Source organism: Balaenoptera borealis, assembly GCF_965194805.1.
Source record: "Balaenoptera borealis genome assembly, chromosome: 11".
In the NCBI taxonomy this organism is placed as follows: Eukaryota; Metazoa; Chordata; class Mammalia; order Artiodactyla; family Balaenopteridae; genus Balaenoptera; species Balaenoptera borealis.
The window spans coordinates 31047103-31168998 of NC_138868.1; the positions used below are offsets into that span (position 1 = coordinate 31047103).

The 121896-nt window shown below is 42.0% G+C and overlaps 1 protein-coding gene and 1 long non-coding RNA gene across 7 annotated transcripts; one reads left to right on the forward strand and one right to left on the reverse strand.

The window, feature by feature from the left end:
• Nucleotides 1-30609: 30609 nt before the first annotated feature.
• Nucleotides 30610-53127, reverse strand: LOC309606670. Its single transcript, XR_014231996.1, has 2 exons — nucleotides 42883-53127; nucleotides 30610-42548 (listed from the first exon to the last, which is right to left on the reverse strand). It is a non-coding gene; the product is annotated as an uncharacterized lncRNA (long non-coding RNA).
• A 666-nt stretch (nucleotides 53128-53793) lies between these two features.
• Nucleotides 53794-120158, forward strand: BDNF (brain derived neurotrophic factor). 6 transcript variants are annotated; one of them, XM_082342518.1, is made up of 3 exons: nucleotides 76183-76313; nucleotides 89434-89580; nucleotides 109312-120158. In XM_082342518.1, exon 3 carries the CDS (start codon nucleotides 109333-109335, stop codon nucleotides 110077-110079), a length of 747 nt encoding a protein of 248 aa, XP_082198644.1. In that variant the 5' UTR covers nucleotides 76183-76313; nucleotides 89434-89580; nucleotides 109312-109332; the 3' UTR covers nucleotides 110080-120158. The 6 variants fall into 6 exon arrangements, with proteins under 6 accessions (XP_082198645.1, XP_082198643.1, XP_082198647.1 ...); XM_082342519.1 differs by lacking the exons at nucleotides 76183-76313; nucleotides 89434-89580 and adding an exon at nucleotides 53794-55615; XM_082342517.1 differs by lacking the exons at nucleotides 76183-76313; nucleotides 89434-89580 and adding an exon at nucleotides 70342-75176.
• Nucleotides 120159-121896: the final 1738 nt, after the last annotated feature.

Genomic DNA, 121896 nt, shown 5'->3' on the forward strand with positions numbered 1-121896 from the left:
CACATAGAGTCAAATCCAAGCCGTACCATCAACGAAGTGTGTGACCTTGGGCAAATCACCTTGATTCTCTTTCAGTCACTGCTTGAATCTGTAGAGTGTGGGGGCTGGATTAGATCACTTTTAAGGTCCTTTCTTTGGTCCTAATTCTATACATTTTGCTAGCAGATTCTAAATCTGAACTGCCTTAGCGCTAATTTGGGGAATGATTTCTCATTGCCTCTTCCATTCCAACACCATCTTCCAAGGCATCCTATATAAAGACTGATAGTATTTCGTTGTTATTTTTTCCTTGCTTTAGGGCTATTAAGTGGGGTGACTCACAGGGCTGGGTTCCAGCTGGGGGCTCAGAAGCTATCCATTTCTGAGGGGGGAACTCTGAGACTCTGAAGGAGGCAGAAAAACAAGGAGCACCAGTTTGCCACTGGTCCCCTCCTCTGCTGATCCCAAAGAAACACACAATCAGGCAAAAAAAAAAAAAGGCCCTCTAAGCAAAGAGAACCCCATTTCCAAGGTCCAGACCTTTCTGATAAAAAAGGGCTTTCATCCCTCAGGGAGTCAAGTGGCACAGAGAAAAAAAGTTTGGAGAAATATCCAAATGGTATTTTCATGTTGCCTGCTATGGCCTGCATGTTGTAAATCGTCTCTTCCTTGTACACTGTTAATGACTTTGTGTCATTTTTAGGCCTTCACAATGCCTATCTCCTAATCTTTATTTGTAATAGGATTTTTTTCTGATTATAATAAAAGTACATATTTGTTGTGGAAAACAGAGAAAAGTTTACAACAAATTTTAGAAGATTATCCATAGTTTCACCATCAGGCATTTCTGTGTATTTCATTCCAGTTCTTTTTTCAAGATTCATAATTGTAACCCAGGCATCAGCTGTTCCCTCTTCCCCTTATTGAGCTAGCAATAGGTTGCACAAAAGCTTTTTGTGCATTTGTGAGAATCCTTTCCAGTGACAGAAAACTCAAACTGGCTTAGGCAGGAAAATGAATTTATTGGATCATAGAAAATTTCAGGGTAGCAACCTAAATGTCTGCCTGAAGGGGAAGGGATAAATAAACCATGATGTGACCATCCAATGAAATACCACGCAGCAGAGAAAATGAGCGAACTAAAACTGTACATTGGAACATAAGACAATTTCCACAAATATGCTGAATGAAACAAAGCAAGTTGCAAATGAATGCATATACTATGATACCACTTGTTTATATAATTGTTTAAGGATATACACAAACATAGCTCAAGAATACATGTATATCTAAAAAGGGAAAAAGAGGGATTGGAAGAAATCAACCCCAAGTTCAGGAGGGTGAGAGAGGGCTGTGATCAAGAAGAAGTTAAAAGAATGCTTTAACTATGATAGTCCTGTTTTATATACGAGGTTGGGTGATGAGTATCCGGGCTCTTATTATACTAATTCTATACATGTTGGTAAATCTGAAACATTTCATAACTATTTTTAAGAAACACACACACATACATGCACACTCCAAAAACAGTGATAACTCAGCATCTGGAAGAGCAGTATCCCAGCTTCAGTCTGTCTCTCAGCTCTGTCTTCTTCTAGATTAGCTCTATTCTTGGTAGCAAGAAGGGCAACAAAAAATTTACGTTGCTATCCTCACCATTCTGGCTGTAAACTCACACTTTCCCTTCCAAAATTCAGGGAGAGAGAGAGCACTGCACTCTTCCAAGAGTCCCGAGGAGAAATCCCCAGTTCCATTCCATAGGATCCCAAGTCCATGCCTGAATCTGTCACCTGGGGAGGAAAGGATGTGGGCTGCTCTCATTAGCCTGGTCTGGGTCACGTCCCCACCCCTGGATTTGGGGAGTGGGTGGGTGAGTCAGTAACATCCAAACCACACGGGCTAGGAGGGATGGGTGTTTCCCCAGAGGAAAACCAAGGTGTTGTTAGCAGAAGATGAAATAGATTCAGGACAGATATAAACAACAGATGTCCCCTCTGATTAGTGGAAAATTGTTAATTTACTGAAGATACCTTAAAGGACAAGGAAGAGAGGATGTACAACAAAAAGCCTACAGCAAACAAGCTGAGGATACCGCTTACACATCTTGCCAGAGCCCCCTTTTCACCGTGCTGCCCTCCCCCACTCGGATGTTCCTTCTCTTTCTCCTTCCCTCTTTACCACACAATACCCTGACTTCCTAACTGCCCTCTCTCACTTTTGCAAAACGACACTGTTCCATCCAGACTGGTGTATTTTCTTTGTCTTATGCTCAGGAAAACAAAACACCTACGGTCAATAAGATGCATTTCTTTAGAAAGCGGGAAAGTTTAGGGGTTATCCTTTATTATTGAATATACCCTGGCAGGGGAGGGTCTTATACCCATCCAAGCAATTTATCAAAGCACAACTTCCAAATGTTTGCAAATGTTTAATCCAGAGAAATTTTAATACCAGCTGCTAAGACAATGCATTTTCTCCCTTTTACCAACTATATAGTTGTTTACAGAATGCTCGTTTTAGAGTTTTATACTTCACTTTTATATTTTTCTCAAATCATTCATTATTCCACTAAAATCTTAGCTTTGTAATGGTTATCTAATATAACTTTATATGAATGTATCAATTTTTTTAAGCAATCATCTATTGTCAGACATTTAGGTTGTTTCCATTCGTTATCATATTATAAGTAATGTTGACATTAACATATGTTCATACGATTATGTTTTTCTCTGAAAATTGCCTTAGGATCTATTACTAGAATTAGAATTGCTTAGCCAATTGGGTATGAACATTTTTATGACTCTTGATACAGTTTGCCAAGTAGCTCTTCAGAAATACTAAAACCAGGTACCCTCCCCTAGCATTGTATGAGAAGAGGACAAGGTCATTCTTAAACTCTGAGCAAGTCCTTCTGTGCCCTTTGATGCAGTAGCTGTTGAGCTCTGAGTAAACCACAGCATCCAATTGTAAAGCAAGGATGGTGACACAGTGCTTTCCCACTGTACCAAGTGTTAAACCCTTCCAAGGAAAAGCAAAATATAGAGATAATAATTATACCCTCCCATGCTTTCTTCTTTACCTTCCTTTTTATCTACCCAGTTTCTCAACCCCCAAACTTATAAATCATTCTTGATTCCTCCCTTTTCCTCCCCATTTGCCATCTTTAATCTTGAACCACCTCCAATCCCTTCTACTTCCAACATATAACCTGAATCTGTATGCTTCTCTTCATTCCTTTGGCTACCGTGTTGGGTTAGGCCACCATCAACTCAGGCCTGGACTATTGAAATAGCTTCCTAAGTGCTTTCCAAACTATTCTCCATGTAGCAGTCAAAGGGATCTTTTCAAAGTGTAAAGCCTTAAAGGCACCTCCCTGCTTAAAACTCTTGCGCCCTCTTACTTCTACTGACTTATCTACATCACCTCCCTTTCACTGGCAAGCCTCCAGCCACACTGGTTCCTTTCTGCGCCAGAAGCACTGAAAGCAGATTCCCATCTCCGGGGCTTTCATTCCGCAGATCTTTGTATGGCTGGTTCCCTCAGGTCATCCAGATCTCAGGTCAAATATCCCCTCCACAGTGAATCTTCCTTGGCTAACCAGTCTAGTCTCCCCCATCCCTCTCACCTCTTCCATACCCTACTGCCAAAAGTGTTGTTCAAAAACACACCTGAACATGATGCCTTATGGCTCACGAAAGAAAGTACAGTTACCTTAACGTGATTTTTCAAGTCTCTCTATGGTCTAATCCAACCTAACTTCCCAGTCTTTTTTTCCAAGGACTAATTCCCATCCACCAACACACACACACACAGACACACACACACACACACACACACACATGCCAGATTACTCATCATTTCTAAATTTCTTTTACCCTCCTGGCCTCCATGAATTTGCTCATCTTATTCCCCTAGGATGAGTAGTCCCTACTCACTAAAATACTGCTCATTTCTCAATCCTGTTCTCAAATACAGCCTCTTCCAAGACAATTTTGTTGCTTCCTCAAGCCAAAGTGAATAGCTTCCCTGTAACACAGAGATGACAAAGAGATTCCAGTTTAATTGGTGATCACTTCCTGAGGAAAACTTGGGAAGAATTCTGAGGTAGCATTTGAACTATCAGAGAAAGAGGTCTGAGGAGGAGTTGTGAGATACAGATGTATAATGTTATAAAATATAATACTTCATCTTGGACTTGTTTCTTTCATGTTTTATGTTTATTGATCCATACTCTTCCTTTGCCTTGAATTGTCAGAAACTTAAGTTTAGTCCATTAGGACCTGGCTTAGTATGTGTCACGTGATACATACTCAATATATTCTGACTGAATTTAGTCTTTTCTAGAATGATCTTCCAATATAGACCAAGGGAGACAATGAAGCTGGAAAACAAGTAATGAATGAGGAGTGGTAAGGAGTTGACTGAGAGTTAAATCTTTCCCCACTCTTGGCTGAGAAAGTGAGGCTGACCTGGAAGTGTGGTTTTCTAGAAAGAGCAAAGACTCTAGAATCAGATGAATCTCAGTCCAAATACCAGCTTTGTCACTTCTTAGCTGCTTCAACTTTGGCAAGCTCCTTCATCTCTCTGAACCTTAATTTCCTGAACTGTGAAATGGGGATTATAATACTCATCTCATGGGATGTTGTGAAGATTAATGAGAGGAAATAAGAAAGTCAAGGAATCTTGTGTGTAGTGCTTTACTGGCTCCTGGCAGATCTTGGGTTCCTCCCCTTCTCATTGGCCAGGTGGGCATTTGATGGCTCTCTTATCTAGTGTGGAGATGTCTAAGCTACTTCAGATGACAGAGAAAGGAAACAAGCTGGCTAGATTCCCTGATACAAAGGATGCCCACCATAAACCCAAATGACAATTGAGAGCCTAGACTTTCCACATTTGAATTTGACAATAAAGCACTAAGTTTTTCTGAGTTCGCTTTCCATTTCATCAGGCTTGGCTATGTCTGGGTTCTTCCACCTCTCTTTTCACGGAGCAAACAGACTATGAAGCCACAGCAGCACATTCAACACCTCAAGGAAATGCCTCACCTGTCCATGAGCAAGGTTCACCTGAGACACTGGCCAGCAAGGGAAGAAAGGAGACAGTAAAAATAGCACCTATGTGATCCGTTTCCTGAAAGCTCACCTCTGGAGCTTACATTATCTGTGAAGTAGTCATAACTCTGTGACACAACCTTCTGATCAAAGAATAAAGCCATTTCCATCTCACATCTCTCTTTTGGACTTCTCATTTAAAATACATGCACACACACACTTTTCCCCCCAAATGTCTGTTCTTGAATTGAATGTTCTTATGTCTCCCATGCCTCAAACATAAGCCCTCCCTGGCCCCACTACCATGTGGTTTGTTCAAGAAAGAAGCTAAGAAATTAGGACGCTCTTGGCACTGAGCAGTGTGTATATCTAACTAACTCTTCAAGTCTTATTCCCAGTGGCTTGCTATGACAGAAAACTGAGGACATAAAATGTAAGTCACGGAAGGACCTTGATGAGCCCTCATTTTACAGAAGGGAAAACTGAGGCCTGAGAAGAGAAAGATTTTCCCAAGGTGAGACATCAAGGCAACAATAGAACAGCTTTCTAGTTCAGTGCTTGTCTGTTACGCCATATGCAAAATCACATGGGCCTAAATATATTTCCTATTCCCACATTACACCACCTGGGAAATGATTGGTTGATTTCCAATGGCTAACATTTACTGAGAATTTGCTACGTACCAGCTGATTTGTGTGTGTCATTTTATTTGGACCTTCCTCACCAGAACCCCCGGTGGTCAGTTATTATCTCCATTTTATAAATGAGAGAGCTGAAGATTAGAAAGGGTCGACAATTTACCCAAGATTCTGCAGCTATGAGTGAAGTGGTATTTGAACTCAGGAAGTTTGACCTCAGAGGATGAATGCTAAACCACTACCTGATCCTGTTTCTTTAGTAGGAGACCTTTCCTGGTGGTGTTCCCTTTAGCGCCATCAGACATCTATCAGAGACCAAAATACGTTGGAGAATGCACAGTGCTGGAGGTCCTTGCCAATGAGCAAGCGAAGCCAAAGCAGCTGGTGCACCACCGAGGGATGGAGGGAGATGAGGGGCCCATCTAGGCTCGGCGCTGCTAGCTTTGGGAGCATGGGAAAGTCAGGCCTCTAGCGTTGCCCTGGACCTGTTCTGTTGTGTGATCTACAACAGCAGACAGCAGCAGGGCCCAATCAGTTCCCAGCTACCTCAGTCATCAAGGGTAGCTGCCGTGGCCGTGCCCAGGGCTATGAAAACTGCATTATGCAAGATGCGGGGGCATCCATTGTCATGGTTTCTGTACATTAACCCTAAGGAGAGAAACATTTATCCATGGCGTCCTCTCTCCATCCTGACAGTGGACCCCATCAGTGCTTCTGGATCAGTGCAAGGAGTAGGAATCCTGCTTTGGCCTTGAGAGCATAGACCAGTTTTGCTGGTTTAGCTGGTTTAGTCACCAACAGGGAGCCTGCAATCTAATTTCAGCCCTGTCATTTGGTCCTCTCTCTGTCCTATCACTTTTTCTCTCTGGGCCTCACTTTTCCCATTTGTTTCAAGGTGAGTGTGAACTCTAGTGAAGCTGCATTTAAGATAAACATGTCTAGCTGGCACATTCTACATTGCTCATGCTCTGGGTTTTGATGGCAGGATAGGAGCTGAAGTCACAAAACAGAGGCAGGGACCCAGGCCCTGTGCTGGTGATGAAGCAAGGAACAGTGAAGGAGAAGTGCAGAAGGCAGCAGGAGCAGCCCAGGAAGGATGCTTGAGAGGAGAGGGGTTGCAGAGGGTCCTTAAGAACACAGAAGGGCAGCCTCCACATCTTTGTCATAAGAGATTCTCTCTTTGTGGAGCTTTAAGGAAGGTACAGACAGGCCTTGAGGGCTTGGATCTTTTGCTCCATCCATCCTCTGGCATCTTACATCCCAGTTTTATTCTGATCGATTCTCAGAACCACCAAGAAGAACACTTCCTCATTGACAATGTTGAGAAAGATGAGCAGTGAATTTCAAAGCCTGCTTAGCTAGAAATACGCAGTTTTGAATTTTGAAACACACACAGACACACAGACACACAGACACACAGTTGTTTTTAATGGTGCTTCAATAGGAATAGTACTTCTAGCTCAATAGTCTAAGATGGCCTCTAGAAAACTCCCTGGAGAAATTAGGATAACAATTCCTATCATCCAGATATGGATGCAGGTTTGTTCACCAAACTAAGATTCAAAACTCCCTAGACTAGCTAAAACACATAGCAGGAAGAAAAGGTAACAGAGCTAAACATTGGGGCCAGCATTTGGGTCCAAAATTAAATTTCTCACCAAACAGAGTCCTTGAAACAGGTCCTGGGAAACGCGCTCCAAGGTGTACGAGAGCCAGCAGGGCCATACATCAATTTAGGCTGAGCAAATAAAAGAAGAATGCTTGTATTTGTGAATCAGGCTGGCTTAAGAGTGTTCTGGAGTGGAATCTTCATCTGCTATACAGGAGATTCACACATGCCATTTCTCAGATGTGCCTTCATACATACTCTCCAAAGGCAGCCCAGGGTATAGTGGAAAGGACTTAGGCAGGTCTAGATTCAAAGCCAGGTTCAGCCTACTGTCTTTGAGAAGTTGGGCCAGTTATAGCTGAGCCACTGTTTCTTGAGCTGTCCCAAAATATGCTTCTCCTGACTGGTTGTTGTAAGTAATAAAGATAATGTATGGTTACACTTCTCAGATTAGGTTGGCAAATTCCTAGGAGTATTTGGCAGTACGCTTGGGAGTATGGGAGGCCATGGCATAAATACAAGGCGTCTTCCCAGTGTTTCTCTTTTACTCAATGGCAAATCATTTACAACCTATATTTATAGTAAGCCAAAGAGGGATCTGTTATTGAGTGGAAAGAAAAATCTGCTGCCATGTTTAAAGCTCAAAGTGGGAAGGAACTTTCAAGACACAGACAGCTGCTGCATGCTCTATGCCCCTAGCTCCTTAGGAATACACACTCCCTTTCTCTGTCTTCAGGGTACTTCAGCAGAAAATTTGAGGAGCTTTGGGGCCTATGAAATACTTAGCATGGACTTTGGCACATAGTAAATGGTTAATAATTAGTAAATGTCATTATTTGGAATTTTGACATGAGGTCATCCTATTGGCCCCTGAACATGTGTATAGTGTTAGGTCCAGTGAGGAACATCCCTTTTTAAAAGGGATACAATCAAACAAGAATGTGTCTAGATTAAAGGGTGATGGACAGGTTGGTGTGAGGTCTGGAAACCCTATTATATGAGACAGTGTTCTAGTCACTGGGGCTCTTTAACCTGGAGAAGTGAAGAGAGGACAAGAGAGATTCTTCCAATATCTGAGGGGCTGAGAAGAGGAAGACAGAGGAAACATTCTGAATAAGCACACAATGACCAACCAGGTGAAATAAATAAGAAGCAGATTAAACCTCTACAAAAAAGAGACACTTTTTAACATTTGAGTTCTCTGGCAATGGGAAGCAGAGTATAATGGTTAAGAACTCGGGTTCTAGAATCAGAATCATGGAGTTCAAATCATAGTTTTGACCTGTAATAGTTCTGTGAATTCGGGGAAAGTTAGTTAACTATCTTTGGTTCATTCTCCTCGTCTATAAAATGGTGATAATGAGATATTCCTCATAGGATTACTGTGAAGATTAACAAAAATATGTAAAGCACCTAGAACAGTGCCTGATACATAGCAAATCCTCAATACATTCCTTTATACAGAAGTTGGCTGGAAATGTACACTTGAGAGTGTTATGGACTGATATTTGTGTTCCCCTGGAATTCATATGTCAAAACCCCAACTTTCAATGGTATTAGATGATGGTATTAGGAAGAGGGGCCTTCAGGGAGGTAATTAGCATTTGGTGAGGTCATGAGGGTGGAGCCCTCATAAATGGGATTAGTGCCCCATAAGAGTCACAAGACAGCTTGCTTTCTGTCTATCTTTTCTGCCATGTGAGAACACAGCAAAAAGATGACCATCTATAAGACAGAAAGCAAGTCCTCACTAGACACTGAATCTGCAGGTGCCTTGATCTTGGGCTTCCTGGCCTCCAGAACTATGAGAAATAAATATCTGTTGTTTAAGCTACCCAGTCTATGGTATTTTTGTTGTAGCAGCCTAAATATACTAAGACAGAAAGACACCAGGGTACAAGGAATACTTGAAGCCATGAATGTTATAAGATTGTCCTAAAAGAGAACATACAGGAAAAAGAGAAGAGAACCAAAGCAAACCGAAGCCCTGCAATACTAGGATTGCAGTATTAGAATGCATCCAGCTGCAAATAGCCAAAAATTCAACTAACAGTGACAACTTATTAACGATCTTACATAATAAGAATCATGGAGGGGCTTCCCTGGTGGGGCAGTGGTTAAGAATCCGCCTGCCAATGCAGGGGACATGGGTTCGATCCCTGGTCCAGGAAGATCCCACATGCCGCGGAGCAACTAAGCCCGTGAGCCACAACTACTGAGCCTGCGCTCTAGAGCCCATGAGCCACAACTACTGAAGCCCATACGCCTAGAGCCCATGCTCTGCAACAAGAGAAGCCACCACAATGAGAAGCCCGCACACCGCAGCGAAGAGTAGCCCCCCCTCGCCGCAACTAGAGAAAGCCCGCACGCAGCAACAAAGACCCAACACGCCCCAAAATAAATAAATTTATTAAAAAAAAAAAAAAAAAGACTCATGGAGGTAGATGGTTCTGATTTTAGTCTGAGTTTAGTGATGTCATCAAGGGCCCAGACTCTTTCTCTTCTCTATCCTGCCATTTTCCACATATTGATTTTCCATCTTCATACTTGTTGCCTCATGGTCTCAAGGTGGTTTCCAAAGCCTAAACTCCATGACCTCACTCAACCATGTTCAAGGCAGAAATATGAAGTAGGGACAAAAGGTTCCATTTTGTGAAATTCTGTCTTTCATATGGAAAAATAACTCTTCTCAGAAGTCCTGTTTTGTCCTTATGTCTCACTGACTATATAGCTGGCTAAAAAGCAAATCACTAGTGAATGAAAATGGGATTAATATTCCCATATTAAACCAAATAATGTATGCTCCAGATTTGCGGTAGAAGCTTACCTTCCCTAAAATCAATAGATCTCTGCCTAAGAACTAAATGAAATTTAGAGGCAATGACTAGTAAGTAGCTGTCATTTGTCACGTTTGGTCAACTCCAATATTTAAAGGGTTAGCAGAAGAAAAGAAGACAGTGAAGGGCATTGAGAAGGAAATACCATAGAAGTTGGAGGAAAATGAGGAGAAGTGTCAAGGAAATGAAAACAGAAGAAAGTTTCAAGGAGGAGAGAGAGGTCATCACACTCAAATGTTTCCATCTTTAGGTCAATAAGAACTGAAAGGGTCCACTGAACTGGTGATTTATAAACCGAGCAAGAGCTGTTTCAGTGGAGTGACGGGAGTAGGAGCCAGAGGGAAAGGTTATAAGAAGCTGAATGAAGTGAGGGAATAAAAGGGGGAATGGAGATAACTCTTTCTAGTTGTTTAACTGCAAAGAGAAAATTCCAGTGATAGTAGGTGGAGGAGAAGACAGGGTAAAGAGAGGGGTTTTTTTAAAAAGGAGAAACAGTGCACTTACTCAGGGGAGACAGAGCCAAAGTAAAGGGATGTGTTAAAGAGTTAGGAAAGGGAGGGAGAAAGAGAATGAAGATAGACTATGTAGGAAAGAATAGGGTCAATGCCATGTGCAGAGGTCAACCCTAGATAAGACGAATTATGTCTTTTCCTCTGAGATGTCATGGTGGGAGGGACTTGGAGAGTTGTGGGGAGGGAGAAGGAAGGAAGGACAGGTATGGATACAGATAAAAATTGTATTTTAGGCTCACAGAGGTACTCAGAAGGGCCTGTGATACCAAGTGCATGGGAAAGGAAGTGGGGTGGTGGTATAACTGAAAAGAGCTTCCCATAAATGGTTAACCTCAGAAAATCCAGTTGTTCCCAGCTGTGGACATGGAGGAAAGAAGAAAAGGCCATATTTACCCATCTTTCTCGGGACAGTTTAGTATCAGTCCCCTTAGGTTCTGAATGAAAATGGGCACCATAGGACCAGCTAGACATACAGCGGAGTCATTTCTTCAGAAAAGGCCTCCATGCCCAAAAATGCATTTCCTCCCACGCAGCTTCAAGGGCAGAGTTCAACACTATTAAGCCCTTGGCATTTATTACAGGGAGCTTTCGGAGCCTATACCATTGACATGTGTCCTAAGTGATGGCTTTATTGTTTCCAGTAGTCCAGGCCTCATGAGTCTTCAATTAAGAGAAAGTTTTCTTAAAAAAAAAAGAGAGAGAGAGAGAGAGAAAGTTTTCTTTTCATTCCCAGACACATTTTAGGGAAAATGCTCAATCCATTGGAGACAGTACTGGCTCATGTTCCTCAGGAAAGGTGCCTTTAGCCCAGTGTTCCTATAAAACAGCCATATCTCAGACAAATGTTCCATCAGGGACAACAAAACAAACCATTGACAGACTGGAATCAAAATGTAGTTGAAAACCAATTTTGTTCAAGATTATCCAATTTTTACATTTTGGTTTCGATGTCATTTAGGATTGGTGGGGAATGTTAGGCTCTAATTTTTTACTCCTTTGAAATACAACTTTTAAAGTGAACTAAAATGCAAGAGAATTTTTGAGGGATAAAGTCACAATGTTGATGACAAATTTACTTAAGATACATTTTATTACATCAAGAAGATAGGTGGTCACTGCCTTCTTTTCAAAGACAAGCACATGAACAGAGGTAAAAAGATTCTCCCAAAGTCACAGAGATGAGTAGCAGAGCACAGATGTGAACCCAGGTGTTCTTACTTATTTATATTAGCCCAGGTTTCCACATCTTTTACTAGCGGAGTGATGATGATAGTTACCTCACAAATGTATATTAAATAAGATGAAGCCTTTAAAAGTGTCTTCTTCAATGGATTGTTGCTGGAGAAAAGGTTGGAACTGGTCAAACAAAAAACTGTTGAGCAATTCTAGCAGAGAGGCAGTAGGCTTCAGTGTGGGGAGGCACATGGGTCAAGGTTCTTGATTGTGAAGGATTCAAACTGACTGTAGCTAAGTGAAGCAGCAATGAAATTTGTTGGTTGGGTATTGAGTGGCTCCCAGGCTCAGCAGGAAGGCTGCCTGGTTTGGGCAAGGGGCAGGAGCTAGGGAAGCTGAGTGGCCACATTCACAGCCATGGTCACATCCCAGAGACAGTCTGCTTAGACACTGGTCACAGCCTCTGCCTTACTACTTCTGCCACCACTGGACCCTGGACACCATACTTCAATCACCCAAGTGAATTCTAAATGAGTCAGTTGATTAGATGTAAATCTGGTTGCAGTATCTCATCACCTACCATGTCTATGCAACAGCTTCCAGAGATGAGGAGAGCAAGAATCTATCTAGCCTCTTTCACTTCCACCCACTTATAGAGGCAAACCCCCCAAATATGGAAAGGAGCTTCAGATTCTAGAAAGCAAACAAAATGGCAAATGCTCATTGCAGGTGGTGTACTTAAATAATACTCTTCTTAATCTGACTTCCATCTTCCTATGGCGCTCATCTCCTAGAACTTCCTCGTCTGTAACTGTTGGGCTCCTCAGATTGGTGGGCTTCTCATGTTTTCATGCCTTGATAGAGCATCCCCATTCCCAGGTCTATGCTCTTGTTCTTCTCCCTTTTTCTGAAAATACTTGGGATTTGATCCATGCTTTCCTAACTCTCCAAATTCTACTTATTGAAAACTAAGGGCCTGGCATGTTTATTGAACACTGTTGCCTATAGTTCTACCACTTTCCAAGAACCTTCCCTAATGAAAGTGGTTCTCGTTTATATCCCTGATCTCACTGTGTCCCCCTTCGTCAGAAGCATGTCCAGTCTAGTTCACAGAATTAATGACTTGACCATATATATCACTGCTTCATTAATCAGCTGGTAGACATGGTAATATGGAGAGAGGACCAAGAATCAGATTCTTGTGTACCACCAACCTGATGTACTTCTATGGGCAAGTTACTATTATCCTAAGCTGCTGCTTTGGAAATGAATGGAATAGATGAAATCATGGCTTCCAACTTGGGTCTTCATTAGAATCATCTGTGGGAGAACTCAAATATAAATTTCCAGGATCCAACACAAACCTTCTGAATCTTCCAGAGTGAGTCCAAGAATCTACAAGGTTTATTTTTGTATTGTTTTGTTTCTCTTTCTTTCTTTCTTTTCTTTCTCTCTTTCTTTCTTTTTTTTTTTTTTTTTTTTTAGTTTTGCTTTAAGTGTATCAAATTATCCTGATAATAAGCCAGGTTTGGGACCCCAGAACTGAAAGATTTCTCGTACCTTTTAGCTTTAGGAAGTGATGAGGTAGTAATAGATAGCAATTAACACTTCCATCTCTGGGGTCAGAAAGAATCAGATTCTGACTCTGGCTCGGTAACTCTCTAGCTCTGAAATGTGATCAAGTAACTCAACCTCTCTAGGCATCAGTTTCCTCATTTCAGAAATGAGAATGATAAATGTACCTATCCCATGGGATTATTGCAAGGGCTCAGTGAGATAGGCATTTGCTACTCTGAGCCCAGTGCCTGGCCTATGAACAGCACTCAGGAATGCTAGCTGGATTATTGTGATGATAAGGGGAGGAGAGTTAAGGCATCCGGCTGTGTTGGGGGAGGTTGGAGGAAAGCTGGTGGAAACATGACTTTCTTTTTTCTGTTTTTCTGCTTGATTTAACTATGTAAAAATATAACTGATGAACTTAAAATGTTCAGGATGTTGGCGTTTTTCCCCCTTTTTTCTGGCTGCAGCTTCTCAGAAGATGCATTCCCAAAGAGGAACATCTCAGCCCCACCAGCCAGTATGTGACTCGCTCCTGCGTCTTGGCTCAGGCCTGAATGTGGTCCATAGTAAGCTGCTTTGCCTTAGTGACTCAGCATAGTAGGCCCTTTTTCATTTCTCTCTCATTCCCCAGCCAAGAAACTCTCCCACTTCTCTCCACCGTCTGCTACTGAGATTGCATTCTGTATCATCTACTGGGAGATAACACAGTTAAATTGATGCTGGGAACCTTATAAGGCTATAAACACTTCTTTGCACGATGGACGTCATAATAGCAAATTGAGAGCGAGTGCCAATAATAGATTTCTTGGGTTTCTTTTTTCTTCTGCACATTCTTCAGGGCTCTCCGAGGGGGGACTGAAATGACATGGCAACCCCGAAATAGTCCAGGGAATCAGACTGAGGAAGAAGTCTCGAGCAGACAGGCAAACCAAATACAGCCCACACCTTCTCAGTCCCAAATCTATCTCCCCTAAAACGTGAAGGTGCCTCTTTGGTGGCCCTTGGTTGGAGCAGTGGGAAGATGGCTTTGGTATTGGACAGCTCTGGGTCTTGTTGCCTCTGCCTTATGCCAGCTATGTGACCTTGGGTCCTGCTCCTGGTCTTTGTAATGAACAAGAGTGCGCTGATGATACGAGATGGCACAGTAAACCCGCCTGCCACTTAGTAGGGGCTCAGGATGTGTTCACTCAATTTGCATTCTTTCTTTCCTAAAATAGCCCCACGTTGGCAGAATCAGTCCATTTCAGATGGGCAACTTCCACAACAGAGTGACTCTAGATGGTTCCAGCAAGAGAGAATTCACTTCCCCTAGAGATTCTTTGAACATGCTATATGGTGTAGTAAAAAACACACTCAGGTGAGAGTCAAACTTGGACGCTAGTCCTGTCTTGCGACTTACCATCTTTGTGTCCTTGCAAATGTTATTAAGAGTTTCCACGTTTGCCGAGGGCTTCCTAGGTGCCCAGCACTATACTGAATGCTTAATATGCCGTATTTTACTTCATCTCATAATAATCCCTACAGAGTAGAAATTACTATCCTCACATTATAAAGGGCAGAGAAACTCAGTCACTTACCCAAGACCACATCGGTATAAAGGGTGAAGCTTGGATTTGAACCCAGTTCTGTCTGGCTCCAGGGTCCCTGTTTCTAATCCCCATGTACCTGGCTCCTGCTTACTGTTCCTGATCTTACTTTCTCAATCTGCAAAAAAAGGGGATAATAATCAATGCCTACCCCCCAGGGCTTCCTAGAGAGGAACACATAAAATCATGGATTGAGGGGGCTTTATGCACTGAAAGGACAGTTTATTTAAAGAATTGTATTTATTATCACAAAGGGTGTAATGGTCTCTTTGGTCTTTAGAAAACAATCCCTGTCCCCAGAGAAACTCAAAACTATAAAGCTGACCATTCTTGCCTGCACCCAGCAATGTGAGACTGAGGACAAGGTGGCTTTTGCAGCTACACGATCGTGTATTGAGCAGGGTAGAGTACACACTAAATCTGTATTTATACTTGGGAAACCACGCTGTGCTTAAATTAGCACTTGAAGAATAGAAGCTTCTCTAAAGCTGCCCTTCTTAAGTAACACAGACTAACATTTCTATAACTACAGACAACAGTATTTTGAAAGCCATAGCAAGATGCCTTGAATTCATCCTTTATCCTCACCCACCCCTCACCAATCACACCTCCCAACTTCACCTCCCCCTGGCAACCAGCATCTATCTTAAACCAAATCTCTTTTCCAACATTTGTGGTTCAAGCAAGGTGTGAATAATAAAGACTGTCAGAGATTTCTCCAGGATCTCCTGGTTTATTCGATGAGATGTTACTTAGAAGTCACAATATTCATCACAAAAAGGCTCAGAAGTATTTAATTAATCAGAGGTGCCCCAAGCATCATTGCACTAACAAAGGAATCAATTTTCCAAATTCAAGAAAACCATAGAAATAGCATCCAAGCTCTGTCCTGAGATTTGTCCTAATTTACAAGGGTCATTTTACCTACTGCTCAGTAACCCCAAAATTCCACCTGTCTACCTCCTTGGGCCTTGCTCTGGGGAGTTTATCCTTATCTAGGTCTTTTTGCCCAGACATATATTTATGCATACCACATACACACGTGTGTGTGCACACTCACATACACCGTGCACATCACCAATTCCCATGGAAACCAAACAAGGAGGAAAAATCGAAATACAGAAGAAACTACAGAAGAGCTCTCTGACCCTATTGCCTGATTCTCCCCAGACCTACAGCTCTGAGACCCTTCTGAGATTTCTGTAGGGTTGTGAGCATTCTTTACCATTTTAATTTAGAGCTGAAGAGTGATGTCTTTAAGTTGAGAATAAATAACCACATAATTGAGCATCACAATGAATAACCAAGAGATATACTAATTTTAAAACAATCACACAGCCACTGGAGCGGACAGAAGCCACTTATGACTTTTGATCCCAAAGTCACCTTTGCCCAATAAAATATTATAGGTGTGGGAAGCAAGGAGAGAGAATGAGGAAAAATAAGAATATTAAATATTTTCCTCACTCCCTGAATAGCAGTAAATAGAGAGTGAATAAGTGCATTAAAGTACATCAGTACAATGGAAAATTGTGCAGCCTATAAAGAATGAGAGTTTCAAGTACTGACAGGGAAAGATATCTAAGTTATATTGTTATGAAAAACAGAATTGCAGAGCTGTGTTACTGTATTAATCTATTTAGGTAAAAACAATTATATGAAGAAAAAGTATGCCTTTAGTTAGCATATATGTATAGAAAAAATTGTGGGAGAATGTAAACCAAAGACTTTCAGTGGTTATAGCTGTGTAGTAAGATTATGGAGAATTCTGATTTTCTAAGCCATTCATTTCTGTAAAGTTTTTTTTTTTTAAGATCAAGAATCTACTATATTTATAATCAGAAAAGGTGATGAGGCTGAGCAAAATTATCTTCTCTGCTCTATGGGGACTGATAACCTTGAGATCTGAGGGACCCCTGTAATGATATCTACAATCGCATGCCCTGGGCCCTTCATTTCCCTGTATAAGCAGATGTATTTTGGAAACGCAGACATGCCACATTCTAGCCAAATCTCTTTTCTTCTATTTTTGAAAAACCAGAAAAACCACAGTGACTTGTGTTCATCATTTCTGGTCCAGCAGTGGCCAAGTGGGTGGGTGGCAGAGTTCCAGGTTCTGATGGATGACAAGACTTCAGTGGCCAAAATGTTAAAGACCTTTCCTTCTTCTCCTTTTGTGGGTTTTTTTCACCTTTAGTGCTGGCAAAACACATTTACAAAGTTGTTGTCTTCTGTCATCAGTCTGTAATATTGCCAAGGGCCAGTCCTCCTGCCCAGTGTGGACTCTGGTCACTTATCCTAAGAGAATGGCATCTGAAACATATGAAATATTTTGACTGAGAAGAAACATGAGAGGGGACACTTGGTCTAAGGTTTCCCTTCACCCAATTTCTTGGCAGGATTTCTCGTTAGAGAATCGGAGACCCCCACCTTGGACAGCCAAGAAGAAATCATAGGTTTAAAATGTGACTACATGTCCATTGATAGAGGAATGAGTAAAGAAGTTGTGGTACATATATACAATGGATTATTACTCGGCCATAAAAAAGAATGAAACAATGCCATTTGCAGTGACATGGATGGACCTAGAGATTGTCATACTGAGTGAAGTAAGTCAGATGGAGAAAGATAAATACCACATGATATTGCTTATATGTGGAATCTAAAAAACCGGTACAAATGAACTTATTTACAAAACAGAAATAGAGTCACAAATATAAAAAACAAACTTACGGTTACTAGGGGGGAAAGGGGAGGATAAATTGGGAGATTGGGATTGACATATACACACTACTATATATCAGATAGATAACTAATAAGGACCTACTGTATAGCGCAGGGAACTCTACTCAGTACCCTGTAATGACTTATATGGGAAAAGAATCTAAAAAAGAGTGGATATATGTATATGTATAACTCATTCACTTTGCTGTACAGCAGAAACTAACACAACACTGTAAATCAACTATACTCCAATAAAAATTTTAAAAATAAGTAAATAAATAATAAAATAGAATAAAATGTGACCACAAGCAGCCAAACTGAGTGTTAAACTCTTTTGTTGTAAACACTTGTTGGTGATCTGCAGAAACCACATGAACCCCCTTTCTTCAAGGACCACCATTATCTACTCTCGGCAGCCGTGTTTTTTCTACATAAGTTTCCCACAGCCTCCCAATCCCAGTTTCATTCAGGATGAGCACCTGACCCACCAGGACCAATCAAATTTTTCTGGCAATCTGTGATTATAAATCAGATTCATCAATTTCCTTTTTGAGGCTAGAGCTGATAATCCCAAAAAACCAGGAGCTGTGGCACTGGTACAAGTCAAAATAATGTGCCAATGGTGTAGGCACTGTGGAAAACAATTTTTCCTCCAAAAATTAAACATGTAATTATTATATGATCCAGCAATTCCACTTCTGGGTATATGCCCAAAAGAATTCAAAGCAGGGACTTGAGCAGATACTTGTACACCAGTGTTCATAGCAGCATTATTCATAATAGCCAAAAGGTGAAAGCAAACCAAATGTCCATCAACAGATGAATGGATAAACAAAGTGTGGTGTGTGTATATATACATATATATATATATATATGATGGAATATTAGTCTTAAAAGGAATGAAATTCTGACACATGCTACAACATAGGTGAACCTTGAAGCCATATGCTAAATGAAATAAACCAGACACAAAAGGATAAATATTATATGGGTCCACTTATATGAGGTATCTAGAATAAATTCATACAGACATAAAATAGAGTGGTGGTTGCCAGAAAATAGAAGGGGGTATGGTGGAATGGGGAGTTATTGTTAAATGGGTACAGAGTTTCAGTTTAGGAGGATAAAACAGTTCTGGAGATGAACAGTGGTGATGGCTCCACAAGAATATGACTATACTTAGTACTACTAGACTGTATACCTAAAACTGGTTTAGACGATAAATTTTATGTTATGTATATTTTACCACAGTTAAAAAAAAAAAAAAAGAATGTGCCACAAGCTCTGGCTTGGAGCTTGGAGTTGGAGTTCAAGGAGTGCGAAGCTAGGGCAGCAGCTTTGAACAAAATGCATTCAGTTCAATTGCACAGATATTTCCTGAGTACTTACTATGTGTTAGGCCAGCTGAGAGGTTATACAGAGGATTTAGGGATTAATAAGACTTAGTCTAAGCATCAGGAAGCTCACACTCTAGGGGAGATTTCAGAAAGTACACAAATACAAGGCAAAGTGCAATAAAACCATAAATAAAAAACAAATACACCTTGGAGGATTGAGAATTCAAGGAAGACTTCATTGTACATTTGACATCTGAGATGTGCCATGGGGTATTGGTAGCTGCTATAGACTAAATTTAAAAATTCATGTTGAAACCTACTCCGTAAAGTGATAGTACATCTAGGTGAGACCTTTGGGAGGTGATTAAGTCTTAAGGGTGGAACCCTCAGAAATGGGATTAGTGCCCTTATAGAAGAGCCCCAGAGAGCTCCCTTCTTCCTTTCACCAAGTGAAGACACAGCAAGAAGACTGGGAAGCAGGAAGCAGGCCCTCACCAGACACCAAATCTGCTGGCACCTCGATCTTGGACTTCCCTGTCTCCAGAACTGAAAAATAAACTGTTGCTATAAACCACCCAGCCTATGGTATTCTATTATAGCAACCAGAACAGAGTAAGACAGTAGCATTGTGCCAGGAAGGGGGCATTCTAAACACAGAGAATATGGGTTAAAGCTGTGAGCCAATTTGAGGAATAGCAAGCAGGATGGGATAAAAATAAGGGCAGAGAAAGTAACATTGAACTTATTCTCTGCCAGAAATCATGCACAATGTTTTTCACGTGTCTCATTTAATCTTCACAGCAGTCTTGGGTAATATTAGGTAATATTGTAGAAGACACTCCTGGTCACCTATCCTACAGCCTTTTCTCCCTCCTCCTTCCTTGCCTCCAAGCCTGATTTAGTTTGGGGGTATTCCCCCTGGACAGATTTGTCTTGCTGGAAGTGTTCCTCTCAAGCTCCAGGGAATGAGTCTTCATTAGTCCAACCCGGTGGTAGTAATTCCATTCCCGTTGGCTTGTTTGAGCTAAAGGCAAGATGCAATTTGACCAGAAAAGAAAAGAGGCAGGGATGTCTGCCAGAGGACTTTTGGAAAGACTTTTTTCTCTGATTTAAAAAAACGACAAAAAAACTTTCTGCCTTTGGGTGCATCTGTTTAAGAATGTGAAGCCTGGGGCTGTGGTAGTCTTCTTGCAACCATAATCATATGACTCTAAAAATGAAACTAACCCTCTAAAGATGATCGAAGAGAAAGAGAGAAGCTACTAAATTTGAGCCCCTGAGTTAATCGACACTTCACCCATTTCCCTCTCTCTCTCTCTTTACTTAAGATAACACTTTTTTTTTAAACATTTAAGCCACTTTAAGTTGGGTCTTCTATTAATTGCAGATGAAATGTTACATGAGTCTCCAAATAGGTCGGAGATAAAATAAGTTGCCTGTAAGTTAAAGATCAAGGTGTCTGACTCCAGGTTACTGGTGGGATGAGATTAAAATAGTAGTCTGAGACCTCAAATACCTGGGTGAGGAGCGTTTGGGCAAATTGCAGGGCAGGAGGAGCAACCCTCCTCTGAATGTGTGAGAAGCTCAGGAATGCAAAGCATCAGTCCCATTATTTTAGAGTCACACCTCTTGTTGCCTATGGCCTGGGGGAGGGAAAGGGATGGTGTTTCCGTGGTGACTCAGCCCTTCCCCTAGAAAACTCAAGAAAACGTCAAGCATGCCCTTGTAGGAAACCTTTCCTCTGTCAGGGCTGTGTTTATATAGGGAAGTGCCTGGAAAGTCTCGCTCCTCCTTTATGCTTGACTTGTTCGATGTCTCCCACCTCCTCCACTCTCAGTGGGTGAGGAGCCCAATGTCACTCCAACCCCCTCCCTCTGCCTGCCACACATTTCCAGGCCTTCGTTTGAGGCAGCTGCCGAGAGGTGGAATGACTTCCCTCACCAGTATTTTTACCACCCATTGGGAGGGAGAAGATTGTCTTCTATAGGTTATTGTAAGGTATTGAATATAATTCCCTATGCTCTACAGTAAACTCTTGTTGCTTATCTATTTCACGTATAGTAGTTTGTATCTGTTAATCCCATACTCCTAATTTATCCCTCCCCTCCCCTCCCCCTCCCCCTCCCCTCCCCCTCCCCCTCCCCCTTGGTAATCCTAAATTTGTTTCCTATGTCTGTTTCTATTTTATATTTACATTCACTTGGATTATTTTTTATATTCCACATATAAGTGATATCATATAGTATTTATCAACTATACTTCAGTTGAAGAAGAAAAAAAGGATTATCTTCTATAAAAATACAACTCGTCATGCTGGGAGAGGTTAGAGGAAGGTTTCCACTAGAGGTGACCAGAGGCTGCCACTGGAGCAGTGGACGTGAGTCAGATAAATCTGGATTCACATTCCAGCTTGGATACCATGAGCTACATGATCTTGGGCAAGTCACTTCACTTCCCTGATACTCGGGTTTATGGTCTGAAGAATGGGAGTAATGTCACCTGCTCTACTTACTTCATGAGGTTCACTTTTGTCTCCAAAAAAGACAATCAAAAACATACACAGCCACCATGCCAATCTCAGGACTGGACCTTGAGGGGCTGGGACTCAAACAGAGATTTTCATTTGGGACAGAGGAAAACAGTTCAGAAACAAGAATTTAGTATACCCAAACTGTCTGTGTGGATCCTGAAAGGAATCTGGGGAAAGAGAGGGGCATAAATGCACTACAGCAGAAGAAGGAAGATCCAATTGGCTGAATCTCTTTTTTGAAGCCTGACTGTGGCCCTGGGGCTTTGCACTAGTTCTCTCATTCAACCCTCCCAACAGCCTCGTGAGATGGGCATCTGCATCTTCATCTTCATTTTATAAACGAGAAAAAGCCACACCAAGAATTCAAAGGTACCAGCTGAAGGTAGATTCTGGTCTCCTCATAACATAGGTTATGAGGGATTTTTTTATGAAAGACTTAACGGCTTTTTAAGTCGTTTTGGCTCCTAAGGAGAAAGGAGAGGGAGCAAAACCTTGGAAACGAACCTTGCAGCATTATGAGAATTTTCATGCCTATGGCTACAATCCTCTCCTGGGCAGAAGGTCCTGGAGGGTCCAATAGAAATAGTACTGAAAGTGACTGAATGGTAGTAATTGTTCCATAAATTGTGCTGAATAATGAATAAAAGAAACACACATTATAGTCTAAACAACTTTCTAACTATGTAGCCTTGGATGAACTATTGAACCAGGCATCATTTTTAACTAGAGAAGGAGAGTTGATTTATGCCTCTCTTCAGTCTATCCAATGGATTTGGGTTGTTACCATAGGATGAGGACAGTCAGCTCTGATAGGGGAGGGGAGGGGGCTGAGCTGGACAGTAGAGCAAGCACTGGTGTGGAGATCAAGAGATCGTGAGTCCTCAGTCTTTTCATTTGTAAAATGGAAGATTATGCTAGATCCATGGTTTCCAAGTTTTCAGCTTTTTTTTTTTTTTCATTTTAAGCAACAGTTGAAAGGTTTTACTACCTGAAATCTGACATGGAGCCCCAAACTATTAGGTAAGTAAATGTGCTGAACAGACTGAAACAGCACAGAGATGCAGAGCTCCTCCACCCCGGGCCATCCCCGCATCACCCTTCCTTCCCTACTATCAAGGCCACTTTGCAAGATAGGGGACCCCACAATCTCTGTGGGGTTTCCCAAGGTTGACTTCCAAAGAACTGTTCCAAATGCTTTCCTGACTATGATTCTTTAGACTCACAAAAATCCTATAGCATAGGTATCAATATTAACCCCTTTCACAGATGAAGAAACTGACGCACAAGGAGCTTAATTAACGTGGCCCAGGGATTAAGAATTAAGACTCTTAACCAAGAGTGCCTCCTTCCATAGCGGGAGGGGGTTTCAGATCCCCAGTGACATCTATTCTCCTGACCCAAAGACAACTGAAATCAAGCTGAGAATATAACCTTGATGTTACTGGAAACACCAGTCGCAAATGAAATATTATTTTCCAAAAGAGCTTTTCCGCAGTAGTTTTTTTTGAGAGCTCAGCAGTGTTGGTGACATGAGCTTGGTATCGGGGCAGTAGAGGAAGATGTCCAGAAAAATGCCTGATGTCACAGTCTCCGACAGCACCAAATGTGTCAGGACTCTGCCATGTGAGCTGACACAGTGGATCTATGTGTGTAAACAAAGCCACTCTTCAGGCATTTGGGGGAAAATTACTTTTTTGATGGCTCTAATGAGCGTGGATGTGTCAGAAGCCTGGACTGTACCCTCGCCTTAATGTGTGAGCTTGCTCAAGTGAGCGTCTGTGTGCATCCAAGAAGTGGTGAGAAAAGATTCAAAGCTATTGTGACTCAAATGAAAAGCCCAAGTTTCTGGTAATGCAATGGAATACACGGACTTACAAAAAAGAACGATTCCAAGCATAAGTACCCTGCTGTCGGGAGTAGGCCAGTGTCTTTCTATTACACTTTGCAGATCTCATTTGTGTGACAGGAAAGATGACTGCTTGTCCATTCTGGTGTCATTCTTTGTCTGCCTACTATGTGCCAAGCATTTATTCAAATCTTCACTCGACATTCACTGAGGCTCTTGGTAGTACTTTCCTAATCAATATGACAGATACAGTAAGAATCCTTCCATTCTTCCTTCTTTTATCCAACCGAAGAATATTTGTTGAGTTCCTATTGTGGATCCATTATCCAAATACTCATTCCATACAGATTTGTTAGATGTCTACTCTGTGCTAGATGTTGAGTAAAGGCCTGGGGATGCATGTGATTCAGACAGTGTCCCTTTTCTCTGATAACTTCCAGCACGGTGGCTTTGCTTTCTGTAAGTCCACTTGTCCCATGTCACTTTGCCCTTAGAGTCTGGGCAACCTACAAGCAAAACTTTAACAACAGTGTCTTGGATCCTTGGAAGGTCCTCCATGCATACATAAATGCACATCTATAAGGATACCAACTTTAAGTGGAAATTAATACAACACTGGTCTTACCTCCATTAGAGACTTAAAAGAATATCCATCCCATTGATGCTTGCCTCCGTATTAGAAAAGAACTGAAAATCGGGGAATGGATTGATGTTGCTATGAAAACCCAAAACAGAGAAAGGAGTAAGGAAGAAGTGGTAAGGTCAGTTGATGTAATCTCCCCATCAATATTCCTGGTTAAATTAACCAGATTGCTGTAACATAATTTCAGGAGTTTGCTGTTTGGGGTTTTGTCTGTATGTGTTCAGGCCGTGCAGTTCCAAGAACAACTGTGACTCGACTTCAGAAGTATATATATTTATATATTTCCATCCTCATCTTCTCCATCACCATCAAATGTCAGTTCTCTTCCATGAAGGCAGTGGGGCCCATGTGATTTGCTGAGCCCACAATTATTCATGCTTCCTGGTGCCCAAGCCAGGCTTTTGCCAGCCCACATCCAAAGCACCCTGCAACCCCTGTTTCTGAGGTAGAAGATGGGGTTCATCAAGGTCAGCTTGGGCCAGTGTCTCTGAGTTGAAGCCAGTAGCCTGAAAGGACATCTACTTCCCTTTCTGAGGATTCCCTTGATGTCAAGACCCACCACTCATCATTTCCAATTGTGGAAACTTGGCATTTATTTCAGAAAATGCCAAATGTGTTTTCCTTGCATATCTGCTGCCACATCAGTGATCTGTCCTTAGCTAGATCTCTCTGAAAAAAAGGAAAGAAGCAAGCAAGCAGATCTTTCTGCCTCTTTCTTTTTTTTTTTGCTGCCTTATTGAGGCCATTTTTTTTTTTAATTATTTATTTATTTTATGGCTGTGCTGGGTCCTTGCCTCTGCGCGAGGGCGCTCCCCAGTCGCGGCAAGCGGAGGCCACTTTCCATCGCGGTGCGCGGGCCCCTCACCATCGCGGCCCCTCGGAGCACAGGCTCCAGACGCGCAGGCTCAGCAATTGTGGCTCAGGGGCCTAGCCGCTCCGCGGCATGCGGGATCCTCCCAGATCAGGGCCCGAACCCGCGCCCCCCGCATTGGCAGGCAGACCCTCAACCACTGCACCACCAGGGAAGCCCTCTGCCTCTTTCTTATTGGGTGATCTTGGGTGAATTACTTAACTGTCTGAGCTTTAATAAGCTTAACAATGGAAGCATTAATACCCACTGAATAGAATAACTGTGAAGATTAAATATAGCACCTATTACATAGTAGGTAACAATACTATTGTAAATACTATAATTAATACTATTTATTAAGTGCTTACAATGTGACATTTGGTAATAAATGTTAATTCTTCCTTAAGTTGTCTGAACTATGTTACCTCTCTAAAATTTACATTTTTTAAAATCTGTACAATGGGCTTAATAGTATTTCACACATCTGTTTTAAGGCAGTGGTTCTCAGACTTGAGTATGCTTAAGAATTCCCTACTGAGCTTCTTAAAGTATTGCTTGCTGGGCCCCACTGCCAGTGTTTTGGCTTAGTAGGTCCAGGTTAGAAACTGAGAATTTGCAACTCTAACAATTTCCTAGTAGATGCTGATGCTAATGGGCCACACTTTGAGAAACCTGCTCTAAGGATTAAATTCATTGAGCATTTATTCAACAAACATTTATTGAGTACGTACTGCGTGCTAGGGACTGTTCTAGGTATAGAAGGAGAAGCTGTGAACAAGACAAAGTCCCTGTCCTCATGAAGCTTACATTCTGTCAGGGGAGATAGACACTAAGTAAAGCTACAGAGGAATACTAACATTCAGTACTTTGAAGAAAAGGAAAGCATGTTAAAGTGATAGTGAGTGACTGGGTTTCACAGGGAAAGATATTTCAGATACAGCAGTCAGGGAAGGCATCTCTGAGGAGGTGATATTTGGTTAAAAAATGATAAGGGGGACTTCCCTGGCGGTCCAGTAGTTAAGACTCCGTGCTTCCACTGAAGGGAGCGAGGTTCGATCCGTGGTCAGGGAATTAAGATCCTGCATGCCACGGGGTGCAACCAAGAAAGTAAAAAAAAAAAAAGATAGGGAAGGGAAGAAAGCATTTGATCTAGGAGAATAGCACTCCTATAAGAGAGAACAACAAGTGCAAAGATCCCGAGGAAGAAATAGATTTGAAGACTTTCAGGGACAGAAACGGCCAGCGTGGCCCGAGCAGAGTGTGAGTCAAGGGAGAACGAGGAAGTGGAGACAGAGAAATAGGCAGCGGGTCCACGTCACACAGAGCCTGTAGGTCACTGCAGGCAGCTTGCATCTTGTCTGAAGAGCGATGGGCAGCACCTGCAGTGTTTTCAGTAGGTGAGTAGCACGAAGGTTAGCGCCTGAGTCTAAAATATTCCCAAAGAGCACCCTGGCTGCTGGACAAGACAGGAGAGGAAGTTAGGGGCTGCCGAGACCCTCCGGGTGAGGGACGAGGGGGGCTTGGCCTCAGGTGGTAGCAGAGGAAGAACTGAACAGTGATCAGATGCACATTATACTTTGTGAGTCAAGCTGAGGACTTGCTGTGGAGTTGCGCATAAGGCGAGGGAAAGAGGGAACTCAAGAATGGCTCCTGAAATTTTTGACTGGATTTAATAAAATATCCTCCATGAGAAAGTATCTGGCACAGAATAAGGGCTCGATATTCATCTATGTTTGTTTTTTTTTTTGGCGGGGGGAGGTCGCTGCGTTCGGTCTTCGTTGCTGCGTTCAGGCTTTCTCTAGTTGCGGCGAGCGGGGGCTTCTCTTCGTTGTGGTGCACGGGCTTCTCATTGCGGTGGCTTCTCTTGTTGCAGAGCACGGGCTCTAGGCACGTGGGCTTCAGTAGTTGTGGCTCGCGGGCTCCAGTAGTTGTGGCTCGCGGGCTCTAGAGCGCAGGCTCGGTAGTTGTGTGCCACAGGCTTAGTTGCTCTAAGGCATGTGGGATCTTCCTGAACCAGGGCTCGAACCCGTGTCCCCTGCATTGGCAGGCGGATTCTTAACCACTGCGCCACCAGGGAAGTCCCTCATCTATGTATTTTGGAATTGGGACATTTTCAGTTTGGAAATTCTAATGCTACCCAAAACAGCCATTCAGCCTGTGCACTGCACAACTTATGTAGACTGGGATATGAATGGAGTTGTGTAAAGTTGTTGCTCTGGGAAAGCTCTGACTTTCAGGACTCTGACTCTTTGTAAACGCTCTTCCTTAGAATTTTCAACCTTTCTGCAACCAAATATAACTCCAGTAAACTGAGTGGAGTGTCCAGTGTGAAGGCCACTGTGCCAGGGGTTGAGCATGTGTCACTCCTTTGGGAATATTCTAGAACTCAGGGGCTTACCTTTGGAGAGTGAGCTTGTAGCAAGGAAAAGAGTTATCACATCATCAGTGATCAATATTGATGTGGGAGCCTCCTTTCTTGACATTTCCCCAAGATTTCTTGCTCAATGACTGTGGGCCAGTTGCACCCCTTGATTATGGGGGTGGCTTCGAGTGCTTGTGACATGTGAGCTACTCAAGGACAGCCAGGCTGTAGGCCCATCCCCTCCCTGAGTGGGGCTGGCAAGCTTTTTACTACACCAGCAGAGACAAAGCACATGCATTCTGGGGGAGCCATCACATCTGGACTCTGGATCTCTCCAACTATCATCAAGAAAGAAACATGACATTAAAAAATTCGGTTGTGGCAGAGGTTGAGACACAGATGTAGAGAACGGACATATGGACACCAAGGGGGGAAAACTGCGGTGGGGTGGGGATGGGGTTGTGCTGAGTTGGGCTATTGGGATTGACATGTATACACTGATGTGTATAAAATTGATGCCTAATAAGAACCTGCAGTATAAAAAAACAAACAAACAAAACAACTAAAAAAAAAAAAATTCGGTTGTGTTTTTTAAGAAGTTTATTCTTGTTGTTTATAGCTTAGGAGATTCAGTTTGTGTTCGTTGTACCAAAATTATGAAGAAGGCAAAGTTTTTCCCCCTCAACTTCTGAAGCCTATCTTGCCTCCTGTGTCTGCTTCTGGCGTTTACTCCTGGATGCCCAGATCCCCATGAATGTCTACGTCAGTTCCCCATTCCTCTCTTCCCTGGACTTACCCAGCTGCCCATGCTCCACACCAGAATTCACCAACACCCATCCACATGTATTCATTCAGAAAGTATTCATAGATCACTCTACGTGTGTTTCACAAAGCACCCACTCTGGGTACTGCTCGTTTATAACCGCCAGTATTTTTTGAGTGCCTATTATTTGTCAGGCACTGAGCCAAATTCTTTCAGTAGATTATCTCATTTAATCCTCACAACAATCCTATGATTTTAGTACTCTGATTTTATTAGCCCCCTATACAAATGAGTATACCTGTGAGAAGGTGAAATAACGCCCAGGATCAGTCAGGAAGCTTATAGCAGGGTGGGATGCAAACCCAAACCTTTCAGATTCACAGCCCATGCTCTTAACCACTGCCATCTTGCCCTTCAAGGCAGAAGAAAACTAGCATTTATGGAGCACCCATTGTGCGACATGCCCTTTACAAATGCCATCTCATTTGATCCTCACAGCAACTCTTCAGGCTGAAAGGAAACAAGGGTCTCGGAAAGGGTAACAATCTTATGCAAGACCCACAGTGATTTTAGAAATGACTGAGCCAGGACACAAAACCAGATTTCCTAGATACCAGTGTTCATATGCTTTCCACAGCACCAAACAGCCCAACTTCATAGCTTCGTTGAGGAGCTATGGTATTTGAGGGTTTCTCTGAAGGTTGCATAGGAGAGGAACAGCCTCTGGATATAAAGAGCATCATGAACAGACCTGGCAGCTGGAGCAGCTCAGAGTACACACGGGTTCCCCTAATGCTCTAGTTTCTTGGGGTGGAAAGCCAAGGAGAGAACAACATCCTTACTTTTTACATTTTGTCTCCCCTCCTCCTTTGTTTGAAACCCTTCAATGAACCACCGTAATGCCATGGCTTGTATGATCTGTCCCCTGCCTGCTTCCCTTTCTTATGGGGTTTACTCAGTCACTCTGCTCCAGCCTCACTGGCCTCCCTTCTAATCCTCAGATGTGAGGCAAACGTGCTAACCACTACACTACGGAAATGCCTGCTAATCCTCAAATGGATCAGTTCTTTTGCACTTCAGAGACTTCTGTATTTACTCTGTGCTCCACCAGTAACTTTCTTTTACCTCATCCTCCTACAGCAAAGATCAGTGCAAATGTCACCTCCTCAGAGGCCTTCCTTGCCCCCATAGTTACTCTCAGTATGACATTCTGCTTAAGTGTTTCTTGAATAACTAAATCTATGCATCTTTGCCATGTGTCCTTGAATGTTTGCATTTCAAGAGAAAAAAACGTAGTGTTTGTTATCGGCCTTTTCCAAAACTGGCTTGTCTGCAGGTTGATCAGTCCTGCCCCAAATCAGCATTCAGCTGAACCTTCAGATACTTTCAAAGCAGCTTCTTGACATAAGAAGTTTTAAACTGAGCCTAATATTGATGCAAACCAAAAACCAAGTAACAAACCCTATTAGAAGAAGGTGATTGTGAGAGTTCAGGCTTTAAAAACTTGTCTTGATGGATTAGAAAGACAAAAGAACTCTTTGCCCTTTAACCTACAATTGATTTGTCCTGCCGACCTGAAATCATAGCCAATAACCCCAGTAGTCTGGAACAGGCCCCAGTGGTCCCATAAGGACAGATTTCACAGATCTGTGTGCTATAGGAGACAGACTTCTTTCCTGTATGGGGTTTACGTTACAACACACTCTAACATTCTCTGGCTTCTTTCATTTATTGCAAGTCTTCTCCTCATTTTTGAATTATGGAAGGAGAAGAAAGAGATTTTTTCTGTCCATAAAACAAAAAGCTTAAAACTATTAGCCATAGAATATCCCCCAACTTCTCAGGGCAATATTATTTTCCTATGAAATTATACACAGTATCAAGACTCTTTCATTTGAAAGTGACAGAGACCCAACTAAAAATGTCCTTAGCAAAAAAATGGAACTTACTTGTTTGTGTAACTCAGTGGTTCCCAAATATTTTGGTTCCAGAATCCTCTTACACTTAATTATTGATGATTCCCCAAGAGTTTTTGTTTATATGGGTTATATCTATCAATATTTACCATATTAGGAATTAATACTGAGAACCATTTTTAAATATGTATTAATGTATTCATTTTTTAAATAATTATAAACCCATTATATGTTTACAAAACAGCATATTTTTATTGAAAAATGGGAAAAATATTGAAAAATACCTATATTCCCCCCAAATAGAAAAGAGCCATATCATTTCATATTTTTATAAATCTCTTCAATGCCTGACTTAATGCAAGACAGCTACATTCTTGTATCTGCTTCTACATTCAATCCACTGCACTATCACATATAACTTAGCCCCTGAAACTCCACTGCACACTCCTGAGGGAATGAGAGTGAAAAAGACAAATAACATCTTACTATTATGAAAGTAGTTTTAAATTTGCAGACACCTGAAAGAGTCGTAGGGATCCCCAGTCTTGGGGATCCCCCAGCTCTACCCCTGAACCTTTTACATCAGTGTGTAACTAAGTTACACACTGATGTAAAAGGTTCAGGAGTAGATCTGGATTCAGGCTTGGCTGAATCCAAGTGCTCAGGAGATATCACTGAGAATCTGTCTCTGTCTTTTGGTTCTGCTTTGCTCTGTGTGACATGTGACATGTCACCTACTCAATGACAGCCAGGCGGAAGGCCCACCCCCTCCCTGAGTGGGGCTGATTCTCTCCCACCAGCAGTAAAGATGGTCACCAGCAGCACCAGGCTTATATCTGAGTGAATTAGCAACCCCAGGGCAAATACCACTTCTTTTCCCATAGAGCTAACAAAAGTCCTACTTCTGACTCTCACTGGACAAAGTTGGGTAATGTACCAATACTCCAAGAACAATGTCACGGCGAACTGGGAACAGAGTATGCTGAATGATCAGATCTGGATTGCTTACTCAGTCTGGAGCTGAGGGGGTGATTTAATACCCTCTGAACCACATGCACAGACAAGGATGGCTCCTCAAAAGAAAACAGAGTTGCTGTTACCATAAAAAGGAGATGAATGCTGGGCAGGCCAAAATAACAGAGGGCAATGGCACTCTTTGTTTCTAAGATGCTCAGCTACCATAATGAGAAAAAAAGTGTTCATATCTTCATCTACTCATTTTTTCATTCATTCAGCTCATATAGAGTACTTGCTCTGAACAAATCTTTGTGCTGGACATTAATAATAATCATAAAAATAATAACAGTAGCTAATGCTCATTGAGCACTCCTCTTTTTTAGGAGTTCTGCAGGTACTTAATCCTCACAACAACCTCTGAGGTAGGTACAACTTTTATCCCTAGGGACACAAAAATGAGAAAGCAGTGCCTATCCCCTAGAGGGGCTCACAGCTTTGGGGGCAAGTAAATGATTTCCAACCCAGAGGGAGAAGCTTTATGAGAGTGATACGAACACAGGGGCTGTGGATATACCCAGAGAAAGGAGGGACTAACTCTGACAGGGTTTGGAAAGGCTTCCTGGTGGAAGGAACAGTGTACGCAATAGCATGGAGGCTTGAAGACGTGTTCTAAATGAAGAATTCAGTGTGAAGGGAAATCAACACGACTCTCATCTTTTTCATCTTGATCTATGCCGGAACCATGCCGAACATTTTACATGCATCATCTCAGTTAGTTTCCCCGCATTGCATTGTATTAGCCCTTAGAGAGGAGACTGAGAATCCAAACAGCACAGCAAGTAAGGGAGTGAACCATGATTGAATCCAGGTCTTTCTAAAAAGTGGGGTATATGGGAAGAGAGAATGGACACCCAGGATTAGAGGGAGGCTGAAGGGACATTGTTCCCTTTACACAACTGCTAGCGAAAAATGAAGCTTCTAAGTATATGGCAACAGTATTTACCAAACCAGAGAAACCTGGTTATACACAGTTATATAGCTTGACAGGGGATGTTTTTGGAAATGTTTGTGTTTTATTAACATTTTTAAAAGTGTTAAAAATGAATTCCCATTTAAGAAAACATATAACACAAATGCCAATATTGAAAAATATTAGATTACGTGAAATCCTAACAGTACTGGAAAATCTGGGCTATGTCTAAAGCAGACACATCGATATGTTAGCTTCCTCCCAGTTAAGGCTGGGAAATGTGCTGACTGGGGCCTCATGCTTACAAAAGAGTTCTCTCTCCCTACTTTAATTCAGGAAAGACAGAGTCAGGGGTAGTAGCAATTTTTGATCAACAATGAGAGTGGCTGTCTCTAGAAATTAAACTCAGAAGGAGTAAAGAAAGGGAATGTCTTAAAATTTTTGAACTAAATCCACCTTGGAAATATCCACCTCTCTACTTTGTCTATGGTGACTTGCAAAGAATATATATTTTGTTGTGATTATAATATGAATCCAATATAAAAGGCCAAGATATTTTATAGTAGGTTGACTGGTGATGAAGGCAGTTATAAATGACTAAGAAGTAACCAAGGTGGCTGAAATAAAAGATCTTTGAGAAAGGGTGGGCCACAGGGTAAAGGAGTAAGATCTCAAGTGGAAGGCTGGCTGGTTGGTTAAGGATTAACCCAAATTTGTACTTCATCCTAAAAGCCATGGCAAGTCATTGAGCTATTTTTAAAAACATGATATGAGTTATAGTCATGGAAATCCAGGGTGCCATGAGAGTTCATAGCTAACATTTCTAAACTGGATGAGGAAATCAGGGTAGGTCTCGCAGAGGAAGTGACATTGAGGTTGAGGACAAAAGAAGAGGAAGAGCTAACTGGCAAGAAGAGGATGACGTGTCCTAGGCAGAGAAAAAGGAAGAGGTCAGCACATTTGAGGAATCAAACAAAATCCAGAAACGGCTGAAGCGTGATTGTGGAGTGTGGGAGAGTGATGTAGCTAGAGAAACAAGCAGTGTGTAGACCGTGGAAGGCTTTGGAAGCTGATTTCAGAGTTTAGATTTAAGCATGAAAGCCTAGGACATTCACTGAAGGGGTTCGCCATGATCAAATTCATGTTTAAGGAAGATCATTCTGGCTACAATCTGGGGAAAGGGATGCTAGCCTCTGGTTGTGGTCCTTATGGCTGTAAATACATATTTCCATGGGATAGCTTCTCTCTGCATAAACTTACATAACTGGGAAAAAAAATCTTCCTTTCTCTGCTAATTTGCTTTTCTTGGTTGAAAAAGTGGAACATGGAATTAAAATAACATGGGGCCCTCAAAACTTCCAGGGGAGGAGACAAGATTGCGTGTGCACAGAAGATTTAATTGTATGATCAGGGCGCACTGGATCAGAGCAGAGATGGGCAAAGCTATCTAAAATTGAAAGGACTCTGGTCAGAGCAAACATTTGACTAAATGCAAAAACTTATCTAAGAAGAGAATTGTTCATCCTGGTAACACCAGGCAAAGGGAAATAACCAAGGCAAATCTTGGTGTTGTGATTCTAACCACCATCCAGGAGAGATAGAGTCTTGCCCAGTGGACTTTGGATAATATGACACCATTGCCAAATCATTCCTGTTGTGGAGACAACTGTGTATCAGATTGATGGTCTCAACCCTGACCGACCAAGAAAATCACATGTAGAGTTTTTAAGAAAAAAATACAAATGCCTGACCCTAATTTTAGGTCTGAGATGTTGAAAATTTCGTAAACTCCACTGGTCTCAGAGATATAGTCTGCGTGGAGAACCACCATTGTGTCAGGCAATCTTAGCCTGACGCTGGAATCAATTTAATCTCCTTTATTCTGATTCTGTGCTCCCATACAATTATCTGGTTATAATTTGGTTTCATAGGTAGGTCTTTGTACAGAGAAAGAATGTGCTGGTTCTTGCCATACAAGTGTTCCAGTTGAAAGGATTATTACATTTCTTCTCATGAACTGATAAACTGACAATGGCAATTTATACAGCAATCTTAAGACACCTAATTAATATGAAACTGCCTCTGAGAGAATAATACTTCTCTCTGGGTAATGGTTTCAGAAGCTGTAAGCCTTGAAGACCATCTAACTTCACCAAGATAATATCATCATTTGAACCTTTGCAGGGATCAGCTTGAAGGTATTACTGACTTTTCATTAACCTTAACACAAATGGTTTATCCCTCCACTCACCCCCCAGAAATGATCGGATAACAATATTTTAAACTCAAGTATATATAGTAGTAGTTTAGAAGCAAGAATCCAGGTACTGGGACATTGAACACATTCCTTAATGAGTCCCTTGGTTATACTTAAACTAAAAGCCCCACTTACCTTTAAAAATACTGTTTTCATGATCAAGGGAAAGTGTTCCCTGCAGTGTATTAAGCTGCTCAGGGGAGAGAGGGAAAATATTAGAACTTAAACGTGGAAATGAATATAAAAGACGCATCATAAATTTCACAGACCCAGCAGCAGGTACTAAAAGAGGTCTTTATTTTATTAAAATATTAAACGACTCTTCAATTGAGTAAGTGGGACTGAAGCTGAGCTTCAGTAGCTATTGTTCTGGCTTTACAACGGAGCACTACCCTTTTTAAATGTAAATGGAGGGTATCTTTTGTCATCAACAGAAGTTACAAGGAACAATGGAGAATGGAAGAAATGTCATGAAAGCAAATGCAAGAAAGCACAGAGGTGGATAATTCAGCTGCAACATCCTTGAAAACATGCCAAAAATCCTTATCTACTGAGGGAGCTCCAGTGGGGAATGAGAAATCACTTATCCCAGAGAGGAGGGCTCCTTGTTTTCCCGTGGAGATGGCATGGGGCCAGAGTAGCCATCCAGAGGAAAATGGAAGAATAGAGTTTACTAGAAGGAGGACCAGGTGAAAAGAGAGAGAGTTGTGAGTGAAAGGGAAAAAAACAATTGCTCGCTGTTTTCCACGGCCTCCTAAGGAAGGACAGCCCTTAGGCTGGGTGGGTGCCTCAGGGTCCCTGGGGATTCTGTAGGAGACACCCCCAGGAGATAAACGAAAAGCTGACACCTCTGCCCGGGCTCAGGTAGCAATAAGAAGCTGGGCCTCTTAACATTCCAGCAACCTGTGTACCCTTTACCACACAGCCCATGCCTGAGCCAAAAGGAATGTTCGCCCTGCAGCACCAATGTAGATAAACCCTCAATTTACCCGCATATTAGAAATAGAGAAATGAGATAAAGGAGAAGGCGCAGCATTGTTTGCTCAAATTGCATCTCTCCAGGCTGGTGATAGAGGTGGTGAATGAGTGTTTAAGCAAATGGGTTTGGGAATTAGAAAGCCCTGACTTTGTAGCCAGTTTTGTCAGTTATTTGTTGCATGATCTTGGATATGTTACTTAACCTCTCTGGGCTTCCTTTGTCTCATCTATTAAATCAGAAAATAATACCTTCTCCATAGGTGGTTATGAAAGTTAAATAAGATGCCTGATAAAAGGTTTGGCCCAGTGTTTGTCAGAGAGAGTCTTACCAGCAAATTAAATGGTATTAGGGCAAGAGAACATTTTGAACTGTTATCCACTACCTTCCCACTCCACTTTCACCTTCATCCCTCATTTCATTTCTTCACATGAACTCTGTGACCCTTCAGCACTGGCAACTACACAGGAGTTAACCCTTTTCTAAAACAAGGGTGTCAGCATGGAACCAGCGGAGAAAAGTAGAAAAGTGTTTGGCTCTTGAGTTTCAAGAACTGTGAAACAAGTATAAGTCAGAAAAAGATTTGTAAGTACAAATGATTTCTCTTGGTCTTTACTCTCCAGACCAAGTAAAGATTCTAGGACTAAGAAAAGAGATGATGATTGAGACAGACTGGGTTAGAACAGAATAAGGAGAGATGGCTGAACTCGACCAAAGTACCATCAGCCCAAAGGCACCACCAGCAGAGAACTGGGTCGGTGCCCTCAGGTGATTCACTCTCCATTCCTGTGATCCATGGGCACCAGCTAACCTGAGCACGTATATTAGTTTTCTTATCATCATCTGCTGGGGATCACCCACTGATAGCCTGCGTGTGCCCAATGATCACCCAGTGATGGTACAAAAGTGATCCACATTTGTTCCCTAAGATTTTGTTCATTCCTATCCAACCCACTTTGTGACTCTCCTTCAGTGACCAAAACACTCATTAGCCCAGGCAACTTGAAAGGACAATGGTGGTTCAAAAAGAAAAGTCCTCCATATCTAGCAAAGATGTTACTTGATAGAAATCAGGTGAAAAATCTCCCACTGAGCCAGAACATTTCCCATGTTACAATATCTGTTGTTATTTTGATCTGTACCCATAAATCCCCAGACAAATTATGACTGTCCTCCATGCCTAATTTAATCTCCAGAAGCAAAATTAACTTCAGTATTTTGTAACTGCAGGGAACTCCCACTAGCTAAAAAAATTGTGGTTCTATCTTCTGACCCCTTGAACCACACAGCTGAATGCAAAAAGGCCCATTTCCACAGCAGCAAAGTAATCAATTACTGTTCTAAGCCATGCCTGAAATGTCAATGAGTCTTAAAGAATTCTGAAGTTTACTTCTGCTCCTCTACTGGGCAAGGCTCCTACAGTGGCCTCTTCACACCTTGAAGTGACTGGAGAACTAAGGAAAAGCCACTGTCCCTAAATAAATCAGCTTTTTAAAAAGTCAGACAGGAAAGGGGCAGGGGAGGGCCCAAGAATTTTCTATGGAGACATGGAGGATAATTTTCCAAATTTCCAACTTATTCCTGAGAATTCAGGCAGCATGTGTTGCCCCTGGGGTTTGCTATACGTGAAACACTGGAAACATGAACAAACCAAAAAGAGGAGGTAGATATTCAGTGAAACAAAGCAAAGAGCAAGGTGTGAATTTTCCATGCAGAATGTACCCTAAGAATGATATGGGGTAAAGAAAGCATTTGTGAGTAATGCCTATGTGATAAGCAACTGTCATGGCAGTTTGGCTTGACTTCTTTCTTCCTTTCCTTGATGGAGCATAGTAAGAAGCGTCCACAGGGCAAATTTCAGAAGAGGCTGTATCTGAAGCCTTCCTCACCAAACTCCAGTACTGATGACAGTAATAGAGTACAGGAATATTAAACCCCTTGTAACACATGGTACGTTAAAACCTTTACCCTTCCCTTTCCTTAGCCATCATCTGACCATACCACTGTATTTTTCTCCACTTTTCTTCATTCTCCATTTTCAACTGACTGTAAAAGAAATTTGGGCTGCATTCTAGGGAAAATAAGAATGCTGATAAGTAATGTAGAGCATGAGTCACGAAGGCAGGAACCATGTCTGTCTTGCTCACTGCTAAACCCATGGTGCTGAGCCCAGTGTCTGGTTCACAGTAGATTCTTATTCATTCATTTATTCAGTCAGTCAGTCATTCCACAAGTGTTTATTGAGCACCACCTATGTGCAAGATACTGTTCCAAGAGCTTGAAATACAACAGGAAGCAAAACAGAGGAAGTCTCCGCTCTCATCAAGCTAGCTTTCTGATGGAGCAATTCAAACAATAAACAAATAAAGATATAAAGTGCCAATCACTGATAAATGCTTTAGAAGAAATAAATAAATGAAACAGAATAATGTGACAGGAGATGTCAGGGAAGTACAGGCAGTGAGGATATGGTACATATTGCTTGAGGTGGTCAAAAACCTCTCTGACAAAGTGTCCTTTCACCAAAGAACTGAAAGAGTCAGAGAGTGAGTCATGTGGTTGTCTAAAACAAGAGCATCCAGGCAAAGGAACAGCAAGTCCAAAGGTACCGAAGAGGGACTGTGTTTGCTGTGTTTAAAGAACTGTAAGGAAAGCAGCGTAGTTGGAACAAAATGAATGAGGGGGAGAGTGGAAGGAGATATAGTCAGAGAAGTAGTGGGAGCCTTGAGGAGGAAGAAGAAAATGTAGGGCCTTACAAGTTCTTTAAGGACCGAGTCATAATAAGTCTGTAAGAATATCAGTTGCTGTGCCAGATGAAGTTGGAAGCCCCTGGAGAGTTTTGATCAGAAGGGCAACATGACCTGACTTTGATTCTACAATGATCTCTCTGAGTGCTATGCTGAGGGATGGATACTAGAGACACACCACTGAAATGGGCCAGGGTGGGAGCAGGTAGGCGGATTAAGAGGCCGATGAAAAAACCCAGGTGAGAGGTAATGATGGCATGAACAAAGAGAATATGGGAGAGTGGCAGGAATTTGTCAGATTCTGGTTATATTTCAGTGATAAAGAGCTGAAAGGATTTGCTGATGGATTGGAAATGGGATGTGAGAGGAAGAGAGATTCTTACCCTGAGCAACTAGGAAAATAAAATTGCCATTGACAATGTGGGAAGACCATTCATGGGAGAAGCAGATTTTGGAGGTGAGGGCAGGATCTGTAGTGCAGGTTGGGGCATGTTAAATTTGAGCTGCTTATTAGATATCGAAGTGTCTATCAAGTAGGCAGTAGGATATATCAGGCTAGCGTTAAATGGAGGGGTCTGAGATGGAAGTATACATTTTAGAGTCAAATTATATAAAAGGTATTTAAAGTCATGAGACTTAGTCAACTGAAAACTGATTGTAAACAGAGAAAAACACCAAAAGCTAAAACCAGGAACTGAACCCCATAATTTAGAAGTCTGGGGGTGGAGAAAAAATTCAGCAAACTAAGACCAAGGAGTAGCCACTGAAATAAGAAAACCAAGAGAGAGAACTCCAAAATTAATTTTTATTGAAAATGAATGAATGAATGAGATCATGGATTTGGGAGCAAATACCAAGTCTTGGTCATCCTTGCATTTCTACTTACATATAGTCTTAAAAGGATAAATGTAATTATGAAGGCAAATAGTCCTAATAGTAATGTTTCAAAGTGAAACGATCCCAGGAAACACAGAGCACCAGTTTGTGGCCTCAATTTCCCATCTGAGGCTGTAAAGCATTCCAGTTAGGAATGCAGGCACAGGGACCGGGCTATGAGGGCTCTCATTCTAGCTCTATAACTCACTAATTGCATGACTTTGACCAAATTACTTAGCCTTTCACTGCCTCAGTTTCATCATCTGTAAGATGAGGACAATAACAGTATCTATCCCACAGGACTGTTAAAGATTAAGTGTTAAGACACATAAACTCTCTGAGCAGTCCCTGGCATTCAGGAAGCACTCAAATAACTATTATTATTATGTGGCACATGATAGGTGATCAGTGACTGATCCAAATTTGTTTTAAGCCAAGAATTCCCTCCAAAGAAAGAAAGCACTAGAACATAAAGTTATTGTGGGACAGCCCCATGGGGTCCAAAATTTTCTGCTTAGTTATATGCATGTCTATTTTATTTTTTAACAAAATTTTAACATACCCAGGACTCTTTTGCTAATGTAATATTTCTCTTTGTACTGTGTGCATACCCTCATCTTTTAAAAATCTCTTATGGGTACTAAGGAAAGTCCTCATGTCTTAGTTTGTTCCAGCTGCTAGAACAGCACAGCATAGATTGGGTGGCTTATAAACACAGAATTTTACTACAGTTATGGAGGCTGGGAAGTCCAAGATCAAGGCTGTAGCATATTTGGTGTGTTGCGAGAACCCACTTCCTAGTTCATGGACAGCCTTCTTTTCACTGTATCCTCAGATGGAGGAAAGGGTTGAGGGAGCCCTCTGGAGCCTCTGTTAGAAGGGCACTAGTCCCATTCACGAGGACTCCACCTTCATGACATAATCACATCCCAAAGGCCTCACCTCCAAATTTCACACTGTGGATTAGGTTTCAACACATAAATTTTGGGAAGACACAAGCATTCAGTCTATAGCACCTAGTTAAATTGAATGTCTTACTTTAAAAAGTAGTCTATGCTTTATTAACATATTGAGTAGACTTTCCTACAAAAGCCAATCTAACAAGAATCAGGTTTTGGTTTTTTTTCCATCAGGAAAGGAAAGAAAAATGAATATTTTTTTCTATGTCAAATGGAGGGGAGAAGAGATTCGTATTGTAATTTTAGTTTCCATATTCTTTCCATTCACTCTCACTGAGTGTTTTAATTTTGTTTTCCTACTCTGAATTGTTTTTCCTTGAAAAACCACTCCTTCCTACTTGTTCTGCTTCATCTCATACTCCAGTGAAGGAGTTCAATTGAAATTGCACCCTATTTCCCTTCATATGCGTGTGGTACACACAAAAAATTCTATACACAGTTGATCTCGTCAAACAAATCAATCAGAGGATGATGATTTTCTTTCAAAGTGATTTTTTTTGCTTTTCAAAAGAAGGTCCCAGTAGGATTTCCTTAAGTAGTTTTCATCTTCAGGACATTACTACCACAATCTATTGTTGAGAATTTGATCCAGCATATAGTAAATACTTAAGGAATATCTATTTTTATCAATGATGTGATCTACCTGATAACATAGGCATCTGTGTATATATCTGTCCCTCCCCTAGAGTCAGGATGGAAAATGGATTTTATTGCTTGTTCCAACTCAGATTGATTGGAAAGAGCTGCCTAGAGCATTGAATTTAAGAAGATTTTGAGGGACTTCCCTGGTGATCCAGTGGTGAAGACTCCGTGCTTCCACTGCAGGGAGCGTGGGTTTGATCTCTGGTCGGGGAACTAAGATCCTGCATTCCACATGCCATGCGGCTTGGCAAATAAATAAATAAAAATAAAAGGATTTTGAGACCAAATCCAGATTCAGACAGAAAGAGCACCATGATCGATTAGAAATGTCTGATGTGGGAGCAAGAAGGTATAGTGGCTGTCCATGTGCTTCCCAACCTTCACTAGCAGTAAATATCTTCAGAGAAAGATATCATGCATCTTTGAATCACTCAGAGAGCACAGCACAATTTATGGCCTGTGTAGACAGTGTATATTCATTAATTAAATTAAATAGAAGATTAGTGACTTTCAAGACTACTTGCAATAAACCAAGTATCTTCCTTATACGTATCTGGTACTTTTGTCACCCAACCAACACATTTATTGAGCATTTACCAGTTGGAAGAAGTCCCTCTATAGACAGTCAAATTCCCTCTCTCCCTCCTTGAAGAGATCAGAGTGTTCACTCACACACACACACACACACACACACACACACACACACACACAGAGGCACATGCACACACACCTCAATCATAAACCCATGATAAGAGAGATTTTGATTTTGCCTTGGTTTGCCTTGGTTGTAGGACACAGGCTCCCCAAGAACCCTTCTACAGTTACCGACCCTAAGTTCATGACCATCCATGAGCATTTTTGCCTGCTTCTTTTTGCTAAAGTCATGACAGTAGGAAAATAAAACACAGGTGAACAGGTCTGGCCTAGAAGTTGTATAAATATTAATACCATGTCACACTTCTGACTGCAGTCTCCTAAATTAAAGGGTAATATTGATAGTCCTTTAACTAAACCAGATCATAATCACTAAAAAAGTATATATAATCCAAAGATTTTCTAACCATCAATAAAATGGTCACAAAATTAGGAGAATTTTGACTGATTATAATAATGATGATAAATTTAAGGTCATAAAGACAATCTGGCCTTTTAGCAGGAAGCTTCCCATCTTGGGTGACGTGCTGAGCAATGCAAGAAACTCCAAGGCAAGATCAATAATCATGTGGGAAATCTTACAGGCAACACATGGCATGCTTTGGGTAGCAACTTAAATGTTTTCTCAGTTTCACCCAAATATACTATTATGGAGCTGGGTCACAAGGAGAAACTTCTGTGGGTTTGTAAATACTCTAAAATCGCAAGCAAAACTCGGAAAATGGGTGCATTTTTCTAAAAAGAAATTCCAGAAAAAGTCCAAACAGAGTTAAGAAGACCTCCTACGGGGACTTTACTTTGTAATTCATGATCAGCACCCCTTTCCTCTTTCCATGCCCCATCTTCATTCATCTGAACTCCAGATACATTTTGTGAAATTGTTAGTTCTTCCAAGATATATACTATCCATGTCAAGGAGGAGACGGGTAACAGGGTCACATCTGGTACAGTGATCTTTTCATTACCCATACTTAGCCAAAGGAAGTGCTCAGTAAACATTTGACGATGGAAGGGATGAACCATCTATTTATAACAGTGGAGTCATTGAGCTGTTAAGTAAGATTATTATAGGCCTCGAGTTAGGGTTTGATTTGGTGTCACTGTGTTCACAACTTGACTTTTTTAAGAGCTACAGATGAAGAAAGAAACTCATTCTAATCCTGAATTTAAATATTACAATAGATAGCAATTAGCACAGACACCAAAGAGGTAGAGAAAATTTCATCATTAAGAGGATAAGGATGTTATTATTATAACCAAAGAAAGATGATCAGATGCAAACCTATTACAGCAGCTGCTAATAAAATAAAGCTTCATAAAATGGGTTAAATTACCGCCTTAATATTAAACAAATGATTTTACAGATGTATCTTGATGGAACTGAATATGAGGGCAAGCCATGGCACATTACTTCCCCTGTTTCTGCATTCCATGATGAAGCCAGAAAATAAACCAATAAATGTAATCATGATCATAGCGATATTTATGGAGCCACTGCAGTTTCCAGTACCTTTCACACGTTCTCATTCCTTTATTAGATTAGAAGGTATTCAGGTTATGTTCAGGGTGTTTAAGACACAAATGTAGGGCTTCCCTGGTGGCGCAGTGGTTGAGAATCTGCCTGCTAATGCAGGGGACACGGGTTCGAGCCCTGGTCTGGGAAGATCCCACATGCCGCGGAGCAACTAGGCCCGTGAGCCACAACTACTGAGCCTGCGCGTCTGGAGCCTGTGCTCCGCAGCAAGAGAGGCCACGATAGTGAGAGGCCCGCGCACCGCGATGAAGAGTGGCCCCCGCTTGCCGCAACTAGAGAAAGCCCTAGCACAGAAACAAAGACCAATATAGCAATCAATCAATCAATCAATAAAAAATAAATAAATAAATCTTTAAGGAAAAAAAAAAAAAAAAGACACAAATGTATAACGCACTGGAATCTACAGTTGTTTTATTAACGAGGTAACACATGTGACCCCTGGCAATTTTTAGAGGCAAGTCCATGCCTCTATCAGAAGGGAAGTTCAAATTCTCTTCGCATTTCATTCTCCTCCCATAAACACATGGATCAGTCACTGTGAAGGAATTTTCATGTCTCAGTGTCGTTCTTTAACAAATAATAAGGTTGTAAAATAGCCCTATATAGTATGTAGGCACACCTTTCATCCATGGTAATTACCTGAAGTCATACAATGTCTTAATGGGTCAAAAGTATTGTTAAACCTCAGCAAAACTACATAGTTCTTCAAAAGAAAGAGCAAAATGGCTTACAAATGAGGTGACATCTCTGTTTAACACCCAAGGACAGCAGTGCAAAATAATTTGAGATGGGAAGCAAAGCCTACCTTATCCAATTGAACAGTGCAGGGGAACTTGAAGTTGTCAGAACGCAATTATCCCTGCTGGAACTTGGGCAGGCCAGCATCTGACACTTCCAAGCAATTCCGTAGGCCTTTTTAATGAACATGAGCTCTCCAGATTGGATTTCACCTCAATTCAAGGTATAAAGCCTACACTCTGAGAATAGAGAGTGCAGAGATGTTAATTAGTTCACTGCTGTCAGGTTCAGAATTGCCCTCCTGGAGATCAATAGGTCTAAGGCTGTCATTTCACAGAAGGAAACTGAGGCCAGGTGAACATCACACAATAAAGAAATGAGTAACTTTGCTTTTTTTTGTTCCTTTTTGTGTCCCTGAGTCCGCAGTTTCCTCAATTCAATTTAATTCAACAACTATTTATTAACTCCTCCTCTGTGCCAGATCTCTTGCTGGGGTCCTAGGAATTTATAGGGGTAAAGGAAACCTAGTTTCTGCTTTCTAAAAGCTGCTGCTCTGGGTGGAGGGACAGACATGGACACAAGTAATTCTCTCAGAAGGCAGAGTGTGCTATGGGCTAAAGGACAGATAGGACCATGGGAATATGCCAGTGGGAAAGAGTTCCTTCTCTGGAGGAATGTGGGAGAAGTTCCTGGGGAGGGCCTGCCTTGCTCTACTTTCAAAACCCCACCTAACTTCCCAGGGGGTTTGCCCTCCTGATCAGTCTCTGCTCTGCCATTTCTCAGACCCAAGCATTCATTCAAAACTTCTCTGGAGTTCATTCTCTTGGGCTTTCCTGGATTTTGACCTGGGGACAGGGATGGATCCATGTTTGGTGGGACCTAAAGGATATACAATTTGGGGGCTCTCTTTAAGAAAGAATACAGTGTTACGAACACAACATTGTGCCCAAGGGTGAATATATTTGAATAAGAAAAGAGATCACAACAAATTGTTGAAGGCTTAGGAGTGGAATCCCTTTTTTCTTGGGTCTTATTGTCAATTTGCCAGAATTGCTTACCTAGAGATACTTCCTACCACCCCACCATGCCACCTCCAGCACACACAGCTCCAAGAAACCCCTATCTCTCTCCAAGAGTCCACTAGCTTCACAATAAATCTGCCTTTGCTTGGAGAGATGACTGGCTCGAGGTCACACAGTGACTAACTGGTCAATCCAGGACTAGAACCGGGTTGCTTGAGTGAAAAGAGCACAGACCTTGAAGTCACACAGACCTGGTTTCAACCTTGCCTCAGGCACTAACTAGCTGCACGCCTCCGTGCAAGTCACTTCTAGGTTTGCCCTTTCCCCTCTAGTAAATGGGAATACGAATCTTAAGCACATAGGGCTGGTAACTATTCTAATTGCCTAGCATCATTCCTTACTTGAAACAATAAATGCTCAATAAATGGTAACCATCACAAAGACTACTTCTTTTCCTCAGTAATCCTCTATTCTTCCTAGGTAATAGAATTCCTAAATTTTAAACAGGCACCTAGGTATCCTGAATCAAGTCTTCATTTGCCAGCCTATGATGTTATCAGATAGATTTGGCCACATGATGAAAGTTTAGCCAATGAAGCATAAGCAAAAGCAGTGTGTCCAACTTCTGGGAAATCTCCTTAAAGAGATGGCATATTCCCTTCTCCAAGCATTCCTTTTTTCCTGGTGGTGGAGAAGAAGCGTCCAAATTATACCCTGAGGTGATGCTGAGAATGGGGCCACCCATATAGGATTTTGCTATATCCTATTAGTCAAGGCAGTCACAGAGCCTACCAGGATTTGGGGGAGGAGCACATAGATCCCACCTCTTGATGGCAGAAGTGTCAAAGTATTTGCAGTCATCTTCAATCGACCCCAATACTAAACCTGTTGAAGGAACTTTCACAGAACTAGGAAGGCAGATAATATGGCAGTTTGAAATATGTATTCGTTTTCTAGGGCTGCCATAACAAAATAGCACAAACTGTGTGGCATTAACAACAGAAATTTATTTTCTCACAGTTCTGGAAGCTGGAAGGCCAAAACCAAGGTGCCAGCAGGGTTGGTTTCCTCTGAGGTCTCTCTCCTTGGAGTGCACATGGCCACCCTCTTGCTTTGTCCTTACATGGTCTTTCCTCGGTACACATGCATCCCTGTTGTCTCTTTCTTCTTATAAAAACATCAGTCGTATTGGATTAGAGCTCCATCCTAACATCCTCATTTACTTTAATCACAACTTTAAAGACCCAATCTCCAAATATGGTTACATCTGAGGTACTAAGGATCAGGACTTCAAAAGATGAATTTGAGGAGATGTAATTCAGCTCAAATGTAATTCAGTTTGACATAACAAATGTCAAATCTAATGCCATTATATAAGTAGAAAAACTGAGGCCCAGAGAGAGAAAATGATTTGCCAAAGTCAGACAATACAGTGAGTAATAGAGTAGGAATGAGAGTTCTTTCCAGTGCAGCCCTTTTCCAAGACTTGTGTCCTGCCTTACAGAGGGCAGGAAACAGAGGCAGAGGAACCAAGAAAGGCCCAGTATGGGGGCCAGAGATTCCTCTTTTTCTCTTGAAATTCCAGGCTTTTCACAATTATTTTATTCAGACCCAGATCTCTGGCCTGCTCATTCTTTTTTCTATTTCTTGGCTGACATTTCTGGCGTTCAGGTCACTATTTAGATTCTGAATCACAGTAATATTGGAGAATAAGATGTCCTTGTTTCTGCCTTAACATAGATCTGTCAAGACTTTGGGAACATCTCCTCAGTGATTTGCAAACTCAGACCCATTCTGGGACTCTGAGTCATCGCATTAGTCCCCCCTAATTTGCAGTGTATACCCCATCTTTGATTTGTAGTTCTTGGGTTTCAAGAATAACCTCCATTGTAGAAAGGAGTTGGCCTATGTTCTGTCGAGGCTTCTTCTAGGATGCATCTGCTACCTTCTAGGATGGAGAAGGGGGAAGGGGAGACTCCAGATGTGGTTTAAGCCTTCCTGGAAGGTAGGACAATTGGTATTCCATGTTCTCCTCCCGGTCTCACTTTGCATTCCAATCTAGGTTTCTATGTTACATGAGGTTAGAAAACTAGTCTTCCCAGAGGTAAAAGGATCAGTTTAATTTCAATTCATGTAACAAAATTATATTAAGCTTCAATTATATACCAGCCACTGTGTGTTGGGGGGGCGGGGGAGGGAGGGGACAGTATAGTTAATTGAGACTGGCTTGTCACAATATTCTAACAGAAAGTAAGCTACAATTAAAAACAATAATTAGGGACTTCCCTGGTGGCACAGTGGTTAAGAATCCGCCTGCCAATGCAGGGGACATGGGTTCAAGCCCTGGTCTGGGAAGATCCCACATGCCGCCGAGCAACTAAGCTCGTGAGCCACAACTACTGAGCTTGTGCTCTAGAGCCCACAAGCCACAACTACTGAGCCCTCATGCCACAACTATTGGAGCCCTTTCACCTAGAGCCTGTGCTCCGCAACAAGAGAAGTCACCACAATGAGAAGCCCGTGCACCGCAACGAAGAGTAGCCCCTGCTCGCCGCAACCAGAGAAAGCCCGCGCGCAGCAACAAAGACCCAACGCAGCCAAAAATAAATAAATAAATTTATTTTTAAAAAAGAGAAAGTGACCACCTAGAGGGGTGGGATAGAGAGGGTGGGAGGGAGACACAAGAAGGAGGAGATATGGGGATATATATATATATCTGTATAGCTGATTCACTTTGTTATAAAGCAGAAACTAACACACCATTGTAAAGCAATTATACTCCAATAACGATGTTTAAAAAAAAAAAAAGAGAGAGAGAGAGATAATAGCATCATATATTTCCAAGGAGAAGCTAGGGAGAACTGCCTCCTTCTCCCACCTGATTACCTGAACTACTGACCATTCACAGCGGCTCGAGATCACTTAAAGCAGTGGACCTAGAGCAATTCCCCCCACGTGGGTTGTCTTATTGAAAAGACAGAGGACTAGAGTTCTGAGTTAACTCATTGTATGACTAATATTTTCCGAATAGTTCATTGGGGAATTTTCAAAGTTTCTGTTAAGTGTATATATTCCAGTACCAAATAGACAAAGCTGCATGATTATCAACTCAATGAGTTCTATATTCCCCTGCTACAAAATGATGGGGGGACTTCCCTGGTGGTGCAGTGGTTGAGAACCTGCCTGTCAATGCAGGGGACACGGGTTTGAGCCCTGGTCCGGGAAGATCCCACATGCCGCGGAGCAACTAAGCCCGTGCGCCAAAACTACTGAGCCTGCACTCTAGAGCCTGTGAGCCACAACTACTGAAGCCCACGCGCCTAGAGCCCTGCTCCGCAACAACAGAAGCTACCGCAATGAGAAGCCCTCGCACCGCAACGAAGATAAGCCCCCACTTACCGTGCAACTAGAGAAAGCCCGTGTGCAGCAACGAAGGCCCAACACAGCCAAAAATAAATAAATGAATGAATGAATTAATTAATTAAAATGATGGGACTGACCAGAGTGGCTTGCAAGTACTTCCATCTCTGAACTTCAGGGATCAGATGAAGATGTTAGGATCTCATATGCAAAGTCCTGGACAATGCTTTTCTATCAACTGAAAAAGAGAATGTTTTCCAGGATTGATGCAAAAAAAAAAAAAAGTAACTTAGAGGAAGAGTCCTGCATATTGTAATTGATGATTTACATTTTTTGCTGAACTTATGGAACCATTTGGGGATGAAGAGGAAGCAGAAATATGTTACAGAAGCAAAGTCCTTGAGCCTGGGGAGTGTTAGTAAAGTTCATCATGTGCTATGAGTGCAGGGCTTCTATAGGATTAATCAATGCCCATTTGAAAATGTTCTCAATGAAGAAAGAGATAAGATGCCTCCTTGCCGCCTCATTTTGTATCTCTCACTTATTTCCTGATCTAAATCCAGTGTTTACCACTCCTTTTGTGACTAGTGGAATTTTGCCAATAGGAACACTGCTAACTGAAGGCCTTTAGAAAAGCTAGAGCCATTCTTCTGGCCTTCATTCCTTGCCAGAATCCTTCTACTCTTGTTTCCATAAGGTACTCTTGTCGCATCCTATTACTTCCACTAGTTTCAGAATGATAGCACCTCAGTGAGGTACCATCTTTCCTCTCCTTACAAAAGAAAACAGACCCAGTTTCTTTAACCTTTCAGCAGAAGCAAATTCCCCAAATCCCTCTGTCATTCTGGTTGCCTTCTGCTATGCCTTCTCTAGTTCCAAAATATCCTATTTATAGAAAGAAACCCAGAATGAGCTCAGGACTCATAATATGACCTAACCAATCCTCTTTACATGACTAGAATAATTTTCTCTGACTCTTTTTCAGTTTTGCAATGTGCCCAATATATTCCAAGCTCATTCTCTTTTCTTTTATTCCAATACATATGAAATGACAAACATTCAAACTATGGCAGTGTTACTGATGAGAGGTTGATGCCCATTGTATTCAGGAACTTTCTGGAATTAATGGGTTGAAAAGTAAGCTAGAGTTTGTGATTCGTGTAACATTAGGGTGAAAGGAACAGGTCTCTTCCTTGAATTATTTTTTGTTATTTGGCATTCACTTCAGTTAATAAAGAGATTAGCTAGTCTTCAGTGAAGCCATAATGGAGACAATACCATAGGCTGAAGCAGCATTCGCGAAGAACAGTCCAACCTGGGAATTTGTTAAAAATGCCAAATCTTGGTCCCCACCCTAGACTCAGAATCCACTTTTAACAAACTGCCCAGGAGATTCATGTGCACGTTAATTATGAGAAGCATGGTTTTGCACCTGTGAAAGTTTCCCTCCAGATGTTCTAGGCAGATTTGATCTGAAACATACCTTGTTAGGCCCTATCACAATATAGACACTTTTACTAGTTTTCACTTGCCTTTCCATGATCCCAAGTTATGTGACACCCTGGGGATTTGCTTTCTCTTTTTATTCACTTTGTAATATGATCTTACATTTAGCTCAGTATATTTTGCTCATAAGCCCTGACCTGACATGTTCTTGACCTGTCTTAATCCCCTATCAACTTTTCGTATTAACAACATCACTTCTCTACTTGCCACCCAGACTTCCTTTTATTCATTTCTTGTCTGTAAGATGGTTTAGACAGAGTCATTCAGTTCTTCCTCAATATTCCACGTGGTCTTGCTTCAGCCTCATTATAGGGTTGTCTGGTTTTCCTGAAATTGAGTTAAGTCATATCCAGATCTTCTGTCTCATGCTATTTGTCAGACTCAGGAATGCACAGAGGTTATTGCAACTAAATCATAACTTTTCGAAGCCTTTCTCTTGCTTGCTTCTTTTTGATGCTCTGATTGTTTCCTTTCTAACTAAACTAGGTTTGTAGATGGAAGATTCCTTGAGTTCTTTTTAGATATGAGCTCAACACCAGGTTCTTGGCAATTGTTGCCTATTCTTGTTTTCAGAAAGCTTTCCAATTTGTGCATCGTGATTCTTTGCTTCTCCTTCTATTGCCTGTGGAGAACCATTATAGATCAGGAAGTGACTAAGAGAGCCAATCTTTCTTCCTACCTGGTCAGAATCACTTCTTATATCATAAGCAGAACTCTTCTGCTACCTTTTTTGTTTTGCTTTTTTTTTTTCCTAAGCCTCCAAGACAGCAATTTTGTCACCCTCTGAAGCCTTTCTGTGAACACTTTTCTTCATTGATTATAACAACTGATCCTTAGCTCGGAGAAGGTAACTGTTGACCTCTTGGCAATAATTAAGCATGTGCTCTTCAACTGTATCATCTTCACCTGACTCAGTGACTTCACAGATTAGATCTTGGGTCCATTAGACTCTGAGATTCTTTAGGGTAGGGAATTCTTTTTTTTTTTTTTTTAATTTTTATTTATTTATTTATTTATGGCTGTGTTGGGTCTTCGTTTCTGTGCGAGGGCTTTCTCTAGTTGCGGCAAGCGGGGGCCACTCTTCATCGCGGTGCGCGGGCCTCTCACTATCGCGGCCTCTCTTGTTGCGGAGCACAGGCTCCAGACGCACAGGCTCAGTAATTGTGGCTCACGGGCCTAGTTGCTCCGCGGCATGTGGGATCTTCCCAGATGAGGGCTCGAACCCGTGTCCCCTGCATTGGCAGGCAGATTCTCAACCACTGCGCCACCAGGGAAGCCCCGGGAAATCTTAATATATGGATCATCAGCCCCTATCAAAGTGTCTGGCATAGAGCAAGTACTGAAGGGGAAGGAGAGGAAATAAAAGTAAGGGGGAAGGAAGGAAATAATCTATCCAACACAAGGTGAGATGGAGAGCTTGGCAGTTAAGTACAAACAAATAGATTTGGGGAAAAAAGTTGGGAGGAAAGAATGAGGTACTATCTCATCCATTCTGCCTTGACATGGGGGAGGGAGTACCCAAACCATTCTTTTCAATGTGACTTGCTGAATTTCCTTTCAGAAATTAAGAGAGAGGAGACTGTCTCAAGAGATATTCCAAGCATCTGTTAGTTCCCTAAACAAAAAGAGTCCTTTTTCATTTCTGATTTTGTAGACTCCTGTTTTGTTTCCTCTCTCCCATTAATTCTGAGACTCTTGACACATCTACTTAATGATAGTTTTGTGCCTCCTAGTCTTGATAAGCCCCTTCTTATTAATTTTTGTACCCCTTGTTCATAAAGGTACAGGCAGAGGATAAACTTTATGACTATGGCTTTGGTAGAAAACTGCATGTGAACATCAAACAATTCACCAATAAAGAACAGTACTGGTGGTTTGAAAGCCAAAATCCTTCCTTCTAGGTTGTATTAATACACTTTGCTTTAAATTTGGCTACATTGTTACATGGTAATCTTTAAGGAACGAGCTTTGTTTACTGGTCAGTTTGAAATATTCTTACCATTACTAAAAATGAATGGGGTCAGATGAACCTAGACAGGTGTGATATTCATATCATAGCTGACTAGGTTCTTGTGGAGAAAATGAGATGGCCTCCGGAATAAGTGCTCCTGAGATTAAAACTGTGGCAGGTTCAGTGCTTGGCATCTATCTTAACAAATTAAATGACTGCAACCTTCGCTTATATTAGAAACTGGATTTCTGCAGATGGAAAAAAAGAAAATATGTAAGTGAGTGGATGGAGATTAAAAGCTGGAAAGCTGATAACAAACCAAGAGAAGAGAATTCTTCTTCAGATCACTGAGAAATCAAGAGAGGAAAATATATGTATGTCAGACACCATCTCTTCACTCCTCTCCTCAACTCTCTACAGCAACTCTCGTTACATGACAACTCTTGTCCCTCATCTTGGTCCGTGAGTTGTAGGTTTTAGTAATGATTCCAAGAAAGAAGGACAGTGGTCAAAAATATTCCTTGGGAAATATTTTCAGCACAATCACGTATTGTCTAAATCATTTCAAACTAATCAATTGTTCATGTTTTGAATCCCCAGGCACCCGAGCTAACAATTTAGGGTATCCCACCATAAAACATGACATTAATTTTCAGAATAAGGATCCATCAGAGAGGTAACTAATAGTCTCTATACAGACCACAACTACTGAGGAAAAAGCCATATAAATATATCACATAGATGACGGTGGGGGGTAATTATGTCCGTAGAGTAATCATCTCCCTGTGTTATTTCAAGAGTTCAGATCTGTACTGGAGACACTGAATACTTAATTAAAGCATTATGAATTGCATCCTCAGGAAACCAGTTTTGTCCACAAAACCTGTACCCCAAGACCTCTGAGGATGGTATGTGCCAGCTGTTCCAGTCTTAGGGCAGCATCTGCTGGCTAATTCATGGATCGACAAAAAGTGGCAATTTGTGGACAATCTGAGCAGTCCTTTTAGTTGGAGGGAACTGTTGTGTTGGTGACTGTGGAGGTGTCTGGCATCCTTTTATGATGACCTATCTCAGGTCTCTAGGAGCCTGGCAAGTCTAGAAGTGTCCCTAATGAGGTCTGATAAGCATTTGAATACTACATGTATTTTGGCTGGAGCCTAGGATAAGCTAGGTTGGCTCTGGAAACATCTCTAGAGTGATATCAACTCAACACTGGACTTACAGTAATGATAACCCGGTACCAATGGAGATTCCAATGAACAGAAGTCCATATACAGAATTAGGAAGTAAAGCCTGTTTCCCATAAGGAAGGCATTTCTGGAATAGGAGGGGGAGGGGAGCAGGACCCTGAAGCAGCCACTAAATGCCAATATTCTCTTGCTTCTAATCATCCTATCGTGTAACTGAGGTTTACACACCTAAGGAAGCACGATTGTCATTCAGATACAGCACTTTTGATCGGCATAAAGAAACTGGAAATTGGAAAGGGCTGGATGGTCTGAAACTTAAGGGCTGTCCACCATCTTCTGCAGCATCTCTCTGCCTCATCCCTGCAGTCAGTAGCGCCGCGGCCAAGGCCTGTGACGCCGTTGGTGGGCTCCCCTTCGTGGGAACTCTGGGTGGAGAGTAAAATCTTGCTGTTGGTGCCAAAACGACGAAACCTGAAATGCGTCTGGGGACTTTCCAGGGCACTTGCGCTCCTCAGAGCGACCGGCATCTCCATAACAACTGGTTTACATTCGTCTTCCGTTCCTCTGCTCGGCTGTGGAGGCGCCGGGTGGGGGTAGGCAAAGGGCGGCTTCAGTGGAAAGCTACTTTGGGTTAGCGCCTCCCTAGGCTGGGGGGACGTTGCCAACGACCAGGTTACACAGCTGGTCGCCTGCGATTTCTCGAGCTCTCCCCAGGTCTCCAGCAGGGAGCGACGCCCCTCTGCCACCTCTCCCTCCTTTACCTTTATTTTACACACGGGGGACGAGGGAGGTGCGGGTGAGGGGGTGGGGAGGTGGTTTGTTGTCTCGTGCTTTTTTCTTCTCCTTGAAGTTCATTCTCTCCCTTCCAAGTTACTTTCCGCCGGCACGTGACCTCTCCGCCTCCCAGCCTGCGGCAGCCACTGGTGGGGAAGCGCGGGTGCTCACCGCGGGGCTTCCTGGGAGAGCCCCCTCCCGCGGCTCTCCATCCCAGCCCCCGCTCCTCCGGCGCGCGGCTCTGCTTCCCCGCCGCGCTCACCCGGGCACCCTGGTGGCCCGGGAGCCCCCGGATGATGCGGAAGCGGCTCCGGGGAAGAAGCAACGAGCGGACGCGGAGCGCCGAGCCGCTGCAGAGGCACCCCTCCCTGCCTTTGCCCGCGGCTCCACGCTCCGCGGCGCGCCATGCCGACCTAGCTGCGCACCGGGGCTGTTAACTCACATTTGAGAAGCCATAACCCATTAGAGCAAACGCAGTCATAACTTCATTCAACTCGGCCGCCCGAGAGGTCGGTTTACATAGGTTCCTGTGGGCAACTAGTGGCTCGCCCGAGTGCCTCTCGCCTAGTCATCAGTCCCTAAGAGGGAAAGGGAAAGTTGCCGGGCTGATGCGCGCTTCGACGCAAGTAGTTGTTCCCAAGGACAAGTCACTCACCCACACCCCCTCCCCGTCTACCCCCCATCGCCCCCCACACACATTTGATCATCACTCAAGACCTCATCAGCTGGTGACCCTTAGTCATGGGGGAAGGGGGAGGGGCACGAACTTTTCTAAGAAGTTTCCTTTTTACCAAGGGAGTCACAGTGAGTTGGTCACGTAAACAGCACGGATAGTCGTCGTCGTTGCCGCCCCCCCCCACCCCCTCCCCCTGCGCTTTGCTGGTATTATTATTAAAGCGGTAGCCTGCTGGCTCTGACGAGCAACAAGTTCCCCAGCGGTCTTCCCGCCCTAGCCTGACTAAGCGAAGGTTTTTCTTACCTGGCGACAGGGAAATCTCCCGAGTCGAGCTCAGCTTTGCCAGAGCCCCAGGTGTGACCTGAGCAGTGGGCAAGTGTGCAGGCTGGGTTATTTTTATGAGGGTACCCTGAAACTCCCCGGGAACTTTCTGTGCCAGGACCCAGTGACCGGCGGTTGGAAGGCAGCCCCAGGAACCACCGCTATATAGCAGGGCACTTGGGCAGTCATTGGTAACCTCGCTCATTCATTAGAATCACGTAAGAACTCAAAAGGAAACGTGTCTCTGGGAGTGAGGGCGTTTGCGTAAATCTATAGGTTTTCCAACATCGATGACAGTTGCTTTGTCTTCTGTAGTCGCCAAGGTGGTTGACAGTTTAAGCTTGCGGATATTGCAAAGGGTTATTAGATTCATAAGTCACACCAAGTGGTGGGCGATCCACTGAGCAAAGCCGAACTTCTCACATGATGACTTCAAACAAGACACATTACCTTCCAGCATCTGTTGGGGAGACGGGATTTTAAGACACTTGAGTCTCCAGGACAGCAAAGGCACGATGGTGAGTAGCAATAAACCCTGCATTATAATTGAAAAATCTTGACATGTTGCTTAACAACGGGCATATCACAGCTCTTCCTAGCACTTCACACGCCAAAGAATAGCAGCTACTCAGGGCAGGAGAATCGGGTTTTTACACAGTGCAACTTTAATTGGAATCATTTGAGATTTAACACGGCAATGTGGAACTGCGTGGAACAAACTTGGAGTTGGGGGTGTGTGTGTGTGTGTGTTATATTGGCTGTTCAAGGCTGATGCTTCTCTCCCAGCCTTCTTGCATTCCATTCTCTGCCTCTATGTGTGTGGTGTATGAGCATATTCTATGATTTATATGTGGGCATGTAATTGACATTCGCAAGGAGGTTAAGTTCCATCTAAAAACAATCATGCTATTAGAGATTGGGGTTAGGGGGTGGAGTAGGGGTAAGGATGGGATAGAGACTGGGAGTTTGGGTGCAGATGGGGGTGGGGTTGGTGGGAGAGAAATAAGTCAGAAGGGCATATCACCGGTAATGAAATGGGTAAGCCTCTCATAGAAGAAAGGGGTCTCATCAACATGTGATCAACTATTAACAGGATGGCTTTGGCAAAGCCATCTGCACGTGACAAAACGTAAGGAAGTGGAAGAAACCGTCTAGAGCAATATCAAATATCACTTAATTAGAGATTTTTTATCCTTTTCCTCCCGCTGCGCCGGGTGTGTAATCCGGGAGATACGAGCCCATTCAGCACCTTGGACAGAGCCAACGGATTTGTCCTAGGTGGTGGTACCCCAGGTAGCCGTCTCGGCCCCGCAGTAAGCCGGCCCTGTGTCGCCCTTAAGAAGCGTCTTTTCGGAGGTTCGGCTCACACTGAATCGGGGCTGGAGAGAGAGTCAGATTTTGGAGCGGAGCGTTTGGAAAGCGAGCCCCAGTTTGGTCCCCTCGTTGAGCTCGCTGAAGTTGGCTTCCTAGCGGTGTAGGCTGGAATAGACTCTTGGCAAGCTCCGGGTTGGTATACTGGGTTAACTTTGGGAAATGCAAGTGTTTATCTCCAGGATCTAGCCACCGGGGTGGTGTAAGCCGCAAAGAAGGTAAGCACCGGGGCGGGGACCCCCTGCAACCCCAAATTTTGAGCTATTTTGATACTCGATCTTCCCGAGAGGACGCGCGGTGGAGGGGAGGAAGTAGAAGGAGAGTGTGAGAGGGGGGTTGTTTCCTGGTATTTGCCCAGTTTGAATTGCCCTAGGTGAGAGCCTTGGGGTAAAGCGAGAAGGGGGGTGGGGAAGCTCAGTTTTCCTGCGGATATATTGAGTTTAGTTAACTTGGACCTGCAAATGTCTGATTCAAATGTAAGATTTCTCTCTCTTTTTCTCCCCTTCATCTGCTTCTTTTCCGTTTTCTTTGCCAGGGTGTGTGTATGTGTGTGTGTGTTTGTGTGTGTGTGTGTGTGTGTGTGTGTGTGTACAGTAGGTTCATTACTAATTATGAAGCTTTTACACAACATTCGATTTCCTAAATTTTGACTTTGTACCATTTAGAATTAGGCGGTGGAGGTGGTGTGCGGTGAGGAAAGAGGAGGTGGAGGTTGGGGAGAGGGTAGGAGGTAACGCCAAATCTCCAACACAAAATGAATCAAGGTAATTTCGGCTCTTCTAGGCAAAGGATTCATTCTCTCTGTATCCCTCCCTCCCTCTCTCTCCCCCTCCCTCCTTCCCGCCCCCACCTCCTTCCACCCCGCCCCCTCCTCCTGCCTCCGTCCCTTCCTTATTCTCTCTTCCCCACCGTCGCCCTCGCGCCTGGCTGGATGTTTCTTTCTGGTTGTTGGTTTTTTTTTTTTTTCTTTCTTTCTTTCTTTTTTTTCCCTCTCCCCTTCTTTCCTCCCTCCCTACGAGTTTCGGGTGCCGGCTTAGAGGGCTCCCGCTTTCTCAGGGGAAGGGGAGCCGCCGAGACCGAGCTCCGCTCCCCCGCCAGGCTGGATGCCTCTCTGAGCCCAGGTCCGAGTCAGTCGGGGTTAACTAAGGAAAAGGGGGCCTCTACTTGGGAGAAGAAGGTCCTTTACGGGCAGAAGAGCCAGGGAGCGGGCCGGGGGAGGGGGCCTGGGCGGCTGGAGGAGGTGGAGGAGAACACTCGTAGCCCCGCGCGGCGGCTGGACCGAGCCACCAATCAGCTGGGCGCACAGACCGCCCAGCCACCGCGAGGTTGCTCCCGGAGGCGCGTGTGGAGGGCGGCCGGCTCGCCGCCGGGCCGCCGCCGCAGCCGCCCGGGTGGGCCGGGGGGCGGGGGTGATCGAAGCTGCTCAGAGCCTCCCAGCCTTCCGTTCCACCTCCCCGCCTCCGCCCCGGGGGGACAGCGAACGGGCGGAGCGCGCGGCAGCGTTGTCCTGCCTCTCCACTGGGAGTCCAGGGACTTGCGCACCCCTGCGCGGGGGCCACGGTCCTCTCCACACTCCTACAACCCTCAACCCACCCCCTTCCCGGGCCCTTTGTTCCGGCCTCCTGGCCGAGCCCCGTGGTAGTCTTCGCCCCAGGGCTTGAGCGTTCTGGACTCCTCCTTCCTGGATCAGCCCTTCTTAATTAAGAGGCAAGGCTTGGATGGGGGTAGGGGGGAGCGTAGGGGGAAAACCTATTTCCGAAACTCACTTGACTGTTCTAGCGAACGAAAAAAGAAAGAATTCCAACTCTGCTCAGGTGAAAAGGATGGATTCATAGGCAATGCGAGGATATTGTGGAGATTTAGAAGGAAAAAAATAAAAACCAGGCGCTAGGATCAGATGACGGTGATAGGCTGCTCGGCACACAAAGGGAGCGCTGGGCAGGGTTTACGGAGCGAGGCTGCAGCGAATGGGGCACAGATTGTTCCGAGATCCAGTCATTTTCTCAGTCAGATCTACGCGCAGGGAGGGGAGGGGAGGGGAGCGAGGCGGGAGGGGCTGGGCTTGGGGGCGGGGGGATTTCTGATCAGTCTGATGCAATTCCAAGCGTGCTGCAAAGGAACTCCAAGGAGTCCGCATCACCGTCGCCACCCACCCTTCCCAGATGGTGCTGTTTTAAATACGGATCTGCAGGGCTGAACGCAGAACTGGGAGATTTATTGCAAAATCCCGAGAAGGTGGGGGGAACGGGGAATGGAGGGGCAGAATTTAAAGGTGCAACGCCTCCTTTTCCCCAAATCAAGCTGCAGCCGGTCGGCATTTTTTTTTTTTTTTTCCCTGTCTGCCTGTCTCTGGATTCACCAAGGAAGAGGTGTAAATATTGTGACATTTTGAGGCGGTTTGATGGATGAGAAAAAAATCATCTGTCACTCTAAATCGCAGAGTTCCCTCTCTCCTCGAGATGCCTTGCTAGCGAGTACCCACTGCTGCCTAATACAGCTGCTAGGGCTTTAAATGAATGCACCGTTAAGGGAATATTATCCTTTTAGTCGACATGCCAATTTATCCTGACAGTCGAATGGAGAAAATTGGGTAGATTTCGAGTCTTCGGGAGACAAGGAGGGAAAATGCTGAACTAACTCTTGTAACCTCGAGATCTTTAACAACTAAAACAAACCTCAAAAGTGTCACGTCATCCTCTGTCACACGCGCACCTATACACATCCTTGACTTGTAGATGAAATGGTTTCGCCTGAAGTGTCGGAAGAATGAGTATCACTTTAAGAATAGTGCACCTGATATTCACTGTTTATGTGTATTTACATAGAGCCCTTCAGCGCGAAGGCAAGAAATTTCAACTGTCCTGTTTGAAACCAGACAGAAGATTAGCAGGTGTTAAAGAGGAGAGGGGAAGAAAGAGGAGGGGGATATTTTTAACCTTAAAAAAATGAACAGTAACCTAGCCTACTTTTGTACCCCCTAGTCTTGCATATTAATATTTCTGTGTGTGAGATTTTAGCTTGGTCTAGCTCCCCCAATGGACTATATCAGTATTGATTCAGATGAAAATATATTCATTTTGCCTATAGCTTTTTCAGTGTCACTGATAGTAAGACCTACAACACAGCAATTTTTGGAGGATAGAAGAGAATGTTTGAAAGAGCCTTGCAAACTGGGAAGAAGACACTCCATAAGAGGGAGGTATCACTATGTCATTCTCTGCATACAGCATTTTCATTTGATTGAACCAGAATGCTAGTTATTTTTAAATATCGTCTAATTTATATGGTAAGGCAGTAAATGGGATTTTAAAAGCAAGCTTCTTGATGGTTTACAAAATCTTATTTGTAAAATTGCCAATCACTGTAAATTGGAAAGAATACCTTTAAAAGATCTAAAATCAAAATACATATGCTTCTTCGTTCACTTACCAGACTCTTTCCCTATCGAATCTGTAATCTATATTCTTAATAAGAGGAGAAGCTAGTGATTTTAGTTTCTTTCCTTTTCCTGGCCTGTCCTCTAGGGGAAGCTTAGTAAGAAACAACATTCCATTATCAGGCAATGTGAGAGGCAAGGCCTGGATGACCACAAAATAGATAATCAGCCACAAAAACCAACAAAGAGAAATGAGGGGGAAAAAAAGAAAAATCAGCATTGAGGCATGATTTACAAAGGATTTTATTTCTAATTCTGTGATTTGGGGATGAGGCTCCAGTTGCTCAAATAACATTCATTTGATCAAACTGCTTACAAAATGTCAGTTAAAATGATGTCTAACTGAACATACTTTTTATTGCATATACTCCTATCAAAGGCCGGTAAAGCTAATCCTTGCCTTTAATTAAGAAAAACTAATCTAACCATTTAAATGACTCTAGTGAATATGAACTGATAGAATCTGATTTTAAGATTCTGCTTAAAACTAAATTTGTTCTGAAAAGCACTGACTTGCCAGAAAAATATCTATTTTTGTAGCTTTCTTTTCACTCTATGGATAATTTAATGAGTTGCCTATTTTAATTTTACAACTGCTACCTCAGAAGTATCTCAAATTATCTTTCTTTGGCTGGTGTCTTTCTCTGCTGATCTGCTCCTGCTCTGTGTGTGTGTGTGTGTGTGTGTGTGTGTGTGTGTGTGTGTGTGTATGTGTGTATAGGCATGTTTGTCTCTGTGTGTTCCCAGTGAATTTAACAAGCGGTGAGTCTCTTTAATTTACATGCCATAATCCATGTAAAGAACAGTGTGTGGCATTTAATAAATAAAATAAATATTAACATTTAGTGAGAGCTTACCATTATTGAATCCTACGGAAATGGGGAGGGAGGGTGTTGCCTTTAAGGGGAGAAAGATTAAATTCTTAAACAATAAAACAAAAAATTTCTCTCCTCTTTGGCCAGTGAGTGACTATAATTTCAAAAATATTAAAATCTTCTTTTACTTTGGAAGTTAAAGCTACTGCTTTAACCAGTGTATCTTGAGAAAGATACACATGGTCCCTAAAGACTAATACGCCGAAACACCAGGGTGCAGAGATCAAAATGTCAAATTTGTATCCCTGCCTCCATTGTCATTTGGCAACCTTTGGCGTGTTCGTTCTGAGTTTTTTTAAAGTTCAGATGGGCTTTTCCCCTTTTTCCTAACATTCTAAAGGAGTCCTATGAAGAATTCTGTATAATGCAGACTTTATTTGTATTTCCTAGTAATAATACTTTATATACACATAGTGCTCTGAAAGTTCTTCACAGATTTCCTTATCTGATCTCCTCAGCCAGGAGGGTAGGGTAGGAATTATCAACCACCTTTCGCAGATGAGGAAACTCAGGTTCAGAGTTTCCCAAGACCACATTGCTAGTAAGAGGTGAAGACTGACTCAGAATCTTTCTTCAAATTTCAAGGAGAATATTTTCAGCTCTCCAGATCATGCTGCCTCAAACCCTACTCAGGCATCTGAGGGGACTGTAGGCATTATTTCTTCCTGTTTTGATTTCTTTAATTTAAAAGAAAAAAAAGTTATCTACAAATAGTTCCCACAAGTCTGTAGTCCTAATGAAAAGTTTTTACCAGTCTATGACCTTCTCTTCCTAAGCCATTCTTTCACTCTCCCATAATCGGAGGCTCAAAGAAGGCAGGGATCTTCCTAGGGTTGACATACCATCTAAGGTATAGTCACTAATTCCCCAAAAAACCAACACAGAGAATAGGAAGAGCCAAAGGCAAGAAGAATTTTTACTTGCGAGCTGTAGAATCTGGGGCCTGGGAAATTTCTCAGGGGTCACTTAGCCCAGCCCCTATCTGATGCATGAATTCATGTTGGTTTGTTTTCTTCTAACCCTCTGGAATTTCATCCCAGTCTTTTTTTTTTTTTTTCCAATATCTTTATTGGAGTGTAATTGCTTTACACTGCTGTGTCAGTTTCTGCTATACAACAACGTGCATCAGCTATATTCATCCCAGTCTTAGATGCCTGGGATCTTGCTTATCTTGGTAGATATTCTGATACTTATGGGGATCATGAGCTTGACAGGCCATTTTCCATTTGCCCAAGAGGTATACTTTCTATAGAGACTCTAATATTCATAATTTTATTCTGTAAGCATTAATTGACAATCTACTATGTGCCAGGAACTGTGCTGAAGTCTGGAGATTCAGCAATGTTTAAGACTAGAAGGTACTTATCTTGGTGGAACTTACAGCTTAGAGACCTGACTTGTCCTTTAATTTGCTCTGTTCCCTAGAAGAAGATAGACTTCTGGATTCTTACCTTTTCCAAGAGAACTCAGTGAAACAGATTAAATGTCTGAGTTCAAGCTTTGCTGCCAACTAATTGTCAGTAGCTGGAAAAATCAATTAGTCCCCTTTGATCCGTATTTCCTCACACATAAAACAAGGAGGATAGTCTTAGGATCAACTCTAAATTCCATTTTAGCTCCAAGTTTGAGTGATATGATAGATAACTTATTTCTTGGGCTTAAGTCACCCTAACCTTTGATGATTTACAATTTGGGGTGCCACCAATTTTTAACTTGTTTGTTAAGAAGTACATTATGAAAAATCAAAGCAACTTATTTGAACCCAGCACAGAAAGGATCCAGATATTGAACCAATCATTTTCTGAGAAAAGATGACTTGGAAAGTTTTAATTTGAACAATGATCTCAAACTTCTACAGATTACTTTTTAAAGGGATTGGATGATGAGAGACTCACTATCAAATTAAATGCTTATTTTCTTTGTACAAGCAGAAGTTCTCATTTTTCAGGTCATTTCCTTTTAAAATCAAAGATATTACACCCTGAAATTGTCTGGGCCTCATGACATGCATTATATACACATGATAATAGATAATTAGATGGACCAACCAGGAGAAACATGAAAGGGAGCTGGTAGCCCAAAGATTGCAGAAGGTGTGTGGGCATCTTGACATCCAGGAAATGCTATAGATTTGTCTTTAGCTAACTCAGCCTGGTGGAGATAATTAAGAAAAATGTGGATGTAGAAAGGCTACACTCCTTGGGATTGGCTAGACTGCTGCAGTAGTTCAAAAACAATTGGCACAGCTGCCCACACTGGACATGATTGCCCTTTGAGGAGGCAGCTATTGACTTTTATAAAGATGCCATATTTAAAATAACTTCAGATGCACTCGGGATGACATACATCATTCTTGAATTCTATTTTAGACAAATGGCAAAATATATTTCAAAGTATTAATTTAAAAATAAAAAACTTTAAAGTCGAGTTTCTAAAAATCAGCAGTTTAGCAGTGTGTGACCTCCGAATTTAACAGTTCAGTCTGAAGCTAGAAGAAACCTGTGGTCTGTGTGAGGCATTTTGACCATTTATGAACATTTTCTGGATCACCCCAGGAGGTAGAAAGTACTTTGCCAATGTTTTCAACCTCTGAGTGAATGTTAAATGCACTCAAAAACCTTCTCACACTGGGAAAGGGAAACCCAATCAATTGCCCGAAACAGCAGAAGGAAATGCTCTGAGATCTTTGTGCCCAGAGTGCGTGCTATGATGTAATGGAATCCAGGATTCCTTCAGAATACGCTAAATCCCATACCCATCAGCACCAGAAAGAGTTGGAACTGATTTGTCTTACCTCCATCTTCAAGGAAAATAGCAACGACCTACTATCTCTAGGTAATAAGGTGACTGTGGGGAAAAAAATAGCTAAATTGGGTGATTGTAAAAAGGCTCCATAAATATCTAAAGCCTTTGGGATAGGACATTACAGGGCAAGTGAATAGAAAAAAGAGAGGGAATGTGAAAAAAATTGAGCAGAGAAATAAAAAGGGAAACCAAAATAGGGTTAGTATCATATGGGGGGTCTTGAATAGACGTGTCCACTCTGAGAGTATTCTTCAAGGCCGTTTGTCTACTGAGTCTGATCTCTACCATCCGTGCTCATTATTGTTCTGGTTATGTTGGTAGGAAACAATGATTTCTTCTGCTTTTACCTTCCTCCTCCAGTAAGGGCTTCTGTCTCCCCCAGCAACTTCCACAACCAATGTTTAAGAATGGCCTTGTTATTGTCTCTCCTTGACATACGTTGGATTAACATGGGCTTGGTAACCACTTCTGTGCTGTGGACTCCACTCTTTTGGCAGTCTGGTCAAGCCTATAAACCCTTCTCAGAATAATGTTTCTACATGAATAAGACTTAAAAGCATATGATTACAAAGGAAGCCAATTACCTTGAAATATAGTTTTAAAAATATTTAAAAAGTAGATTGTGTGATACAGTAATATATGTGCTTTCTTAAGGCACTAAATAAGATCTAACAGCAAGGTGAATACTATAATTTTGCAGTAGTGATAAGCATCAATGTATTTCAAGATATCTGTAGCAACGGACATGTGATATGAATGTGACTGTGATTTCTATCGGTGACCAAGTCTGCAAATACTACTGTGTAGCATTTCCCAAACATATTTGACAAAAGAACACTTGGAGAAGGGGACACTGATTAACATGGCATAGATTCAGAAATGTTAGTTTAGTCTCTCTCTGCCTTTCAGTATGAGCCATTGAGTTTTCCATCCTGGCATTTGGAGAAAACTTTTAAAATTCACTTTTGCCATTTGACAAGTTGCCAAGTGGATAAAGAACCAACTGATGAGATGGCTAAGGTGTAGTAGACATGTTTCTATTGGCTGAGCTTGCTACTAATCCGAAGTTTATCCTCAGTACCACACGGGCTACCCCACTACCCTAGAATCCATCGCTCCACTGAAAAGGAGAAAAAGTCCAGACTCTGTTCATTAACCCAGTGAGCATTACGTCAGATACCTGGTGTGACTTCATTAACCTCAACAAGTTATAAAGACTTCATTTCTGTCATTACTATACTATGGGAAAGTATATGCAAATTATGATGGGATGGGATAACATTCATTTTGCATTTATCCAGGGCTAAGTTGTTTGCTTTGCATTTGACATTTATTATTTCACCCTCAAAGCAATTCTCTGAGATAGATTATATTCTAATTGTATAAATAAGGAAACTGGAGCTCAGAGAGTTTATTTACCCCAAATTATACAGCGAATCTTAAATGGAAAAGCTAAAATTCAAACCTAATTTTCTCTGGTTCCAAAGTCCATTATAAAACCACACTTCCCTATCTAATAGCTACCACCCAGATTTGATTTGGGTTCCCCATTATCAGGTTTGCACATACATTTTGTTAAGAGATCTTCAACACAACCCTTTGAGATGGCTGAGAATTTCAAAATCAGTGGCCACAAATGCTGATTTAGAATTATATTGAACCTTTTCTAACTAATGAAAAACTTTCAAACCACTAATTGTCACCTATCAATTTTGAAGTGCCATGTTCACAATCATAATGTGGAAAGAGTGATATTACTTAAAGTGTTTGGGGAAGACCAGATAAATTAATAATCAAATCAAACTTTACTGAGTTCACTGTGGTGAGCATTCTACATTTCCATAGTTAACTGAATCCCCACAACGATCTTTCTAGGCAGAGATTATTAGTATTCCTATTTTAAAGATAAGGAAACTGAGGCATCAGTTAATTCATTAACTATCCTAAATTAGCAGAACCAGTAAGTGGCAAAGCTTGACTAAACCCAGGTCCAAGCCCTTTCTTTTAATCAGTAAACTAATCTGTAAGTCCCTACGCAATCTTAGCTGTTCTTATTATAATTGTTGTCATGTTTAAAACACTAGCAAGAGAGAGAATTGTCCAGAAATAAGTATATAGTCACTGAAGAGAAAGATTACTATCTGGAACTCTTCACCTGCACATTCTTCCTTCCACTGACTTTAGTTTATTAACCCCATGGATGATGTCTGACTCCTTTCTTAACTTGTTTAGGGCAGTTCCAAGTTGGTTGACTTCTGAGAGTTATTGAGTAAGAAACGTTATAAATTGTTTAGATTAGGAGTTAGTGTGTTTAGAAGCCTTTTCATAAATTTGCCTTTTCAAACTGTTACTGGCTATAGCACTGCAGATGCTGTGATGAGGAACGCCCTCTCCAAAAACACAGTGGATGACAAACCTCCAAAGCTAACATGTTGTTTACAGAGATGGAAAAGAAGAGGATGGGCAAGCACAATCCTAAACGTAATTACAAGGCTTACAGTCCCTGCTGGGGACTAAAATGTTTATTGGCTTTCCTTGTGCAATTTAATGTTCTTCCTCCCAAAGCCCTACTCCAAACTTGGAACTTCTCTGGAAATAGCATCTCATTTGGGAGAATGCCAAGTATTTGTGTCTGGGTCCTTTGCATCTTTGCACCGACTCAGAACTCAGAATAGCAACTCTAGAAGCTAAGGCGGGGGATAGTCTGGGTAAGGGAGTTATACATCTACTTGCGCATCTTCCTAATAAATTTCTTCCATCTTCCTCCTGGAAAACAACTCTTAGAAAGATGTGGTTTTAAATGAGAGATTGGCTGCATACTGGTAGTCCAAGATAGTACAAGTCAGTGGTCTCTGCAGAGCTGCTAAAGTCATATAAGGAATCAAGGATGTGGAGGTCAATGGGAAGATCTCATCCCGCCGCCATCCTGATCTATGCAAGGAAGGATGGCCTGAACTCACAATGCAGTTGATATGTCCCAGAGCTCAGAAACCAGCCCAGGGGGAAAGGATGATCTTAAAGGACATTTTGGTGTATGAAAAAGTCTACCTAAAACCTCATCAGAGATAACTATGTAATATATAGAAGAGTATGAATCCTTACCTTGGCTCAAGGCTCTTAACTTTAGGGGAAATAATTTCATGAGTTCCAAGTTTAGTTTACCAAATGATATACAGTTCCTGCAAGCAGTCCAAATTTAGATAGAAAAAAAGCTTTAAAGACGATCTAGTTCACAGGTTTCCCTAGGACACTGAAATCACCTGAATCATTCGTTCCTTTGAGCTAAGGTCTGAATGTGCTGCTAGGCTTGACAACCACAGCTTATAGCACACTGCCCTGGTTTCATTGATCAGGCAACTGAGGTGTACAGTAGTTAAGATTGCTCCACTTATTCAACAAATATTTCTGTGAAACTGATAGTATTGATGTGAACAATCTTGGGCTAGTGAAGTGATTTGCACAGGTCACATGGCCAGAGTGATAGTTTAAACTAGAACCCCAATTCTCTTGACTACTGAGGGCCTTACAATCATATCATGTGACAATGACATTTCTTCTATTTCCCAATAATCAAAACATAAGAAAACAATGGGGCTTCCCTGGTGGTGCAGTGGTTAAGAATCCGCCTGCCAGTGCAGGGGACATGGGTTCGAGCCCTGGTCTGGGAAGATCCCACATACCGCGGAGCAACTAAGCCCGTGCGCCACAACTACTGAGCCTGTGCTCTAGAGCCCAGGAGTCACAACTACTGAGCCCACGTGCTGCATCTACTGAAGCCCGTGCACTCTAGAACCCATGCTCCGCAACAAGAGAAGCCGCCATAATGAGAAGCCTGCGCACTGCAAGGAAGAGTAGCCCCTGCTCGCTGCAACTAGAGAAAGCCCGCATGCAGAAACAAAGACCCAACACAGCCAAAAAAATAATAAATAAAAATTTTTAAAAAAGAAAACAATGAATAGTCTGTGCAAGATTTTAATTATCTTGATTTTCAAAGTAAAGCTTTTTTGTATATAACTCAGATTAATTTCTTAAATATAAACATACTTAACAAAATGTTAATAGCATTCCAATATGACATTATTAATTTCAAATTGGTAGCACAAAACTAATTATAGTATTTTAAATTTCTTCAACACTCCACAGTTAATTTACAATTATTGAGACGCTAAGACAAGATGAATTGAAACCTCAAGTTTTCATTCATTCCTATGTTATTCCCAGTGTTTCCAGTTGGTTCTAGATTTTTATCTGAGATTTCACAACAGCTTTATTTATTATTCTTGTAGCTTCCTCCCCTCTCACCCTAGGAAAACAAAAAATTGATTTATTTTTCTTAAAACAATCAAGAAATAAGGAAGAAATTCTAAAATTTCTTAAAATCCCTTGTCTTAAAACTGTCAGGAAATGTTTACTAATTTAAACTTTAGATTTTTTAACTCATGTCATTTTCCAAAGAAACTCTTTAAGACTGTTCCTTTGTTCTTCATATGACATCTATACATATAATTCTGCTTTTGAGATTAATTTCTATTATTAAATACTATTCTGAAGTTGTACTCTTATCAATTCATTGAAGGGTAAATTAGACATTTTATAAACTCTTCCTAGGAATGGAGGGCAAAATCATATCAATAAATAACAATCTGACTTATCAAAAACACAGTAACAAAAAGTAAAATTAGAAAAAATGTTAGTCAAGCAAATAGTCAAGAATATGTCAAACTTTGACATATTTTTTTGAGATAAATTGGCACCATTTAGGTTAGCATGATCCTTTTTTATGGAATTCAACTTATTTTTACTCACTTTAATTAGTTTTTGTGTACAGATAAAATGGAAGGAAATGGAAATTTGGCTTGCAAAGTAGTTCTAAGATGATCTACATCCACAATCTGGTTGTAATACCATAAAAATATGTTTATTATGTGAGAATGGTAATTCAAGTTAGCATTCAGTATAGACATAAAGCAATGAGCAATGCAAGTTAACTTCAGTTATTTATCCTGGGAATTTTTTTTTTTTTTTTTTTTTGCTAAAAAGACCAGAATATATGATAGCATTGGCTCATTCTTCCCAAATCCTCCTGGAAAACATGTCTATGAAATATAAGCTCCTCAATGCTAAACATTTTACTGCATTTGGGAGAAGCATAAAATTTGGTAAGAAAGGAAGTGTTGGGTCTTCATTTTTCTAAATTAGTATGGAGCCTGTCTTAAGGAAAGCTGACCGTGGGCTGAATTTGCATCCCAGAAATATATTTAATTTGTATTACGGACTCAAAATCTGACTTCCAAAATTGGGTATCTAGCCCTATTTTCCCCCACCTCACACACATCAGCCTCTCTCCCAGGTCATGACTACTGTCCAAGCAGAGAAAAATGAATTTCCCTGAGTACATATGTAACAATAACTAAAATGAAAATTAATTAATTAATGGGTCTTGGGATTTAAATGTGTGGCTCTGCTTTCCCCCATTCATTTCCCATTCTACCATATCTCTCTGCCCTCACGTTTTATGAACTATTATATTTGTCCTATCCATCTGTATCAACATCACCCTTCCTTAGGTTCAACTAGATTTTGCACTTCTTGTTACCCTTCTTGGTAGACTAGGGTTTCAGAAGTTCCTACTTAACAACAAACACTCTTAGTAATCTTTTGATCACAGAGTCCCTTGACAGTTTCTCAAAATGATATTATGATGGGGAAGTAAATGTTCCCTTTTTCTACTCAGTTTCTTTTTAGAGTGTTGATTTCATTCCATGTCTGGTTTAATTTCTTCTTGGGATTGCTGGATTGATTTTGCAGTTACCATTGAATTCCTTCAACATGCCCTAAACAGACAACTGTGAGTAGTAGGAATGATATTTCTGTTGATCCAATGCTCTTCAGCCGGGCTATCAAGAATTAGAAGGCCCAAAATATTTGGTCACATTGGATTGTGAAATCATAATTGAGATATTCCTGACAAGTGAAATCATCAGTTAAACTTGATTCTAGGAATCACGTAGGTTAACATGATTCTCTTTTATGGACTTCAGCATAGTTATACTGTATTCTAATTAGGTTTTGAATGCAGACAAAATGAAAAGAAATGGTTCAATTTAGGAGAAAGTTCAAACTTCAAAAGTCATGTAGTGTTGTGTAGACCTTACCTTCTGAGAGAAATTACTTGAGAAGATGAAAGCACTTCCTAATTTATCAGGTAAAGGTGCACAACCGGGACATTAAGTGGAGAACAGAAAAATTACTTGTTCTTAAACAATTTTGTTGAGAAGTAAAAACAAAATGTCTTATTAAAGATCTGTTTCTTTTGAAAAATGCTTCATCTGAAAACTAAGGATAGAATATATAGCTTTGACATAAGGGCTCATCTTTTATGAAACAATCACTTCTGTCTCCAAGTTGCAAGGGAAGGATTTGTCATTCTGATTGAATCTTCCCTTTAGTTTTTCCCAACAGCTGTGTTCAGATAATTCATGACTCCAGTGTTTCCTGAGCCCTGGATAATTTCACAGACATGTCTAATACAGTCCTCCATATTTTCAGAAGAATATGGAGATCTTGGAGGAGATCCAGGGTGGACCAAGGGACATGATTAATGGATTGGAAGTTGGAGTTTATGAAGAAAGTTTGTGAGATCTGATTTCTCGCTACGAGAAAAGGCTGAGGGGTGACTTAATAGCACAAGAAAGTTAGGAAGCAGCTGTTCTCCATCTTCACTAAGGTTGGATGAAATGAAATAAAATATAAATTGCAACAAGAACAAAAATGTGTTACAAGTGGGAACTTCCAAGCTCGAGAATGGCTGGATTCTTAGGTCCTCAGAAGAAGGATGTGTAGTCTATTTCCCTGGTCTGCGGTGATAGGCCTATGTGTAGTGAGGAAGATGAGATAATCTCATAAGATCCCTTCTGGATCCATCTTTTTATAAGTCTACCTAATCATATTTAGAAAAATTATTTTCCTGAACTATGTCTCATTTTCTCCCTACTGCTACCTCCACCCCTGATCCCTTATCCTTTGTCTGCCTTCTGTAAAACACTGCTAACCAAAGATGGCTAGGGCACTGATCAACCAATGGGGGCCCTCCCCAGCTGCTAGCTGCCCCTCCAGCTTTTTTTTTTTAATTAGTTAATTATTTATTTATTTTATTTTTGGCTGCGTTGGGTCTTAATTGAGGCACACGGGATCTTTCATTGTGGCGTGCCGGCTTCTCTCTAGTTGTGGCATGCAGGTTTTCTCTCTCTAGTTGTGACACGCGAGCTTCAGGGTGCATGGGCTCTGTAGTTGTGACGTGCGGGTTCCAGAGCTCATGGGCTCTGTAGTTTGCGGCACGTGGGCTCTCTAGCTGAGGTGCGCGAGCTCAGTAGTTGTGGCACGGGGCCTTAGTTGCCCCACGTCATGTGGGATCTTAGTTCCCTGACCAGGGATCGAACCCATGTCCCCTGCATTGGAAGGCAGATTCTTTACCACTGGACCACTAGGGAAGTCCCTGTCCCTCCAGCTTTGGGAACAAGTTTCTTGTCCATCACTGCTACCCCTTGGCCACTAGGGTCATGCTGATGGTCATCCTTCTATACACTAAACCCATGACAAGGGAAAACAAAACCAAACAAAGCATAATTTCCTACTTTTAACTAACTCACAAGTGGCCCAATGGATTAAAAGGCAAACATTATGTCTAGAATTTGAGCAGCTAAAGGGCTGAAATGTGTTTTACTCATCTGCCTGGATTCTGGTCCATAGAGCACTGGTTGGCAGTAGGTGCTCAGCAAGTTTTTATCAACCGAATGAACGGAACTAAGAAGTGAAGGTAGTTAACTGAAGTTGAGAAAGGTCAAGAGTGTTAGAGGTTTCCAAATGATTCCACATGTGAGACAAATCTAAAGCCTAATCCTTGCTGCCACATGTGTGCCATTGAGGACTTTATTCCCACCAGGCCTGGGCTATCCAGAGGACTCGGACAAGGCATCACAAGCTGCTTGGGTCCTTCCTCCAAAAAAAATTCACCATAAGCACTGTGTAGATTCAGAATCATGGAAAAATAGGCCAAATTCTTAGTGTGATTTTTAAAACATGACTTTAGGAAGTTCAGTAATTATTTTTTTCTAAATTATCTTTTTGCGTATGTTGCTAACTTTCTCCATGAAGAATACAAAATATAGCAGTAGGAAATCTCTCACCCCAATCATCACACAGCCTAAATAGTTGGTTCTCAAAAATATAATCTGCTCCTTACAATCTGATTCAATGTCCTGAAACCCTTTGGTTTAAACTTGCTAAATCTCCTGGCTCTTCTCCCAGCAAAACCAGCAAAGAGTCAGCTACCATTGTCAGTTCTAACTTTTGTCCTAAGCCCTCAATCACATCCCTTCTGACTATGCTTACAGAAACATTATAACAAGTAAACCAATTTATTCCTCACTATTATTTTTTAAATGTTCTCAGGGAAAATCTGGTAACTCGGAGGGCTACAAGTTGATGACTCTCATATGTCTGGGAGTTAGTTGTTTCATAATGGTTTTTATGCTGTTTTGTTTTTTTTTTGATCCAACTAAATATTATTCCCAGATGGGATCAGTTTTTGACCTTCTTGTGCTACTCTCCTAATCTTGGCCCTTCTAACATTTTCTTACTATGGTTCCTTTCTTTGGTTTGCCACTAATGGCCATGCCTGGTTACATAATTCCTGTAACAGGTGTTAACCAATTTGGACACATTTGAGTATGGCACACAGCTATTCTTATGGTTTATGAAAAGCTTACAGACAAGAAGTACACCTCATATTAAGGTACCATCTAATGAATTGGGATTTTATTCCTCCCTTAAGATTTTTCTCAGGACGGGCCTTACTCAATAATTTGGAGGATTGTGAGTGACAGTTTGGCATTAGATTGGGGCTTTGAAATCATGAATTTGCCGTCTTTGCCACTCTGCTCAGCAGGAGAGTTTTCTGTTTACTTATTATTTTCCCTATGCTAATTACTCCAATTTTCAGCAGTTTTTGAGGTCCATTCATTTGATTCTGAACACCTTTTTTTTTTTTTTGCAAGGAAGACTGAAGGCAGGAGTAACTAGGAAACTTAAGTAAACATAAACATAAAATGCTTATAGTGATAGTAGAATTGACCTCAGCCAATTAAAATTATTAATAGAAAAAATATGTCAATGTCAAATCTGAGCTTACTGCCTCTGTTCCCACTTGGGTAATGAGGATTAGTTCACATTTCCTGACAAGAATAGATGGGAATTTCTCCCTGACGTTTGTCCTTCTAGAACATTGTGTTAGGATAGTATTAGACCATAACCAAAAATAAATAGGGATTTTGACTAATTCAAAATTAATTTTGTAAGTGAAATAGGGAGCATTTTCTTTTTTCTTTTTTTTAATTTTATTTATTTATGGCTGTTTTGGGTCTTCGTTTCTGTGCGAGGGCTTTCTCTAGTTGCGGCAAGCGGGGGCCACTCTTCACTGCGGTGCGCGTGCGTCTCAGTATCGCGGCCTCTCTCGTTGCGGAGCACAGGCTCCAGACGCGCAGGTTCAGTAATTGTGGCTCACGGGCCCAGTTGCTCCGCGGCATGTGGGATCTTCCCAGACCAGGGCTCGAACCCATGTCCCCTGCATTGGCAGGCAGATTCTCAACCACTGCGCCACCAGTGAAGCCCCAGGGAGCATATTCTTTTCAAGCAGTGAAGTTTTTCCTCCTTTTGGTGATTGAGGAAATATTCAGATCACAAACTTGGAATCTTTGCTCCTAACACAGCAATCATGTCAGAGACCAATCTTTAAGAAGAGTCAGGAATACGTGCTCTATATTTTCAGCATCACCTGTGATCACAATAGGAAAATGATTTTGTAAAAAGTTTGATCTTAGACCTCTAACACTATCTCTATATGCTACCTGAATTAAACAAATAAAAAAATTATTCAGAATTCCATTCAAGACACTGGTACAACTTTAGTTTACCTTGGTGTCATTTTTAAATGTAAGATGTATTTTTAAGGCAAATAGGCAAGGGTTTAAGTATGGGCTTTTATTGTTTTGGTAACACCATAATCACAAATCAGAAAGTTTGGAAATGCTCAGAAGTGTCCAGAGGTCTGATTCATTAGAGGGTTTATCTGAATTGGCATTTGATCTTTTATTTCTAAATATTCCTTACATTTCTGATTTGTCTGTCTTTTCCTCAGTAAAACTGCACCACACACTGGAAAGTAAAGATATATCCGTCTGTATAACATCAAGGGAGAGTAGGAGTAAGAAGACTGGCCATAGATACAATCAGAGTCTCAGAAATAAGGACACTCCTTCCTTCAGCAGAAATGCTGACGTGGCGTCGTGAATTTAGCATATAGATTTGCTATAACTTCTCACTCAGCAGCACTGAGAATCCTAAGATTCTTGATACGCTAAGATTCTTGGTATTTTTCAGGAAGGAACTAAATACCTAAGATTCTTGGTATTTTTCAGGAAGGAACTAAATTACAAATGAGCTTAAAAACCTGGGGAAATAATTCATTTTCAAGCAAATTTAAAGTTGGAAAGTAAGCACTGGTTTGAAGTTAGCATAAAATTATTTAAAAAAAAAATCTTAGGGTAGGGCTCCTCCAGTACTTTATAAATCAGTACAAGTTTTGTTTTTTTAAATTTATAATCTAGCCTCTCAAATTGTTTTGCCATATTAAAAGAAATTGTGTCTGCATTCAGCCTACACCCCTGGGAATCAATTCAGAGGTTCTTTGAGGTGGCCAGGCTGGGCTTCTTGGCCTCTGTCCTTCATTGCTTCCAACTAGCCAGTCTATTTCACTTACATTAAATATTCCACAATATACTTCACCATCTGTGCTGTAGGGTAGTTTGTATTGGTCATGTATACCCTCAAGTTGATAGAGGTGCAAAGCTAAATGTGTGACACTCTAAGAATTTGCATGTATTTGAATAATTTGACTATTCAGTCCAACAGTTTGCAAAGAGGCTCTGAAAGATCACACATCCTGATAACACTTCTAAGAAACAGACAGCTTCCCTTTATTGGGGGTGGAGAGAGGCAGGGATATTTCTAGCTAGAGTTCCTGATTTATTAAAGTCTTATCTCTGGCATTTAACTGTGTGAACTTGGGCAAATTATTTTGTGGCACTGAGCCTCAGGTTTTCATTTATAAAATAGGAATAATAATTTCTGTGACTGGTCTTTAGGAGCTCTAAAACAGCTAATGTAAGTAAGTGCACTCATTTTTTAAACTGTAAACCCTTAGGTAAACTGAACTGAGTGTATAATGATATTATATACTCAGTTCAACAGCACATTCTTGATAACCACAGGAGGGTCCAGGAAAGGAAACTGTTTATAAATCTTTCCCTTTCCCCAAATTAATGTTGAACTGTTTAGAGAAATTTTTAAAGCAGTGAGTCTTAGCAATTATTAGGTCAAACCCCTTTGAGATTACAGAAAAAATGCACATACACATAAAACTGCCTACCAAATTTGGGGGGAATGGGAGATTGCTATGACACTCATTTATGCATCTCTTAAGAAAGAGTGTTTCTCAAAGTGTAACCTCAGATTTTCTGCTTCCCAGTCGCTAGAGGTGCTTGTTAAAATGCTAATTTCTGGACGCTGCCCCGCCCTTACTAAATCACAATTTCAGGAGGAGAAATCTGCATTTTAATAGGCAACCCAGTTGTTTTTTAATGCTCGGAGGAGGTCCAAGGACTCCAAGTTAAATGCTGGGGTCTTGTTCCGTTCCTTATTCTAAATTTCAAGGTCTGTCCTAGTGCTTATGAATCGGTCGAACTAATGGGAAGAAAATTCAGCTTTAAAGCAGGAACCTAGGTAGACGGTTGAAAACGTTCGTCCAATGGCAAAATGAAAATGGTCCTCTGGACCCTAGCCACTTAAATTCTCTCCAGGGGTCTCGGCTACCTGCAACTAAGAATCCTAAAGACTGCTCTTCTGCTGCGGGGGGAGGGGCGCGAGGTGAGGATTAATTGAGCCAACTGCCCACCCCCTAGACACACACACACACACACAGACACACACACGCACACACACGTTAAAGCAGAGGCTTTTTATTTATCTTTGCTGCCCAGGTTCTTTATTTAAAGGGTTGTTTTATGTGTGTAAGTTTGCTAGGGAGGGAAGTGAAAACATCTGCAGAACCATGCAACGCCCTTTAACGGAACCCTTCTAATAAAAGATGTATCATTTTAAATGCGCTGAATTTTGATTCTGGTAATTCGTGCACTAGAGTGTCTATTTCGAGGCAGCGGAGGTATCATATGACAGCGCACGTCAAGGCACCGTGGAGCCCTCTCGTGGACTCCCACCCACTTTCCCATTCACCCGGAGAGTGCTGCTCGCGCAGCCGCTCCCCCAGGCGAGCTAGCATGAAATCTCCCTGCCTCTGCCGAGATCAAATGGAGCTCTTCGCTCAGGGGGTGCGAGTATTACCTCCGCCATGCAATTTCCACTATCAATAATTTAACTTCTTTGCTGCAGAACAGAAGGAGTACATACCGGGCACCAAAGACTCCCCCCTACCACTTCTTTTTAACCAAAGGGAACGTGAAAAAAGAATAGAGTCTGGGAGTTTCGGGGCCGAAGTCTTCCCCAGAGCAGCTGCCTTGATGTTTACTTTGACAAGTAGTGACTAATAAGGTGGGTTTCTTTTCTTTCTCTTGCCGTTTTTCTCTGGTCGGCTAGAAAGCGTGTGGCTTGAGTGAGGTCTGTCATTGCCTCGGCTTCCTGGCTGGAGCAAGTAACTTGGTGTAACGTTACCGGGGGGCGTTCATTAATAAAAAATGCCGTTATTATCTTGATTGAATTCCTATTAGGCAAACTCCGGAGAGGTCAGTGCACGAACTCTGTTTAAGCCGCGGCGTGTTTAAGGTAGCGGAGTAAACCAGTAGCCCCCATGCTCCATGCGATTTCATTGTGTGCTAGCGTTTTCAAGCTCCGTCGTGCGGGAAGGTGCGGGAAGGTGTGTCCATGGGCCGGGAAACGCACGCCCTCTCCCACAGAAGTTGGGTGCCGGGATGGGGCGGAGGGAGTTGCCGAGGAGGGGCGCAAGACCCTGGGGGCTCCGGATTCGCGCTCGCTAGCTCCCGCCCCGGCGCGCACAGCCTGGGTTTACGCGGAGGGCGCGGGACGCGGAGTTCCCCGGGGCGGGGGCTAGGTCGCCTCTCAGAGCCGCGGGCGTGGCGCGCGCGTTCTGTTGAGTCGCCCCAGGGACGGACGCGGGGCTTGCGGGGCCACGTCGCGGGCCCCCAGCGACTGGAGGAACGGGGCGCGCGGGCCCGGGGAGCTCCGGAAGCTCGGGGAGTCCCGGGGGCCGAGCGGGGGCGAGGGAAAGGCGCGGCGTCTCCTTTAAGCGGCCGCCCCGCACGGGTCTCGGTGGCGCGGGCGAGCTTGGAGGGAGGAGGGCGGGGGGCGGCGCCGTTTGACCAATCGAAGCTCAACCGAAGAGCTAAATAATGTCTGACCCGAGCTCGAGGCGCAGGCTGGAGCTCTGGGTCCCCGTCGCCGCCGCGCCGGGGCGCACCCGCCCGCTCGCCGTCCCGCGCACCCCGTTGCGCCGCGGGCTCCGGGGCGGGGCCGAGGAACCGGCCCGGCGCGCCCCCCACCTCCTCGTTGCGAAGCTTTGATGAGACGCTTGAACTGCAGCTGCCACCCGCTGCTGTGGGGCCGGCGGCGAGCGTCTCCGCGACGGGGACCGGGGCTGGGCGCAGGGGCCAGGAGCGGGCCAACGATGTGACTCCGCCGCCGGGGACCCGTGAGCTTTGTGTGAACCCCGAGGTAGGCGAGCATCGGGCGTGGGTCTTGGCGCGGGAGCCGCCGGTCCGCCGGCGAAAGTTGGCTTGGGGGCGGGGGGGGGGGGCCCGAAGTTATTGGAAGAGGCCAGAACTCCTCCTTTCCTCCCTTGCACGAGTCCCGAGAAGGGGGGACTTTGAGTTGCTCCTGCGGAGCTTTCTCCTCCCACCCCACGATCCAGAGGGGCAGCCCGGCCCCCCGAGGGAGAGGGACGCCGGGAAGCCCTGAAGTGGGGAAGAGAAAGCCAAGAGGAGACGCAGAGCTGCGCCATTGGAGAAGACGGCGCACCGGGGTCCCCCGAAACCCTTCCCCAGCAGAGGAGAGGTCGTGAGAGCGATTTAGGGCGCCAGCTGTCGGGGGCCCCGACTGAGGTGACGGGCTTGGGGCTGAGATAGGAATCTTTCCCATGGGCTGGGCGGTCCCCGCGCAGATTTCGGGGGGCCCCTTGCTCCCTCAGCCCGCATCCCCGTCCGGGGCTCCAGCCGGGCTGCACATTGTCACCTGCTCCCCAGGAGTTGAGATCAAAGCGGACTTATCCAGGTCCAGTACCAGTTTATCTCGGGAAACTTGATACACTGCTGCAGCTCGGACGTGAAAGGGGCTGCGGGACTCCGGGGCTAGTTGTGCCCACACCTCTCTCCATCCCGTGCCCCTCCCTTGAGGCACCTTCCAGGAAAGTAAAAAGTTTTGACTTTCGGGGGCTGGGAGGGATGTGTGTGTGTATTGGGGGGGACAGGTTGTGACTCAGGTAGGTCTCTGGGGATGCAAAGCCGGGAAGAGGAAATGGGTGAGTGAGCCGTGCCTAGAAAGAAATAGCTGAGGGTTGGAGGCGTTTTGCTCGACGGGCAGAGAAGGGGAGTTGCAGACCGGTGGCACCCCTAGGGAAGGGAAGCCTTGGGGCTGCTGGGGTGAGCTAGAGTCACTGTCGGAGGATGCTGTGTTTGTGTGTTGCGGGTGGAGCGGGGCGGAGGGACTCGGTTGGAGGGGCCCGAAGGAGGTGGGAGGGGTGGGGAGAAAGGCGCTAGGGAAGGTAGAGGGTGCCCTCTGCCGGCCAAGCTGCCCCGAGCAGCTGCTGGGGGTGGGGAAGTGGTAAGAGACGGCTTTGCGGAATCCCTTCAGTAGCTGGTAGGAGGGACTTGTTGAATGACGCTGCTGACTCCCGACTCGGATGAATTTCGACTCGTCGCGCCTCTTTGGCTCCAATGCAAAAAGTTTTCCTTGAGCTGGGGGAGCTTTGACAGGCTACGGTTAGTGGTGTGTTAGGGATTCCTGGATCTCATTTTAGTGTCCTTCAGGGATCTTAATGCTTACATCTCTACGTCAGCAGTAAACAGCGAACGTTTTCTGACAAGAATGCAGGAATGTTCTTGGCCAGAAGCAAAGAAAAGCATATTTCTGAGTGTTTATTAATTCTAGTACAGTTATCTTTTAAAACAAAGCCATATGTAATTGGGAACGTTGATTTTTCACTGCATATAAGACTGCATATTGATTTTCAATAGGATATAATGTTATTAAATGAGACCTTCAAATTGGCTTGACTTTTGGGAAAATACCCCTTCTCCTTTAATTTTATCCAAAAAAAAAATCTATATTATATATGTTCGTTATAAAGTCAGAGGCTTAAAAGTATATTTAAAGGTATATTTGTATATACTTATATTTTTTGCATTTTAATTTATTGAGGTATAATTACAGATTTAATTCATCTAAACATGGGACCCCTCGATGTTTACATTATTTTTAGGTTGAAGGTTTCTGAGATTATGGCATGTAGCACTTAAAATTATTATTATTATAAGTAATAGATCACAAAGTTTAGACCCTGGGAACCACACCCCTTTAAAACAGTCTCTAACTCCTGTTCCTTGATTTTGCAAATACCTTGCTTAAGATTCTTCTTCTATAAGTTTACTGCTGGACTTACAGCGGAGGTAAGAGAAAGGAAAGAGACACTTGTTGAAATGTAACCATACCTTTACTGGAATTTAAAACACATTGGTCACCCTTACTGGAATTCCAGGGCCATAAAGTCGTTGTCTTTTTTATTTTTTCCACTTTATTTTGCAAAATGTGATAAATGTTGGTAAATATAGACCGGTACTAAGTATTATGACAGGAGAAGCACTATGTAGAGCTATTTTAAGTCATTACAGAACGTTTTCTATTTATGAATGATATAAGCAGAAAGAAATGATTTCCAGATAAACAAGACTTACGTACATGTTTTGAAGCATTAGAACATTGCAGACACACTTAGACATCACATTTTTTTAAAAGGAAAATAACAGAGTAATTTTTCACATACCTTTGGAGCCTTTCATTGCCTATTCAGAGCTGAATTAGTAACTGGAAATCTTGTTTATTTTAAGATGATATTTAAGGTCTTTTGAGATTTATAGCAGGTCAACATTTGAATATCCAGAAAATAAAGCATTGAGGAAGTCTGTTTTAGGATGTCTTTTCAATAAGTGTAACTTTTACTTGCAAACAGAAGGAACTAAGAAAGTGATCATTTGCCTAAAATGCAATGATCTCAAATGATTCATTTATACTATGTAAGTTAATTGCCTAAATCTCAAAATGGCCACAGAGGGGTGGGAAGGTGCTGGAATATTGCTGGTTCATTTTGATTCACCAGGAGAGACGGAAGTCCTGTAAATAATGCAAATTTCTAAAATCCTGGCTCAAAATCCTTGAGTTTCCTGTTTAATAGGGGCACCATTAGAATGTAAGTTATTCTCTTCTTCCTGGAATGGTTACGAGTCCCAGCTTTTCAGTAGTCAAAAGGCAGATGATCGATAATCTCATTTCTTTTCAACATAAATAGCTCTGGTTTGTAACTTAAACACACACAGCAAGCTGAGCACACCCACCTGATAGTACAGCAAAGAGCTTGTTTATGTTTTTGTACATTTGTCTTTAGAACCTTCTGTAAATATCCAACACCTCCGCCACCCCCCAACCCGGGTCACACACATCCATCCACAGCCCCTACATGCCGGTAGTGAATTTGGGGAATGTAACAGCCAGTAGCTTTGGGTCTCAACCATAGACTTAATCTTCTACTGAGCTTAAAGAATATTGAAGATGTACACAATGGAAAGGTCATATACTAGTAGTTGATTAACATTTTAGGTTTTGGAGGTTAGTCTCAGAGTAGACAGAAGAACGGTTTTAGACTGCTTGAATGAAAACAGCGTGGAGAAGTATTGAATATATGAAAGCTCAACTCTGAGTACCTTTTAAAATGAGAAGCACTGCTATTTCAGATGTCCATAATACTGAATTTATTTTAATGGTTGAAACATAATTTTCAACTTTCATCTCCCTGTGTAGAAGATTTGTGTGAGGCGGCTAACCTAGCCTAGCCCAAAGCATGTGACTATATCCCTTTAATAGGGTAATTGCTAACTTGTCTCAACTTGTTGTCAAACAATTGTTACGGAGCACTCAGTTTTCACTAATTGCAAAATTGCTGCTTAATTGAAGGACTCTCAACCGTCTAGTGCAGCCTTTCAGCCACTGGCAGCCTCTGTAATCTCAAGCTGTGAATTGCATTTTAATAGAGGAACGGAGGAGAGAATTCCGGGGAATTCTAGGTTTAAAACAGCTGGCTGTTGTTCAGTGGAGGAGGAAGTCATTTGAGCGTTAAGTTGCATTGTGATAAATTTTCTTTGTTAGGGTGAATAACGTGCCCAGATGGGCATTCAAAAAGTGAATGAGTGAACTTCGTGGTTACACTCTGCATCCATTTACTCTGTTTAGGATGGAGTAATGTCAAACAATAATTGATGTTGGCAAATGAAATCCGTATGTCATTTGTATGTGGGGTTTAACCCTAGGAAACAGAGGAAGGCATTGGTATATATATTTTTTTAATTAATTTATTTATTTATTGGCTGTGTTGGGTCTTCGTTTCTGTGCGAGGGCTTTCTCTAGTTGTGGCAAGCGGGGACCACTCTTCATCGCGGTGTGCGGGCCTCTCACTATCGCGGCCTCTCTTGTTGCAGAGCACAGGCTCCAGACGTGCAGGCTCAGTAGTTGTGGCTCACAGGCCTAGTTGCTCCGCGGCATGTGGGATCTTCCCAGACCACGGCTTGAACCCGTGTTCCCTGCATTGGCAGGCAGATTCTCAACCACTGCGCCACCAGGGAAGCCCGGCATTGGTATTTTTAAGCTTAGACAAGTGTCCTCAAAGTCTCCTTAAACTTCCACTTAAGGCATAGAATTACTTAATCCTAAATCATTTTATACTTTAAATGCATCTCTGACTTTCCAGAATACTTATACTAAAGCCTTAGAAAAGTCATGGACCCATTTATTAAATTTATGGAATCATTATTGATGATAGACACGAAACAATGGAGCTCACTAATATATGGACTTTGGAAAACTTTTTGTGGTGAGGGAGTGGTAAATGGGCATGTTTTCTAAGTGAACTGGAAGGTATTCTTATTTCTGTAAGAAAAACATGAATAAGAAATGTTTAAATGAAAGTACTCAAATTCATGTACAAACTCTGGGACACTTACACTCTTTTTTTTTAAAATTAATTAATTTATTTTTGGCTGTGTTGGGTCTTCGTTTCTGTGCGAGGGCTTTCTCTAGTTGCGGCAAGCGGGGGCCACTCTTCATTGCGGTGCGCGTGCGTCTCAGTATCGCGGCCTCTCGTTGCGGAGCACAGGCTCTAGACGCGCAGGCTCAGTAGTTATGGCTCACGGGCCCAGTTGCTCCGCGGCATGTGGGATCGTCCCAGAGCAGGGCTCGAACCCGTGTCCCCTGCATTGGCAGGCAGATTCTCAACCACTGCGCCACCAGGGAAGCCCGACACTTATACTCTTGGTGAAACAAATCTGACCCAGTAATACTGGATGCTAAGAAGTGACTCATTGCCTTGATATCTCATCTATACGTTACCTAAAGTTTGAGCATGGTTCCATTAGATGAATTGGGGGCTGGGTGTAGGTCAGGAGAGTGACGGGGGGTAAGCAAAGTCAATTCACAAGCTTCAGTGACAGCCATAATAAAATAAAAGTTTATTTCCAAAGAGCCCAGAGAATAACGAATGTTATGCAGTTTTCCCCAGAGGTTCACTTGAAAGAACTTTTCATTGGTTGTCACGGTAGTAATGTCTTGATTTTGAAAGCTCACAGAACCTAGTAGCTCTTAAATGTGCTTTCATCTTGGTTCCTTTGGTCTGACTGAAGCTTTATGACGACCCTCTGTGTTTTTGACATGCCCCTTTATTTTAAAGGGATGAGGCAGGCAAAAGAAGATTCTTTAAATCTGAGACAGCATAACTAGGAAATGTGTAAAAGCATATGGTAGAAAAATCACTTCAAGTGGCTTATTAAAATCAAACTAGAAGGCAATCTTTCATTTAATTACAACTAGTATGTATAAAATTAAGATTTATGTGATGGAAATGGAAAAAATAAACGGACAGTTTCAAGGAATTTAAGCAACTCATCAAAAGTTGAAGTAATAGCGCCACCTAGAGAACAAAATCACCAGCTTTACCAGCCAAACAGCTTATTTGCCATATGAGCCATTTTCTAAGGCTACAAGTTACTAGGATTGCCTTGCCACCCTATTCGGATTTGGTGAGTGTATGTGTGGGGGGGCAGGGAGGGGATGGCTTAGGATGCACTTGGGATTGTAGATGAGATTTTAAAACAGGCAGATCCATACCCATACCTCAATACCTACACTAAGTCCTTTTAACATTTTAATATTAGCCAAATGTAGAATAACCTGCCGGGAATAAGGGCTGGCCTCCTTTTTAACATTTATTATTTTCAAGGATATATGCTGAAGCATTGACTACAAAGGTTCTGATTTTATTTACTTGCTACAGGCAATCCATTGCCCTTTCTGAGATATAATAACACCAAATAAATAAAGTAGAGAGACCTTAAGAATGTCTTTGATCTGTGCTCTCATTTTAACTTTAATGATTTGAGAAGAATTAAGAGTAAAATAAAGGGTCATGTATGTGGCAAGACTTTAAACACCAAAAAAGTAAGGGGTGGGGAAAGGACAAGGAGAAGGCAATTTTAAGAGTTGCCTCAACCTTAGAATAAATAAAGATGTACATCTGAGCCAGCATCAAAACCGGTAATGGAGCCAGGAGCCAATAATTACAAATTAGCTTAAAATTCTTTGATGACAAAATCTGCATTTCATTCATTTTTGCATGCTTCCACAATAGTATCCAAAATGATTCTGGTAGCAGAAGAGACACTTAGGCAAATATTGTTGAATGAACAAATAGATTGATTAATAGTTGCCTCAGATTCTGACTAGCAATGTGGGCAATGAAGAAACTTTATAGAAAAATGTGTATTTGTTTTGCTGGCAGAGAGGCAGAAATTGGAAGAAATAAATGTAATAATATTTTTGTTTTTCTAGTATGTATTATAACTGTCCTTTGGTTGGCTTAATTCTAAAATTTCTTATGTACAGTTTGGCTCACTCGTAAAGTTGCCACGTTTGGAACATATGAAATGTTAAAGCTAATTTAGACAGTAGCAACTATAAAGCTACTGGTGGATTTTCGTTTAAATGTTTTCAGTTTTGGGGTACTGGTGGCCATGCCAGTCATTGTGCTTCAGGGAATGGAAAACGGTGTATGTTAAGTTTGTTCCAATTTCTGGTAAGCAGTCAACCAAAGAAAGTCATTATATTGTCTGTGTCATGCATAGAAGCAATCAGGTGCAGAAAACTTTACTTTTCAGGAAAAAAATTACTAAAAAAACAAGCTATATATCTATAGCTTATGCATATATAGAGAGAGATGGGGGTGGGGTGGGAGAGGGAGAGAGAGAGATAGAAGGAAACTCCTTGAATAAAAGTTTTGCCACATGGGGTTAGTCTAATCGCTCTTGGTTTGGAGCTGTTACCGTCAGCATTTGCTGCCTTTTCTGATACTTGCTTTCTGCTTTTGAAAACAGAAGCTGTGCTCAAATCGAAACAAGTTTTTCTATCTTTTCACGTGTTCATCTGTTTCTTGAATCATGGGGAGTGTTTTTAAACACAGGTAAATTTCTTTTACATCATGCAGAATCTGAAGGCCGAGAAATTTGCTTCATGCTGCGGGCAGAGATTCTTGGTGGAGTTCCAGGCCACATTCCTAGAGCAGACTGGTGAAGGTGTTCTCTCTTACGCAGCATGGGGAAAGCACATCCAGCATTCACACACTGGCTGATAATGTATCTGAAGTCACAGATGATGGGCTTATCGTTTTGAAACATAAACCCAGCAGACATTCTGTTGGATGATAGAACCTGGATCATTTACATTTACTTAAATGTAAAATACTGTGGTTAGGTTAAAAGTCAACTGTATAAATAGAGAGAATATGGAGTTGGGACTAGGTTTTGGGGGCTGACTTAGAATGTACAAAGGAAACTCAGATGTTTTAAATGACCGCAGGTTCAATGGGAGCCAGTGGTGTGTGTGTGTTGGTGTGCGGTGGGGGGCTTTGGACAAAACTATTGCAGTTTTGGTCTGTACTAGTAGAAGCCTAACACGCAAATGGAGAAACTAATAATTTCCCCCCATTTCTAAAGTAGACTATGTATGGAATGTCTTCAGTTTAAGGAACTGAAATAGGTTGCTTTAGGTACAGCATCGACAAATTGGTGTATATTGAGATCATTGTGATCATGATGCATAGGAAGTTGGAAACCACTGGCAAGTGAGGAATGGCTGAGGGAACTTGGAATGGGTGGCTGGGGAACAAGAAAACTTAGACTGGAATGGTGAATGTATTCTTTCTCCCTTAGGTAGTCTAAATCACATGATGGTAGGTACCTGGAAGGCTGGGTTAAGAAGAAATCTGGAGCTGTCCAGGCTCAATGAGAAAGAATGTTCTGACTGTTTCTGCCCGCCACGGCTGGGGGATTAGAGTGGCAGCATGTGTGACATGTTTTTGACGTCCTAATTTAGAGGACAGTCTTCACGAGTGTAAAGAACTGGCACATGGAGGAGGGAGAGGGTTTTTTTTATGTTGCCCCAGAGAGCAGGTCTTGGAACAGTGATATAATTTAGGCACTGTGCGTAGTATCTAGAAGAACTTTCAGTTCCATTTAATTAAGCAAATATTGCAGGTTCACTGCATACAAAGCACTGTGTTGAGGGAATTAGGATTTAACAAAGAAAAAAAGAAGCTTCTTTGGAATATGATCAGTTTCCTGTTACAGATGTTTAAGCAGAGGCTGAAACCCATTCAGAAAGGACAGCTATTAACATGGGAGGTCAGAGTTAGGTATATTCTGAAGTACCTTTGTACTCCTAAGTTTTTCAAATACATTGATCATATCATAAGTGTATACTCCTTATTTTGAGTTCATATACAGTCCTAATGACCATCATGTATTTCTGTCTTTGGATCCTCTACCTGAGATAGGGGCCGTATCATGAATTGAGCATCAGAAATCCTTCCCATTTCTTTGCAAAGTGCTGGGCTTTTACTTTTTTCATGCTTACAAAAGTAATTATTTTTCCTTTGGATCAGACAGAATGGAATGTTTAAAAAAAGAGTTCTGATCAGATTCACATGCCCAAATTGCTTAAGAAATTAGCTTTTGACATTAGATTTTTTAGAGAGTTCAGCAACTGAACTGAAAAAAACCCTCAACATTCACCTTCCCCTTTTGGGAACTGCAGAATCCTCAGCTTTCCAAAGAGTTTCTTTTTTTAAATGTAAACTGTCAAAGCAGTGGACCCCTCCCCTTCAGGCTTCAACATGGATGGAGTTAACTTTTTTTTTTATAACTTATTTTGCTCTTCTGTAGATCAGTTGGAGATTAACCAACATGGAGATGACATTAAAATGCAAGTTTAGACCCTAGGTTGCATGGCCCACTCCTAGTACTCATGAATATTTATTCTTCATGGTCTCTCATACTGCTTTCAAATATTCATATTGTCAGTCATCAACGCAAGCAGTTTACTGTTTACATCCCCTTTAGAGCATCACATATTTTATATATAGTTCATGTGGCTGCATGTATGTTTTCTCCTGTTTCAAAGCTTTTCTTTAAAAAAAAGTAAAAGTATTACACGCAGGGAATGATTCTTTTATTTATTAATTCATCAAGTGTTAATTGAGTGCCCAGTGGGTGCCAGGCACTGGGCTAGATGGATCCATCCATCTTCAGGTGCCCCTTGATAAGGAACTCCATTGATTCTGCCAGGTAAGTCTTCCATTACCTCTTCATATACTCACTTGAAAAGAGTATTTTAAAAATCTATTGAACAAATTCTCTGAGTCATTTCAGAACTTCCTGCCCATCCTGTATTTTCAGTTATGGATTGTAATATTTTGGAAGAATTTATGTCACTTTTAAGAGATTGATCTTTTTTTTATATATATAACAATCAGGTATCATTTCATGTTCAAATTAAGGCAACAAAAATGCTTGTTAGTGTCTTAAACATTTTGCTATTATTTGAGGATATTTCAAGAGGAACTCTTTTTTTAAATTAATTAATTTAATTAATTAATTTAATTAATTAATTTAATTAATTAATTAATTTTTGGCTGCGTTGGGTCTTCGTTGCTGCGCGCGGGCTTTCTCTAGTTGTGGCGAGTGGGGGCTACTCTTTGTCGTGGTGCGCGGGCTTCTCATTGCGGTGGCTTCTCTTGTTGCAGAGCACGGGCTCTAGGCGCGTGGGCTTCAGTAGTTGTGGCTTGCGGGCTCTAGAGTGCAGGCTCAGTAGTTGTGGCACACGGGCTTAGTTGCTCCGTGGCATGTGGGATCTTCCCGGACCAGGGCTTGAACCCATGTCCCCTGCATTGGCAGGTGGATTCTTAACCACTGCGCCACCAGAGAAGCCCTCAAGAGGAACTCTTGTAATGATACTGGTAGAAGCCACAGTAGAAGGAGAACTTCTGGACTAAAGATGCTGTTCATTTCCACTGATGCTATGATGGGTTTTTTCCGTACTTACAAGGACATGTTTGGGCCTTTTAGTATTCAGGAATGTGTCTTTTCTTTGGCAGTGTTTATAAACCCTGTGTGTTTCCCCCCTAAAGAAACTAAAAATGTGAAAATGCTTCCATTTACTAGAAGCTGGTTTCATGATTATGCTGAGTAAGAAAAAGAAGGAAAAATCAGTGTAGTAAATACTATATTGCCTTTAAACGTTAGTCAATAACATGCTTAAATGGTAATTTTTTTAAGAGTTTCCTAAAACCACTTTTCAATCCATTGGGTGGTCTCCTTTCACTGTGAAGTCAGGAGGTGTTTTTGCTCAAATACATGGAATAAATAAGAATCTGTATGTAGTGTTTGTGGATCATGTAAATATGTCAATGGAACTAGAGCACAGTTTGGCACCATCAACTCAGAAATGTTTAGCTTCTTGATATACTGAACAAGGAAGCAAATTTTCACATATTCTCCTGTGAATCTCAAAAAAAAAAAAATCACAGGATCAGAAAGTGGTAATAGATCCCATTTTCCTTCTAATACCAAACCTATAGCCACGTTTCTAACCTTCTCCTTCACTCCTGAGCAGGGCAATCAGAATAAACCATAAATCCATAAATTAAAAAAGAATAAGCCATAAATAAATAGTGCCAGGACTATTCCATTCATTCTTTGTTCTTTGAGACAAAATCAGAGGGTTAGACACAGGTCCTCTAACCTCCAAATTAGTGGTATAAATGTAAATAAGTACATTGCAGGACTTTTTTTTTTTTTTTCCTGTAATACAATCTTACTTAAAACCCCAATGTGTAAAACAAAAATAAGCAGGGCTGAGTTAGCTGAACTGCAGGTGGGAACATCAGCGTCCTGTCTCCTTGACCTCGATTTAGCCCCTTGCAAGAAGCCTCTTGACACTCTTGTCTGCAAAACCCAGTTGGAAAACTGTTGTTCTAGAGAAAAATCAATAAGTAGAAATCCCAAAGTCTTAAATCTTCCTTCCTTCTTCATGAAAATGATTGTCCTCCTGCCCATTCCTGTGGCCATTCTCTTGCATCTAGAGTTGTGTTCATCCCCTTGTTTAAATTATTCACGGATGGTAACTTGGTAACATAGATATGGGTATGTGAAATTTTCCCCACTGCATAATTTTTAGAAATACTCATAGACGTGTAATGGCTGAGAAGCAACGCAAGGTGACCTTACCTTCAAGATTTTATTAATCATTGAAATTTATCACCATTAATAAAATTTATTTTAAAATGTTCTTCCTAAAATACCAGTATATTTTTCTGGTTTTCACATCTCTGGCAATGATTTTCTTAAAACTTTGAAGTGTCTGTTATTCCAGAGCATCTGATTGTTCTTCAGAGTTAGTCTCATCTAAGAATTTAGGGGAACCCTCGCCATCACTGTTTCAAGCAGTATCGGAGATTTTATATATATAAATTTATATATTTGTTTTTATTTTTGGCTGTGTTGGGTCGTCATTGCTGTGCACGGGCTTTCTCTAGTTGCGGTGATCGGGAGCTACTCTTCATTGCGGTGCGTGGGCTTCTCATTGCGGTGGCTTCTCTTGTTGCGGAGCACGGGCTCTAGGCACGCAGGCTTCAGTAGTTGTGGCTTGCGGGCTCTTGAGTGCAGGCTCAGTAGTTGTGGCGCACGGGCTTAGTTGCTCCGCGGCATGTGGGATCTTCCCGGGCCAGGGCTTGAACCCGTGTCCCCTGCATTGGCAGGCGGATTCTTAACCACTGCGCCACCAGGGAAGCCCCAATATCAGAGGTTTTGACGACTTGCCCTAGTGCAGTGCCCCAGTAGACAATTGGTACTGGGACCAAAAATCAGTTGGTTTGTCATCACTAACATTCCTACATGATTTTATTGTCATATGTAGGTAAGATTGCATACCTCGGTAATAACCTTGTCCAAAGGTATAGTGCTCCGTACATTAAGAAAATGCATACACGTCTCATTCCACTTGATCCTATAAATAACCCTTTGAAAAAATTGGGCAGACATTATTCCTATATAACAGTTGAGGAAACTGAAGCTTAGAGTAGTTAAATAACTTGATCCAAGATGTACGGCTATAGAACCAGAGCAAGGATTACAGCTCCATGACTTCTCCTAATCCAGCCCTCTGACCATCATGCTGGCTGTCTACACCATGAACTGCAGAATTCAGGTTAGAAACCGTATTTCACCCTTGATGCGTTAATGTGGGTGCCCGGCACAGATGGAGACCAGTGTCGTCACCCTGGCCTAGTGTCCACTCTCTAGAGAAGAGGTTGGCAACCTTCTGTGTGCCAAGGAAGAAGATGATGATGGGAAGATAAAAAATGTTTACTCTAAGGAGTTTTTAAATTTAGTTTCCTTTTTTTAAAGAAAAAAAAAAAACCTCTTAAAAAAAGAGAAAAAGGATATGTCTTGTTCCTTGAGCTTCTTAGTTATAATTTTGCTTAAAGCCGAGGGTCCTGTGAGCGAACTGTTGGAAAGCATACCATGGAGCAGCGGTTCTTAAAGATGGTGATCATCAGAATTACCTTCGAAACTTAAAAAAAAAAATACAGCTATCAGGTCCTAATCCCTGAGATTCGTGGGTTTGGGCCAGAGCCTGGCCATATGTTATGTTTAGAAACTTCCACAGGTGGTTCAGATGTACAGGAGGTTTAAGAGTTGCTGAACTAGAAACCAAATAATTTTTTTTTTTTTTACTTTATTTATTTATTTTTGGCTGTGTTGGGTCTTCATTTCTGTGCGAGGGCTTTCTCTATTTGCGGTGAGTGGGGGCCACTCTTCATCGCGGTGCGCGGGCCTCTCACTATCGCGGCCTCTCTTGTTGCGGAGCACAGGCTCCAGACACGCAGGCTCAGTAATCGTGGCTCATGGGCCCAGTTGCTCCACGGCACGTGGGATCCTCCCAGACCAGGGCTCGAACCCGTGTCCCCTGCATTGGCAGGCAGATTCTCAACCACTGCGCCACCAGGGAAGCCCAAGAAACCAAATAAATTTAAAAAGACATCATTTACTTCATCATCCAAATACTTGGAGTTGAGCATGGTTAGAAGGGGTTTGCAGCCTTGTAAATAATCAGAAATTCAGAAGCTTTGAGGTGGGAGGCCTGTTGAAGATATTCTTCTGACTTGAAGGATATTTCCTAACTGCAGGCTTCCGTGTGACAGCAGAAGGCCTGGGACAGCATTCCCGGGCCCACGCATCGAATTGGACTCCAAGGCCTCCACTTACTTACAGGGTCTAGGCCCTTGTACAAACTGCTTCCAGTCTCTGTGCCTCAACATCCTAACAGCGTCGTGGTAGGCATTAAGTGTGTTAATACATGTAAAGTCCTCAGAACAGTGCTTGGCATAGTAAATGCTTAATGAATTTCAGCCACTATTGTTATTACTGGCGCTTTCCAGACCTAAAAGAGTACCTTTTATGACTTATTGTCAAGACAATTAAAAACTATCAGCATGCTCCACGCCTAAATCTGCTTCACTTTGTACCAACAGTGACAAGACCAGAACTCTTTTGTTGTAATCTTTGGAGGCTAATTTGTTTACTCATTGACTTTCTCTTCCTTTCATCCATCTAAGTCCTACTCATTCTTTAAGACCCAGCTCGAATTCGACTTCCTCTAGAAAGACTCCTGCCCAAGAGAAACCTGCCCTATCTGGATTTCTGGGTCATCCATGGTCTCTATCTAACAATTTAATAGTTAATTATATAAGCAATAATTGCACAACTATTAAAACATTATTGGGTGTCTTCTCTGTATCAGGTTCTCTGCTAGGAGCTGTGGATGTGATGTCTTAGTCTAGAAAAACATTCTAGAGTATCCTGCTTAGGATGCTTACAGCGTGTTCTACATTGAACTGTAATTGTTTGCTCACGTGTCTAAACTGTTCTGCATCCCCCGCCCCCTTTAACAGTGAAGTTCCAAAGGCAGGGATTCTCTCATTCATTTTGGTGTCCCCAGTATCTGTGCTCAGAGTATGTCTATTAAGTGAACAAAAAGTTAAAAAGTCAATTTTAGGAGAACACTAAGTCATAGTCATTCTAAGCAATAAGTTTGACAAGTTGATATCCAAACAAGGCCTTCACAGATAACCCAGCCACAGAAAGATGGGCAACCTTTGCAGCTCTGGTGGGAGAAGAGGCCAAAATGTAGCTTTAAAAACATTTGTGCGGTTTTTTTTCCTCGTGGAATAAACATGGGCTATAACTTACTTTTCTTCACATGAGGAAATGACAGAAACATAGCCGGTTATGACCTTCAACTTCAATCCAGTGACCAGAGCTCTGCTGATGAAACATGAGCTTGTATCCTTGACACTGACATACACCTTGGAGGTGTTAACTCATTGTCCCTGTGTTCCTGTAAACATGTTTTTAAGAATTGTTTTTGATCTGTGAATCTCCAACTAAATGATTAACCATGTGATATTGACCATTTGGAGCCACATTGAAACACTTCCCTTGAAAGCTATTGACAGCTGGGAGTGTGCCCACCTCCATAATTGATTTTCTTGTTGTATTTGAAAATCAGTGAGGATTTAAACTCAGGATTCAGCCACTTGAAGAATCTATTAAGATTTACCAGGTTAATTATTCCTGCTTTACATGAAGCTTCCTTGAAAATGATTTTCCTAAAGCAAAGCACATCTAAACTTGGTAAGTTCTTAATAACCTGTGCTGAATGAATAAATGAATCCTTAACTAAAATAGAGCACATTCTGATTCTTAATCAGAGTTAGTTTAAGCCTCTTGTGCAAGAGGAGACTCTGACTAGAAATAATATAGGATAGTAAGCCTCCTAGGGAAATTTCTGTAAGGAAGCATGGTCAACTGAAACATGAAGCTGAAAGTGAGAGGACATTGCATTTGACCCAAAGTGGCCTGGGAAATTCTTAGCAAGGTCCATCAAAGTTATTAAGTGGTGGTCTCAGAATGCATTGTACGGTTTAGACCACTTAGACCCAATTGGAACCAGGCACCTTTCACAAGGACCTTCCTTAACCAAAATAGAAAGGAGTTCTTCGCTTTCTTCTTAGTTCCAAAGAGACTTCTGGTTTCCAGACCAGGTGCCTAGATAGCAGTACCAAGTGAGGGCACCAACAGTGAACTTCCTCCTGTGGTTATTTCCTACCTCTTGGAATGTTTCACTTCAAGAAGGTGAGAGAAGCAACCTTTGGGTTTTCATGATGAGTTTAACATTGTGGTCCAGCTTTGACCATCCGTTTAAAGGGAGATCTGCTTTCCAGATGATCATACATATGGAGAAGAGAAGGTTTTCTTCTTTCTTTTTTTTTTTTTTGTTTTTTTTTTGTTGCTTTTTGAGAAGGTTTTTTTCTTTTTTTTTGCCATTTTAGAGAGTGTTTTTCATACCATTTCTAAATTTGGGGTAAAAGGTGGTCCCCTAGGGAGCATTTTCAAAAGTGTTTGAAGTTTGCATTTTATTTTGGTGGAAGGTTGGAGGCCTACCTATATATGACAGGCACATGGCTCCAACAACTGCACTGATCACAAGGATAAGGGCCATCCTTTTGGATCATTCATTTGACATTGATCTTGCATCTGTATTCAGGTCTGTACCCTTTAAGTTTGCTCCACATATGTTTCCCTAATTTCCCTGTTAAGCCTTCTAGAATTTGCAGTATATTCAATTGCAGATGACCACATATGGAGTCATTTAACCACATGTCTTAATCTTCAGAGTCTTTCTTTGTCATCCTGCTCTTGTGTTCTGTTTACATTTAGATGCCATCTTTTGGAAGTTTTCTTTCCTCCCCACCATCTAAGTGTCTCAGAGACTTTTGGGAATGGGTCTCATTCTCCTTCTGTGTTTGGTCATGGTCACCCCTCAGCTTGGTGTTGTGCTTTACAAAGGTTGTTTATAGGGTTGCCCTTTAGAGTTTATAGAGCCCTTTTCTGTGTGTTGGTGACCCTTGGCATGACGCTGTGACAGGCAGGCTGAGAACTCTAATCCTCCTTCTGTCACAGAGCTGAGGCAGCGGAGTCCTTGAATTGGCTCACCCATGAAGGTTCACCCAGGAATTTGCCCAATTTGTTGGTAAAAAATGGCCAGTTATCAGCCATTTTATAGGGTCAACTAAATAGCAGGTGGGAAAGGAGGACCAGAACTCAGGTCTTCAGTCCCCAGCCCCAGAGACAGTCCTTTATATCCAACTGTCCCACATTAGATTGGTTTCCAGAGAAATGTCCCAGAAATTGAGATGGTTCCCCCCAAGACTTCTGGTGTTAGTCACCACCAGGACCTAGAACTGGTTAAATCTCTTGAGTGTCTGTTGCATCAGAGCAGCGTGGGAGATTCTTTGGTGCCAAAAGCAAAGCCACTAGGTTAAACATTTTTTTGATTGGTTATTTTTAATTTAAGTTTTTGATAATTTATTTATATGATTCAAAAATCAAAATAGTATTAGAAAGTCTCCGTTGAGCTCAACACCACTAATCATTAGAGAAATGCAAATCAAAACTACAATGAGATATCATCTCACACCGGTCAGAATGGCCATCATCAAAAAATCTACAAACAATAAATGCTGGAGAGGGTGTGGAGAAAAGGGAACCCTCTTGCACTGTTGGTGGGAATGTAATTTGATACAGCCACTATGGAGAGCAGTATGGAGGTTCCTTAAAAAAACTAAAAATAGAACTGCCATATGACCCAGAAATCCCACTACAGGGAATATACCCTGAGAAAACCATAATTCAAAAAGAGACATGTACCACAATGTTCGTTGCAGCACTATTTACAATAGCCAGGACATGGAAGCAACCTAAGTGTCCATCGACAGATGAATGGATAAAGAAGATGTGGTACGTATATACAATGGAATATTACTCAGCCATAAAAAGGAACAAAATTGAGTTATTTGTAATGAGGTGGATGGACCTAGGGTCTGTCATACAGAGTGAAGTAAGTCAGAAAGAGAAAAACTAATACCATATGCTAATGCACATATATGGAATCTAAAAACAATGGTACTGATGAACCTAGTGGCAGGGCAGGAATAAAGATACAGACATAGAGAACAGACTTGAGGACACAGAGGGGGAAGGGAAAGCTGGGACGAAGTGAGAGAGTAGCATTGACATGTATACACTAGCAAATGTAAAATAGATAGCTAGTGGGAAGCAGCGGCATAGCACAGGGAGATCAGCTCTGTGCTTTGTGACCACCTAGAGGGGTGGGATAGGGAGGGTGGGAGGGAGGCTTAAGAGGGAGGAGATATGGGGATACATGTATACATATAGCCGATTCACTTTGTTGTACAGCAGAAACTAACACACCATTGTAAAGCAATTATACTCCAATAAAGATGTATATTAAAAAAAAATCTACATTGAGAATTCCTGCCCCACCTGTGCCATGCCCACCTGTACCCCCACCCGACACATACCATCTGTGGGTGGTCGTTTGTATTCGTCTTATGTGAATACAGTGTGTTTTATGGAAATACAGGTAAATATGAATATTATTATATTCCCCCAGTTTTAAAACAAAAGATAGTGTGTATATGTATACATCTGCTGATTTGTATCTTGCTTTTATCACTTACCAATATATTTCAGGTAGCTTTCCATTTCAGTATATGGGAGCTAACTTGTTTACAGTTGCACGAATTCATTGTAAATATGCACTATAGTTTATATACTTTCCTTTAGCTAGAAATGGGACTCCTAGTATTTTTGCTATTCTATGCCTTGTTGCAATTAATAACCTTGTGTATGCATCATTTTGTATGTATGCACCTACCTATTACTGTACATTTATTCTCAGAAGCAGAATTGCTGGATTAGCAGGAAAATTCATTTAAAATTTTGATAGGTATTGCCTTATTGTCCTGCAAAAAGGTCTTGAACTGTTTGTACACCCACCATCAGTAAATGAGAATGCCTGTTTCACTACAGCCTCACCAACAGAGTGCATGTCAGTCTGAAAGATGAGAAATGGGAGGCGACCTTCTAAGTGAGGTCTCAGTCTCTTCCGTGTCCCCTGGTTTGCAGTGGGAATACTGCCCAGTTCCGAGAGCTGGTGCAGGCATCAGTTCCAATGGAAATAATGCCTCACCATGGCCGTGGGCTTACGCCAGCTCTAGTGACACACATGGAATGGACCCACATTGCCACTTGCAGAATTTCCTGCAGTGGAAAGTTGAGCACGCATTCATTATTCACCCAACTAGCAATACTGGGTCTAAAGTACACAACAGTGTTTACTGGAATAGAAAAGGAAATTGTTCCACTGCAGCGCCCTGCGTACCAGGCTTTCAATGCTTGTTTCCCAGCTGCTAACCTTATTTCTAGGGACTGGATTCAAGAGACAGATCCCAAATCACAGAGGAAGTCTTGCTGCATTTGGAGCTTTCATACCCAAGGGGATGCTCTTTTGAGAAATAATTTTGCACTTCCGCCAAGATTTGTAATTAAATAATTAGTGCTTTATAAGGTAAAGTAAAACTATGGGATACAATGTTGCAATATTGCTAGACTTCTCCATTAAAGTTGTCAGGTAGTTTCCTGCGTGTTACAAATAGGGCATTCTGTGAAAACATAAGATTTATAGCCTAGATAACATCTCCACATGTTGAAGGCCATATATTCTACACCATCCTCACACGACTCTGCCATTCCCACTGGTAAGATGGATTCTCCATCGTATTTTCCTCTGAGGACAGTGTGCCCCGTTCAGAAAGAACTCACTTGAATCCCATTGCCCAGAGAAGTGTGCTGAATGAGCCTGGCAGAATGGTCCTTCAATCCAAACGAACATGCTTCTCTTTCACAGAATTTTTGACGGGGCCGCTTTAAAGGGGAAAGCCACTCCTCTCTCCTATGTGGAGTAGTTGCACTTGGGGAGTTAATTGAGGACTGTATCTGCCCTACACGAGAAACACAAAATAATTCCTGGGCATAAGGGTGAACTGCCAGAAGCTAGCTGACACACCACTGACAAATGCAGATACACATTTTCTTTTGTTAATACCTGTCAAGGCTTCACAACAGGCATTTCCAGTTTTGTTCTCAGGCTCCTTGCAGCTGCTTCTTGAAGGCTGCTCTCTGCTGAGGGCTGACTATGGCCCGAAGCGTGGTGTTCTTTTATGCTATCATCTAACCCACCACACACATTCAGGATGTCATCCCAGGGTTATGTCCTGCATCAACTCCGTGTAGCTGTGGGGTCCATTTTGCCTTAGTCGTTCACGCGGAGGGCCTCTGGGTATCAGTTTGGCGGCAGAGAACATGCATGAGATCTGCGCTCCATCACCCTTGTTCCTTTGGCTTTTTTGACTCGATGGCTTCTATTTGCACAGTCTGAGTCTGCTGCTCTGTCCGTGCTGGGCCATCTGTTCTCCTGTCTTTGTGGTCCGAACTAGGTGTCTGAACTGCTCTCCAAGAATATATCTGACACTGTCTTGCCATACTTTTCTTTGCACTCCCGTCTCAGCCCCTCAGCTCTATTCTTGAGTAACAGGACAAACCTCATGGGTCAGAAGTGGAGTAACCTAGGCTACCAGGCTCCAGACTTGGAGGGGATTAGGTTGAGATACTGAAAAGAAAGGTTTTTATGTCAGAAGTTTTTTGTTTTTTTTTTAAGACACATGGGCACTTGGGTCTTGATTGAAATTACAGTAAGTCCCCTACATACTCAAGAGTTCTGTTCTGAGAGTGCGTTCATATGTCCAATTTGTTCGTAAGTCTAACACAGTTAGCCTAGGTACCCAACTAACACAATCAGCTATATAGTACTGTACTGTAATAGGTTTTAATACTTTTTACACAAATAATACATAGAAAACAAACACAAAAAATAAAACATTTTTAATCTTACAGTACTGTACCTTGAAAAGTACAGTAGTACAGTACAACAGCTGGCATACAGGGGCTGGCATCGAGCGAACAGGCAAGAAGAATTACTGACTGGAGGACGGAGAAGAGGTGGGAGATGGTAGAGCTGAGGGATCGTCAGCAATAGGAGACGGAGGGCAAGCTGCAGTTTCACTCACGCCTGACGTTGATGGCACAGGTTCTGGTTCCTTGCTGGATTCCATTCTATCTACCCTCTTGAAAAAACGATCCAGTGATGTCTGGGTAGTAGCTCTTTTTTCCTCATCATAGACGACACGGTAGCACTGGATTGCATTCTGAACAGCTGCTGCAACCTTCGTGTACTGTTCTACGTTCGGGCCCTGTGCCTCAAAAGCTAACAGTGCCTCCTCAGATAAAGAAAATCCCCTTGCCGTTTCCTGCATCGTGAATCTCTTCGGTTCTTCAGTTACTTCTTCCTCTTGTCTCTCTTCGTCCTTTCTCTGGGCCTCCACTTCCATCAGGTCCTCATTCGTAAGCTCCTCGTGTTGCACAGCAACAGTGCTGTAAAGTGCACAAAAGCACAACCACTTGTAGAGGATGCACGCACGTGACAATGTACGCCAGACACGTCAACTAACTTACGTGATTGGACATGCGAATGGACGTTTGCATCTTTGAAAGTTTGCAACTTGAAGGTTCATATGTAGGGGACTTACTCTATTCTTACTCAAGTGGAGTTGACACGTATATTTGGCAGTTGTAGTTCCTGGTCTGAAAAGCATGTGGTTCTGTTCCAGTACCCGAAGAAATCTTCTCAGGGGAAAATGTCCTGCCATTTCAAACAAATAACCTTCCTGCGAAGTTTTGACACTCTGCCCTATTAAGTATGCATGTATGGTTGGTACCTTGAGGGAATAATTCAGTATTGGGAAGAGGGTAGTGGAGAAAAAACATTAAGATTATGTTCAACCTCTGTGGAATTAGCCTGTAAACCAACTACTTATCAGGAATGATCACATGGGGCTTTGCTTAAATAAATAAGAAGTGGGTGCAATAGACCTCCCTCAAAATATGACACCACATTCACATCTGACCCCATATGGAAAGAAGCATGCAAGCTAGCCCAGGTTCAAATTCCATTTCCACCACATGCCAGGCATATGGTCTTAGGCGATTTACAAAATCTCTCTGAGCCTCAGTTTTCCCAGCTGTAAACTGTCAATAATTAGATTGTTTACCTCATAGCTAATAAATGTTAGCTGTTATTTTAAATCACTTTTTAATGTGAAGAGAAGTTTGATATTACTTATTTAACCAGCTCCCTAGAGCATCTTCCAAAACTCCCCCCCCCCCCCACCATATACACCACTACCAATACTGTATTTGCTTATGGTACTACGTAGAAACACAGCCCGCATCCCCTTGCTTAGATTAAATGTATTGATGTTCGAGTTTGCATGTCTTCTGTAGGAATCAATGTTGAGTGAAAAGGGTTGGAGACAGACATTCTCACAGTCCTGATACTCACGCAACCACAGAATTGAATGTTTCCATATAGGTACATTCTATGATGCAGATATTTTCTGACCAGCCATATGGATCTTTTGTCATCTGAGATGTTAATATTTTCCTTGTATTTTATAGTAGCTCTGGAGCACAGCCAGTTTCTGGAATAGGGTCCACCTGGCTCATTATGTACAGGGCCCAGAAACCGGCTTCCTTGTGCTGTTCAGATGAACGGTGACACCCAGAAGAGTTGGGGGCTGGGGTAGGGCAGTGGGCGGGGGAACGCAATTATTTTTGCTCCTGCATTAAGCTACAAATAATGAGCACTTTCCTGTGTTTTACAATAAGCAATTAAAAGAAATTATAGAGTTGGATGCAAAAATAACCTGAAGGACAACTCGATGTGTGGAACCACCAGTTTTCTCCATGTGTGGAGAAGGTTAATCCTAGAGAACGCGCAGAACACTGTGTTGCTACAGAAAGGGTTGCGTGTCCACACATGTTTGGCCTCTACCCACACGCTTCTGTATGGTATGACTGTGCATCCCAGAAGAAGGGCTGTGGCGTGTGCATTTGTGCTTCAGTGGAATTTAACAAACCGATTCCTGAAAATGGTCTCATAAAGGTGAGCAACAGAGCTGCTAGGCTTCTCTTGCTAATTTTATCTTTCCCCTAGGATTTCTTGGTAGTAGCTTTTAAAGGAATGTTATTCTTTTGATTCTAGAGGCAACTTATCCTCCGTTCAGGTTCTTCCCCCACTGTTTTCACCTCTCTTGCTTTTTTAAAGATTAAAGTTCTGTGTTAACTTCCGAGGATAGGGTCTAATCTAGAGAGAGGTCTCTTCATCAGGTGAGAATTATCCATCCCATTCTCTTTTTCCCCCTTCTGACTTAATGACATTGAAGGCTTCCAGTTTGGACCTAAGATGGGTGTAATTATGTACAGATATTCTTTCTTTATGGAAATTGCTCAGATAACTAATTAACCACAGGCATACATTGGCTATGGAAATTTTCAGGAGCACCATCTCTGGAAACACTGAGAAAGGTATGCCTCTACCGCAGCTCTGGGGTCCATTAAGAGTGTGTTTGTATGGGGACGGTGTCTGGTGGGTGTTGGCTCAACAGCTGTCAGAATCCCCACGGCACCTCCTGGCAGGAACTCAAGAGTGTCCAGCAACACTCTGAAAGCAACCTGTCGATTTGACATTGCCGGTTCTGAAAAAAGAGACTGAAATAGGACAGACGGGTCTTAACTTTCTTCCTTTGCCTTTTTTTTTTTTCCGATTGTAATTGTTCTGGCATATTCCCAGTCTCCACATTGTGGCAGACTTCTTAAAGGTGGATTTTCTTTATCCTCTGGTTTGAATTAGTGCATGTTCTCCCCTTAGGGACAAAGAATGCAGTTGTGTCACCCTTGCATTTTTTTTTAGACAGAGCATGCTCCTTCCTGGATCCAGGAACTTGGAAGACCGTGTGCTTTCACAACAGCCCCTGTTAGTAGGTGCACCTTGTTTGTGATGTGGAGAGGCAGTCCCTTAGCTTTGTTGACATCTGTACTGTGTGGGGCTCAAGGTGGATACTGCCTGGGAAAATAGGGTTTTGTGGCATCTCAGCCCCATCTCACCCACCCATTTGCCAATGATGTAACAGCCACGATATCAGGGTTCCCAGTGTGAGTCACTTGCATTCGTATTGGTGAACTTGGTGACTTCTTGGGGTTTGGAAACTAGCCATCTTTTTAAGTCCTTCGTAAAAAGCCTAAAGAGTGGACCGGTCTCTAGCAGTTCTGTTTATGTAATTACCCTACCCCATTGACTCCCTGATAATGTTGTTCAACTCAAAGTTTTTACTTTTCTTTGGAAATCTAACATTTTTTTAAAACCATTTTGGGTGCTTCAGTCTTGAAGCAAATGATCCCAGGTGTTGGAACTCAACTGAGAAATCGGGTTGCTGCTGGGTACCTTATTGAAATAGAGACAGATTTGAGTTGGAGAGGGGATTTTGATGCTTGATACGTACGCTAATATACTTTAGGGTTTGGTTGTTTGCTGCTGTTGTTGTTTTTTGTTTGTTTTGTTTTTTGTTTTTGTTTTCTTTGGCCGTGCCGTGGGGCTTGCAGGATCTTAGTTCCCCGACCAGGGATTGAACCCAGGTCCTCAGCAGTGAAAGCGTGGAGTCCTAACCGCTGGACCACCAGGGAATTCCCCGTTGTTGTTTTATTTTGTGAGTTTTTTGTTTTCTGTTTTAATTTCATAGTACTTGGTAGGAGGTAGCTGGATCTGTTAGTTTTAGGACAAGCGTAGAAATAAGAAATCTCCATTGAGTGGATGAGTCAGTTCTTTCTGCCTCTGTCTGTTTCACCATTTCACAACAGAAAGAACTCAGGAGGATCAGAGACATCCGGCTGAAAGTAATATTAATGTGCCTGGAAATCTACTAGCTGCTCTAACTGATCACATCATTTCCAGTATCATTCTGATCAAGTGAGTGATGTTAGGGTTCTAATGATCAGGGAGGCCAGTTACGCTTGCACTTGCCTTGTAGCATTGAGATAAAATTGAGTGATTGAGTGGAAGTCCAGATTTAGATCAGTAGTACTCTATAAATTCTCATTCAGCCTGTCACGTTCATAGGTATCCTGCACTTTATGGTATGAACACAACAGTGGAAAAGCCAGTTGACATAAAGGGAACCCAGATTTCACTTAACATTACAAAAGCAGAACTATTTTGCCACGTAATAAATGTCCCAATAAAACAAGTTGAACCAAGGAGGTTACTTAAGTTAACGTTAACCCTGCCGTTTCCGTGTCTTACGTAGACACCGCTTTTTAATTGAATGTTAACCGCCATTTGGTTTTATCACTTAGTCCAGTGCTTCTCAGCTTTAATAAGTACATGAGTCACCTTGAAGTTTATGAGTCTTGTTGAAATGCAGATTCTGACTGAGTGGATGCTGTGATGGTTTGGAGGAGGGGAAGCTGAGATGCTGCTTTTCTTATTAGCTCCCAGGTTTTGCCAATGCTACTGGTCCATGGATCCCACCTTGAGAAGCAAGGCTTCATTTAATTTCCGCCCATGGACATTTATCCCATACCTACATTTCCTAAAACTTATTTCAGGCCCCACAAGTTTCTCCTTCTGTTGTAGTATTCTTAGTAACAAATTGGAATTGCATTAGTACACTTAATTTATAGATGTAACACTCAAAAAATTATCTGAAGTTGGAGGTTTAGGTTGCATGAAATGAATTTTGTACTTAAATTTTTTCTATAAATTCAAAGTCCATATGTTTAAATGTAACTTAAATGCCTGTGTTACAATGATGTTTATATCTCCTTATTTACTATTTCCAGAGTCATTTTCCCTTTACAGGAAAATTTTCCCCATGATTTCACAGGACTTGTAGAGATCAACACCTAGCATTAAATGTGATGGATACTTGGTAATTTTTTCAGGCCCTTCCTTACACAGTGGGTCACTGAAACATCACAGAACCTGGTAGACAGTGACTTCTTAATTAATGTTACTGTCTACCCTGTGTGGAAATTTAATAAATAATACCTTGCTTTTTGGCAATTTAATAGTCAGAACATTGTTAAATATGAACTTTAGCTCATTATGACAAATTCCACCTGAAATTCTAAAGAAAACAGAATCCTAATTAAAGAGGTTAGGCTTTTTAATTGAATGTTAACTGCCATTTCGTTCTTGTAATCTAACAACTGGCAGTTGAAAACAATAATTTAAAAAGCATTTTTAGACAGTCTCCTTATCTGATGGGCAAGTGACCTGTGTATGCTTGAGACTTCTTTAGGAGGGACTAGAGATGTACATTGTTGGGGCAGTATTTCTCTGTGTAGAGGAGGCGGAGGAAGGGGGCAGAGCATGGATAAGACTGGGAGTTCTGGGTGCCTCTGGCTTTCTGGGATACTGCCTTGGTTCCGGTAGAACAGCAGGTTTCCTAGAGCAGTAATGATGGAAGCACTTGTAGACCTTTGCAGGGTGGCAGCTGTGCTTGGGGTTGGAATGCCAGGTGAAGTGTGTTCTTTGCCCAGGCCTGGTCCTTGTGCCAGGCATTTCCTATCGCTTATTCCAAAATTCATTCCATCATTATAGCTCACTTTAAGACTTACTGCTCTTACTTTAATTGCACCTCCCTAAATACTAGGCAAATATTACCAGTACAGAGGGGAACTGAGTCATTTAATGTGTGTGGGAACCTAGTTTGTGCAAGGTACTGTACAAATTGTGATAATTCAGAGAATGCCCAATCCCTCTCCTAATGGAGATTACGGTCTGGTTTTACTCCTGGATAAGGTAGGTCTCCAACCAATAGAAAAAATCCTTTTTCAGAAATGCGGTGGGGAATAGAAGGAGTGAATAGAGGGCCAGAGCTATAGGGCTTTCTATCAAAGATGTATGTAAATTTGTCTATCAAATTTATGATTCAGGGAAATACACCTTTTTTTCGTGGTACTTACATGTATGTGTCACTCCAGGTTTGAACTAAGAACCAGCAATTTCTCTGGCGTTCTTAGTGAGGCTAAGTAATGTCTCCAAGTGTCACGCAACACCGTGAGCGTACTCAGGGACCAGAGAGTAGTATGAAGGGCTGTGTTTTATAAGTGTAATCAGATACTCTTGGACATAAACTATGTTATGGTTAAAAACTACATTTTTAAAGGAACTTCCTTCAAAGCTCTGGAACATAGGCATTATCAGATATCATTTACTAAAATATTTATTAGTTTCAGTTGATTGGTCATTCAGGTAAGTAGGTGAGCATCTGTAATGATCATGAGCTTTTTTTCCCTCCGTTGTATTTGTGGATTCCAACTACCCATTATTTTCTTTGAGGGATGTGAGGTGTTTCTCTTTTAAGTCTTCTTGGCTAAACAATGTATACCTAATGGGAAAACAATACAAAAATAATGCAGAGGGATGGAAGAAACTAGTCCCTGTAGGTGAAGGCCTAGTTTTCCTTTGGAATCTGAGGTTCTGACCTTGTTCTTTCAGGGGAACCAGGGGAAGTGGATGAGTTGATTAAAAACTTTGGTCCTCTTTCCTCCTGTATGAAATGGGGATAATTATAGTTACCTGCACCTCTAGGGTCCTTTGAGTCTTAATTACTTAATATTTGCAAAGCGTTTGGAGATCTTTGAATTAAAAGTGCTGAGCAGTAGAATCCAAGTTCAGTGTAATCATAATTGGAATGAGAGTTTATATGCCCGCCTTCCCTCTACCTCCCTCCATTCTGTTCCTTTGGCCCAGACAGACATGGCTCATGGTTACCACCCAGCTCTGCACCCTTCTCTCTAAACCCTTTGCTTTTGGCAACCTAATTAAGCCTAAAAATACATACATACGCACCTACATACATACATAGAATAAGTTAAAAATTATGTCCAGGCCCCTTAACCCCAACTCCACACTTATGTAACTCCTTAATATTTACTTTCAAAGCTCAACAGCCGCTAAGAATAAAATCAGTTAATTGACTTGTCTCTTCCAATGTATCATTCTTTCAGGTTCTCCTACACATTGTGATAAACTGGGCTTCTTGAAGCATTCCTCCCACTCAGAAACTCTCCTTGATTCTTCCGTGCCTGTACAGCAGGGTCCAGATTCTTTAGCATCACCCTCAGAGCCTTTCAAAACCTAACAATCATTCACTCTTATTCCTCACTACTCTAGAACTCTTCTCTCCAGAAATGTACTCCGTGCCTTTAACCAAGCTGCCCTCCATCCACTGGGGTCTTTTCTGGATACATTAAAATCCTTTCTATCCTTTGCTATCTTCTTCACAAAGCATTCTTCTTTCTCTAAGTGGAAGTAGCCTCTTTCTCTTTATAGAATTGTACCTATACTTTTCTGGGTCATTTCTACCTTTATATTTTAGTTACTTTATGTATATGTCCTACCTCCCTCCTAGACTGTAAGGCTTGAAAACAGATCCATGTCTGATGAATGAACGAACAAAACTAAGCCTAGACTTGCAAGATTTCATTAAATTGGGCTCTTAATAGAGTTGCATCATGTATGTTAGGAATTAAATATTAATTGATAATTTTGCCAACATTACCATTATCCTTGTTGCTTATAGGACCGTCTAACATGAGCAACTATATCTTTAAACTGTGTTTCCTTTGACTACATGCTCATAGACAGAACCCAAAGGGACTGGGAACAAACAAAGCTTTGTATTTTTCCCCCTGTATGCCCAAATTATCCATATTATTGTTTGGTTCCCCTTCTGAGCTCTGGCCATGGAAACTTGGCTCTAACATGCCTAAATTTTTGCAAAGCTTTCTTTTAGAGGAGGACTGAATTGTCTGAAATTCCATCTGCTGGAGCAATCAAGCCATAAAGTTGAAGGGTCTTGAAGGTCGGAATATCATCTTAATGGTGCTGCCTTTAGAAAGTTGGGCTATAAGATACACGCAACTGCAGAAAACTGTGTCCATACTTTATAAACTGCTTCTTTGACCACCGTTCATAGCATCACTTCTCTCCTCCTTCTGGTTAAATATTTTAAATTAAAAAAATATATATTTAGAACATGTCCTGATGGTAAAAATGTGGACAGTGAGACAGGGAACCTTTTAGCTTTATGATGTCTGAACAGTAATTGTCTCATCTGTATAATGTGGATAATAATACCTGTCCTGTCTCCTTGTGGCAATCAAATTAGACGATGCTTGTGAATGTTCTGTAGTCTTTTAGACAAATGTAAGTTATTACTACAGCCTGCTGTCATGGATATTCATTTGGTTGAATGTTTAAGACTTGTGAGTCATGCTTAAAAGTAAACCTTATTTCTACTTCGTTGATTTTCTTTTTAGCTCTGTGCACTATATTTAATTTTTTGAGAATGGGGCTAAAAACAACCTTCCTAGCATTTTATACATGTGGTTGAGTTGATTGTTGCAAGGCTTGGAACAGAATTAACAGCAGTGAATTTTGTAATGTATAAATAGATATATAGACTAACAAGCTACTTAGCAATTTTGCATAGCCTCTTTATCTCTTGTGTGATACTCACCTGAAGAAATTGTCATATAAGAAAATTGTCATGGAAGTTCTTAACCTTTTATGATTTCCTAATACAGTATATAAAATTACTCATTGACGAGGTAAATAGGACAAAGAACATTAAAAGACTGAAAGTTCCAAATTTTGCTATAATTATTATTACTGCCCCCTTTCCAAGTCTTCTATTAAAAACAGAGCAACAAATGAAGTAGTAGGGGCAGTTAGTGTGTTGTAGTGTTACGTGCTTTTAAAAAATTATTACTCAAGGTAAGTTTTACCCTATTAGAGAAACTCAAGAGATTCCTCATGGCTGATAATTACCATCTATCAAATACTTTAGAGCTTATAATTTGGGTTTAGTACAGCCTGTACTTGACCTAATTTCAGTGAGTTCACTGGTGCCTGCCATATGGAAAGGCTTCCTGTGAAAACGATATCAGCACTGTTTTCTCATGGTTTAATAAACCCATCAGTAAGTTTTTTGTTTTTTTTTAAATTATTATTTATTTATTTATTTTTGGCTGTGTTGGGTCTTCGTTTCTGTGCGAGGGCTTTCTCTCGTTGCGGCAAGCGGGGGCCACTCTTCATCGCGGTGCGCGGGCCTCTCACTGCCGCGGCCTCTCTTGTTGCAGAGCACAGGCTCCAGACGCGCAGGCTCAGTAGTTGAGGCTCACGGGCCCAGTTGCTCCGCGGCATGTGGGATCTTCCCAGACCAGGGCTCGAACCCGTGTCCCCTGCATTAGCAGGCAGACTCTCAACCACTGCGCCACCAGGGAAGTTTTGAGTGAGTTTACCACTTCATTTTTCTGTGTTAAGCATTATGGGGGAATCACCCATGATCCAGAGAGCTTATCATCCAATTGAAGACTGACCATAATTAGCAAACACTGTTACCAATTAACCAGTGAGTAGGGAATGAAGTACTAAATGAGATGTCATGTGGAATTTTAGAGGCGAAGGAGGGCAGTGTGCGCTGGAGTAGTTTAGAGAAGGTGGCATGTGTGATTTGATGGTTGAACTGGGTCATGAAGGATAAGCAAGATTTAGTCAGATAGAGAAAAAAGAATTTTCCAGAAGAAAGGAACAAGTCACTTCCCGGCACTAATATATATGGGGCTCCAAGGACTCTGGCCTGATCAGAGGAGAGGTGATGGAGCACTGAGTTAACATGAGAAAGTTAGCTAAGTAAGGTGACGCCAGATTTTGAAGGGTGTTGAATACCGGGTAAAAGAGGTTAGATTTGATCTGGTGGAATAAAAAAGCATTGCAAGTCTTTGTATAGGAGCATAAGATGAGAGGTTAGTCAGGTCATCAGAGTTAAATGGAGCAGAAAGGATGTCATGTACATTGTGGGGGGGGGGGCGGGAGGTGGGCGGCGCTGGGGGCATTATAGTCAAAATGAGATGGCAAGGGCTGAGCCGAGACAGTGGCAGTAGAAGGGAGAAACAGGATGGACAGGAGAAGTATTTTAAAGGAGAAATGAGCAGGACTTCTTCACTGACTGGATTTAAAAGCTCTACAAGAAATATATTGGCAGAATTGATTCCAAGATTTCTATCCTGCAGCCTGGGTGGTCCAAAGTATCAAGAAACCATTGTCAGAAAAGTTAGGAAGTAACATTGTTCCAACAAAAAGTATTGGCCTTATAAGCCAGTAGGCAGTTAGCGCTGTAGAAAGTCACTCAGCTGGGTGGAGCCGCGGCTGGGGGTTGGGCTGTATCACCAGGTAGTTTAATTACTGAATGTCTGCAGATGTTCTGCTTTGAGGGATGCCCATGTTTGGGCTTCAGGATGAAAGCCAAGTAATATTTACTCAGATGCCATTTGTTCCTTTGAAAAATTGCTTGTGGAACTGGTGAGAAAATGATACTTAAAGTGCTAACTACTTTTATAACCAAAAAGTTATGAATAAAAAGATAAATGTGACAAGTGAAAAGCAGTAACTTTACAGGGTCAACTTCTTTAAGCCAAGTATAGAAAAAAGGATCATTAAAAGACTCATTACTATGATAGTGATAATAAAATAATTTTCCAACTCTGTAGTTTAAGATGCCTCAGTACCTTGGGCCATTTTAAGCAGTGAGTGTGGGCACTTAGTAAATACTTACTAAACTTTTTCATTAATTCTAAGATGCACATTTTCTTATTCATTTTTTTAACATCTCTGAAATTGGGTTGTGTCTTACAGTTGATGTCATTTTATTGTCGTTGGCTATGTAGCAGTTGCAACATAGTTGTCATTGCCTTAACCAATTTATTTTGCTTAATTTTCTTTTTTACATATGCACAGAAGTTATCTATGACAAAATATGTCCAAATAAGTCTAAAAGAACTCTTTTCCGTTCTAAGTGATAAAGAAAGCAATAGTTTAACGGGCTGCGTTTTTTATATCCTAGTGGTATCTAAAATGGTGTACTTTAGAAGGATAGTATCTTAGATTTCATGAAATATGGTATTAAAAGATAGCTAATCACAGCAAATGTCTACCAGTGTGATAGAGGGAAGGAGTAAAATATGCTAAATTTGCCTTTTTCATCAGCCTGCATTTGAGGTGCCCCTTGGGTTGTTTTAATTTGGTCTGGGAACACTAGGAGAAAGGATTTTCATTCAGTGGTGTAAATACAGCTGCCAGGAATAGAAATCTCCTTGGAGGATCCATTTCTTTGATGGTGTGGAATCCAGAACCTTCACAGAAGTTCAGGTATTAGCAGACTGGATATCTGTGTTTTATTCAAACCAGTGTTTCCTCCTGATCTGGGACTGTGTACTCCAGGCAGTTCTGAGCACGCTTGCTCCTCATGCAGAAGCAAGAGTGAATCTGCAAGGAAGTTGGTTGGTGTTTGGGGACGGTAATGAAGTCTTGTAGTAGTAGAAAATGTGATCTCTGATAAAAGTGGAGGACGGAAACATTGGGTTCTCGCTCCCAGAGTTTCAGCTCTTTCTGCAGTATGACCTACCGACTGGAGGTAGGTTACCCTCCTGGCAAGTGACACTTCATGGCACTTGGAAAAGCAGTCCCCTTTCCTACCGATTGGCACAGCGTAACAGCTGTGGCACGTGCGTGTCATTTTGTAAGTCCTTGCTCCAGAACTCAGAAGTAGGAATAGAGTTAGAGTGTTGGGCTCGGGCGGGGGAATGAATGCTTCTCATTGCTACTCAGGGACGCGATGCCTCAGGTAAGTGATCCTGAAGTCCTTCACCATCCGACGGGAACCTTGTGTCTGTAGGTATGTTTTCACCTCGCTCTTCACTCATTCTAATTGGCTTCCCAGAGCATGCTTGTAGATGGAGAGCCAAATTTAGAGTATAGCTACTCTCTGGCAAACAGGAAAAGATTAATTTTGTAGTGTGCTGTTAAGGGACTTCCCAGAAAACTTCAAAAGCCCAGAAAGAAGCGCCAGCTCAGCTGCCTGTACCAAAATGTGCACAATGCCACCCGGCTTTTTAAAGGTACGATCGACTCAGAGCTCGCGCACACACATGCACATAGGTCACATTCCAATGAAAAGAGAGGCTGAGCTCTCTTAGATGGGTCTCCACAAGAGCCAGAAAAGCCAAGGGGTGAGGGGCTTAGGGAGTTAGTGGAGATACACGTGGATGCACATGTGGCAGGCACTTGAAATTGCCTTCGAGCTTTTTGATGTCACCTTCTTCGGTTCTCTCTTAAGCAGACACGTTGCTTTCATGATATCAGCCCCAGGCAGAGACACGTCATTAAAATCAACGTGTAGAAAATGATTTCTGTTTGGGAACGAGCAAAACTTATTTTCGTTGAGACCACCCAAGGTGTAGTAGAAAAACATTGAAGCTGGACTTGGGAGCCCTGAGTTCTAATAGAAACTTTCTTCATGACGGGAGGCAAGTCCTCCACGACCACTGGTTTTCTTATCGGTAGAACTGGATGATCTGATGAAATGATCTTTCTCCTTTGTTTTTCTTTGTGAGTTTGTTTGTTTTTGGCGGCACTGCATGGCTTGCCGGATCTCAGTTCCCCGACCAGGGATCAAACCCAGGCCAGAGCAGTGAAAGTGCTGAATCCTAACCGCTAGACCACCAAGGAATTCCCTCCTTTCTTCTAATGGATTATCTCCATGGGAGGAAAGAGAGTCAATGGGGAGGCTCCTTGTAGCTCCCTGACTTGTTTTGTTGTTCATGCCTGGATAGCCCCTAGCTAGAAAGGCCCCCCTCAGACCCCACAAGCCACTACTGGTCCTGTCACATGTTCCTGCCATAGGGCCACGTTGCTGACTTGAGGGAAAAAAAGATTACTATTACCCTCGCAGTTGTTGCTTGGTAACATTTCTGCTGTTGTGTTTCCTGTGACAGCCTGAGCAGAGATCATTAAAAATTAAACTTACAAAGCTGCTCAAGTGGGAGGAAAGAGGCAAACTCGAAGCCACAGTTTTTTTTCACTTGCTCAGGAGCCATCTAATCTCGGGTTTACATGCTAAACCTTGGGGCCAAGGCTGCACGGCTCTGGTTTATATTAAAGCCCATCGAGCACACTACTGACATTAACCTGTGTCTGGTACAGCTGGAGTTTATCACCAATACAGCAGAAACCTTGACCCTGCAGAATGGCCTGGAATTACAATCAGATGGCTGCTTTGTATCCCAGCAAAAGAAAGCCCTAAACAGTCTTGTGTCCTGTTTCTGCTTTCTCCCTACAGTTCCACCAGGTGAGAAGAGTGATGACCATCCTTTTCCTTACTATGGTTATTTCATACTTCAGTTGCATGAAGGCTGCCCCCATGAAAGAAGCCAACGTCCGAGGACAAGGCAGCTTGGCCTACCCAGGTATGCGGACCCATGGGACTCTGGAGAGCGTGAATGGGCCCAAGGCGGGTTCAAGAGGCCTGACGTCGTCGTTGGCTGACACTGTTGAACACGTGATCGAAGAGCTCTTGGACGAGGACCAGAAAGTTCGACCCAGTGAGGAAAACAGTAAGGATGCGGACATGTACACGTCCCGGGTGATGCTCAGCAGTCAAGTGCCTTTGGAACCGCCTCTCCTCTTCCTGCTCGAGGAATACAAAAATTACCTGGATGCTGCAAACATGTCCATGAGGGTCCGGCGCCACTCGGACCCCGCCCGCCGCGGGGAGCTGAGCGTGTGCGACAGCATCAGCGAGTGGGTGACGGCGGCGGATAAAAAGACTGCAGTGGACATGTCAGGCGGGACAGTCACGGTCCTCGAAAAAGTCCCCGTCTCGAAAGGCCAACTGAAGCAGTACTTCTACGAGACCAAGTGCAATCCCATGGGTTACACAAAGGAGGGCTGCAGGGGCATAGACAAGAGGCATTGGAACTCCCAGTGCCGAACTACCCAGTCGTACGTTCGGGCCCTCACCATGGATAGCAAAAAGCGCATTGGCTGGCGGTTCATACGGATAGACACTTCCTGTGTATGTACATTGACCATTAAGAGGGGAAGATAGTGGCTTTATGTTGTATAGATTATATTGAGACAAAAATGATCTATTTGTATATATACATAACAGGGTAAATTATTCAGTTAAGAAAAAAATAATTTTATGAACTGCATGTATAAATGAAGTTTATACAGTACAGTGGTTCTACGATCTATTTATTGGACATTTCCATGACCAGAAGGGAAACAGTCATTTTTTGCGCACAACTTTAAAAAGTCTGCATTACATTCCTCGATAATGTTGTGGTTTGTTGCCGTTGCCAAGAATTGAAAAACGTTAAAAAAAAAAAAGTTTAAAAAATACTACTAATAAATTGCATGCTGCTTTAATTGTGAATTGATAACAAACTGTCCTCTTTCAGAAAACAAACAAAAAAAAGAAAGAAAGAAAAAAAAAAAAGCCTAACAAAAATTTGAACCAAAACATTCCGTTTACATTTTAGACAGTAAGTATCTTCGTTCTTGTTAGTACTCTGTTTTACTGCTTTTAACTTCTGAGAGCATTGGAATTAAAACAATGTCAAGGTGCTGTTGTCATCGCTTTACTGGCTTAGGGGATGGGGGATGGGAGGGGTATATTTTTGTTTGTTTTGTGTTTTTGTTTTGTTTTGTTTTGTTTTGTTTTTTTAGTTCCCACAGGGTGTAGGAATGGGGAAAGAATTCCTTCCATCTAGAGTCTGGTTGATAAAAGATTCGTTTGTATGTTGCAGAGATGTCGGCAGTATCAATCAGATGACTGGAAAGTGAATAAAAATTAAGGCAAACGAATGATGTGCTCACTCCACTTCCCATGACGCACCTCTTAGGCGCTTGCTCACCCTCTGGGCCTTGGTCGGGGGAAGATTCTTTGGTCGGAAAGATCTCCATTTACTCTGAGCACATTCTTTCCCCCCCACCCCCTCTGGTCCCCTCCTTGTTTTGTTTTCTCTAAGGGAGAAAAATCAGTTGCGCGCTCTGAAATATTTTACAACTGCTGCAAATGAGTAGACATGTTTTGTCACATTGTGGCACTCATATAAGCATGGAGAACAGTGATTTCTTTCTTTCTTTCTTTCTTTTTTTTTTTTTTGATGAGAGAAAAACAAAAAATAATTCAAAAAATTAAAATTCTTTTAGATGAGGGGTAAACATTTGGGTCAATCATTGTAAGGCTTAAAAAAAAAATCATGGTAAGGCATATAACTGTCTTGCAAGCAAAAGGTAGAGTTCTGTACAGACCCAGAAACACCTAGATCAGAGCAGGAGTCCACACTGCCAGTGAAATGAGACTGAACAGCCATCTGGAGGCCGTGTGGAGCTGACCTATCATTTCCAGGTGGTGCAGGAGGAATTTCTGAGTGGCCATGCTGAGGTCTAGGTGGGATGGGAAGGGTACTTGAGACATTCCAGAAGGGAGGCGTCTGAAGGACCCTTCAGGGGTGGCTCTGGAATGACACGTGTCAAGTTGCTTGGACCTCGCGCTTTAAGTGCCTACATTATCTAACCGTGCTAAGAGGTTCTCGCTGGAGGACCGCGCTCAAGCCGAATTACACCCTCCACCTCTGAGCAATTTTGCATAAAGCTGGATTAGCGTGGAACATTTTTGGAACTACACGGTGGCATTGTGATCATGAAATGGATTCGATGAGATGGGAGATGTTTGCTACATGAGCACTTATTGCTTTGAAATTACACTTGAGGAAACCAGGGTTTTGTCTTTTGAGAACTTTTGGTAAAGGGGAAGGGAACAGGAAAAGGCTCCAAAACTCAGGTTGGATGACCATGGCTACCAATAAGAAATCTTGTCCAGAGACAAGACTTTGGGATGGTGTCTGCCCATCCAGGACACCAAAGGCTTGAAGGCGCCTTGCTCGGTGGAAGAGGCCAGGACAGAGCTGACAAAGTTTTGCTCCCCGGTAAAGGCTGCAGCCACCTCCTGACCATCCTGTCTGTTCATGGAGAGGGTCCCTGCCTTACCTCTGCCATCTTGGGTTAGGAGAAGTCGAGTTGGGAGCCTGAAATAGTGGTCCTGGGTAAAATGGATCCCAGTGGAAATTAGTGCTAAGGCCCATGTAGCCCATCGTGTAAACCTGAAAATGTCCTGGACCGGGTCCTTGAGTATCAGAAAGCCTCAAGAAATGTGCTGCATCTTAGTAGGGTGAGGGATAAGCAAAAGAGGCTGTCCGCCATGACCCAGGGAATGAAGATACCATCAGCAAATAATGTCTACTTGTTCAGTCTTTCATTTAGAACGAGGCTATCTTTTACGGTACCATCCTGAATACCTGTCTTTAAAAGAAGGAATAACTTATGTAGTATAGGTTTGTTTTGTGCTGTTTGAAACTACTATCTTTGTAATTATCTTTCACATGTAATGAATACTCGGAATATCTGCTGTCTGATAAGTTTTCACAGCCTCCTTTCGAGGGACAAAATTCTAAAAAAAACAAAAACGTCCCCATCACAGTCTCAGAGTGTACTGCAAAGGCCGGATCTCTTAAGTGGCCGAGTAGGAGGCGTTCAGCAATCGTGTGGTCAGTGGCAGTCTCTTCTTCAGTAAGCTACATCACAGTCACATGCTTGGTGGTTTACGTTGACTTCAGGTTGATTTTGTTAAAATCTTTCTCTGTTGCTGTTCATTTTTGTTCCGTTTTGTTTGGTTTTGTTTTTTTAAAGTCTTGCTGTGGTCTCTTTGTGGCAGAAGTGTTTCATGCATGGCAGCAGGTCTGTTGCTTTTTTATGGTGATTCCCATTGACAATGTAAATGTCTGTGGCCTTGTTCTCTCTACGGTAAAGATATTATTCACCATGTAAAACAAACAAACAAAAAATATTTATTGTATTTTAGTATATTTATATAATTATGTTCTTGAAAAAATTGGCATTAAAACTTAATCGCATCAGAAGCCTATTGTAAATACAAGTTCTATTTAAGTGTACTAATTAACATATAATATATGTTTTAAATATAGAATTTTTAATGTTTTTAAATATATTTTCAAAGTACATAAAATCTGGGGGTTCTGGGTTTTTTTCTCTTCACTGTAAAACAAACATGACAACGTGTTTTATTATAAATACGTGTGTTCCTTGCTTTAAGACCAACCTGACTGGTTTTAGCAATTGCACAGCCCTCCAGAGAGGATGCTTATTTCAGAGCATGGGAGACCAATCCTGCAGTCTGAGCTTTCAAGAAGCTCTAGGATTGGGCCTGTCTTCCACAGTGGAAAACGGGAGTGTCATTTTCTAGGACACTTGCAAGTTTTCCCCTTTGAAGTGATATACTTTCATCAAATACCAAGCCATGTATCCTAGCAACATCAGGATCCATGAATTAGGGTTGGCTGGCTCTATTTGATTATAAAATAACTGTTAAAAAAAAAATCAAAGTAGGTTTACTTAGGGATAATGAGGATAAATTGGCCCAAATTTAGAAAGTCAATGACTGAAAAAAACATAGAAATTCAATATTTAGAGGCAGGTCATGTACCCTCCGTTTGGAAATGGTGCCATTTGCATTATGTGCTCGTATCCGTTGCACTGATTTAATTTTTGTACGTGGAACACGCAGATTTTATAGCACAGTACCCACGATCTAACAGATTGCTAGGATTTCTAAAAAGATTTGCCTCTTTCATGGCTGCCAAGCTGCTGGGTAATTTAGTTAAAGTGTTTGAAGTTATCGCTAAATCTTAGGGAAATAAATGGAAGGATTTTAAATGAGAGAAAGGGCCATTAAGGAAAAAAAGCATCTGTTCCTACTCATTAGACTCCCCATTTGAACACTGACAACCCATCCCAGAACGTGGTGAACTATATCTGTGCAATGTATCATTTCTATTTCAAACATACACACACATGGTTTCCTCTTGTATTGTCTTATAAATAAGGATCAAGAAAGTCATAACAAACATAGATTTGTGGGTATGGAAGGGAGGGCAGATCGAATGAGAGGAATTCCTCCATCCTAATCTGTCCAGTGAGTTTGCAAAGTACTCTAAACCCTAGGAGAAGTCCCGACGGCCAGCGAAGACAATGAGCCCAGCAATGAATTAGAACTTTAGGAAACTTCAGGCTTAACCAATCTTCACAGTCGAGGAAGACGAAAAGGTTTTTGAATCTTGAGTAAAAAGAAGTGAGAATTCAATGTGACATTCAAACTCCTTAAAGTTAAAGGAGTTTGGTAAACATGACGGGAAGTTTTCATCAGAAGAGGTCTGAGAAACAAGCAAACAAAAGATGGAGACATCTAAATTAACCAACTTGAACTTAACAGGAGTAGTCAATTTGTACTCTAGTCATTGGGTAAGCAGTTAAACCTCTTTCATTATGAAGATGCCTGGAAATAACCCAGATCATTGCTATTGTTTTTCACCTTATTGATAAGCCTCTGTGGTCATTAGCAGTGGCTACGAAGTCTTTTTATTAGCTATACTAATTCTGTGACTACTGTCACAGTTCTGAGTGAGAATCTGAACTAATTCGTAGAATGGATCGGTGTTAAATAGTCCCTGATTCATTTAAGAGGTTACTAGACTCTGGATAAAATGTCAGACACCTTATGAACTGCAACAGAAGCCTTCATGCCTGGCCTCCGCTCAGCCAGCATCCCAGCAGCATTAGGGCTTCGGCCTAATTAAAACATACATGTCTCCTCCATGTTCTCACATTAAGCCTGTTCTATAAGACAGTTAAAGTGGAAGTGGCTGCATGTTTTGGTAAGCCATTGTTAAGTAAAGGATGTTGATAATTGGGATAAGAAACAATTTATCTACATAATGTAGGTAGATAAATTATTTAGCTTGGAAAGAGTGACCCACAGATTTGATCCAACCTTAAAATGTTGAACAGCAAAATTAGTGATGGAATCTGGGCTTTTTTTTTCTTTTTTTAGCTGCGGGTTGTTTTAACTTGTTGTAAAGGTTGGGTGGTTGGTTTGGGGGGAGAAATTAATTGGGAATCTGCCTGTTGTTGGTTACAATAAGCTGACTGGTGGTTGGTGCTGTGAACTCCCCACCTAAGAGCCAAACTCAGTGGCTAGAGCAGGTGCAGCCACTCCAAACCAGCCAGGCTTTATGTCCATTCCAGCTAATAAATACCCGGCCCACACCTCTATCCCCTATTCCTTTAATTCTAGCCACCCTTTACTTCTTTGTAGGAAAAAAAAAGGCAACCTCCTTGCATTTTGATATGTGAGTAGATGCAGTAAATTGCCTGAAGAATATATTTATATAGTAGAAAAATATTGTGGCCTTACCCATGATATTCCTCATTAAGAAAAAGAGCCATTTATGTCACACTCTACAGGATTTCCATAGGCCTTTACCTCAATCCCTTGAATTAGTTGCTAGGCACAAAATACTAGATCAGGAGCTCCCCGACCTGACATTTGCTTTTCTGAAAAACAACAACCCTGTATGCTTGGTGATGTCAGTAGCATGGACTCGTAAAAGCTAGTCTTCTAATTCATTAAATCTTATCCCAGCCCTAACACACATGCAAAATAAACAAATAGGACCTGTGCATTCATCGTATATTTAAGTGCGAGCTGCTGATTTTTTTATATGTGGCAAAACAAAAGTACTTTTCCTTTGCAAAAATAAGCCCTTCTGCCCTAAAATACCCAACACAGAACACTGTAGTTAATGACAGGGTATTAATAATCATAAGCCTGTAAGTGACAAGAAAAAGTGTTGGTTGAAAGACTGAGCTTGGGGTGTATGTTCTGCATTTAGAAATCATCACAAGGATGCTTCTGCAGCACTACACTTTGGTACTATATGCTGTTCAAATGGTTTCTTAGAAACCAGGAGCTGGTCTGCGTAGAATGGCTGAACCCAGGGGAAATATTTTCGTCTAGCTTAAGTGCTCACATTTTGGAAAAATCCATATCAAGTACTGAGGTACACATTCAAATTAATTTAGTCTACATTCTCCATTGAGCCTTAACATTAAAAAATAATCATAATAGTTTCCAAACTCGAATTTGGTGCATATCAAGGGGGGAAGAGGAAAAAGACACAAAACAAAATAGAAACGCTCCAAACATCAGAGACCTTCTCCAAAAGGTACCAATAGCGTTTACTTGGAGATTGTACTACCTGTACACACCTCTGATTGGACTAAGCAGCGGTCCTCAAGGTGTGCTCTCCAGTCAGCAGCAACAGCGTCTCCAGGAACTTGTTAGAAATGTACATTCTCAGGCCCCACCCTAGACCTACCGAATCAGATGCTCTGGGGGAGGGGCCCGCAATCAGTGTTTTTAACAAGCCCTCCAGGTGATCCTCATGAATCCCTGGACTAAGGGGAGTAGACAGCCTGCCACATATTCTTCTAGACAATAGGAAAACAGCACAGCCCAAGAAATTGGATCTGTGAGTTCCAATCCCAGCCATGCCACCACCTCTTTCCAGGACCCTGAAAACATCATTCAAACCATCCAGATTTTCATTTCCTAAAAAAACACAAGAGCAATGGGTGCTCCCAGGTGGAGCAATGCTCAGTGATGGGAGACTGCAATGATTTAAAAAGCAAGCACGAAAATGTGTGCTGGGAAAGCTCGCTGCAGTTGATAGTCAATATGTTTTTTCTTTTTTTTTTTTTCAAAGCTATAGCAGTAGTGGATTCAGGACCCAGAGCATGTAGTTGTTTGTAACACATTTGGAATGACTGCGAGAGATGAGAAGCAACATGCAGCAAGTTAATAAGAAAAAGATTATTCCATCTGGGGAGCTGGTTTCTGCATCTGCCAACATGGCCCCCTCTTTGTGAAACAGAGCTATATTAGTCACAAATTAAATAAGCTTCCTGAATTAATCAGCTATTAACGTCCAGCTGAGGAGTCCTGGGTTCACCCCTCCAGAAAGACCAGATTACAAATGCAAAGGGCTTCTCCAGCCTTGGTGGCAAACCTTTTCCTGATCACAGGAACTGTTTCTGGAAAGGAGGACGGGAGAATAATCTATTTGCACCTCCACCCCATCTGTGTGAGTGTGTGTGTATCTGTGTGTGCATATTCCTGCACATTTTAGACACTGCAAACTGCATTTGAAGATTCTCTGTTTAGGAGCTGGGGTGGAGGGTGTCCAAATATGTTACCCATCTATTGGACAACATGGAAACCTGAATTCTGACAAGCCTACCTTAGGAACCAGGAGTCCTGGTAGTTCAGTCTTTAACTAGGATGGCCAAAGCCATTTCTGGTCTCTGGACCTCCAAGCCCTCATCTATTGTAGGAAAAGACTGAACTGGATGGTCTTGGAGGTATATTCCAGCCCTAAGAGTCTATCATCCCATTCTTCCTACTTCATCATTTGTGGTAAAAGAGGTTAAAGAGGTTTCTGAAGCTCTTAAAGGTTGGGGAACATTGTGAGAGTTCACTGTCCCTCTCCTGGGTCCCTCCACCCTTACTGCTTGGCACTTATCACAAGATTGAAATCAGGAGGTACTTGTGTCAGAATGGGAGTTGAGGAAGGGGGGAAATGCCCCAAGGAAGCTTTTCACTTCATATATAAAATGAAAATGTTACCAAGTGTTTGACAATCAGGCAGAAAATGCCTTGGAAGAGGAGCGCAAATATTCTTCAAGGTGCAAACATTTTCTGCCTGGCTCTATACTTGCTTTCAAAGCCAGACAATGATATTTGCCTATGTTTTATGTCACTTCATGACAGAAATGGTGCCCGACAAAGAGAGATCTGGTATGTTTTGCTGAGGTGAGGTCAGGAAACCCTGGATCAAACTGCAGGATTTGCGTCCTGTAAAGTCACTGTTTATAGAACCCTCCAAAACAGAAGGGACTTGCCTCTCAGTTCCTTTCGGTTTATAGCTTCACCAGGGTCATGCAGCTCTCAACCTGCTTCTCTGCTACCCCCAGCACTCTAGGTATAGACTCTTTTTGGAGACAATGGCCTTGAAGACAACGGTGTCACATGATGAATCATGGCAACACCACACCCAATAGACTTCTTCACAGCAAACCTTCAGGGAAGGTCATTCTGAGTAGAACTTTGGCTAGCTTAGGAGACAAACCTCGCTGGTTAGGCAGAGTCTAGAATTCCTCGTTCCAGCTACCAAACTTTGGCTTATTCCTGGACCAGAATCCTTTGGGCCTGAATCTCTGAAAACCTATATTTTCCTTCTAGTGCCATCTATGTCTGCTCCCCGTTCATGCTGATCTTCCCTTCCTGGTGACCTCAGGACTCTATTTATTCTGGGATCCAACTTCTCACCCCTCAGAGCACAGGACCATAGATTTTGGAGCCTGAGGGTTGGGGGTCTGAATTTCAGCTCTGACACTAGAGCTGTGTGTCTGTGGGCAAGTTACTTAACTTCTCTGTGCTCCAATTTCCTCACTTGTAAAGGACAGGTAAAAATACTACCACTTACCTCCTAGGATTTTGTGAAAAGCAAATGGGTCAATACACATAAAGCACTTAGAAAAATGATGGTCCCATGGAAAAGTGTCAAACTCTTACTCTGTTGACTGCGGATGAGCTGGGCTCACCTAGAGCAGATATCAGAGACTGTTCTCTAATATTCTCTGACTCCTAGAGAGGATCCTATTTCATCTGTGTTTCATTAAGCATCCAAGACCACTTGTCTTTTCTGGAAGACTCAGGGAGTCAACTCTTGTGTATCCCCTAGCAATATACTCCTTGGCACTTAAACTCTGGCCAATACACACACTTAGGCAAATGGAGAAGGAGATACACTACAATCAAAGGCATCTTTCTAGATTGTACAATCCAAATGAAGCCCATTATCCTTTAAGTGTCCATCCCAGCTGAATGGAAAAGACTGAAGCCAGGGTGAAATGGATGAACTCACAGAGTCAGAAAGAAAAACAAGGCGCCACAGGCATACTTCTAAAAATAGCTGTGGCCCGTCAGGAAGATCCCACCTCACCTGATGGCTGAGCTCCATGCCATGCCGCCCTTCACACAGTAAGAACGACTAGTGCCTACTGTGAGCAGGCGGTGCTCGAGGCACACCGTGCAGACGTGCTCACTTAATTCTCACAAGAGTCCATCGACTAGGTAGTAGGATTAGGACTCCCATTTTAGAGATGAGGACACTAGGGCACAGAGAGTTCAATTAAGTTGCCAAAGATCACTAGTGAGTAGCAGAGCGGGACCTGGAGTCCAGGCAGCCTGGATCTGGGGCCCCTCTGTTAACCCCTGCAAAATAGAAACAGTGTAAGGGCATTGGGAAAATATGGAAACAAAAAAATGGAGAGAGCTACGTATCTACGAAGAGTTGGGCCTCCATCAAGAAGGTAGAGCGCTAGTGGTGCTTATAGTTTTTAGCTTTCGAGAGAACACTGGCTTGCTCTTTTAAGGGTTAACGTGCCAAGAGGCTCATATTGTGTGCAGGCCCTTCCAAAAGTGGACGCAACTCTGCTCTGTGCTGGGCAATCTGAGGGCAGGGGTTCTAGAGCTTTGTGTCAGCTGTCTCCAATACCTGGAAATGAGGCAGCTGTCACCCAGTCTACCTCGTAGCAGCTCAGAAGGGCTCCCTGTGAGCAGCCAGGATTGGGTAGACAGGCAGAGTGTTCTGGAACCACTTGCTAAACTCAGGAATGCCCAATCCTCCCTAGGTCAAAAACGTACCAAGTTGTTTTGTGTTTGGGCTTCGTGGAGGAGAGAAAGTGCAGTGGTCCTGGCCCTGCTGGGTTGGCATCAGGAGCAGAGCAGCACGTGTGCCATCTCTCCCCTACTCTTCCATGTAGGGCAGACATTGCTAACAAGTCCTAGCTGAGCTTAGTTGCAGTCTCAGAATCGTCTTTAAGGCTGTGCTCTGTGTAGTAACTGCCAGTGGAATAGAACTGACCCAGGAGATGAACTCAGTTTGCTGTCCTGATTCCCCCAGTTTCTCAAGAACAGATCCTATAGGTGATGGGATCGATCTGGCAGCAAAGTCAAGGTGCTGAAGACTGGATGTGCCCATCAGGTTGGAGCAGAATTTGGGTGAGAAAGGGCAAAGCACGTTCTACAGACATGTGAACATGAGAGTGAATTCCATGGGCTTCAGACAAATGATCCACTGTGAGAAGCCCAGTAAGGAATGATTACCCTAGGAACTGATTGAACATGGGGAAGAGTTTGACATAGGCAATAATATTACATCCCTATTTTGTACCAGATGCCATGCTAGATCCTTTGCATGCTATTTAAAATACACGTCAACTGTGTGCTACATATAACTTTAGAGACAAGGAAACTGACAACAGACAGCCTAAATAACTTGCCCCAAGGTCACACAGTTAATAAATGATAAAGTCAGATTTGAAGCCACATCTATAAAATCTCAAGACCCCCAATTGTTTTTAAATCAGCATTGTTTCATTTCCTTTCACTGTTCGTATGTTACCTACAATTCTTCATAAGTTTGCTGTTGCCTCTGTTAATAATCTCTTGGCATGCTCGCTATAACCCTGGCATTTTTCTCCCCCCACCCCAGCTTCATTAAGATATAATTGACATATAACGTTGTGTAAGTTTAAGTACAATGTGTTGCTTTGATACACATATATTGCAAAATGATTACCACCATAATGTTAACTAACACCTGCATCACATCACATAATTACTGTTCTTTTTTGTGGTGAGACCATTAAAGATCTATTCTCTTAGTAACTTTCAAGTGTACAATACAGTATTGTTAACTATAAGCACCATGCTGTACATTAGAGTGCCCAGAACATATTCGTCTTATAGCTGAAGTTTGTATCCTTTGACCAAAATCTCCCCATTTGCCCCACCCCCAGCCCCTGATAGCCATCATTCTAGTCTCTATTTCTATAAGTTCACTTTTTTTATTTTTATTTTTTTATTGAAGTATAGTTGATTTACAATGTTGTGCTAATTTCTGCTATACAGCAAAGTGATTCAGTTATATATAGAGATATATATATATATTCTTTTTAATATTCTTTTCTATTATGGTTTATCATAGGATATTGAATATAGTTCCCTGTGCTAGACAGTAGGACCCTGTTGTTTATCCATTCTATATATAATAGTTTACATCTGCTAACCCCAACCTCCCACTCCATCCCTCCCCCAACCCCCTCCCCCTTGGCAACCAGAAGTCTGTTCTCCATGTCCGAAACAGAGTCGGTTTCTGTTTCCTAGATAGGTTCATTTGTGTCATATTTTGGATTCCACATATAAGAGATATCATATGGTATTTGTCTTTCTCTTTCTGACTTACTTCACTTAGTATGATAATCTCTACTTGCCTCCATGTTGCTGCAAATGGCATTATTTCATTCTCTTTTATGGCTAAGTAGTATTCCATTGTATATATGTACCACATCTTCTTTATCCATTCATCTGTCGATGGACATTTAGGTTGCTTCCATGTCCTGGCTATTGTAAACAGTGCTGCTGTGAACATAGGGGTACATGTATCTTTTTGAATTATAATTTCATCTGGATATATGCCCAGGAGTGGGATTGCTGGATCATATGGTAATTCTATTTTTAGTTTTCTGAGGAACCTCCATACTGTTTCCATAGTGGCTGCATGAACTTACATTCCCACCAATGGTGTGGGAGGGTTCTCTTTTCTCCACACCCTCTCCAGCATTTGTTATTTGTAGACCGTTTAATGAAGGCCATTCTGACTGCTGTGAGGTGGTACCTCATTGTAGTTTTAATTTGCATTTCTCTAATAATTAGAGCTGTTGAGCAACTTTTCATGTGCCTGTTGGCCATCCGTATGTCTTCTTTGGAGAAATGTCTCTTTAGGTCTTCTGCCCATTTTTCGATTGGGTTGTTTGTTTGTTTTTTTGTTGTTGAGTTGTACGAGCTGTTTGTATATTTTGGAAATTAAGCCCTTGT

Bases quoted from the DNA above. Each gene is read 5' to 3' on its own strand.
- BDNF (XM_082342516.1), top strand. From the start codon at position 98,106: ATGTTTGGCCTCTACCCACACGCTTCTGTATGGTATGACTGTGCATCC. The intron at 98,232-109,311 runs GTGAGCAACAGA...TTCTCCCTACAG, and splicing joins CTGAAAATGGTCTCATAAAG to TTCCACCAGGTGAGAAGAGT.